The 101,643-nt window shown below is 43.6% G+C and overlaps 1 protein-coding gene and 1 pseudogene across 1 annotated transcript; both read left to right on the forward strand.

The window, feature by feature from the left end:
* Nucleotides 1-10,698: 10,698 nt before the first annotated feature.
* Nucleotides 10,699-91,653, forward strand: SNX31 (sorting nexin 31). Its single transcript, XM_068984016.1, has 15 exons — nucleotides 10,699-10,764; nucleotides 10,862-10,936; nucleotides 23,345-23,459; nucleotides 29,266-29,330; nucleotides 45,548-45,658; nucleotides 50,318-50,408; nucleotides 52,517-52,604; nucleotides 56,421-56,490; nucleotides 67,918-68,010; nucleotides 71,841-72,044; nucleotides 79,587-79,700; nucleotides 83,171-83,248; nucleotides 88,805-88,861; nucleotides 90,476-90,478; nucleotides 91,564-91,653. Exons 1-15 carry the CDS (start codon nucleotides 10,699-10,701, stop codon nucleotides 91,651-91,653), a joined length of 1,320 nt encoding a protein of 439 aa, XP_068840117.1.
* On the forward strand, nucleotides 37,459-38,424 carry LOC138088686 (aminoacyl tRNA synthase complex-interacting multifunctional protein 1 pseudogene; annotated as a pseudogene).
* Nucleotides 91,654-101,643: the final 9,990 nt, after the last annotated feature.

The raw sequence follows: 101,643 nt of genomic DNA on the forward strand, positions 1-101,643 counted from the left end.
ATCCCAAAAAGAGCTTGGGTGAAGTCCTAAATGCAGCCAGCCTCCTAGGGAGCCATCTCTCTGAGATTAGATGCTGTCTCACACAGAACAAGGTGGGGCCAAACTCCAAACTTCAGAATCCGAAGAGCTAGGAAGGGCTTGGACCATAATGGCTTTTATTACCTTCCCATATCCCTCACACCTGACAAGTTTTCACCCCTGAGCCCTGTTGCCCAGGATGTATCCCCAAACCAATGAAATCAAGATCCTTGAAGGTGGGACTCGGGCTTCGGTATCACAAGCTCCCCAGATGATTCCAATAAGCAGTCATGGCTGAGAAGCGTTGCCTGGGCCTAAATCGAAGGTCATGAGTGGGTGAATGTTTTCACAGTAGGGATGGGTGACAGGTGGTGGCTAATGCACATTGCTATTTAAAGATATAAGATACTGATAAATTGGCAAGATTGGAGGCAGAAAAGGGTCAGGAATGGGGCCCTTCATGAGACAGGCTGGGACTTGGGACCCTTTGCTGCAGTGCTCACATTTGGACAAATGTCTCCTCCAGTAACAAAATAAAAGAAACTGTAAGGGACCAAAAGTGCCTGTGTGCATGTGCGGTTGGGGGCAAATTATGAACAAGAAGATACAAAAAGGCCAAAACTGCAACTTCCACTTCTGAAGTGCCGGGAGCAAAAGCAGGGAATCTGCGCGTGACTCTGCACATGGCATCACCAAGACGGCCAGCATACCACGTGCACCACCCCTCCTGGCCGACCCATCAATCCGCTCCCGTCCTCACCCCATCTTGCATTACCTTGGGGAGCTAGCGGGGAAACCTGTTACTGGTTTTCACTTCCTTGTGCAGCAGCGGGTGTCCCAGTGAAGTTTTGCCTGAATTCCATGCCTGGCCACTTATCAATTTTTACTGGTCAAAGAGTCCAAGAACGTGGGTCAGTAACATTAAGATGTTCAAGCTCCATGTACTTGATCTTGACAAAAGATGCTTGACTTTGCAGGGATGCTCAGGTAGTACTGCTTGTGTTCTTGTAATGTACAGAGCTTTAGGGGAACATCTCCCTCTCGTTGGCTAACACCTGTCCCACGCTCAGAACTTCCCAAAGAACCCAAAGGCAGGGCTGGGCAAAGGCACATTTGAGCCTCACACTTCTGGAATGGAGGCACTCGGGGTCTCACGGAGGAGAGTTGAGGGAAAGAGGAAATGACCAGCCCTTCCGCATATGCTGAGGGTATGATGGGAGCTGAGCCTGGAAGCATAGAGAAGGGGGCTATGAAGAGTCTCTGAAGAGATGAGGGGCAGTCAGAGGAGGCCACAAGGGAGGGACACGGTCTATGTGTCCTTAAGAAAGTTTCTCACCCTCACAGTGCCTGTTCTTCAAAGGTCAAATGAGGATAACAGTACCTATCTCAGGGTCACTGTAAAGACTGAGTTAGTACCACTTAGATAGTGCTTGGTGCTGAGAAAACCCTTACAGGGTAGGTGTGTTTTCATCTTCATCACCATCAGTATTAAGCAGCAATGGTTATTTAGACTCTTCTACAACCTAGATTAAGCTTTCCTCAATAATATGCCCATCACTTTTGAGAGGTGATAGACTCCTTTCCATTGCAGCTTTTGGGTAATGCTTTGGGTGGTCTTTGAATTCTGATATTCAAGGTCTGTGCTGCTGTTAAAATTGTGGTTGACATCTACACTATCTATAATAATTTAATAACACTCTTACACTTCAGGAGGCTTCCCTGGTGGCTCAGATGGTAAAGCATCCGCCTGTAATGTGGGAGACCTGGGTTCGATCCCTGGGTCAGGAAGAGAAGGAAATGGCTACCTACTCCAGTATTACTTGCCTGGGAAATTCCATGGGCAGAGGAGCCTGGTAGGCTATAGTCCATGGGGTCACAAAGGATCAATGCAACTGAGTGACTTCACTTTCACTTTTCACTCTATATCCCATTTCTCTACAAAAGGTCATTTGTTGTTCATCCCTCTCATGAAAACCATCTATCTTTCCCCAAAAGCTATGCTGCCCTTAGAGACAGTTGCCAAAGTGGGTGCTTGTGGCCCACTGGGCTTCACACAGTGTTACTACAATTGTCTCCTGTGGCCTCCATGGGCCAACCTGGGTACCTAGAATTGGTCAGGCTCACAAAGGACGTATGATCTAGGCTTACAGGAGGCTGATATACTGGCCAGCCTCTGATTTATTGAACTACCAGGGGGGAGGGCAATTCTCCATGACAGAGTATTGCTGGCTGGGGTCTCCAGGACACCACTCCTTTGCCAGTCTTGCCAGAAATTCAAATTACTAGTCAGAAGTTTGTGTGGAGGACACTGGGTGGCCTTGGATGGCACCGCGTCCTGGCTGTGCAGAAGCCTGAAGCTCACCGTCCCTCTCACAGCTCCATGGCCATAGGTACAGGATGGATAAGTCACTTCCTCCTCTAGACAGAACTTGGGGAGGGGCAGAAGGAGGAGCCTGGGCTGGTTGGGTGCCCTTCTACCAACCAGAGACCTTAGGGTTCTATATCCTTTCTTGGACACTCACTTCAGTAAAATTGATTTCATTCATTCAGAGGAAGTCTTCTAGTTATCCTAACTGCCCTTCAGAGGCTTTTACCAAGTTCCCACAACATGAGCCCACGCCACACCCTCCGTGCCTCTGCCAGATGACCAGATCCTCTCCTGCGATGTTGGCCTCCACTTGTATTCCCATTCATGGTCTCATCCTTCCTCTCCAGCCTGAACTGACACCTCCAGCTGACTCTCTCCAGCACATCCAACTCAGCCCATCCAAACTCGTCTTGGGCTTCTCCCATCCCCTACCTGCTGTCTCCCCAGATGGAAGCCCCGGTATCCATCGAGCCTCTCCAACCCAAATCCTGAGGCAGCCGTGGGTCTTCTTTATCTTCTTTCTTTACCTCCATGCCCATCATTTTGAGCCCTGCAACTTTCTCTCTTTTTTCCCCCCACAATTTAAGTGCATTGAATCTACTGCAAGATATGATGATATGAAGGACAGGGAAGGCTGGCATGCTGCAATCTGTGAGGTTGCAAAGAGTAAGACATGACTGAGAGACTGAACAACAACAATGATGTACAGTGCCAGGTCATCCTTTTGTCTGGGGAAAGTGAAAGTTGCTCAGTCGTGTCCAACTCTTTGTGACCCCATGGACTTACATAGTCCATGGAGTGCTCCAGGCCAGAATACTGGTGTGGGTAGCCTTTCCCTTCTCCAGCGGATCTTCCCGGCCCAGGAATCGAACTGGGGTCTGTCCAGGAGTCATCATTAATAATAAGGTTAGATGTAGATGTTTGATGTTTGCTCTTGCACCCTTGTATCTTCAAAAGTCAATCCCTAGTTCATTGCTTCCCATACACCTGGCTACCAGACCAGAACACAGCGGTCACATCAGCAGACAGTTGTTAGGAGCAACCATTACACATGGAGAGAGGAGCCAAGAGAAAGGAAATAGAGCCCACAAATTACTCTAGAGTTTGGATCAGGTATAACTAGTCAAATTTTGCAACATTTTGTGCAAGGATTACAGAGCAGCTTAGAGTCAAATAAAAGTCATCAGTGCCTTCAACTGATATCCCTTGGCTGCTTGAGAACAAGAACCATTGCTAATTATCTAGTTTGTGCTGTGTGTATGTGCTCAGTCGCTTCAGTCATGTCTGACTCTTTGCGACCTTATGGACTGTAGTCCGCCAGGCTCTTTGTCCGTGGGATTCACCAGGCAAGAATACTGGAGTGGGTTGCTGTTCCTTTCTCCAGGGGATCTTCCCGACCCAGGGATCAAACCTGGGTGTCCCGCATTGCAGGCAGATTCGTCACTGTCTGAGCCACCAGGGAAGCCCAGTTTGTTCTGGACTCCTTCAGATTTTAAATCTATCCCTGTGAACACTGCCCTGTCTTCTCTGGAACAAGGACAGCATTTCCTGGGATGCCACTCCTCAGACTGTGAACAGGAAGACCTCAAACAGCTCCAGGTTCCTCTGCTGCAGACTTCTTAAACCGTGTTGACAGCCCAGGAGGGGACTGTCACAAGCAGCTTCACCCCAAACTCTTAGAGCAGGTTTTGAGGAGCACTTTACAGGAATCTAGAATCTCTTTTGGCCAAAGACTTCCTTGCTGGTCTGACTGCCTCTGGTGGTGCAGTCACCAGTGACCCATCTAAAACATGGCCACCACACCCTCTCTCTGTTTACAAAACTTCAGTGGCTCTTCATCTACCAGACAGACTCCAAGCTCCTTGGCCCAGCAGCTGTGCCTTTCAAATCCTGCCTGCCTCCCTCGCCAGTCTCAACATGTTCCTCTTTGAGCCTCCTTATAATAATAAACTTCTTGTTTTGTTTTGGTTTAGTTGCTTGATTTGTTTGTTTTCCCCAATCATCCTGGGTCTCTGCTGCCTCCTTCCTGGAATGTTCTCACCAGTTAACAGTTGTCCTGAAAGGGGGGCTCCCCTGGTGGTTCAGGTGGTAAGTAATCTGGCTGCAATACGGAAGACCCGGGTTCGATCCCTGGGTCAGGAAGATCCCCTCCAGAAGGGAATGGCTACCCACTCCAGCATCCCATGGGGTCAACAAAGAGTTGGACATGACTGATGCTTTGACTTTGACTTTGTCCTGAAAGGCTCCCCAAAAGAGGCAAAGCTCCCCTCCTCTAGGAAGTCTGCTCTGCCTCCCACCTCTCTCTGTGCTGGTTGGGTCAGGGTCCCCTCTTTGTGCTGCTGCTGTGCACCAGGCATCTCTCTGTCCTTGAACTCACTGCATGCTGGTATTTCAGAGTCTGCGTGCCTGCCTCCCCCAACCAGGCATCAAGGCGCCCCCTGCAGTCAGTCCTTTGCCCCTCCCTCCTTTCCAGCCCCTGATGTGGTGTTGGGAGGCACTGGCGCAGAGCTGAACTTGTTGGCAGCCTGTTCACAGGCCCCCCTGATGGGCTTGCTTCCGCAACGCCCTATTCCCAGCAGTTTCATATCCACAGTGTAATTAATTCCTAATGTCAGTGCCCCAAATCTGAAGGCCCTTGACTTTCTAGAGTTCCTTCCATGAGCAAGTACCACCTGAAAAGTTATTTTTGTTTGGAAAAGTGATGGGGAGCAAGGGCTCTAGGGACAGGGGTTTCATCCTCACTCTTCTCTTATAAGCTGTGTAACTCCGGACAAGGGTTCCACTCCGTGCACTCAGTTTGGTCTCCTGCAAACAGGAATGGCGAGTGCTCCCAGCTCATGCAGTTGTAACAGGGGTTGAGTGGGTTTGTATGTGTAAACACGTAGAGTCACGCCTGGCCCAGAGTGAGCACTGCATAATGTTAGCCTGTCTTGTTATTTTCATGGGGAAATACTTCCTTGCTTCTTCCAGTTTCCAGTGACCCCAGGCATTCTTTGATTTGTGGCAGCAAAACTCTACTCTCTGCCTGTTTCCCCACAAGACTTTCTGTGTGCATGTCTATGTGGCCTTTTCCATGCTTTGTAAGGACACTTCAACTGGATAAACCATCTTAATCCAGCAGGATCTCATCTCGACTCTTTACCTTAAATGCATCTGCACGGATCCTATTTCCAAACAAGGTCCCATCTGAGGTTCCAGGTATACATGAATTTTGCGAGGACACTATTCAACTGATTACAATCAGTCTCTGGGTTTAGGGGTTCCAGATCAGAAAATCACCTAGGAGCCCTGGATGTTTCATAACGACTCAGTATAACTTTGCAGCTTTTACGTTTTCTATAGTTCTGTGGTCCTCTCAAGTTCTCAACACAGCTCAATACGGGCAGAGTCAAGACAGAAAGAGACACACAGCCCAAGCTCTCCAGTTCTCCTTTATAACTCACCTGTTTGAACCTCAAGGGGCTAAAGAGAATGCTGACAAATGAAGAAAAATAAGGTGGGAATATTTAATTTTACACCCCTCATCTTATGCCTTTTATACCTTAGTATATTTGCTCAAAAACGCGCCCATCAACCCAGAAACTCTTTGCATGCTTGCTCAAGTGCCTTTGTTCATATGGCCCATGGCTTTGACCATTGGTGCCCAAAGACTGAGCTATAAGACAAGAGGAAAGGGCACGTATGTACGGATGGGTTCCCGCAGCATATGTCAGAGCACCAGTCATTATGAACCACCCAGCTGGCTCTCTGATGGAGCCCACTGCACTGCCCATCTCAGAGGCCCAAGGGTGTGGACTCAGGAGAGGCAGGAAACTCAATCTCATTAGTCATACCCTCAGAAAGAGTGTGGGTACCATATATAAAAGGACCAAAAAGATTACAAACAGGATAAGGAACTATAAGCAAATAACATTTTAAAAGCTTAAAAAGCAGTAAATGTGTACTTGTTTGGTAATACTATAGAAGTTGCCTTAAAAAAAAAATCTATTAACTAGCCTGTAGGGTCTGTGAGGTTAGGATACTGAAATCTGTCATTGTAATGCCCAGCCCATAGGAGGCATTCAATAAGTCATCCTTGACTGAATGAATGTTCAGCTTTTGTTAAATGCCTACCACGCGCCAGGCACAGAGTAAATTAAAATACCCCTTAGAAACAATATAGAATTGATTCAGAAAGAGCAGAATAAAATTTCTTTACTTAAAAAAATGCATTGAGTTAAGAATTATAAAGGTCATGGGGGTAAAGAAATGGCATAGATTTCACAAGGCACCCTTGAAAAGTAGCCATCTGGTCTCTTCAATAAACAGTGCTGGGATAGCTTGACCACTGTCTAACACAATATCCCTCCCAATTAAATATGGATTAAAGACTTGAATGTAAGACCCAAAACCTTAAATGTTCTAGAAGAAAACATCAGTGGTAAGCTCCTTGACACCAGTATTGGCAATGAATTTTGGGATGTGACTCCAAAAGCAAAGACAACAAAAGCAGAAATAAATGAGGGGATGCATCAAATTAAAAGCTTCTGCAGAGCAAAGCAAACCATCAATAAAATGAAAAGGCAGCCTACCAAATGGGAGAAAATATTTGCAAGTCATATATCTGATAAGGGCTTAATACCCCAAATAAAGGACTTACACAACTCATTAGCAAAAAAAAAAAAAAAAAAAAGCACTATGATTTAAAAATGGGCAAAAGGGATTTTCCTGTTGGTCCAGTGATTAGAAGTCTGTCTGCCAGTGTAGGTGACATGAGTTCGATCCCTGGTCCAGGAAGATTCCACATGCTGCAGAGCAAATAGACTGATGGTCGCCGTGGGTTGGGGGTGGGAGGAATGGGTGATGGTGGTCAAAGGTACAAATTTCCAGTTTATAAGATGAAAAATTTCTGGTAATCTAATATACAGTATGGTGGCTATAGTTAATAATACTATTCTATATACTTTAACATTGCTAACAGAGTAAATCTTATATGTTCTCACTAAAAAAAAAAAAACTAAGTGAAGTGATAGATATATTAACTTTATCATGGTAATATTTTACAATATATATGTGTATCAAGTCATCACATTGTACACCTTAAACTTACACAATGTTAGATGTCAAATATATCTCAATAAATTTGGGAATAAAATACTCCAGCAAAAAAAAGTTCACTGACAATGAGTGATTAAGACCTGATTGTCAACTTAGAGGGGTGGGATGAGGTGGGAAGTGGGAAGGAGGTTCAAAAGGGAGGGTATGTACGTGTACCTATGGCTGATTTATTTGACGTATGGTAGAAACCAACACAATATCATAAAGCAATTATCCTTCAATTAAAAGAAAGACCTGTCAGGGGCAGAGATCAGGGATGGAGGAGGGCAGGGACTTACAGAGAAGCCAGTCCTGTTCTCAGATTCAGGTGTGACATAAGTTAAAGGGAGGAAGTGGCTTGTTTGGACTTTGCTGGGGGTTGAGCCAGGACCCAAGCCCCTTACAGGTAGAAGCAAGTCCCCAGGAGGAGGAACCTGACCAGGACGCTCCACATTGCTGCCTGAAGACTGGACCAGATCCCAGAGTGTACACTTAGCCTCTAGTCAAGGGGACGCTCAGGGACACCTCTGGCCTTGCTGCAGAGTGGCCCTCCACATTAGACAGGGCCCACAGGCAAAGGAAAAACCCTGAGCCCCATCTGTCCTGGAAGGAAAGTCCTCTTGAAGTGGGTAGCGTAGTTAACATGATTTCAGAGAAGGAAAGTACACACTTTAATAATCCAGGGACTTCTCTGGCAGTCCAGTGATTAAGAACCTGCTTTCCAACACTGGATTTGAGCCCTGGTCGGGTTTGATCCCTGGGGACGTGGATTTGATTCCTGGTTGGGAAATAAGATCCCACATGCGGGGCAACTGACGAGCCCGCATGTCACAACTAGAGAGAAGCCCGTATGCCACAAGGCAAGATCCCACGCACCGCAACTAAGACCCGACACAGCCAAAAATAAATGAATAAACACTTTTACAAAGAATCCACTCACATGCGAAGACCTCTGAGTGAGAGGCTGCTGAGCTGGGATATAAATTCCTACTGCCACGCTCTTAGCCACACTGCCTTCTACAGCCTCCCTAACTCCAGGGTTCTAAATCTCAATTCCCTTTTCTGAAAAAGCAGAACAGGTTCCTAGCTCCAAGTTGCTGGGGCTATTGAACAGCGTGATGTACATCACAGCCCAGCATCCAGCAAGCCGGTGGGAACCAACGGGGGCTTAGCGACGTTGTGCTCCTTTCCTCTCTCGGCTTCTCATGTCAGGCCGTCAGTTCTCAGCCAGTGATAACCATCTTAAAGGGCTTTCCGTGGTTCTGCTGAAGTTCTAGAATAAACTATTTGGACCTATGAAAAAGTGATCTGTGACTTGGAAAAGCTACCTCATTCTCTGGCCTGTTGTGGGTAGGATGTTACTCTTCATGTTTACCTGGAAGACATAATGGGGGGATAAAGGACAGGATAAAGCCCAATGTCCACCTTGGGCTTCCCAGGTGGTGCTAGTGGTAAAGAATCTGACTGCCAGTGCAGGAGAACTGAGAGATGCTGGTACAATCCCTGGGTCGGGAAGGTCCCCTGGAGGAGGAAATGGCAACCCACTCCAGTATTCTTGCCTGGAAAATCCCATGAACAGAGAAGCCTGGGCGGGCTACAGTCCCTGGGGTCCCCCAAAGTCGGACACGACTAAAATTGACTTAACGCACAACACACAAAGGACAGGAAGTGAGGAGAGAGCCCAGGGCCCACCTATGACAGACACACGTGGAACTTCTTCCTCCCTCCACCCTCCACCCTGATGAGCAGGCAGCAGGAATGTTACTTTGGTTTAACTAAAATAAGAGAATGAGGAGGATTACTTTCCAACTAAAATGAGAGACTGCTGAAAGAACTTAAGATGGTCAGTCCAGAGGCCAAAGAGTTTAGGCGAACCCGGCTAACTGTGCTGGCGCCTGTTTGAAATCAGGGCTTCTTGGGGATCAAGAGTGGCCCAAACCACTTCCATTTGATTAGGTTTCTAGTGTATTAAAGGAAAAAAAGTTTGTTTTTTTTTTTTTCTTTTTAAGGAAAAATATTTAGTATCTAAAAAAAATGCTAAAGTGGTGTTGCAAATACTATGGCATATGGCATATCTTAAGTATTACCTTTAACAAATGTTAATACAAAATACTGAACATAATACAAATGTTCTAGTCATACGGTAATTACTTGTTTAGTCACCAAATTCACGTCCTACCCTTTTGTGACTCCGTGGATTGTAGCCCACCAGGCTCCTCTGCCCATGGAAGTTTTGTACTCTCACAAGAGTACTGGAATGGGTGGCCATTTCCTCCTCCAGGGGACCTTCCCCATCCAGGGATCAAACCCACCTCTTTTGAGTCTCCTGCATTGGCAGGCAGATTCTTTACCACTGAGTCAGTCATCTGGGAAGCCCAGGGTAATTACTAGATGTAGGCATATGTTGAAAATCTTAATTCACAGTGTACTGCAGGCAGTGTTGGCTCGCAATGGGACACAATGTTTTTCAATCTTATCAGGACACTGACTTGCAAAAAAAAATGTCAACATTTGGAGTCTGAAGATGGGTCTGAGTATGATCTGTCTGTCATGATGGACACAGTGGAAGGGAGCCTGGACATTCTGCTGGCCACAGAGATCAGAATGCGGCCCTGGAGCCCACACTTGGAGAAGACAGGGTTCTCCTGGGCTGTGTATCCCCCACCGCCTAACGCCCAGCAAGGAGCCTGAGATGCCGGGGCGGGGTGGGGAGTAGTTAGTGAGTTGCGCGGTTGGCAGGTGCACCCGACATCCATGCCGCTAGAACAACTATTTGTAACTTTCGTGGGTCCAAGGAACCCTCCGAAAGTCTGATGGAACCCAGGACCTTCTCAGAAGAATTCCATCGCCCCACCCATCCATGTACATTTTTCCCTAAAGAGCCCCCCGGCAGTCCACAGACCCCAGGGTGAAGCCTCTGGCCCAAGGCGGGCACTGGCATTTTCTAGCGTCTATTTGAATTCCGTCCCGGGTCCCGCGGAGCACCTGGAGCCCCGCCTGGGGCGCAGACTGGCTGTGGGGCGTGGACGGTGGCCGCTCTTCACCTCGTTCCCTTCCGGGGATCCGAGAGGTCCAGTCGGAGCGGGGCGGGGACCAGGAGGCGGGCCGCACCTGAGGACACCCGAGGCGAGCGGACCGCGGGGCCCGCCGCCGCACCCACCGCCGCGGGGCTCAGAGTCGAGGACCGCGCCGCCACGGGCCGGGTCCCCAGCGCCGCCCCGGCCGCCGCCCGAGCCATGAAGATGCATTTCTGCATCCCGGTGTCCCAGCAGCGGCCCGACGCGCTGGGGGGCCGCTACGTGGTGCGTCAGGGGGCTCGGGGTGAGAGCGGGCAGGGACAAGGCGGGGGCAGGGGTTCACTCCCTCGGCTGATTCGGACTCTGATGTCTCTGTTTCCAGCTGTATTCCGTGTACCTGGACGGGTTTCTGTTCTGCAAGGTGCGTTACAGCCAGCTGCATCGTTGGAACGAGCAGGTGAGAGGATCCAGGCGGGCCCCAGCCCACCCTCCCTCCAGTGTGGCCTGTGGGCTCTGGGTGCTTGACTGTGACAAGACATCGCACTTCCTGAGGGCTTTGGGCTCCTAATCCGGGTCGTGGTAACGGTTAATCGTGAATTGTTTGGCATACAGCTCAATGAATACATGTTACCTGGTCTAATCACCTAGGGCTGTGAGGTGAGGTGGGGTGCCCTCTAGGTAATTAATTATCCAACCCACCCCAGGCGGGTGATCCCCACCAGCCCAACCTGGGCTCCATTTCAATGCCAGTTGTTTTCCCAAGACAATATCCTCGTGCAAAATGAGCAAACCAAGTCTAGATCAAGGAGGTGTAGTCTTCAGTCTCTGGGATGTGAGTACTGGGCTTCCCTGGTGGCTCAGATGGCAGAGACTCTGCCTGCGATGCAGGAGAACCAGTTTCAGTCCCTGGGTTGAGAAGATCCCATGGAGGAGGGAATGGCAACCCATACCAGTATTCTTGCCTGGAGACTTCCATGGACAGAGGAGCCTGGCCGGCTACAATCCATGGGGTTGCAAAGAGTTGGACATGACTGAGTGACTAACACTTTCTTTCTCCCGGAGTTTAATTTTCCCCCCTTTGAAAAGGTGTGTCTCTATTTTTGTTTTCAAAGGAAGGTATTCATAGGCTTTAAATATGGGCAGACTGGAAAGCCAGGAAACAGAGGAATTATTAAACTAGAAGGCCATTTTCCACTCTAGTTTCTCACTCTGATGTCCTGATGACACTTTCTTCCAGCATGCAGACTGATTTATTAACCAGGCCTAATGCGTTTTGTTTTCCTAACAAGGAAGTGTTGCAAATCATCAAAGTGGGTTAGAGGAGTACATGGAAGTTTGGAAATGAACTTCACCTTTCCCCCACCTTTATGCAGTTTTTCTTTTTTTAAGATTTTGTATCCCAATTATAAAGAACACAAACCTAAAGTTAGAAAGAAAAAAAAGGAAAAAGAAAAAAGCTTGCCTCGGCAATAGATATTAACACTTTGGGGAGAGTCCTTTCAGATAATCTCTGGTTTCTAGTGAGTAAATAGATCATATTTTCTTTTAAGACCATTTTCCGTTGATGAACAGCTCAGTTCCTTTATTATATTATTATAAAAACATCACTGAAGTGAGCCTTCTTCCTCATACATTCCAATGTGTTGGAAAAGCCCATTTTCAAGGTATGACTAAGATTCTCTGGATTCAGGGAAAACAGGTGTAATGTGGTTGTGACTTTTTGTGGTCATTTTTGAATTGCTAGCACCTACCACAGTGCCTGTGACCCAGCAGGTCCTCAGGAATGACTGTCAGTGGCTGAATAAAAAGGGCATGGATTCAGACTTTTGAAGGATAACAAGCTGCTTGTGACTGAAAACTGCCTGGGGAGTCGGGAGGACTACAGATGGGGAACTCAAAGGAAGAGACAGTCTAGTTGGTTTAGGCAGGTGTAGGATGAACATGAGGGTCACCTCCCACCCTCATCTGCCTCCCTGTGTGTGAGGTCGGGTTGGCGAGGTGGCCATCACAGGTGAAAAGCGGGAGTCGGCAGAGAGGAGAAGGGAGAGATGGGCTGACCACTTCCTGGCTGGACACCTCACCTCTTCTCTGACCTTCAATTTCTTCCTCAGAAATGATCAGGTAGGTGGTTGTGGATGTCAGCTTCACAAGGCTCTTGTGAAGATTAGAATCCAGGTTCTCAGAAAACCTGGCGCATAGTTATGTGCTCGGTAAGTATTTACTGACGCAGAGGGTTGTCGAGCCCTCCTTAACCAACTCAGAAAGATGCTTGTTTTCAGAAAAATTCAGACCTATCAAATCCTAGCAGGCCCTGAAGCAGAAACATAAAGCCAATTCTTCTGATCTCCACAAAAATCTGCCTTTTGTAGAATATACAATGGATACTGATGAATACTTCGTATTTGTTTTTCAAAATTCTAAAGTGAGGATTTCTTTAGCCATTTTCCAATCATCTTACATGTATCATTGTTTCCCTTTTCTGTAGGAACAGTTCCTTTTAAATAAACTATTTAGATCTTAGGAGGTGGCTGAGCGCCGAAGAATTGATGCTTTTGAACTGCAGTGTTGGAGAAGACTCTTGAGAGTCCCTTGGACTGCAAGGAGATCCAACCAGTCCATTCTGAAGGAGATCAACCCTGGGATTTCTTTGGAAGGAATGATGCTAAAGCTGAAGTTCCAGTACTTTGGCCACCTCATGCGAAGAGTTGACTCATTGGAAAAGACTCTGATGCTGGGAGGGATTGGGGGCAGGAGGAGAAGGGGACGACTGAGGATGAGATGGCTGGATGGCATCACTGACTCAATGGACATGAGTCTGAGTGAACTCCGGGAGTTGGTGATGGACAGGGAGGCCTGGCGTGCTGCAATTCATGGGGTCACAAAGAGTCGGACATGATTGAGTGACTGAACTGAACTGAACTGAACTGATTGGTATTATTAATTTAGAACAATAACTAACAGTTACTCTGTGCTAAGGTTGGTGCCAAGAGCTTTATATGTAATATTGTGTTTAATTTTTATAACAGTCTTATGAGCTTAGATTATAATTAGCCCCATTTAACAGATGAGAAAACTGAGGTACAACTTGCCCAAGGTCATACCACTCCAAGTGTTGGAGCCAAGATTTGATCTCTGGAACCTGCTCTAACCATTTTGTGGTTCCTTATCAAAGTTGGCAAAATATCAGACAAACAGACTATCAGAAAAACAACTGCATCCTAAGCTAATATTATTTTTTACTTTATTTAAGCATAGTATAATAAAATTCCCCAACTGTATGTGTCTAGTGTGATGAGTTATAAATATATTTAATCTACCACCACCATAATCAAGACAGAGAACAGTTTCCACACTCATAATGTTTTCTTGTCCCCTTTGCCCTTGATCCCCTCCCTCTACCTCAAGTCCCAGACAACAAGATCTGCTTTCCGTCCTTAGAGTTCCTGGCATAAGATTTTATTCCACCTGCCCAAGAAGCCCCTATACGGTTGGCATTGCAGTCGTTATCATTACTCCCATTTTATAGATAAAAAGTCCAAGTAAGTTTGCTAGATTTAGCAAATAAAAATACAGGATCCTCAGTTAAATGTGAATTTCAGATAAATAACAAACATTTGTCTAGTATCAGTCAGTTCAGTCACTCAGTCTTGTCTGACTCTTTGTGACCCCATGAATCGCAGCATGCCAGGCCTCCCTGTCCATCACCAACTCCTGGAGTCCACCCAAACCCATGTCCATTGAGTCGGTGATGCCATCCAACTATCTCATTGTCCATCGTCCCCTTCTCCTCCTGCCAGCATCAGGGTCTTTTCAAATGAGTCAGCTCTTTGCATCAGGTGGCCAAAGTATTGGAGTTTCAGCCTCAACATCAGTCCTTCCAATGAACACCCAGGACTGATCTCCTTTAGGATGGACTGGTTGGATCTCCTTGCAGTCCAAGGGACTCTCAAGAGTCTTCTCCAACACCACAGTTCAAAAGCATCAATTCTTTAGCGCTCAACTTTCTTTATAGTCCAACTCTCACATCCATACATGACCACTGGAAAAACCATAGCATTGACTAGATGGACCTTTGTTGGCAAAGTGCTAGAATACCTCCTGCAATATTTGACATACTCTTAACTGGGCATCCTCTAATTTATCTGGCAACCCTAACTCAGAGACCAAAAGGTTGGCTGACTTCCCTCAGCCTCTTCTCAGCAGTTTTTATTCTTCCTACTCCATGGAAGATGTGAAATGGCTAAGAATTCTTAATCTGATTTAATATTAATACTGAGCACAATAAAAAAGGAGACAATATAAAGTCCCCATCTGTGTTTATGAATGTGTGTGTCATGTGTATGTTTGGTGAGTAGAAGTTTATTTCCAATTGATTTGGAAGTTCTGCATCACAATAGAACAGGAATTTCATCTTAATAGGATTAACTGATTACTCATTTACTTAAGAATATTTACTAAGTACCTATTAAATGGCAAGCACTATGTTAAATTAAGTGAAGACTCTGACTTTTAGCACATGTGATTTTTGGATTTATGAATTGGATTTCTATTTTGTATATTGGTGGAGTGGAAGTCGCTCAGTTATGTCAGACTCTTTGTGACAACATGGACGGTAGCCCACCAGGCTCCTCTGTCTGTGGAATTCTGCAGGAAGAATACTGGAGTGGGTAACCATTCCCTTCTCCAGGGGATCTTCCCAACCCAGGGATGAAACCCAGGTCTCCTGCATTGCAGACAGATTCCTTATCATCTGAACCACCAGGGAAGCCCTCTGCAATTGAGAAGGAGAACCTGACCGAGGTGACGTAGCCCCTGCCCCTTCTGTGGGAGGCTAATGCGTATAAGACTGACCTGAGGAAAGATGGCTGTTTCCCAGAGGTCAGCTGTGACCCGTGCTCTCTGAATTCATGGCTGGCAGCCTGGTTCCCACGGAGGCTCTCAAGTTCTGGCAGCTTCCCTTCCACTGCTGAGTGTTATCCGTCTCTCTGCCACAGGAACTCCCTGACCTGACTGCTTTCTGTGCCTCTAAATGAATAAAATCAGTTTGATCTATGCCCTTGCCTGTACTGTCTCCCTCAAGGGGAGTTAAATCTGTGAAAGAAACCTTTAATTGGCTCATTTTGGCCATCCTGTGTAAATGAGGCTGGACTCTGTGGTGAGGATGCTTGCCTCTTTGGAAACGCCCTGCTGGCATCAGTCATAGCAATGCTGACGAGCCTTGCAAAGGATCCTCCGTGCGAGAGGAGGGCTCCGCACTGGCTCAGCCTTCTTCCCTGCCAGGTGCTGACTCAGTCTGGCTCCTACCTGATATTTCTTCTTTCCCCGACTCAGACCGTCTGCTCTCATGAGCTGGCCAGTTGCCACTCCCTGGCTCACTTCCTCCTCCTGAGAAGGCCTCTGCCTACTGGGCCGTGGGTTAGAGACCAGCCTTTCTCAAGGGTCACCTCAAGCTCCGCCTCGTCTGGGAAAGCCCCCTTAATTGCACAAGACGCCTTTCTCTGATTCCCGTGCCACTTTGTGTTTAAATCTTGTTGCTTTCGCCTCCTTTGTGTGAAGATTTGGTTTCCCCTCTTTATTTAGTTGAGAAGCCCAAATTCTTAAATGAAGGAATGAAAAAAGGCTGTAGGCATAGCATATTCAGCACAGAATCCTGTTTTAGTAGAGGCCCAGTAGAGATTTGATGGAGGAGGAGGAGGGGATGGAAAGAGGGCAAGGAGAAGGAAAAAGTGGTGAAAAGACTGTGTCCAAGTTCTGCTGCTCACTGATTTTGGTTTAAGTCACTTCAGCGGCCTGAGTTACTCATTGTCAACTAATCTTGTCCAGGTGGGAGGATGTGGTCAGATTGCCCTCGTTACCAAGGTGGGAGGGCGACAGGGCTCATGGCCATGATGACCGCCTACTTCACAGGACTGTACTGAGGAAGAAATGGGAGAACACCCAAGACTGATGTTCTTTGGTACAAAATCCCACAGTCCAGGTTGATTTGAGCTTGTGATTCTTTATCTGGACCATCTGAGATTTTTAATACAAGGGGCCTTGGAAGGTGGGATGACTGAGTCAACATCAGAAACAGAGGCTATCAAGAGGACAGTGTTGTGACTGTAATTCCACTTGTCCCAGGTCACTGCTGAGGGATAGAAATAGGGGGCTGCAAGCGCATGTGGCATCTCCAGATAAAAGGTCGCAGCTCAAATCAACCTGGACCGTGGGATTTTGTACCAAAGAACATCAGTCTTGTGTATTTTCCCATGTCTTCCTTAATACAGTCCTGTGAAGTAGGTGGTCATCATGGCCATAAGCCCTGTCATCCTCCCACCTTGAAAACGAAGGCAATCTGACCACATCCTCCCACCTTGACGTCAAGGTTCAATTGGCCAGTAGAGTTTTCTTCATGTTAAGAGGCAGAACTGTACGATGGAGAAATTGGAGCAGGAGCCTGTGCTGGAATTTAAAGAAATAATGTTACCTGAACATGATTTTTCAAAGCAAGCAAACAAAAACACCTCTTACTAAAGGAACACAAGAAGTGCATTTTCCTTCTGATCTCTTGAAACAGTTTTTGAAAGAGTGTTGGGGCTAACTCTGCTGCTGCTGCTGCTGCTAAGTCATTTCATTCGTGTCCGACTCTTAGTGACCCCATGGACTGCAGCCCACCAGGCCCCTCCGCCCATGGGATTTTCCAGGCAAGAGTACTGGAGTGGGGTGCCTTTGCCGTCTCCGGGGGCTAACTCTAATATCAGATAGTTCTCAGTATGCAAGTGCTTTGAATAGGTAAACTCTGTACTATTTGAGACCAATAGAAAAGACTGTATTTTGGTAGAGTTGAAGAATTTGTGCGGTTGGGATTGACTTTTGGTGGATTTACTGCTCAGTGTGTTGTGTTTATCTTCCCCCTTAGACCAGTGCTTGAGAAAGGAGGGGAAAGATTCCTTGAGAAGTCAGCTCTGGTTGTGAAACCTGCCGGGAGAGTTTTGGCTCTGGGGTGGGTATTAGGACCTTAATCCTTGTTGACTTTTCGTCCAGCTCTTGGCTGTAGGGCTCCTCCCAGAACACCCCTGGGTAACCCAGACAGCCCTGCTGGTTCAAGGATACTGTGATCCCCACCCATTTGGGAGCATCTGTGATGTTTATGTGGAGAAAGCAATGGCAGCCCGCTCCAGTACTCTTGCCTGGAAAATCCCATAGGCGGAGGAGCCTGGTGGGCTGCAGTCCATGCGGTCGCTAAGAGTCGGACATGACTGAGGGACTTCCCTTTCACTTTTCACTTTCATGCATTGGAGAAGGAAATGGCACCCCACTCCAGTGTTCTTGCCTTATGGGGTCGCACAGAGTCAGACACGACTGAAGCGACTTAGCAGCAGCAGCAGCAGCAGTGATGTTTGTGAACACTTGACAAGAAGATTGCCTTTTAAAGATCACTCAATCAGTTAATCAGGAAATAAGTGCATGCAAAGAAGACCAAGTCCTGCTTCTACTTAATGGAGTTAGCAGAGAGGGGTGCATGAATCCCTTGCCTGGGATGATGTAATGACTGAGGGGCCTGTGGATCCTCTCTGGCACGGCACGAAGATTTCCTCGAATTAAAAAAAAAAACAGAATTGTTGCTCTAATATTTTATACTGCTAGATTTAAAGAAAAAATGACAAATAACTACTGGAATCTGGCGGGTAATTTATTGTTTCCATTTCATAAAATTTCTTTTCAGCCGGAGGATAATTGCTTTACAATGTCGTGTTGGTTTCTGCCGTAAAACAACGTAAATCAGTCACAAGTATATACGTGTCTCCTCCCTCCTGAACCTCCCACGCCATCCCACCTTCCAAGCACCAGGTTGAGCTCCCTGTTTATGCAGCAACTTCCCAGCAGTGATCTGTTTTCTGTATGGTACTGTATGTTTCAGCGCTGCTCTCTCAGTTCAGGCCACCCTCTCCTTCCACCCACCCCCCGCTGTGTCCACGCATCTCTTCTCTGTGTCTGCATCTCTATCGGGCAGGTAATTTAAATAAGAGGCGGTAGGGGTGGTAGGAACAGCCTGAGGGAATATAAACTCCAGTGAGTCTAGACCCTCTTGTGTTTTAAAGAGAGGCCAGAGCATCGGGTTTCCTTTTCTTAAAAAAATAAACATTTTTTTTGTGGACCAATCTCAGATTTCTTATTATTTTTTTAAGTGCAAAGATGGTACAGAGTTCTCATCTCCCTTGCACCCTAGGTGCATAGGTATGGTACTTCGATTACAGCGGCTTCCCAGGCGGCACCAGTGGTAAAGAACCCACCTGCCAATGCAGGAGAACTAAGAGATGCCAGTTCAATCCCTGGGTCAGGAAGGTCCCCTGGAGGAGGAAATGGCACCCCACTCCAGTAATCTTGCCTGGAAAATCCCATGGACAGAGAAGCCTGGGTGGGCTGCAGTCCATGGGGTCCCCAAAGGTCAGACACAACTAAAAGTGACTTAGCACAATGAATCTGCATTGATGCAGAATTACAAACTACAGTCTATTGTTTATTCGAACTTCTTTGGTCTTTACTTAATGTCCTTCTGTTCCAAGGCCACATCCAGGCCCCACATTAAACTGTCAAGTCTCTTTAGGCTCCTCCTGACTGTGACAGTTCCTCAGGCTTTCCTTGTTGTTCATGACTTTGACAATTTTGAGGAGTATTGGGCAGGTAGTTTGTGGAATGTCCCTCTATCGGACTTGGTCTGATGTTATTCAGATGACCAGACTGGGTTTATGGTTTTGAGAGAAAGACCCCGGGGGACAAGTGCTTCTAATCGCATCTTGTCTGGGGCAGTTGCTATCGATCTAACATTCTTGATAGTGCCCTTGGTTACCTGGCTGAGGGGGTGTTGGTCAGGTTTTTCCATATAAAGTTACTTCTTTCCCTGCCTTTCCACACTGTGCTCCTAGGAGGGAGGTCACCATGCACAGACCACTTTTAAAGACTGAGGATTTATGTTCCATCTCCTGGTGGGATGAAGTATCTACATACATTATTTGGGATTCTTCTGCACCAGGATTTGTCTATTCTCTCTGATTTATTTATTTAGTTAATAATTTTTATCTGGACCATAAATTATTATAGACGCCTGGATATAATACTCCTGGAGTGGACTCTTGGATGTTTACTTTATGCTTTGGGCTGTACTTCAATTAGATTTTATTTTATTGTTCAAATTGTTCCAGCTTGGCCTGTGGGAGCTCTTCCCCTATTGCTGACTTTTGTTTTCTTTGCACACTTTCTTATTTTCTGGCACTACAAGATTCCCAGACTCATCTTTTCTCTTTTTTTGGCCCCACTGTGTGACGGGTGGGATTTTTGTTCCCCAACCAGGGATTGAACCCGTACCCTCTGCATTTGAGGCGTAAAGTCTTAACCACTGGACCTTAGGGAAGTCCCAGTCCGAGACTCATCTTGTGTTTCCTGCCTCAGTCCTAGAATCAACCATTCCTTCATGGAGTCCTAGTTGCTTTTATTGGAGAATAACATTAGAAACCAATATCTGGCACTAGGTGTGTTCTCCACTGCCGCAGTGTCGTTGCTTTTAGACCCTCTCAGCTGAAAGAGCAAGAAAATATATGTGCATATTTGCATGTCTTTAAATAATTACCTCTGCGTGTAGCCATTTGTGTCTAAATTAAGTTAAATGTGAGTTCATACCGATGTCTTCAATGGTAACCCATCACCACATGGCTCACTCTAGCCTGTTCCCTTATCTGAAAACTCTCATTACAACAGTGAGAAACCACTCACACCACCTGCCATCCATTGACTTGATTGCTCCATTCTGTGGGCACATATAGAGGTACCAGAATGGTTAACCTGTATCCATGTAGGAAACAATCTCATCAGCTGGAGCTCAGTGCTTCTGTACAGCTACTTTTGCCTTTAATTTTACAGACACCACTCATTTGCAGAGTGACTTAGGTCAGCACCTTTTCCCTCATCCCCTTCACTGCAGTTGTTTCCTGTATTTATAGTATAGTTAAATTATTTACTCACATTCTGCATTCCATTCTGGGTTTCCCCCCACTTCCTAAATGATTCTTTAAATATTTGCACACATTAAAGTTGTGTCGTAAAGTTCAGTAGGTTTGCAAATACCTAGTATCATGTATCATAGTATCATACAGACTAGTTTCACCACCCTGAAAGATTCCCCGTGCTTCACCAGTTCAACACCCCCTTTTTCCAAGCTCCTGGTGACCATGGATGTTTTTACTCTCTCTTATCATTTTGCTTTTCCCCCAAGAATATCATATAATTGAAGTCATACAGTGTGTTTTTTCAGATTGACTTTTTATTCATCAATGTGTATCTCAGTTTCCTCCATGTCTTTTTGTGGTTTGACAACTCATTTCTTTTTATTGCTGGGGAATATTCCATTGTAGGGATAGACCAGAGTTTGTTTATCCATTCACCTATTGAAGGATATCTCGGTTGCTTTCAGGTTTTGGTGATTATGAGTAAAGCACCTCTAAACATTTGTATGCTGTTTCTCTGTGGCCGCAGTTTTCAAATCTGTTGGGTGAATAACTCGGAGTGTAGTTGCTGAATTATGTGATAAAACTATGTTTACCTTGTAAGAAATGGCCAAAATTTCTTCCAAAGTGGCTGTGCCATTTTATATTCTCTCCAGAGTATAATTTGAATATTTTTTAATTGCAAAAATAAGTGTTGGCATCAAATTTAGATTCCCTAGAAATCAAACAAACAGCCTAGCAGACCAAACGAAACATAAGGGAGCTGTGTCTTCCCTACAGGTGGGCAGGCAATGGCCTTTCTAAGCGTTAGGTCAACACCGTCCAGTAGAAATGTATGTGCTGATGGAAATGCTCTGTATCTTCTTTGTCCAGTTCAGTAGGAACTTGCCATGTTTCCAGTGGCTATTGAGTATTTGAAATGTGGTTAGTGAGACGGAGGAGTTGAATTTTAAATTTTAAGTTTAAATTTAAGTAGTCATGGGTGGCTAATGGACGTCTTATCGGGTGTAGGATTTTGGCTCGTACTTGAGTGAGATGGGCTGCTATGAAGGATTTTGTGCAGGGCAGAGGAATGATCTGACTTATACTTTTAAGTAACTTGAGATTCTGTATTGGAGAAGGCAATGGCACCCCACTCCAGTACTCTTGCCTAGAAAATCCCATGGACAGAGGAGCCTGGTGCGCTGCAGTCCATGGGGTCGCAAAGAGTCGGGCATGACTGAGAGACTTCCCTTTCACTTTTCACTTTCATGCATTGGAGAAGGAAATGGCAACCCACTCCAGTGTTCTTGCCTGGAGAATCCCAGGGACGCGGGAGCCTGGTGGGCTGCCGTCTATGGGGTCGCACAGAGTCGGACACGACTGAAGCGACTTAGCAGCAGCAGCAGCAGCAGGTTCTGTATTAGGAACAGATGGAAGGGGAGCAAGGGCGGAGGCAGAGAGATCTGTTAGAAAGTTACTGCAATAACCCGGAACTAGAGATGACAGGGGTGTGGACAAGAGGGATGGCAGTGGGGGAGGAAGAAGTGGCCAGATTTGGGATCTATTTTGAAGTTAGGGCTGGTGCAAGGTGAATATTTGCCAGACACACACTGTATTTTTGACAAAGGTCATGGAATTTTAGTTCGTTCTTGTTTGCAGTCTCATTTCTCTTAGATCTGCTCTCATTTTCTTTAAGCCAGTGAAATTTCCTGTTCCAGAGGTACCATGTTAAACTCTTGCTGGTTTCCTTTCTTCTACTTTAAAGAGAATGATACGATGTCTTATTTTCAAGCTTTTACTGTAAATGTGAGTCTGGAATGAAGGTCAGTTTTGATTACCTAATTTAAAAATTATTTTTGATGCATCCACTATGAGCTTGCATAAAGATAGTTTCCAACATGGTCATAGTCTTGGGTCATATATGGGTGGGGAAGAGGGAGGGGTCTGGCAGGGTTTCTACTGGGATCATATGTCAGCCTTGCAGGACTTTTAGAAACCAACATTGTCCACTAGCAATAGAATGTGAGCTACATATGGAACACTGCAAAGTTTTGTGTTAAAATCTTCACATGTTAAAAAAGATTTTAAAAACAGGTGGAATTAATTTTAATGATATATTTTATTTAATCTGATACATCTAAAATATTATGATTTCAGTAGGTAATCAATATAAAAAGTTATTGAGGAGGGTATGGTAACTCACTTCTATATTCTTGCTTGGAGAATCCCACAGACAGAGGAGCCTGGCAGTCTACAGTCCAAAGAGTCAGACACGACTGAAGCTACTTAGCATGCACATTCCTAAAAAGTTATTAGCAAAATGTTTTACATTCTCTTCCCTTTGTATGAAGTCTTCCCTTAAAATTAGAGTGTATTTTACACTTACCACCCATCTCAGTTTGGACTAACTGTGTTGTCAGAGGCTACCAAATTAGACTGCACAACTCTGAGCATCTGCTGTTCTGTTCAAATTGGGTGGGTGTGGGGAGGGGGAATTAAATTCCTAACTCTCATCATTGATGTCATGAATGGGAATGAATTAAAGGAATACTGTATGATGTGACTGATGGGCAGTTGTGTAAAAACAAATGAAAGATTAAAATATACCCCAAATCTACCAAACTCAGACTGGAGTTGTCAGTCTGAGATATGTCTAACAGTGTTCTAGAAACCTATACTAAAATAAAATCCTCTTTAAGAAAATCAAGGTATCACCTTTTCCTCCTTTTGCCCATCAGTTCAGTTCAGTCGCTCAGTCATGTCCGACTCTTTGCGACCATCAGGAAGTGTTAATTTTAGATAAAGTGCTGGAGAGAGACTTGCCCCAAGTGGGGGCTTAGGTGTCTCACCAACCTTGAACGGTAGGTGCTTTGCCTTAACCTTGTGTTTTCTGGATCTTTCAGCTGAAGCGGGTGTTTGGAAATTGCCTGCCACCCTTTCCACCAAAGTACTATCTTGCAATGACCACATCTATGGCTGATGAGAGAAGGGACCAGTTAGAACAATATTTGCAAAATGGTATGTATGGAACCATACAATATGTGGCCTTTGTATTTGGTATAAAAATGCTTTGTTTAGAGTCACCCCTCCCGCAGCCGCTCTGTGTTGGTTTTGATTGTAGAAGTCAAAGAAATGTTATTTGGATTAAGACTGAACAAAAGGATAGAATGATCTGCTTTTATGTGAAAACTTTCAGGAGATATCAGAAATGTTTAGTGGCAGCGCTGGAGATGGCAGTTTCATCTCCGGCCTCCCTAGGAGCAGAGCTGAGGCACCAGGGATGCTTGGAGATCTGCTCTGGACCCATGGGGCTAGAGATACAGAGTCTTGGCGCATTGCTGGGCTTCTGAAAAGTCCTATATGCACAGCAGGATGAGCTCTCATAAGAGAGGACGGTGGGGGGAAATAGAATCATTGGCATTCAAACAGTTAAAGCTTTAAAAGGGGGAAATGGTATAGACATAAAATATTTTAAAAATAAAACCTGGCCAAAGAGTTTAAAATGAAAGACATGTTCCCTTCCACCTCAGATTCCCATGCCTTTAAAAGAAAATACTATTATTAATACAAGAGGCTTGTGTATTTCTCAGAAACCATCCTGTGTATTCTAGTGTGTGTGTATATCTTTGTGGGTTAAAGACAAATCGAAGCTTACTCTATACATTTTTCTGTATATGAGTTTTGTTTTAAATTAATTAATTCGCTTATTTTGGCTGCTGTGGGGCTTCATTGCTGCACATGGGCTTTCTTTAGTGGGGGCTGCTGTTCGTTGTGGAGCGTGGGCTTCTCACCATGAGCGGGTCTCTTGTTGCAGAGCACGGGCTCTAGGACATGTGGGTTCAGCAGCTGCTGCTCTTGGCTCAGTAGTTGTGGCCCAAGGGCCCAGTGGCTCCACGGCATGTGGAATCCCCGCCGGCCAGGGCCCGAACCCGTGTCCCCGGTATTGGCAGCCAGATTTCTACTGGCTGCACCACCAGAGATGTCCTGAATCTGAGTTTTTAAAACCTTTTAGTCTGAAAGAATTTCTGACTTACAGTGAAGTTGCAAAATTAATGCAAAAATTTCTGTATATTCTACCTAGATTTCCCAGATGTTAACACTTTACATTTGCTTTATCACTCTCTCTCACTTTCCCATGTCTGTGTTGGTGTTATGAATGTATGCATAATATATATTGTATATAATTTTTGAGACACTTGTTTTGCATATATAAACCACTTTATCATTAAGTACATCTATGTGTATTTCCTGAGATCAAGGACTTTCTCTTCAGTAATTACAGTGTAGTTATAAAAATCGGGCAATTAACACTGATATAGTAATGGTATCTAGTATAGAGACGTTATTCAAACAACGCCAACTACCCCACTAATGTCCTTCACTACAAAAGAAAAAAACTTTTTCTTCTGTATGTTGATTTTGCTCCTCTTAAAATATTTATCTTACGGATCTTTCTTATTGTTGTTCAGTTGCTCAGTAGTGTCCGACTCTTTGCAACCCCACTGACTGCAGCACACCAGGCTTCCCTGTCCATCACCATCACCCAGAGCTTGCTCAAACGCATGTCAATTGAGTTGGTGATGCCATCTAACCATCTTGTCTTCTGTCCTCCCCTTCTCCTCCTGCCTTCAATCTTTCCCAGCATCAGGGTCTTTTTTAATGAGTCAGCTCTTCACATCAGGTGGCCAAAGTATTGGAGCTTCAGCTTCAGCATCAGTCCTTCCAATGAATAAACAGGACTGATTTCCTTTAAGATTGATTGGTTTGATCTCCTTATAGTCCAAGGGACTCTCAAGAGTCTTCTCCAACACTGCAGTTCGAAAGCATCAATTCTTCAACACTCAGCCTTCTTTATGGTCCAGCTCTCAAATCCATACATGACTACTGGAAAAACCATAGCTTTGACTAGATGGATCTTTATTGGCAAAGTAATGTCTCTGCTTTCTAATATGCTGCCTAGTTTTCTCATAGCTTTTCTTCCAAGGAGCAAGCATCTTTTGATTTCGGGGCTGCTGTCACAATCTGCAGTGATTTGGGAGCCCAAGAAAATAAAGTCTGTCACTGTTTTCATTGTTTCCCCATCTGTTTGCCTTGAAATGATGGGACTGTATGCCTTAATCTTAGTTTTTTTGAATGTTGAGTTTTAAGCCAGCTTTTTCACTCTCTTCTTTCACTTTCACCAAGAGGCTCTTTAGTTCCTCTTCACTTTCTGCCATAAGGGTGGTGTCATCTCCATATCTGAGGTTATTGATATTTCTCCCGGCAATCTTCATTCCAGCTTGTGTTTCTTCCAGTCCAGCGTTTCTCATGATGTACTCTGCATAGAATTTAAATAAGCAGGGTGACAATATATAGCCTTGACGTACTCCTTTTCCTATTTGGAACCAGTCTGTTGTTCCATGTTCAGTTCTAACTGTTGCTTCCTGACCTGCATACAGATTTCTCAAGAGGCAGGTCGGGTGGTCTGATATTCCCATCTCTCTCAGAATTTTCCACAGTTTATTGTGATCCACACAGTCAAAGGCTTTGGCAATCAATGAAGCAGAAATAGATGTTTTTCTGGAACTCTCTTGCTTTTTCCATGATCCAGAGGATGTTGGCAATTTGATCTCTGGTTCCTCTGCCTTTTCTAAAACCAGCTTGAAGATCAGGAAGTTCACGGTTCACATATTGCTGAAGCCTGGCTTGGAGAATTTTGAGCACTACTTTACTAGCATGTGAGATGAGTGCAATTGTGCGGTAGTTTGAGCATTCTTCTGCATTGCCTTTCTTTGGGATCGAAATGAAAACTGACATTTTCCAGTCCTGTGGCCACTGTTGAGTTTTGCAAATTTGCTGGCATATTGAGTGCAGCACTTTCACAGCATCATCTTTCAGGATTTGAAACAGCTCAACTGGAATTCCATCACCTCCACTAGCTTTGTTCGTAATCATGCTTTCTAAGGCCCACTTGACTTCACATTCCAGGATGTCTGGCTCTAGATGAATGATCACACCATCACGTTTATCTGGGTCCTGAAGATCTTTTTTGTACAGTTCTTCTGTGTATTCTTGCCACCTCTTCTTAATACCTTCTGCTTCTGTTAGGTCCATACCATTTCTGTCCTTTAGTGAGCCCATCTTTGCATGAAATGTTCCCTTGGTATCTCTAATTTTCTTGATGAGATCTCTAGTCTTTCCTATTCTGTTCTTTTCCTCTATTTCTTTGCATTGATCTCTGAAGAAGGCTTTCTTATCTCTTCTTGCTATTCTTTGGAACTCTGCATTCCGATGCTTATATCTTTCCTTTTCTCCTTGGCTTTTCGCTTCTCTTCCTTTCACAGCTATTTGTAAGGCTTCCCCAGGCAGCCATTTTGCTTTTTTGCATTTCTTTTCCATGGGGATGGTCTTGATCCCTGTCTCCTGTACAATGTCATGAACCTCATTCCATAGTTCATCAGGCACTCTGTCTATCAGGTCTAGGCCCTTAAACCTATTTCTCACTTCCACTGTATAATCATAAGGGATTTGATTTAGGTCATACCTGAATGGTCTAGTGGTTTTCCCTACTTTCTTCAATTTAAGTCTGAATTTGGTAATAAGGAGTTCATGATCTGAGCCACAGTCAGCTCCTGGTCTTGTTTTTGTTGACTGTATAGAGCTTCTCCATCTTTGGCTGCAAAGACTATAATCAATCTGATTTTGGTGTTGACCATCTGGTGATGTCCATGTGTAGAGTCTTCTCTTGTGTTGTTGAAAGAGAGTGTTTGCTATGACCAGTGTGTTTTCTTGGCAAAACTCTATTAGCCTTTGCCCTGCTTCATTCCGCATTCCAAGGCCAAATTTGGCTGTTACTCCAGGTGTTTCTTGACTTCTTACTTTTGCATTCCAGTCCCCTACAATGAAAAGGACATCTTTTTTGGGTGTTAGTTTTAAAAGGTCTTGTAGGTCTTCGTAGAACCATTCAACTTCAGCTTCTTCAGCATTACTGGTTGGGGCATAGACTTGGATTACTGTGATATTGAATAGTTTGCCTTGGAAACGAACAGAGATCATTCTGTCATTTTTGAGACTGCATCCAAATACTGCATTTAGGACTCTTTTGTTGACCATGATGACTACTCCATTTCTTCTGAGGGATTCCTGCCTGCAGTAGTAGATATAATGGTCATCTGAATTAAATTCACCCATTCCAGTCCATTTTAGTTCGCTGATTCCTAGAATGTTGGCGTTCACCCTTGCCATCTCTTGTTTGACCACTTCCAATTTGCCTTGATTCATTCATTCCAGGTTCCTATGCAATATTGCTCTTTATAGCATCAGACCTTGCTTCTATCACCAGTCACATCCACAGCTGGGTATTGTTTTTGCTTTGGCCCCATCCCTTCATTATTTCTGGAGTTATTTCTCCACTGATCTCCAGTAGCATGTTGGGCACCTACTGACCTGGGGAGTTCCTCTTTCAGTATCCTATCATTTTGCCTTTTCCTACTGTTCATGGGGTTCTCAAGGCAAGAATACTGAAGTGGTTTGCCATTCCCTTCTCTGTATAGTTGTCCAGTAAATACTAATTTATTGAACACTTCTTCAACAGTGTTCCCCATCCCAAGGATCCATGGTACTGATTGTCAGGATTAATTCGCATACATGCCACATATGGGCTTCCCAGGTAACACTAGTGGTAAAGGACCTGCCTGCCAACGCAGGAGGTGTGTGCCACGTGGGTTTGATCCCTGGGTCAGGAAGATCCTCTGGAGAGAGCATTGACGACCTACTCTGGTATTCTTGCCTAGAGACTCCCATGAACAGAGGAGCCTGGTAGGCTACAGTTGACAGGGTCACACAGAGTCGAACATGACTGAAGTGACTTAGCACACATGCCACATATGTTCCAGAAAACAAGACACGAGCTTGCCCCCCACCCCCAACCCCGCACTGAAATTACCTCTTTAAAAGAGAGGGGAAAAAGTTTTTGCTCTTACAGAGACTCTCTCTCTTAGTTATTTTATTTTGAAAACCTTGGCATCATTTGGGAAGCACAACCCGAAATGACCTCAGTCAGTGCTAGTCTGGAATGCTGGTGGAAGTGGTTGGACAAGATCAGTAAAAGAGCAACAAAAAGAAAGAGGTTTAATATAGATTTAGAAGGTGGGTAGGTTCAGCTCGAGTGTGGGAGAGGACTCATGGGGAGGAAGATAAGAACTGAGAAAGCTGCAGGGAAGCCCCTCACATGTGACTGTGGGGTCCTCAGGGGGCAAGTCCCGGCCCCATGTGCTCTGGCCACAGCTCTGGGTGTTGGTATCTGGAGCTTTAAATCTAAGGGGGTAAACGTCTTATAAGTACAGAAGAAACTTTAAATCTCTGGCAGCCTTATCGTTGCTTTTTTTTTTTTTAATAGAACCTCTTGAGAGCTCCCATTGTGAAAAGAAGTCCTCTCCATCCTTGTTTCTTGGCTGATTTAAAATTTTCAAATGACCAAGCATCTCGCTAAAGTGGGAGTCTAGATCCACAGTTTTAGGTCTTATTGCTTCTTCGTATCAACTTCACCATCTTTCTAGCAGGGGCAGCAAGATGGCTATTGAGTGGTGGATGCGCATGAATGGAAAAGGGCTCCTGGAAAGAGTCACCTGAGACTGATGTGACGGGTTCACGTTGTCAGTCCAGGCTGCCTGGAGGAGGAGGGCTTTGTAGGTTTTCGTGGATTTGAGAAGTCACAGGCTCCACTGCCTTTAAGGAGGCAGCGGTGCACTGTCAAGGCCTGGAGGGCTCCCTGGAGGACAGAGCAGTTTAACAGACCAGTCAACCCAGCCCCGTGCTAACCTGGCTTGCTGTCCCTGTTTTTCAGTAACCATGGACCCAAACATGTTGAGAAGTGATGTCTTCGTTGATTTTTTAAAACTGGTGCAGCTGGTAAGCTTACTTTTCTTGACTAACATCATGATTTCACTACAGAATATGTCTCCATGGGTGTGTTTCTGACCATCAGCCCTACAGAGCCTGGATTCAGATAAAATACATTCACTTGGAGGACACAGGAAGATGGTTCTTATTAATATTTTCTTCTTTTGGAGGCTTAGATTCTAGGTGGAACATTAAGTGCATCACTTGGCCTTTTGCCCATTTTAATTAAGTTGATACCTTTTATCTGTGGCATAAGCACTGACATCTCAAAACTAGCCATGGAAAAAAGAACACATTATTATTAAGGGCCCCCATGACAACTCTGGGAGCCCGCTTCTGTAGCTGGGACTTCCAAGTTTGCCACAGTGAAGACCTCAGGACAGCTGAAAGAGCCATGCCAGATTATATTTGTGTATTCTCTGCTTAGAACTTTATTGTGAATGAATTATGGAGAAAATGCAGTCTCACAGAAGGACAGACAGGAACTCCCTTTCCTTTGTTGGTCTAAAGAACCACTGGCCACTTGTCCCCAGCGGCTGGAGCTTGGCCAAATACATTTATTTAGTGCAGGATCCATTCGGGTGGTACACTGGGAACATCTTTATGCCTCCTTGTGCATTCTTGACTGAATGGAAGAGCTTTGAAAGCACTGAAGTTGTCCAATGATATGATATTACTGAACTGGTTCCCTGGTTCAGGGAGGAGCGATACCTTGATCAGACTTGTAAGAAACGGGAGCAAAGTGCATTTATTCAGTGGCTCAAGTGTGTTGATAAACTTACTGGTCCACCCAACTGAGAAATGCTGCTGGAGCCTCCCACGGTATGACTGCCTGTACTCTCACATATACTTAATGTTTGGTGTGTGTGTGTGTGTGTGTGTGCAAGCGTGTGTGTATATACACATACATGTGTATTTTCCTTTTATTTGAAAAGTTTGTTGTTGTGGCGGTGATGGTGGTAACATTCAAACAGCACAAAACAGTACATGATAAAAGTAACCTCAAAGTGGTGGCGAATGTGCCTGCCAATGCAGGAGACACAAGAGACATGGGTTCAATCCCTGGGTTGGGAAGATCCCCTGGAGGAGGAAACAGCAACGCACTCCTGGAAAATTCCGTGTGGACAGATGAGCCTGGTGGGCTACAGTCCAGGGGTCGCAAAGAGTTGGATGCAACTGAGCACACACCCACGCAACCTCACTCCCACCACAGAGACACTTGTTTACAGTTTAACACGTGTCCCTGCTACGCATTTTTGTGCAGATACAAGCATTCACGCATATGCATACCCTCTTCTGTCTCCTGAATAAGCACCTACTCTACCCACTTTCTGAACCTTGTTTTTCACAGTTTGCGTCTTGCAACTCGTTCTGTGTGAATGCACAGAGGTACAATCAGCCTTGGTCCTGCCGTCTTTGTGCGCATTGTGGTTTTGTTTTCAATGCTTTCTAAAAGTCGTTCAGAGGGTGGCAGCGTTTTGGAGCTTTTTTTGAGTGTTTTAGTCCTCTTTGTATTTTTTTTATCTGTATAACTGCGCGGAAGCCTTTTGCCCCAGCTCTGCATTCTTTCTTCTTATGATGGAGTTTTCACTTCTGCAGTGGCTTCATTTTTCTCTTCTGTTGCTTCTGTGAATTTGGCAGGCTTCCTTTTATGCTCTTTTGTTTGCTTATCTCCTTGTTGAGGTCTTTATTTGTTCTTTGAGGTCTGAGTTCAGAGAAGTCTTGTTTTGGTTAACACAGTCATCATGTTCATTTCCTTAGTTGCATCATTTTGCCTTTTTTTCTTTTTTAATTGAGATCTTTCCAGACCAGGGAGCAAACCTGTGTCTCCCGCATCGGATTCTTTACCTCTGAGCCACCAGGGAAGCCCAGTGGCATCATTCTGGGGGCATATATTTTTCACCCACATTTGGTCACTTTTCTTTCCTCCTTTCCTGAGGGATTTTTGCCTCTGGCTCTTCCCAGGAGACCCTCAATTTTGAAAGAGTTTATGTTCCCAGAGCCAGTTGTTTGCTGACCCACGATGCTGGGAGTTGCCAGAGCTGAGTTGGTGGAACCCGTCTGCTGGATCTTGCCTCTCATTTCTGGGCACTTTCTCACTAACATTGTGCCCCAGGGTGGAGTGGCGTGTCTGCCGTGAAGCCCAAACCACACAGTTCCTCTTCTCAAGATCATGGCTTCCACCCTCCTGCTGACGAATCGGCCCCAGGACTGACTTAGCAGTCGGGAGTGCAGGCTTGGAGTGAGATGCCCAAGATCCATAATTTGGCAGCTGCCCTACTTTCAACTTGCGTGGCTTGAGGCCATTTACTTAGTCTCTTTGTATCTCAGTCTCCTCTCTAGAATGAGCGGAGTAGCTCTTCTCTGAGGGTTGTTGGGAGGATGAAGTGAGCCGGCACTCCTAAGGCACATAAATGTCACCTGGCCGATGTTGACACCTAGGAGGTCCTCCTGCCATCACCAACACCAATCCTTTTGCCTCTTCCCCCGCTGCTGAAAGATTGCTTTGGGCAAAGATGGCGGGCCTGTGCATCTCTCCCAGGACACCTGATGGCATCAGAGGGGCCCAGACTTGTGCTCCCAGACCCTCCTGGTGCCTCCTGAGGAGCTGCATTAAGACAGGATCAATGTGGCCTAAGTCCTGCCTGCTGCCCCTTTGTCCCTCTGCTTCCCTCCTCCCTGCACAGGTCCAGTGTTCACCAGGCTCGGCAGCTCCTCTGCAAACCCAGTGTTTCAGGCCTGGGACGACTTTAAACTTCTTCAAAGAGTATTTTCCTTCCACTTTTTTTCTGTTTGTTTCCAAAACAAAATGAGGACAACTCCTGAAGATGTTTATGAAAGAGGCTGCAGGTTTTGAAAAGGATACTGAGTTTGAGTCAGGAAGGTGGTTCTGTGTTCATCAGGCCCCTGCCCTGCCTGCTGGCGTCCTTGACTGTTCATGTTGCCGTTAGTCCCTTGGTTGCGTCCGACTCTTTGCTACCCTATGGTCTGTAGCCTGCCAGGCACCTCTGTCCATGGGATTCTCCAGGCAAGAATTCTGGAGTGGGTTACCATGCCCTCCTCCAGGGGGGTCTTCCCAACTCAGGGATCAAACTCACATCTCTTAAGTCTCTGCATTGGCAGGCAGATTCTTGACCACTAGCGCCACCTGGGAAGCCCCGTGACTGTTTATCCTGGAACAAATATGTACTGAATGGTTGCTGGGACTTGATAATGCTCCAGAGGAGAGGGAGGCACCAGGGAATCACACCTAGTCCAGATCATGGAGTTTCCAGCCTTGTTGTGGAGACAGAAAATTCACCGTGTAAGACCATAGGTGTAATGAGCCCAGTGACACAGGAATGAGACCGTGATACAGGACTACTCCCTATGGTACAGGGCTGAGTGCTCTTATACAGGACCGAGTGCTGTGATACAGGGTCATGATGCAGGATTAGGGATATGTCGAGATCTCCATCCTCTCCGCCCTGATGAAGCATCTGTGGGCCCACCCACCTCCAGCGGCTCCGTGCCCACTTTCCCTGTATGCAGTACAAACAGTATTATTTTCTCCATGTGACTTGGTGAGAAAAGGGCTCAGAAGCACTGCCACAGGGTGAATGAGTGTCCAAGGGACATGATAGAGGGCACCTTGGTTAATGACCTGAAGAAGTACCTTGAAGTTAGCATTGGGTGATTTCTGGGGTAAGCAGGGAGGTAAGATTATACTCTAGCTTTTTCTTCCCATTCAGGGAAATGCTAGCAAATCACATTAATATCTGATGGTCTGGGAGACTCAGGACAGATATTGGTAAAAGGGAAGCAGTAGCCGCTTATTGTTGGGGGTGAGGAGCCTGTCCCCTGACCACCTTCCAGGGCCAGAGTTATTCCTCACCAGTGACTAGATGCGGTTGGTGCAGGGGAGACTCAACCAGCCGAGCCTGCAGTGAGATGGCTTGTGGAGGACTGGTGAGTGCCGGGAGGACTGGGATGAGCACAGGAGATGCGTGGGTCTTCCAGACCATCAGAGGAGCCCAGGTAGCAAGGGTTGGGACGTTTCCCCACCTCAATATTATACAGACATGCCCCCCTCTGCCGAATATTTTCACAGCCTCTAATAAGTGCTTGGCCTGCTGCTTCCCGGTGGTATTACCCAGTAGTCACACACTCGCAGGCCTGGCTCTCCAGGACTCGGCAGGTACGTGCACACCTTCCTGTCTCTGGACAAGGACACTACGTGTTAGAAATGTGAATATGTGTGACCATGTAGGAGGCTCCCAAGGAGCCTCTACCCAGGGGGAGCCTCAGTCACTGGAGGGGGCTGCTTCTACAGGAAATTCGATCTGGGCTGGACTGGACACTTTCGGTGCAGCATCTCATTCACCCTCGCGACTTGTTGAGGGTGGTGCTCCTCTTTTTCAGTTAAGTACGTTGTTCAGAGATACACATCTTAATAAGTGGAAGCCCGAGGAGCCTGGATCCACTGATGTCATGAAGTGTTTCTAGAGCGGTGGCAGCCCCCTCTAGCCCCATCCCTCACCAGGTCCCGCTTGTTTTGTATCCAGACCCCTCCTGCCCACCCACTTACCATGCTCCCTGCCTTTGGCCTGCAATTGCCTCTGAGATGAAGGGCGTTTTGAAAGGCAAAACCAGTCTTTAGACTAAGACCTGTATGTTTCTGGTTCTTAATCTATATAGTGTAAATAGCATGTTTGAGAAGAAAGAGACTAAGAAGGTATTTGTTGTGGCTTTTTTTGTACTTGGGGAGTTAGGGGCAATGTATATATTTGGGGAGTGTTGCCCACCATGGGTCTATGGGCTCTGGGAAGTGACTCTTTCCCCATTTCCTCTTAAGAATGTTTCCTGTTTCTCTTGTAGTGAAATGATTAGGACTGATTAGTAAGTGTGATGGAAGTTTAGAGGTTGGCACATCCAAATATGGATTTTCTGGATAATAAAGATCAGGGTAAGTGCTACGGCTACCAGAAATTCTTTGGCCTCAGAGGAGAACATCAATAAAGCCCACTGATGGAGCTTCTTTGAAATATTACACAATTTCTCAGGGTATTAAATGTGATTTGAAAATGTGTTAAAATTAAAACATTTTAAATGTTTTAAAGTGTGTTAAGGCAGCCCATGTGTCCTCAGTCACTAAGGCGTGTCCAACTCTTTGTGACCCAATGGACTGTAGCCTGCCAGGCTTCTCAGTCCATGGGATTTCCCAGGCAAGAATATTGGAGTGGGTTGCCATTCTCTTCTCCAAAGGCAGCCCATGGTAACGGAGGATTTAGAGGTTTCTTAAAGATAAATGCATTTGGTTTACTAGTGTGAATTGTGTGTTTTAATTCCTGGTCCCCCCGAAATCAAGATGGGTTAGTTAAGTTTTGTTTTTGCACAGTCTGAACCCACCATGTTGGCTTTTTTCCTCTAATTGCATTATTATGTCTTTTATATTTTATAAATTATATATATATATATATACAAGTAAAATTCAAATATCACAAATAGAGCCAAATTCCTCCTCGATCACAACTCCCAACACAGAATGTTTCATCTGTTGTGCATTTGCTTTTATCTCATTAAAGTTTTTCAATTCTATCATTTCTCCTCTTCACCATATTGTCCTAAAATTTTTCATTTTTTAAAACCAAACAAAATGTGCTGATATTTTTAAAAGTAAAATAGTGTTTAAAAGTATTATAATATAACCATCTCCTGCTTTCCAGAGGCAATGGCTTTCAAATCTTTTAGCTTTTTCTTCAGATATTTAAATATCTGGAGATTAATCATATTCATCTCTTTCTCCTGTTCTTCAGTTTGTAGATATTATCTATTGACTCCCTGTATGAGGGATGAGGGGATTCCCTGGTGGCTCAGACAATAAAGGATCTGCCCGCAATGAGGCAGAGCTGGGTTCAATCCCTGGGTTAGGAAGATCCCCTGGAGAAGGGCATGACAACCCACACCAGTATTCTTGCCTGGAGAATCTCATGGACAGAGGAGCCTGGCAAGCCACAGTCCATAGGGTTGTAGAGAGCTGGACACGCCTGAGTGACTTTTACACACACACATTCACACACATGAGGGGTGTGGATTCAGCTTTCTTGTATCACCTTCTTTCATTCCATTCTTCTCCCCAGTTTTATCTCATCATTAAAAACATTAAGTCCCTAGTCAATATTTTGATCTTTATAACAGGTAAATATTTCTTACTACTGAACAAATAATGTTTATGACTATGATTACCTTTACTTTCACGAGTAACTTTTGTTTTTCTTAGAGTTAAAAATGATATCATTTAAAAGGAAAAAAAAAAAGATGCTTAGTTGTTTTTAAACATATGATTGGAGGGTTGCAACTTGGAGCCCCACCCGCTGGCCTCCAGGTTTGAGAGAGGGGCTGGGGACTGAGTTAATCATTGGTCACGCCTACATGCTGAAACCTCCATCGAAATTCCTGAACTGTGGGGTTCAGAGAGCTTCTGTGTGGGCGAACACATAGAGGTGCTGCATTCCTTCCGTTTAGCTCTTCCTGAGTTGTATCCTTAGTAATAAATGGGTTATAGTAAGAAAAGAGCTTTCCTGAGTCCTATGAGCTATTCTAGGAAATCATCAAACTCCAGTAAGGGGTCATGGGGATCCCAGATTTATAGCAAGTTGATCAGAAGTATGGGAGGCCTGGACTTGCAGTTGGCTTCTGAAGTGGGGGAGGGGCCATCCTGTGGGACTGGGTCCTTAATCTGTGTGGTGTGTGCTGACTCCAGGTAATCAGTGTCAGAAGTGTCGATGTGAGTGGAGTGGAGAAAAACAGTGCTTTTCTTTTAGTGTCCCTTGAGCAGTGTAAGGGCATTAGAGAGTTTTAAGCTAGAGGAGTACATTTTCAGCTTTGCATGAAAAAAAGTATTCTCTGGCTACTGTGCGGAGAGTGCCTTGCAAGGGGGGCAAGAACGGAAGCAAGGTAACCAGTGAGGAGGCCATCGCAGAGGTCAAGGAGGGGAGAACGTATCAGGTAGGACTCAAGGGCAGGTGGTGACGATGAAAAGAAGTAGATGGATTGAAGAGATTGTCTAAGATGTGAATATACAAGACTCAGCACTTGATTGGATGTGAGTGTGGAAAACATCTTCCTGAATCTTTTCTGGACCCCTTTATTTCTTGCCTGTTGCCACTAAGTCAAATCAAAGGTATGTAATGACCTCCTCATTCCTGTGCTAACAAGAGTGTTTGCAGGGGGTGTCCTCCTGGAGCTGCCGTCCTTACTTTAGAGCTGAAGGAATGCAGAGCACAGAGGGGAGGCACCTGTCCAGGTTTCCACAGGGTCCCACGCAGTGCGGGCGGAACTAGGCTTGGGACCAGGCAGTCTGCTCCGTGGATCATGCATTTCCTAATCCTACAGTCTAGCCCCATCCCTTGGTACCTTGTGCATGAGTGACCGCCACCCACTTCTCAGGTCTCCCACATCCTTCAGTCTTCCCTCTAGTTCATTTCCACTTACAGTGCCAGACACATCTTTCCCTAACTCCATTTCCACCCTTCCATGTGCCTGATCCAGAACCACCGTGACCCACTTTTGCCTTTTTAATAAAACCCTCAAGTGTCTGATTTTAGGGCCATCTATGATCTGACCCACTCTACCAATGCAATCTACTTCCTCACTTTTCTTTTGCAGAAGAATTTAAGAGGGGCATGCATTTGTATCATTTTAACTGTTTATATAATTTAGATATCTCATTGGTCTGCAGCATAGTTTGAGTCAAGAGTTGCACTGAAGTAATAGATTAATGGTAGGCTTTCCCTTAATCATATCAAAATGCAATGGCATCTTTCCATTCATTTTAAGAGTGTTTTTCCTCTGAGGTAAGAGATGTTTGTGAGTCTAGGCCAAATACCTTTAAGAACCCAAGACCTAAGCAGAGGCGTGTACCTGGAAAGGGACTATTTGCAACAGTTGCTCTGGAGAAGCCCCTGACCCTTGACTACTCAGCTAAATATGGGGTCTCAGGGGCCCTACTGTTATCAGTTATCATAACTGCAGGGGAACTTGAGAAATCAGACAGAATTCCCCTGGGAAGTTAGAAGTGAAGAAAGTGTGGGTGAGGCAGAGGCACTCCTTACCTGCTCCCGGCCGAAGCTTCTGAGGTGCCTCAGTCCACCGATACATGATTTTCTGCCATTTCTTGGCAAAAATGGCAACTGGTGATGCTGTTCTGAAGAGATTGTAGCAGAAGGGTGCAGAAGCAGATCAAATTATTGAATATCTTAAGCAGCAAGTTGCTCTTCTTAAGGAGAAAGCAATTTTGCAGGCAACTTTGAGAGAAGAGAAGAAACTTCGAGTTGAAAATGCTAAATTGAAGAAAGAAATTGAAGGATTGAAACAAGAGCTAATTAAGGCAGAAATTCAAAATGGAGTAAAACAAATACCATTTCCATCTGGTACTCCACTAAAAACAGATTCTACAGTTTCTGAAAATGAGATACAATCTATACCAATAACAACCATATCTTTTGGTGCTAAAGAGCAAGTAAAAGGAGGAGGAGAAGAAGAAAAGAAGATGAAAGAGAAAGCTGAAAAGAAAGGAGAGAAAAAGGAGAAAAAACAGCAACCAGTAGCAGGAAGTGCTGACTCTAAGCCTGTTGATGTTTCCCATCTGGATCTTCAAATTGGTTGTATCATCACTGCCAGAAAACACCCTGATGCAGATTCTTTGTATGTAGAAGAAGTAGATGTTGGAGAAACAGCCCCAAGAACGGTGGTCAGTGGCCTGGTGAATCATGTTCCTCTTGAACAGATGCAAAATCGGATGGTGGTTTTACTTTGTAACCTGAAACCTGCAAAGATGAGGGGAGTAGTATCTCAGACAATGGTGATGTGTGCAAGTTCACCAGAGGAAGTAGAAATCTTGGCACCTTCTGATGGATCTGTTCCTGGGGACAGAATTACTTTTGATGCTTTCCCTGGAGAGCCCGACAAGGAGCTGAATCCTAAGAAGAAGATTTGGGAGCAGATCCAGCCTGATCTTTACACTAATGATGTATGCGTGGCTACATACAAAGGCGCTCCCTTTGAGGTGAAAGGGAAGGGAGTGTGTAGGGCTCAAACTATGGCCAACAGTGGAATAAAATAAAACACTTCAGTTTCTGAAATACATTAGAGAAAACAATAAAAAGAAATAACATTTGTCACTCATAGCTAAAAAAAAAAAAGCGTGGCTGAGGTTGTATGTGGGGAGCTCAGGGTACGTGCTGGGGAGAAGGGAAACCAGTGGCCCTGACCTGCTGAGGAGGGACTTGGCGTGATTCTCAAAGGTTCCTGGGAGGTGGGTTGTCCTAGCGCTGGACACTTAAAGGGAAAAGCTGGCAGATGGCTGGGTCAGCATTTGCTGATGTGAAGGCCAGTACTGAGAGAGGGAAGCCACAGGACTGTTTGAAAAGTGATCAAGATGGTGACTGATAAGTGTGCAGATTCACTCAGGCAGATGGACACTTGTTGTATGTGGAGGGGCGATATAACATGGTACCTTACCCTGATATTATGGTGGCAACATGATGGCCACATCATTTATCCAGGTGAAGTGAAGTGGGAGTTGCTGTCATGTCCGACTCTTTGTGATCCCATGGACTATACAGTCCATGGAATTCTCCAGGCCAGAATACTGGAGTGGGTAGCCTATCCCTTCTCCAGTGGATCTTCCCGACCCAGGAATTGAACCAAGGTCTCCTGCATTGCAGGCAGATTCTTTACCAGCTGAGCTACCAGGGAAGCCCAATTTATCCAAACTTAGACACTAAAAAAAAAATGAAACCCTATGATGATCTTTTATTTTTCCATATGTATGTGTGTATTTTTGGCTGCGCTGGGTCTTCGTTGCTGCACCTGGGCTTTCTCTAGTTGCGGCAGGTGGGGGCTACTCTCTAGCTGCAATGTGCGGGCTTCTCATTACAGTGGTTTCTCTTGCTGCAGAGCAGGGGGTCTAGGCATGCGGGCTTCAGTAGTGGAGGTTCTCTGGCCCTAGAGAACAGGCTCAGTACTTGTGCTGCCTGGGCTTGCCGCGTGGCATGTGGAATCTTCCCAGACTAGGGATCATATCCATGTCCCCTGCACTGGCAGGCGGATTCTTAACCACTGGACCACCAGGGAAGTCCCCTTAGACACTTAGAAAGGAGAGCTATAATTGTTATGCTTACATTTGTCTGCTCAGGCTGCTGTAACCGGTAGCTTAAAGAACTGAAATTCCAAAAACTGTGAGAAATACATTTCTTCTTTGTGCACATGTACAGAGAGCAAACTTTCTGGTGTCTCTTCTTACAAGAACACTAATCCCATCATGAGGACAGGACCTCACTTAACCCTGCTGCTGCTGCTGCTAAGTCACTTCAGTTGTGTCCAACTCTGGGCGACCCCATAGATGGCAGCCCACCAGGTTCCCCCTTCCCTGGGATTATCCAGGCAAGAATACTGGAGTGGGTTGCCATTTCCTTCTCCAATGCATGAAAGTGAAAAATGAAAGTGAAGTCGCTCCGTCGTGTCTGACTCGTATTGACGCCATGGACTGCAGCCTGCCAGGCTCCTCCATCCACGGGATTCTCCAGGCAAAAGAGTACTGGAGTGGGGTGCCATTGCCTTCTCTGCACTTAACCCTAGTCACTTCCTAAGGCCCCATCTGTAACAGCATCACACTAGAGGTTAGGGCTCCATATGAATGAGGGCGTGGGGCACCAGAGACACAAACATTCACTCCAGAGCAATGCAGGAGCAACCTTCCTGGGCCAGCCAGGAGAAAAGTCCACCATATTTGAGCCTAGGCCCTGGATCATGCAGATCTGGCCTTGAGTCCTGCCTCTGCTACCAAATGGCAGTATGTCCTAGAGGTGAGTTACTTAACCTTTGTGAACTTTTACTACATCTGAAAAAGGGGGCTTTACAATTTTTATTTTATTGAATTATAGCTGATTTACAGCATTGTGTTAATTTCTGTTATGTATCAAAGTGCCCATCTTCACATGAAATGTTCCCTTGGTATCTCTAATTTTCTTGAAAAGTTCTCTAGTCTTTCCCTTTCCATTGTTTTCCTCTATTTCTTTGCATTGATCACTGAGGAAGGCTTTCTTATCTCTCCTTGCTATTCTTTAGAACTCTGCATTCAAGTGGGTATATCTTTCCTTTTCTCCTTTGCCTTTCACTTCTCTTCTTTTCTCAGCTATTTGTAAGGCCTCCTCAGACAACCATTTTGCCTCTTTGCATTTCTTTTTCTTGGAGATGGTCTTGATCCCTGCCTCCTGTACAATGTCATGAACCTCTGTCCATAGTTCTTCAGGCACTGTCTATCAGATCTAATCCCTTGAATCTATTTCTCACTTCCACTGTATAATCATAAGGGATTTGATTTAGGTCATACCTGAATGGTCTAGTGCTTTTCTCTACTTTCTTCAATTTAAGTCTGAATTTGGTAATAAGGAGTTCATGATCTGAGCCACAGTCAGCTCCTGGTCTTGTTTTTGCTGACTATATAGAGCTTCTCTATCTTTGGCTGCAAAGAATATAATCAATGTGATTTCAGTATTGACCATCTGGTGATGTCCACATGTAGAGTCTTCTCTTGTGTTGTTGGAAGAGGGTGTTTGCTATGACCAGTGCATTCTCTTGGCAAAACTGTTAGCGTTTGCCCTGCTTCATTTTGTACTCCAAAGCCAAACTTGCCTGTTATACAAAGATCATTCTGTAGTTTTTGAGATTGCACCCAAGTACTGCATTTTTGGACTCTTTTGTTGACTATGAGGGCTACTCCATTTCTTCTAAGGGATTCTTGCCCACAATAGTAGATATAATGGTCATCTGAATTAAATTCGCCCATTCCAGTCCATTTTAGTTCACTGATTTCTAAAATATCAATGTTCACTCTTGCCATCTCCTGTTTGACCAATTCCAGTTTGCCTTGATTCATGGACCTAACATCCCAGGTTCCTATGCAATATTGCTTTTACAGCATCAGACTTTACTTTCATCACCAGTCACATCCACAACTAGGCCTTGTTTTTGTTTGGGCTCCGTCTCTTCATTCTTTCTGAGTTATTTCTCCACTCTTCTCCATTAGCATATTGGGCAGCTACTGACCTGGGGAGTTCATCTTTCAGTGTCCTATCTTTTGCCTTTTCATACTGTTCATGGGGTTCTCAAGGCAAAAAAGGGGAACATTTCATGCAAAGATCAGCACAATAAAGGACAGAAAGATATTAACAGAAGCAGAAGATATTAAGAAGAGGTGGCAAGAATACACAGAAGAACTATACAAAAAAGATCTTCATGACCCAGATAATCATGATGGTATGATCACTCACCTAGAGCCAGACATCCTGGAATGCGAAGCCAAGTGGGCCTTAGGAAGCATCACTATGAACTGTGATGTAGAGGTAATGAAATTCCAGTTGAGCTATTTCAAATCCTAAAACATGATGCTGTGAAAGTGCTGCACTCAATATGCCAGCAAATTTGGAAACCCAGCAGTGGCCACAGGACTGAAAAAGGTCAGTTGTTTTCATTCCAATCCCAAAGAAAGGCAATGCCAAAAAATGTCCAAACTACTATACAATTGCACTCATCTCACACACTAGCAAAGTAATGCTCAAAATTCTCCAAGCCAGGCTTCAACAGTACATGAACTGTGAACTTTCAAATGTTCAGGCTGGATTTAGAAAAGCCAGAGGAACCAGAGATCAAATTGCCAACATCCGTTGGATCATAGGAAAAGCAAGAGAATTCCAGAAAAACATCTACTTCTGCTTTATTGACTACACCAAAGATTTTGACTGTGTGGATCACAACAAACTGTGGAAAATACTTAAAGAGATGGGAATACCAAACCACCTGACCTGCCTCCTGAGAAATGTGTATGCAGGTCAAGAAGCAACAGTTAGAACCAGACATGGAACAACAGACTGTTTCCAAATTGGGAAAGGAGTACGTCAAGGCTGTATATTGTCACCCTGCTTATTTAACTTCTATGAAGAGTACATCATGCGAAATGCTGGGCTGGATGAAGTATAAGCTGGAATCAAGATTGCCAGGAGAAATATCAACAACCTCAGATATGCAGATGACACCACCCTTATGGCAGAAAGTGAAGAGGAACTAAAGAGCCTCTTGATGAAAGTGAGAGGAGAGTGAAAAAGCTGGCTTAAAACTCAACATTAAGAAAGCTAAGATCAAGGCATCTGGTCCCATCACGTCATGCAAATAGGTAGGGAAACAATGAAAGTAGTGACAGACTTTATTTTCTCGGGCTCCAGATGGTGACTGCAGCCATGAAATTAAAAGATGCTTGCTCCTTGGAAGAAAAGCTATGATCAACCTAGACAGCACATTAAAAAGCAGAGACATTACTTTGCCGACAGTGGTCCCTCTAGTGAAAGCTATGGTTTTTCCAGTGGTCATGTATGGATATGACAGTTGAACTATAGAGAAAGCTGAGCATTGAAGAACTGATGCTTTTGAACTGTGGTGTTGGAGAAGACTCTTGAGAGTCCCTTGGACAGCAAGATCAAACCAGTCAATCCTAAAGGAAATCAGTCCTGAATATTCATTGGAAGGACTGATGCTGAAGCTGAAACTCCAATACTGATGTGAAGAACTGACCCATTGGAAAAGACCCTGATGCTGGGAAAGATTGAAGGCAGGAGGAGAAGGGGACACCAGAGGATGAGATGGTTGGATGGCATCACCGACTCGATGGACGTGAGTTTGAGCAAGTTCCGGGAGCTGGTGATGGACAGGGAAGCCTGGCGTGCTGCAGTCCAGGGGGTTGCAAGGAGTGGGATATGACGGAATGACTGAAGTAGACTAGATAGCAAAGTGACTCAGTTGTGCATATATATATCTTTCTCATATCCTTCTCTGTTATGGTTTACCACGGAATATTGAGTATAGTGCCTTGTGCTGAACAATAGGGCATTGCTGTTTACCCTTTCTCCATTTACTGCTAGTCCCAAACTCCTAATGCTTCCTTCTGCCTTCTTTCTGCTACCCTCTCCCTCGGCAACCACATGTCTGTGAGTCTGTTTCTGTTTCATAGACATGTTCATTTGTGTTGTATTTTAGATTCCACATATGAGTGATATCCTATAGTATTTGTCTTTCTCTGTGTGACTTATGTCTCTTTTCATAATCTCCAGGTTCTTCTATGTTGCTGCAAATGGCATTATTTCATTCCTTTTATGGCTGAGTAGCGTTCCGTTGTATATATGTACCATATCTTTATCCATTCATCTGTTGATGAACATTTAGGTTGCTTCCATGTCTTGGCTATTGTAGGTAGTGCTGCAGTGAATATAATGGTATAAGTATCTCTAAAAAGGGGGCTTAACCAGTGTATATTCCTCATGGAATTGTATGAGAATTGCATTAACTACTATATCTATATCTGAAGCAGCACAGAGCACAGCTATCAATATTGTGGTCTAACAATAGATTTATATGTAATAAATACACAGATATTATATTCACTCATAAATAAGATGCTATCTCTGCATGTTGACTGTATATATAAATATAACACATTCACAAACATACACTGTTTTGTGGACCAACCCTTTGCATTTGGGAAACAGCAGCCTTTCTCTTCTAAAGTACTCGAGTTCGGAATCATAGCCATTTAGTAATTGTAAGCAGGTGGGCTCAGGGTGGGGGTGGTTAAAATTTAACCATTATTCAAGGCTTGCCCTTGGATAATAAAATTGGGAGAAAATAAGCCTGTCACTAAGGTGATGGGCCTTTTGAGGTACCTGGCAGTGTGGCTGGGCTTCCCTGGCGGCTCAGCTGATGAAGAACCCACCTGCCTGTGCAGGAGACATAAGAGATCGGTTCAGTCCCTGGGTGGGGAAGATCCCCTGGAGAAGGAAATGACAACCCACTCCAGTATTCTTGCCTGGGAAATCCCATGGACAGAGGAGCCTGGCAGGCTACAGTCCTTGGGGTCACAAGATTCCCCTGTTCCCTACAAAGCCTGGTGCCTAATCCACTGTGTCTGTGAACTACAGGGGTGGTCAGGAAGACTAAGGAAGGGAAGGGGCTGCCTGTTGAGGGGAAGGGGTCTCAGCGGTCAGCTGACCTGAGCCCCAACCCCACGATCCCCAAGAATCTGCTGATCGGTCATTTGGATCTTCCTTTCCCCAAACTGATTCCAGGAAGGAGGTGACCTGGCTGGAAATTTTCTGGTCACTCGAAAGAGGTACCTCCTCTCGCCTTCCCCCTCCCACCTCCGTCCCCACCCACTGTATTGCTAACCCTAACATTCCGGCTTATATAGTAGGCTCAGAACACAGAAGATTGCGTGGCTCTTTTCTCAGTTCTCCCCCGGAAGTCACATCACTGGTGCCATTCTAAATGCCCAGAAGGGAAGTGAACGTATCGCACACAATGGCTGCGTGAGTCCATGGTGGAACCTGGGATGAGAAGGGCTGTGACCAGGATCAGCCTCCCAGAGAGGAAGCAGTTCTGTGAACTGACAGGAACCCGTTTGGGAGGTGCTGAGAACAGCCACCCCCAGACACAGCTGCACTGGGAGGCCCGCATGGTCAGCCACTGACCCTTGCCCCTGCCTTGCCCGAGGTCCCTCTTGCTGAGCACCAACCTCAGCGTCATGCTTCCCTCAGCTCTGATGGGCTTCCCATGTCACTGGCATGTCTCTGACCTTCTAGAACACTCTATCCGAGAGGTTCACAGGTCCCTGGATTCCCAGTCACCTCTGGCACACACAGGTCCCCTGAAGAAGGCTGGAATGCATGTGTGCAGGCACGGCTGCGCTGAGCTGGGGTGTGGGCCCTCAGCTGGTGCCATTCAACCAGATGGAGACGATTCCCCACACGAGCCTCATGATTTGCAACTTCAGAGTTTTGTTTAGCAGGAGCTTAAATTACCACCTATCACAAACTTGTAGAAATGCCTGGAAATATTCAAAATGAGAGTTAAAATCTGAGATGACCAAGAGTCATGTAGATGATTTTTATCAAAAGCTTTTTTCCTAAAATGGATGCCTTTTTTTACCTGGAAATTATTCAAGTTGCATGTCATTGCTTTGCCTGGACTCCTCTCCACCCCCTCTTCACTCCCACCTCACCCCCTTAAACCAATCCCCTCAGTCTCTGCACTGGGCTTTCGTGTGCTTTGGACACTGTGTGCCCTGAGAGCCCAGAGAGGGAGCCGACTGCCCCCCACAGAAGGGTGCCAAAGCTTATTGTGCTTCTTTCTGCTTACAGGACACATTCAGCATTGCCACCAAGAAAGCGTCTCTGGATATATTTCTGCCTGATGGAAGGAGCATTAAAGTCGAAATTCTAACATCAGATACTGCCGAAAGAGTCCTGGAGGTAAATTCGATTTAAGTTCCAGCCCCAGACCTGAATTTAGGAATCATTCTGTTTGAAGGCAGGGACAGTTACCTTCTGGAAGCTTCCTGCCTGTCATTTTATTCTGGATGACTCATTTGTAGAGACAAGAGACTGATGGAGAAATTATCTGAGTGACTGATGGAAGAATCTCAGCTACAGCCAATCTCTGGGATCTCTTCGGTTTTCCCCACTGCCCGTGGGCTGGTGTTGGTTCCCTGGAACTCAGCCAGGCGTGTGCCTCCTGCAAAAACTCAAAGTCCTTTATTATGGGATGTCCATGGTTGGGAGCAGGATGGAGGATGGAGCCCAGATGAGTCTATCCAGGGAGACTGATGTCAGGTTCTGGCAGAGAACGACAGTGGGGTTATCAAAGCCAGAAAGACTGCTCCCTTCTCTGATGCAGGGAAAACTCCGGAAACCAACGCCCAGCATTTCTAATCATGGGTGCACAGGGCCAGCCCCGTGTTTCACTCAGTTCTCTAAGGACCCAGAGGATGGGACCCAGAAAGCATTCTTCTTTCTCCAGATGCAGCCATAACTAACCTGGCCCCTGTGGCCTCTCCTCCCTCAACTGAGCTGTGGAGAGGACTCCTGGGTTGGCTCCCAGGTCCCTCTCCTATGGAGGGTTTTAGTTTATCAACTTAAATAGGAAGGTAAAATCAGGCATCTCAAGATTGTCAAGAAGATGCATGTAATCGGGAAATAGCAGAGGAATTGGCAACTGGGGACATACAAACTGGAGAGGTTGCTGGCGTGTCCGCTGAGGGCTTGGAAGAGACTGTATTTCCAGGCTGGGAACGTAAAGAGGGAGAGTTCAGTTAAAGACTGCTGAAACCAAAACAAACAGAGACCGGATTTGAAAATTCCCTGAGCAGACAAAACCAGTCCAGTCACACAAACAAAGCTCCATTCCACTTATTTCATGAGACCAGCCTGACCTGGGTCATATCGTGTTTGGATCTCTGGAAACCATGAGCAAAATTTCCCAAGGTTAATGTGAGGCAACCCTGGACCAGCTCCCCAGCATTTAAAAATAATTCCAATATTATCAGTTTTCTGTGAATCAGGCATTTGTGAGAAATCAGCCTCTCAGTCCTTAGGGCTTGTCTTTTTGAGGGCACGCTTGTGGGGTTTTCCATTTTATATCCTCCAGTTGCATTTTAGATTGCAATGCTTTCACCAATTCTAACCTTCCAGAGAAACATTCAATGGAGAATAAGAAGTTATGAATAGGAGGGGGTCAGAAAGTTTCTAGGACCTTTCCAAGGACGGGAATTCCCTGTGCTGAAGTCCTGGTGTCGGCTGGCTTCTGAGCTGGTGCTCCCTGCTGGGCGCCCAGCCCTTGAGCCTGCTTTGCCCTGAGACTCTGGGCGCTTCCTGTTGCATCCTGGCTCCCCTTCCCAGCTTGGAGGTTTGAGCTCACTTGCGCCCTTTTGTTTGCACCCTCAGATTAGGAAATACCCCTTCTCTAGGTCTTGCTGTGCTCAAGAATGATAATTTTATAACTTTCTTCCTAACTGAAGTCACCACATACAGCTTTTTCTTGGCTGCTGGATTGCGACCCGTTTGCATGGTATCGGCAGCCACCTAGCTGCTAAATCCATTCACTGAGAAGTTACTATGGTTGCTCCTCCACCTCCTCCTTAGCCCCCCAAATCCTGCTTCCACTACATCCCATCTCTCTGCTATTCATTCACCCTCCCTGTTTCCTCCTTTCCATCCCTATGCCCCTAACAGCCCCCCAAACTAGTTTCCCTGCTTCCAGTCTGGCTCATCTGTACTGATTACTAGAATGATCTTTCTAAAATGCATCAAGGGCTCTTGATGTTGAACACTTGAGGGATCTTATACCGAAAGACCCCAGAACACAAATCACAGGTCCCTAAATTACCCTCCCAGGACGAACAAAGTGGGAGACAGACACACAACAGAAGAAGACAGTGATAGCTGGCGTAGGGAACACAGACTCAGAGAAAGACAGGGATGTAGCTGCAGGGTGTAAGCTAATTTGCAGATGGTTGGACCTGTAGAGACCCGGAGAGCAGCCACCCTGCCTGTAGACACCATTATTGACATGTTTTTCACACACTGGGCTCACTGGCCAAATTAGACATAACTGCAGCTGGAGTCGGCTGCTGCTGGGAATATGGGGTCTCCTATCTTCTGGGGTTAGGTCAAGTCCCAGGTTTAAATTACAGAGCTGCCCCGTCCCAGCTGTTTGAGTCTGGGTAAGTTATTTAATTTTTTGAGTTGATGTCTCAGCAATTATAGCATCAGCAGTGGCGGTTACTGTTCTTCATCAATATTGGTATTGGTACTGATATTAGAAGGAGTGCTGAATAAACACTGAGCAGGGCAGTGAGTCTGGAGGGCTTCCCTTGTAGCTCAGATGGTAAACTGTCTGTCTGCAATGCCGGAGACCTGGGTTCAATTCCTGGATCGGGAAGATTCCCTGGAGAAGGAAATGGCTACCCACTCCAGTATTCTTGCCTGGAAAATCCCATGGACAGAGGAGCCTGGCGGGCTACAGTCCACGGGGTTGCAAGAGTCGGACACGACCGAGCGACTAAGCACACACACAGGGCAGTAAGCCTGGGGTTCCACGATGCCTCCTGTCTTGGCCAGTTTCCCTTTGTAACTAATAGCATAAGATGAATGAGGTACTTTAACCTCAGAAAAATGAACTTCCCCTCTCCCATCACATTGGCTGGTGAGAAATTCAAACCCACGGCATGGACATCCTTGGCACTGGAAGTAAAACAAAGTAAAGGAGTTTCCCTAAAAGGCAAATCGAACACTTGTACTGTGTTGTGCTTAGTCACTCGGTCATGTCTGACTCTTTGTGACCCCACGGACAGAGGAGCCTGCCAGGCGATTCTCCAGGTAAGAATACTGGAGTGGGTTGCCACGCCCTCTTCCAGGGGATCTTTCCAACCCAGGGATCAAACTCAGGTCTCCCACATTGCAGGCAGATTCTTTACCATCTGAGCCACCAGAGAAGTCCGAAAGCAAACACTTGGCCAGGCACTGGTGTGAATTCTCTTCCAGGGAAATTCCATAGCTGGTATAAAATGTAATTTGCATTTTGTAATTAAAAATTATCATCCGTATCTTTTCAAGCCTACTTGTTACCGCTCTCACTTCACCACTCTCATTCCACTTCTCCAGCTATCCTGCTGGGTTCTTTTAAGGACCAGCAACAAAGTAAAATCTCTTTTTATTTTGTATGCATTTGTGCTAATGTAGTTGTACTAGTGGTATTTGAGTTTTGAAGCATCATTAACTTTTGCTAAGAAGGAAATACTATCGTGTCTCTTTTTGTATTGATTTCTCCTCTTGAAAGAAGGTGTTTATCTATGTCTTTATACATTGTAGAAAGCATCTCTGTCCTCTTTCTTCTCACTCCACTATCTTCCTTGGCATGTAAGCTTGCTGTTTTCACTGAATGAGTCAGAGAAGAGAGGAATCTAATTTGAGTGGATGTGGGTCATATTTACTTTAGGAAAGGATGACTTTGCAATCTATTACTACTGGTGCACACTCAGCCCCACACACAGAGGTGCCCTGTGGTTTGGTTTGGACTTTTTGTTTGTTTGCTTATTTTTGCAAGGGCCTAGGGAAAAGAGTAAGGTAGAAAGAAGGAAAATGGGGATAAACATTGAGTAAAAGCTGTGAAAAGTTCCCAAGCTCATGTTTATTTTCAGCACTATATTAAGAAGACTCACTCATACCATCCACCTCTTTAGACTGTCTCTCAAGGCAATTTACACACCTCAGGCAGGAAAAGTACCACTTTGAGTCTAGCATTTATACAACTGCCTAAAAGGTCAGCTCATGAACAGAGCTGTATAGGAGGACCCTCACATGTTGCAGAGGTGGTCCAGCGAATTCAGACTAGGTGTGCAAAGAAATCACCCAGGAACCCTGCCTTAAAGAGGGGTGGGCTGGCTAAGTGGAGAGGGAAAAGGCCAATGGAACAGGAACCTTGGTGAGGGAGGGTGAATGGACGTGAAATGTTACAAGGTTACGGCCTCATGACCAGTGGATACAAATGAAATCATCTGTGTTGAAATGAAAACTGTTTGAAGTAAAGGTCAAAGAGGAATATGAAATAAAGGCAGCCTGTGCCCAGGATCAGAGGTTTTACTGAGCAAAAGCCACATGAGTTAGACTTGACCATCACAGCAGACAGCAGAGAGAAGGAAGCCTGAGGTATCACAGGTGGACATTATCCTGTATACTTTCATATGCCAGCCAAGTGGTGGGGAACATCCCTTTTCCCAGGATCTGGTAATCCAGCCCCTGGGGCAGGCAAGTTGGACAAATGATCGTGGTGAATGGCTACTGCCCCCAGGGGACAATAAAGACCAAAACCATCTGGGAAGACACGCCTGCATGTGAGATGGGACAAACCAGTCTCAGCTGGGACCAGTTCATGTCCACTGCAGGGGGACCAATTTTTATTTTCTTTACTGTAATTTTTTTTTTTAATTTCTAAATTTTCTAAAATGAGTTTGAACCATTTTTAGATTCGGGAAAGAGTTCTCTTAGTGTCTACTGCCCCCCTAAAGCTCTTTTTTATTGGCATTTACAGGTGGCCGCTCCTAACTTTTCCCTTTTTCTTGTCTTTGGTTAAAGGTGGTGTCACACAACGTTGGACTGTGTCAGGAGCTGCTGGGCTACTTCGGCCTGTTTCTCATTCAGTTTTGCAAAAAGGGCAGGCTGTCTGGTAAGAAGGACAGGAGGAGGTACAGGCAGCCTGAGATGGTGTGGGCTGGTGTGGGCAAGCGCTCAGCCAGGAGACGAAGGATCACCACTGAGGGGCCGGTTACACTCCCCTCAAGAGGAACTCCCCGTTGTGCGGTCCCTACTATGATCTTGGCTGCTGGACTGGACATCTGTGTGGGGGGTTGAGGTTGTGCCTTTGGACTTCCCTGGTGGCTCAGACGGTAAAGAATCTGCCTGCAGTGCAGGAGACCTGGGTTCGATTCATGGGTCGGGAAGATCCACTGGAGAAAGCAATGGCAACCCACTCTAGTATTCTTGCCTGGAGAATCCCATGGACAGAGGAGTCTGATGGGCTCCAGTCCATGGTGTCGCAGAGAGCTGGACATGACTGAGGGACTAACACTTTCACTTTCACTGTGCCTTGGAGCTGGGGGTGAGCTGGGAGTGAGCAGCTCCAGAGAGGCAGTGCAGTCAGGAGCAAGATGTCAGTTCTTTCCAGTAACTACACTTCCTCTGGGGGCTCTTGACCCCAGTCCTGCTGTCTAGGCGCACCTTCATCTCTGCCCTGGCTGCTGGCCACCAGCCATGCCACAGCCCCCTTGTGCTGGAGTGCTGGACTTTGGGCATCAGCAGACCCCATCAGACCATCATGTCTCCTTGTTAAGGAATGTTTGCTTTAAAGCGTGGATGGTATAACTCAGTTCTTAGATCCTTTAAAAAACTATACTTGCAGTGAGATAGTGACCAATGACATTATGTTTCATATCAGTCAGTTCAGGTGCTCAGTCATGTCGGACTCTGCGACCCCATGGACTGCAGCACGCCAGGCTTTCCTGTCCATCACCAACTCCCAGAGTTTACTCAAACTCATGCCCATCGCATCGGTGATGCCATCCAACCCTCTCATCCTCTGTCGTCCCCTCCTCCCGTCTTCGATCTTTCCTAGCATCAGGGTCTTATCCCATACATTTTGCTTTTCTTCGCAGTGCATTTTTAGAAATTACAAGTTGTTGTTGTTGTTGTGAAATGGTATGTTACCTCTGAGTAGTTTACATATGTTCTCAGGTGTTTTGGGGAGGTGATTTGGAGGTGGAAGTTAGGAAAACCTCTTAACTCGGCCACCAGTAGCTGTGGTGTGCTGGTGAAGGCATTGGATCTCTGTGGACCTCAGTTTCTTCATCCATATCACAATGAAAATGTTCCCTACTCAACGCACTGGTCCTTTTTTTTTTAATACCTGTGAGGTTTTTTTTTTTTTTTTTTTAATTTATTTATTAGCTGCACTGAATCTTCGTTGCTGCACGGACTTTCTCTAGTTCTGGCGAGCGGAGGCTGTCCTGTAGTTGTGATGTATGGACTTACTGTGGTGGCTTCTCTTGTTGCTGAGCACAGGCTCCAGGGCATGCGGGCTTCAGTAGCTGTGGGGTGGCGGAGGGGGGTGGGGCGTAGTTGCAGTTCCCAGGCTCCCGAGCACAGGCTCAATAGTTGTAGCACACAGGCTTAGTTGCTTTGTTTGCAGCATCTGGGATCTTCCTGGACCAGGATTCGAACCCGTGTGTCCTGCACTGGCAGGCAGATTCTTAACCACTGAGCCACCAGGGAAGCCCAAGGCACTGGTCTTTTATGAGGATCAAAGGCTACTCATTTTTTGAATGAATTTTGCTGCTGTTGCTGCTAAGTCACTTCAGTCGTGTCTGACTCTGTGCGACCCCATAGACGGCAGCCCACCAGGCTCCCCCATCCCTGGGACTCTCCAGGCAAGAACACTGGAGTGGGTTGCCATTTCCTTCTCCAATGCATGAAAGTGAAAAGTGAAAGTGAAAGTGAAGTCGTGTCCAACTCTTAGCGACCCCACGGACTGTAGCCTACCAGGCTCCTCCGTCCATGGGATTTTCCAGGCAAGAGTACTGGAGTGGGGTGCCATTGCCTTCTCCAGAATGAATTTTAGAAAGTTAAAAATTGTATACAAATGCAAAAGAATATTATTAATGTGATTTTATTCCTTCCAATATAAATGCTCTATTTTATCACTTTAAAGCACTGTATATAAACACTGTGTGTAAATATGTATGTATTTCAACCAGGAAGACTCTTTCTTCTTTTCTCTAGCCGTGAAAAAATTGGCAGACTTTGAACTCCCATATGTTAGCCTTCGAAGTTCCGAAGTGGAAAACTGCAAGGTTGGACTCAGGAAGTGGTGAGTAAGCATTTATTATGACAGAGTGTTTCGGGATATCTTAGCTTTGCTAATAAGAACTTGTCTGAATCTCACCACATCCGGCTTACAGTCTAACAGCTGGACAGAGCTCAGGGGCTTGGGGAAGGTCAAGAGGAAAGCAGTGAAGGAGGGCGGGGAGAGGAAATGAACCAGAACATTTGTCCTAAAGAATAGGCTGTTGAGGATGACTTTCACTGGCTCAGATTAAAAACCTGAGGGATATTATCGTAAGGATGGCAACCATGAAGATTAGGCTGGGGGTGGGGGGCTGGCGATTGAAGCAGGTAATGGAAAGGAATTGCAGGGTTTGCTTTGGAATATATGAATGACTATTTAATTGAAGGAGTTTATTGATGATTACAAGCAAGTCTGATTTATCTGTTGAACTGTGGTATTTTCTGAAGGCAAAGAGTGGGCTCAGCCAATTTGCAGTGAACTTGAACTCTATGTATTCTGCTTACCTTCCTAATGGATTCCAATTATACATGCTTATTTACCAGAGCCAGACATATTTTCCTAGATTGAGATGAAAACTAGGGGGGAAAAATCTGCTGTATTTTTGCAGAAAACACTTTTATTTCCCCCAGACACAAGGGATCCTATGGAGAACAAGTGAACAAAATAACAGTGAGAAGCAGGACACTCTCCCTTGGCATGGGGGGCAGATTAGTCTGTATTTCCTAGTGTATATCACTGTGGCTATATTGGATTGCTTCTTTGGTTTACTCTCTCCTGGCCCAGTTATTCTGTAATCTGAACACAGAAGCTCTAAAGAAAGGCATTTGAAATCAAGGAATAGTAATAATCTTATCCTTGCGGTGCCTTGTTAGAGCTCCAGGCTGTGGCTTCAAATTTTGGAAAGGGATTCCCAGCAAGGCTAAAAGTTCACGTACTACTATTCGAAAGTATTCTGAGAAATAGTTGCAATATGTGGCAGAGAGCCCTGAGAAGGCAAAAAGGATGCAGTTTTGTCTGAAATTTTAGAGAGTAACAGGTGGCTAAGCACAGTTGTTCCTGGGATCTGAATATGTGTGTCTCGGGGTTTAGCTCAATAACGCTAGCCGTGTTATTGAAGCTCTCTAAGTCTCAATTTCTTTATCTGTAAAATGAGAATATTAATGATAGAGTCTATCTCAGGATTATAGTGCGAGTTAAATGGAGTAATCCTATGTGCTCAATAAGTTTTGGTCATGTTTTTTATTGTTATAGTGATAATAATCATGATGAAAATGGTAATTAAAAAACAAACCCTCTGGATTAGACTGTTTTATCCACGAACTCTCTAAGAGATGAGGATTCTGTCCCTCATCTTAAACTTGAATTAGAAATTGGGCTTTGCCTGTGTCTACATCAAACAGATAAATTCTAGATCATAAGTACAAGATAAAATGTCTATCCCATCGCCAGCCTGTATTTCAGATCCAGGCAGATTGCCTTTGCTCATGGGAACCGAGAGGAAAGGAGGGCGTACTTCAGCTCTTAGAGCTGAGGACTAGGTTACTGGAAGGGGCAAGTCTGGGGGTAGGATCCTGCAGGTCCTGGCCCTCTGTCCTGAGGGAGCCCTCACCAGGTGGGAGCAGAGAGGCTAGGTCGACTATCACTCGCTGTGGAATCCCCAGCAGGTGAGAGCTGGCGGTGAGACCAAGTCGAGTTTTAGGGATTTTTCTGTCAATTCCCTGATGCTTCTTGCCAAAGATGGTATAGTTCCTTCTAGACCAGAGGGTGGCCTGCCCTGGCCTCTCAGAGCTCTGGTCTGGGGTGAGTCTGGGGGCTTTCCATCTCTGGTGTAACGGTTGTTATCTCTGCCACATAGGGCACCTGGGGTGCAGGGGTGAAATAGCTAAATGGAATATACATAGGAATGTTTCCGTTGCTTCTCCCCAGCCGCTAGAATGAAGTTGATCTTCAAGCATCTGTATTCTCATCCTTTTCCTGGTCTATGACAATCCCATCATCTTCTCCCCCTCCCCTGCTGAGCTCCGTGATTCTGCTCACTCTGCCTTCAGACTGGTGATAGACCAACCCTGGCGTACCCTCTCCTGACGGTTTCGGTCCAGTCTTGGCTGGCTACTGCACTCACATAGTACGTGTAACTTCACTTCATCCTGGCAGTCCTGGATCTGCTAGACAAACATGAAGCTCTGCTATTTGCAAGTCCCTTTGCCAAGGTCCAGGGGGGCAAGCGGTCTGAATAGGAGCCAGCCCCTGGGCCCAGGGATCTTCATGCCTGGTGTACTATCAGCCTTATCAGAGCAGAGATCAGGGTAAATTCAGGGAGCTGAGGAAGCCCAGGGGATGGGTTGCTAACACAGCCTTGGGGAGTAGGGACCAGAAGAGGAGACACGAGGGTGAGGCTTGAGGGAGAGGCCGAGAAGTCCAGGAAGAAGGCAGGTGAGGGGAGTGGTCTTTTGAATGGAGGGAGAAGAGAGAAGACAAGGTTGGAATGTACAGAGTGTGGGCCAGGGGAGAGAGGTCAGAGATAGAACTGGGAATGAAAGCAGGATCTCCTATGAAGGGCCTTGGGAGTCAACAGGATGAATGCTCTAACCCCTGGGACTATGAGCATCTGAAAGGTTCCTTGGGAAAGACTACTCCAGTTCTAATGTGGAGCGTGGGACTGAGGGACACAACTGAGGCAGAATGTCTGGTGAGGTCACCTGAGCAGCTCAGGCAAGAGGTGAGGGGCCTGGGCATAGGACAGTGATACGGATGTGGGTACAGGGCAGATGGCTATGCCAGGAATTGCAGGTGGGAAGGGGGCGTTGAGAGTTGGGGCTTGATTTAAGTGGGATGTGGACCATTTCTCTAAAGCCTTATTTTTTGTGCTTGTCTACTCACAGAGGACATTAAATAGGCTTACAATATGAGTCAGATCCTAAGAATCAGGCAGTGTGTTTTCACAGGCTTCTGTTGTAACAGCTGCAAAATCCTTGTATGTCCAGGGTTGGGTTATTTTTATTCAGATGAAATCAACCTTAATTTTGTTGTTGTTCATTCTGTTTATAGTCAAGAATAAGTGAGTGTAAATATATTATGGCTGACTTTTATAATTCACCAAGAACAGAGATAATGAAACATTGAGCAGAACTGAGTATGTATCAACATTATTTGAGCACCTTATTATTCTGGGTCTTGTTTTCTTGCTTTAATTTACCAGTTATTTAAATGGTCTCATTTGTTTACCCATTTAGTGCATACCACTCTCTTTTTCCCCTCAAATAAAATATAAGTTGAGCATGGACTTTGCTCTGCCTACTGATGTGTTTCAGGGTTTGGAATATAATAGTTGCTCAATAAATATTGGTTAAATAAGCAGATGGTGGAGAAGGCAATGGCAACCCACTCCAGTACTCTTGCCTGGAAAATCCCATGGATGGAGGAGCCTGGTAGGCTGCAGTCCATGGGGTTGCTAAGAGTCAGACATGACTGAGCGACTTCACTTTCACTTTTCACTTTTCACTTTCATGCATTGGAGAAGGAAATGGCAACCCACTCCAGTGTTCTTGCCTGGAGAATCCCAGGGATGGGGGAGCCTGGTAGGCTGCTGTCTCTGGGGTTGCACAGAGTCGGACACGACTGAAGCAACATAGCAGCAGCAGCAGCAGCAGCATAAAGACAATGGGAAACAGAAGAGGTCAGAGGTCACCAGAAGACTAGGCAGGCAGAAGACTGTGGCTGTGCTGGGAAAGGGGCCTTGGTTCAAGGCATTGAGGGCCACCAGTTGAGAGAGCATGCCCACCCAGGTATGCCCATCAACTGTGTCATAAATTAACTGAACACTCCTGAATCATGCAGGTACCTGGACCCATCCCTCGACGCCAGGCTGATGGACTGCAGAACAGCTGTAGATCTGATCCACATGCAGGTGAGGGGAACCAAGGGCTATCAGAACACCGGATATTATAGGCCTTTTGAGTTTGAAACAGAGAACGTGTGTGTGGCAGTTCAGAATTCTATGGCGACACCTAGATGAGGCAAATTCCTATAAACTGAAACTAGAACAGAGGTTACCAGGGGCTGGGGTTGGGGGAGGAGTTATTGTTTAATGGGGATAGATGTTTTGCTCGGGATAATGAAAAAGCTTTAGGTATAAAGAGAGGTGATGGTTATATAACACTTGTCAGTGTTTCAGTGCCAGTGAATTGTACACCTCTAGATGGTTAAATTGTTATGCATATTTTAATCACAATAAATAAACAAATATTTTAAGAGAAGCAGGGTTTGAGGGAAAAGAATTCTACCCCCATTCTAACCGTCTCTTCACACTGGCAGCTGACACTCCATCATCTAGGCTAATTTAATAACCAGGAAAGGACATCCCTGCTAATCTAAAGTCACAGAAAAACTGAAAGTGAAAGTCATTCAGTCGTGTCTGACTGTTTGAGACCCCATGAACTATACAGTTCATGAAATTCTCAGGCCGGAATACTGGAGTGGGTAGCCTTTTCCTTCTCCAGGGGATCTCCCCAACCCAGAGATCGAATCCAGGTCTCCTGCACTGCAGGTGGATTCTTTACCATTTGAACCACCAGGGAAGCCAGTTTAAAGTCACACATGGTCCCTAAATCTCACTTTAGCATAATCTTTTTTTCCTAAACCAGCAAGTAGCTTGCCTGTCTCCAGGGCCAGCTTTGTAGGCAAGTGGCCTGTGAGGCTGCACTGCCCCTTCCCTCTGCGCCCAGAGGGGCCCTAGGCTTGTCTCACTCTCTGCTGTCACATCTTAAATTCTTAAGGTTTTATAAAAGGACCCCACATTTTCATTTTGTACTAAGTCCTGCAAATGATGTAATTGGTCTTGCCTTACCCCTTCCGCTCATCCCCCAGAAAAGCACATTTAGAATTTGGCCTCCTTTCTTTTCCCGACTCAATGCAGTGAAGGTTCTGCTCATCTGTCTGGAGGTCAGCAGATGCTGCCCCTGTGATGTATTGCTGGCCACCCCCACCTCAGCCGCCCACCTCAGTCCCCACACCTCAGCCCCCCTACCTCAGCACTCCCACCTCAGCCCCCCCACTCAGCACCCCCACCTCAGCCACTCACCTCAGCCCCCCACCTCAGTCCCCACACCTCAGCCCCCCTACCTCAGCACCCCCACCTCAGCCGCTCACCTCAGTCCCCACACCTCAGCCCCCCATCTCAGCACCCCCACCTCAGCCGCTCACCTCAGCCCCCCATCTCAGTCCCCCATCTCAGCACCCCCACCTCAGCCACTCACCTCAGCCCCCCACCTCAGTCCCCACACCTCAGCCCCCCTACCTCAGCACCCCCACCTCAGCCGCTCACCTCAGTCCCCACACCTCAGCCCCCCATCTCAGCACCCCCACCTCAGCCACTCACCTCAGCCCCCCACCTCAGTCCCCACACCTAAGCCTCCCTACCTCAGCACTCCCACCTCAGCCCCCCCACTCAGCACCCCCACCTCAGCCACTCACCTCAGCCCCCCACCTCAGTCCCCACACCTCAGCCCCCCTATCTCAGCACCCCCACCTCAGCCCCCCAACTCAGCACCCCCACCTCAGCCCCCATACCTCAGTCCCCTCATCTTAGCCCCCACCTCAGCACCCCCACCTCGGCCCCCCACCTCAGCCCCCCACTTCAGCCCCCTCACCTCAGCCGCCCACCTCAGCCGCCCACCTCAGCCACTCACCTCAGCTCCTTCTTCTTCCCCAACTCCCTGCCACTGTTCAGCTTCACGGGGCAGCATCTTTGGAGGCCCATCCTTTCCCAAGGCCTGACTTAGACAGTTCTGGAGGGAAATTTGGAAGCTTCTTTTAAGGACTTCCTTGAAATTACCCAACAGTTTATTCTTAAGCCCAGAACGGTGGGTCAAATTCCTGGCCTATTCAAACCCTCCCAAGGTTTGAATAATAAGTAAATTATTTACTATTTAATAAATAAATAAATCCTACCTCAGAATAAATCCCACATCCTGACACAAATACTTGTTTTATTTTCTCCTTAGCATTTCTACCATTTCACTATATAAAAATTTTGAGTTACTCTGTCTCTCCCTGCTAGAATGATTTCTCCATGAAATTGGGGATTTGTTTGTCTACTGCTATTATCTCCAGAAACTAGAACTATTCCTGACATGACCTTAGCCTTAAGCCTTTTGGGGGATCCTACATTGTACTAATTGTATGAAATACATTGTTCTATTTAAGCCTCATAGTAACTCTGTCAGGCAGTTGGTGCTATCTACATTTTTTAAATTAAGTTTATTTATTTGTTTTAATTAGAGGTTAATTACCTTACAGCATTGTGACGGTTTTTGTCATACATCAGTGTGAATCGCCCATAGGTATACATGTGTCCCCTCCATCCTGGCCATCTTTGTTTTTAAGAAGAAGAAATAAAGTTTGCTGACAAAGGATTGAGTAGGCTTAGACATGGAAGATTAGGAAAAGGGATTTAAAAACACATTTGCAGGTGGCTTTTATGTAGCGTGGTTCTAAACTGCTGTACTCTGTAGCTTTTCATAAGCTAAGGCAGAATTGAAGAGAGGGGAGAAGTTTCAGATGTTACTTTTTTAAAAAAACAGGTATAATCCTTTTAAAATTTTAACGTTTATTTATTTATTTATTCTTGGTTGCACTGAGTCTTCATTGCTGCGTGCAGGCTTTCTCTTAACTGCGCGAGCAGAGTCAGTCTCTAGTTGTGGTGCGTGGACTTCTCATTGTTCTGGCTTTTCTTGTTGCAGAGCTTGGGCCCTAGGCAACAGTAGTTGGGGCTTCAGTAGTTAGAGCTCGTGGGCTCAGCAGTTTCAGATCGCAGGCTCTAGAGCGTGGGCTCAGTAGTTGTGATGCATGGGCTTAGTTGCCTGTTGGCATTTGGACTCTTCCCAGATCAGGGACCAAACCCGAGTCCCCTGCATTGGCAGGTGGATTCTTAATCACTGGACCACCAAGGAAGTCCCAGACATTGCTTTCAATGAGCTTTGCTAAGACACAAGGAGGGCTTCCCAGATGGGCTAGTGGTAAAGAACCCACCTGCCAGTGCCGGAGACAAAAGAGACGAGGGTTCGATCCCTGGGTCAGGAAGATCCCCTGGGGGAGGGAATGACAAACCACTTCAGTATTCTTGCCTGGAGAATTCCATGGACAGAAGAGCCTGGAGGGCCACAGTCCATGGGGTCGCAAAAAGTCGGACACAACTGAGTGACTGACGCTTTCACTTTCTTTCAGGAGACAAGAAAACATTAATAGAACCTCCTGCAGTAATTTGGTTATAGCAAAAAAAGGTAAAAGGATGGATTTTGATGCTCTGGTTTGCTAAAGAGCATAACAGAGGAAAAACACATACTTCCTTAGGTGACTTTTGGTCTTGTTTTCAGCAATTCCATTGCTTTAATTAGATTATTTTTAGGAAGTCCTCATTTTTGGGGTGGTTTGTTATGTAGCAACTGATAAAGAGTCGTTCCCTTTAGTAGGATTAGGTGTGTTGTTGATATATGTGTTGAGTCTAATTGTCATTTAAAACCACTTCAAAAAGTATGATTCTGGACGGAAGGGGAGTTATTGCTTACGCAGAGAGGCAAAGACAGAGTGGCAGGGTTCCCTTTCGTACCAGGAAAGCAAATGTTCATCTTTGAAGACATGACCACGGCTCTATGTTTCACATTTTCTTGCAAAGTGACAACCAAGTGCTTTATGTTCACACAGAGAGGAAACTGCTCTGTTTTATACTAAGATTAAGCAAAAGGGCTGCCTAGCACAGGCTGAGCAGTGCCTCTGCAGGCGAGAGAAATCGCCAGATGCCTCAGAAGAAATGAAAGCAATTACCCGCCGGGAGAGATATGCTGCACAGGACTGCCTTGTGGTTCTGTGTCACAATTTATTTGGCAGTCTTTTTCCTTAGTGTCACACAAGATCATGGTATCATAAAATCAGCGGAGTTTTCAGTGTGACAAAATAGAGCATCGTTTGTGTAGAGATCTCCCCCAGTAGACCACCAGCCCCACCAGGGACCTTGGCTTTTTCGGCACAGGGCAGAGAAGCTGGGTGTGTGGCTGAGAGGTCACAGCGGACCCAGCAGCCAGAATGTCACTGGAGGAGTCACAACCTTCACACCCATTTCTCCTTAGGGGACTTTTTAAGAGACCAAGACCATCTAGTAAATGATTTCCATGAAACTCTAAGAAGGCAAATCAGAATATCACTTATTAAGAGTTTAATGTTCACTATTGTGCTTTTATGGCTAGAATACAGTTTTCAGCTCATTTTACGTCCTGCTTTGATCCATGCATAATCATGTTCAATGTACCTTTACTCCCGTTACAGGAGTTGGAATGTGATTTACCATTTTAAATAAAGTTCCCTGAGCCTTAGCACCACTGTATCCTTGCTGTTACAATACCTTGTTAGTTACATCTGGTTTGTTTGCCAGCACATCCTCGGTTGACAATGCATCACCTAATTCTAGTATTGTTGCTGTGGGATGGTTTCCAGGGATACAGGGTAACAAGAATTGGGAACTACTAGCATCATACGACAGAGAAGGCGATGGCACCCCACTCCAGTACTCTTGCCTGGAAAATCCCATGGACGGAGGAGCCTGGTAGGCTGCAGTCCATGGGGTCGCTAAGAGTCGGACATGATTGAGTGACTTCACTTTCACTTTTCACTTTCATGCATTGGAGAAGGAAATGGCAACCCACTCCAGTGTTCTTGCCTGGAGAATCCCAGGGACGGGGGAGCCTGGTGGGCTGCCGTCTCTGGGGTCGCACAGAGTAGGACACGACTGAAGCGACTTAGCAGCAGCAGCAGCAGCAGCATATGATGTTTATCAATCTTCATTAAGGAGTTGTAAACCAGAGAGAAACTGATGGTGTTTTCTCCTCTTATGGCTTGGGAAAAGATGGTTTCTTGAAAAGCACACTGAACGGTAGTTTAAAAAATGCCTTCTGTCCCCTGCTCTGTCAGTGTCTCTCTCCTCTGGGTGACCTTGGACTGGTCCCTTCTTCCTTCTGGAACTGGAACTACAATGTCTCCCTGTGAAGCAATGAGACTGAACTAACAGTCTCTAGGTGTTCTTCCAGCTTTAACAGACTGATATTCAAACCTTAGCTCTTTGCCTGGTAAAGTTTTCAAGAAACTGTATAGCTGATGTCATAACAGCCCCTGCCTCTATCATTTCTCAAATTCGAGTGAAGCTCCTGAGAAATGGAAAGGGGGCCCAAGGCCAGCAGGAGGAAGGGACCCACAACTGCTGCCTCCTTCGGGAAGTCCTCTCTGTCCCCTCCCTCTCTGCCCCCTTGGCATTTTGTTCTGCCCTCCATCATGGGACTCCCACCCAGTCTTGTGAATGCGGGTTCGTATCTTCGTCTCTCTAATTAGACTCTGAATGGCCAAAGGCACAGACTGTGTCCTGGGCACTTAGGAGATATGAATGAGTGAGAAGCAATCATCCTTTTAAAAAGTGAATGGAAGAAGTCTGGGGAGTTCCTCTGATAAATAATGGTGCCATCATAATTAACCATTAAGAAATACTCTCAATTTTTTTTAAAGCTAGTGTGTCTAGTGATGTCCCAGGAGCCAAATGGATTCCCACAAGGTCTTTGCTTCCTTCTTTTCAAAATTTTGAGTGACATTAAATAAAGTGGGGGCTTCCCTCGTAGCTCAGTTGGTAAAGAATATGCCTGTAATGCAGGAGACCTGGGTTCAATTCCTGGGCCAGGAAGATGCCCTGGAAAAGGAAATGGCAACCCACTCTGGTATTCTTGCCTGGAGAATCCCATGGACAGAGGAGCATGGCAGGCTACAGTCCATGAGGTCACAAGAGTCCGATATGACTTAACAACTAAACCACAGACAAAGTGGAAGATTGCCTATGAAAATAGAAGTTTATGGATTTTCTAAAAAATACCGAAGGCTCTGTCCAGTCTGGGCCTACATTTCAGCAGGGCCACCACTGGCCTGGTTACAATTTGTGCAAATTAGAAAAAGGTGCCCCTTCCACTAGGCAGGCCAAGCCCTGCATCAGGGCATGCGGTGTGGTGAGGGGAGTGTGGGCTGATCACTACCCTCCTAATACCCCCATGACCCAACATGCGCCCTAGCCTTGATCTGTTCTGCCTCAACCACCCGGAGCCAAGTGGCTGCTGCCTTGTCTCACTACTGTAGACTCTGCAGAGAGCACTAGAGTGTGTGTGATTGAAGCTCATGAAAACCGTGACTTATGTGATTTCATGCAATTTTAAAAATTAGGTTCCACATGAGTCTCCGTCAGCCAGTCTTTGGGGAACCATATAACTGAGTAGAGACATTTATCTAAACTTGACTCTCTCACTGTCTGGAGCGAGGCACTGTATATAATATATCTGAGTGATGACTTGTGAAATCATAATCAGGGTCAAAGGTTTTCAAGGGCAGTAAAACAAAAACATTTATCTTACCTCTCCTGTAGGCTATTTAAAGCTCTACATTTGAAAGTCCCAGGTCCTCTAATGATGAATGATGTATCTTTAGTTAGTACTTACCTACTTAGCACCACGAATGCTGTTTACCTTGTATATTTAGTCAGGTTTCTCTCTGACATCATTGCCAGGTTCTAACAGTCCTTACAGGGCTCTAAGATCAAGTGAATTCAGGAAAGAAAAGGTGTTCCATTCTTCACACCCATGCTAATTCCATTCTTAGCTTAGGTATGGTATCTAAGTTCAGTTATGAGAACAGTTGACAATAAGGAGAAAGTCTTGGGGTGTGTAGCTGCCTATGTGGTCAAAATTCAGTGTCTCGGGCAATAGGAGGAGGGCTTGGTAGAGTAGTCAGATCCGAGTTTTAATCCAACTGTTGCCACTTACTTACTGGATTGTCTTGAAAGTTATAACATCTCTGGATCTTGATTTTACCCATCTCTAAAATGGGGGTAAATGTTCCTAACCCACAGAACCATTTGGAAAAAGTCAATGAGAAAACTTATCTTAAAAAGTTCTCAACAAATAGTAATTATTTTTCTTCTCCTCTTTAAATCTGTCTCCTTTTCCCCAACTTCAATAGTAATATCAAAATGTATTCAGCTTTTCTTTCTCCTCTTGGAGCTAAGGCATACCCTGTCCCTCAGTGATATGAGGGACATAACATATAGACTTACATTCAGACTAAGGTATATACTATCATACACTGTATTATATTCATATACTATGTTCAGTATATTCATATACTATATTCAGACTATCATATACTAAGGTATAAAGTACCTGATAGCAAAGAATTGTTTGTGGGTTTGCACAAATTCTTCTAAGACGTTGCACGAGATACACTGGGGTAAAGGGCTCTGGTTCTTCTCTAGAAGGGTTAACAGTTTGAGGACCAGTGGAAAACTCCATTAAATAAAGCATGATGTCAGCTAGTGATAAAGATCCCACCTGCCAGTGCAGGAGACATAAGAGATGTAGATGTGATCCCTGGCTCGGGAAGATGCCCTGGAGAAGGGCATGGTAACCCACTCCAGTATTCTTGCCAGGAGAAGCCCATGGACAGAGGAGCCTGGAAGGCTACAGACCACAGGGTCGCAAAGAGTTGGGCAGGACTTAAGCGACTTAGCACAGCACTCACTGTCAGCATAGCACAGGCTAAGTGTATGCCGCTGATGAGATGGAAAGCTGATCTCAGGGCCTGTCCTGGGGCCAGGAAGGATAAAGGGGAAGGGAGGCTGCGTGCCAGGAGAAGAGGGGAGGAGCACAGGAAAGGTTGCCGAGGGCTTCAGGAGATCCAGGGGGCCTCTGTCTTCAGTGAGCTCTGGCGTTGAGACCAGTGTTGTTCGGCTTGAGCCTGCAGTGCAGATTAGGACAGAGGACTGAGCAGCCCGTCAGGGAGTTGGAGTGTGGAAACATTTGCTGGTCCAGTTGCTCAAAGCCCAGCCAACAGGGCCTAATAGTGTATTCACCACTCATTGTTTTTCAGTTATAAAATTTGTTTTCATTTTATAAAAACATGCAGATATGGAAGGACTCAAAAACAAAAGTAAACATCATCCCAAATCTTATATCAACCATACATATAGACTCTTAACTTTCAGTGTTTTTACTGTGTATACTATTAATTCATTTCACTCATGTGCACATCCATTCTTCTTGACTGCTAAGTGTACATACAAGGTCTTTGGGGCTTGGTTTTTATTTATTTTTTTGTTTTATAAAAATCAGGACCTGATTACTATGCCCTTATTTTGTAACTAGACATGTTTTCATGTACCAATGTCTCATGGACCTTTCCCGTGTTGTTAAATAGTTTATATAATTTTAAATAGTAGCATAACCTATTATTTGATTATACGTAAACTCTATCACCTATTTTGGGGCATTTATTAATAGCACCTACTTCATAAGGTGCTGTAAGGATTGAGCTTTTTCTTTATGGGGGAGGAGCTCTAAAATAATAAAAATTTATTTTCTCACAGTTCCATAGGTCAGAAGTCTGAAATCAAGGTATTGGCAGGGCCATGTTCCCTCTGGAGGTGCTAGGGGAGTTTCTGTTCCTTGTCTCTTTCATCTACCTGGTGGCTTCAAGCATTCCTTGGGTGGAATACTACTCAGCCACAAAAAAGATGAAATTGTGCCATTTGTGACAATACTGATGGACCTTGAGGGTATTTTGCTAAAATAAATTAGATGGAGAAAGACAAATGCTGTATGATTTCATCAAAATATAAATAAAATAATAAATAAATAGTATAATAAAATTAATGAACAAACCAAACCAAACAAAAGCAAACAAGTAGATACCGAGAACAAATTAGTAGCTACCAGAGAGGGGAGGGGCTGGGGTTGATTTTGGTTTTAGAGCAATTAGAACATTGCCTGACACACAGTAAGCATTAAGCATATGTTTGCCACAATTTATAGTTGAAAAATTTTCAATATAGTAGTAATAGCCTTATTAATACATTTTTCTTACATCTGTGTTTATCATTCCTGTAGATGGTTTTAGATTTAAATACCAAACTATCTCCATAAAGTTGTACCAGGTTAAATTGTGTCAGATCTATATGAGCTTCCTATTTCTTCAAACCCTTGCCAACTCTGAATATTATATATATATTTGTCTTCACATTGCCATTCTTTGGCATTGCCTTTCTTTGGGGATTGGAATGAGAATTGACATTTTCCAGGCCTGTGGCCATTTCTGGGTTTTCCAAATTTGATGGCATATTGAGTACAGCACTTTCACAGCATCATCTTTTAGGATTTGAAATAAATCAACTGGAATTCCATCACCTGCACTAGCTTTGTTTGTAGTGATGCTTCCTAAGACCCACTTGACTCCACATTCCAGGATGTCTGGTTCTAGGTAAGAGATCACACCATCATGGTTATCTGATCACACCATTCTTTAAGCCAAAGAATGCTCTAACTATTGCATAATTGCACTCATCTCACATGCTAGCAAAGTAATGCTCAAAATTCTCCAAGCCAGGCATCAACAGTATGTGAACCATGAACTTCCAGATGTTCAAGCTGGATTTAGAAAAGGCAGAGGAACCAGAGATCAAATTGCCAACATTCACTGGATCATAGAAAAAGCAAGAGAGTTCCAGAAAAACATCTATTTCTGCTTTACTGACTATGCCAATGCCTTTGACTGGGTGGATCACAACAAACTGTGGAAAACTCTTCAAGAGATGGGAATACCAGACCACCTGACCTGCTTTCTGAGAAAGCTGTAAGTAGGTCAAGAAGCAACAATTAGAACTGGACATGGAACAACAGACTGGTTCCAAACAGGGGAAGGAGTATGTCAAGGCTGTATATTGTCACCCTGCTTATTCAGCTTATATGCAGAGTACATCATGAGAAACGCTGGGCTGGATGAAGCACAAGCTGGAATCAAGATTGCCAGGAGAAATATTGGTAACTTCAGATATGCAGATGACACCACTGTTATGGCAGAAAGCAAAGAACAACTAAAGAGCCTCTTGATGAAAGTGAAAAAAGAGAGTGAAAAAGTTGGCTTAAAACTCTACATTCAGAAAACTAAAATCATGGCATATGGTCCCATCACTTCATGGCAAATAGATGAGGAAACAATGGAAACAGTGAGAGACTTTATTTTCTTGGGCTCCAAAATCACTGCAGATGGTAATTGCAGCCATGAAATTAAAAGACGCTTACTCCTTGGAAGAAAAATTATGACCAACCTAGACAGCATATTAAAAAGCAGAGGCATTACTTTGGCAACAAAGGTCTGTCTAGTCAAAGCTATGGTTTTTCCAGTAGTCATGTATGGATGTGAGAATTGGACTATAAAGAAAGCTGAGTGCTGAAGAATTGATCCTTTTGAACTGTGGTGTTGTAAAGACTCTTGAGAGACCCTTGGACTGCAAGGAGATCCAACCAGTCCATTCTAAAGGAGATCAGTCCTGGGTGTTCTTTAGAAGGAATGATGCTAAAGCTGAAACTCCAGTACTTTGGCCACCTCATGTGAAGAGTTGACTCATTGGAAAAGACTCTGATGCTAGGAGGGATTGAGGGCAGGAAGAAAAGGGGATGACAGAGGATGAGAAGGCTGGATGGCATCACTGACTCGATGGACGTGAGTCTGAATGAACTCTGGGAGTTGGTGATGGACAGGGAGGCCTGGTGTGCTGCGATTCATGGGGTTGCAAAGGCTTGGATGAAACTGAGCAACTGAACTGAACTGAACTGAACTGAGCGACTGAACTGAACTGATGGATCTTTGCCAATTTGAGAGGCAAACAGATTCTTTGATTACTAGTGAGGTTCAATCTGCACTTGTCATTTGTAATTCCTTTTTATTAATTGCTGATATATAGCATTTCTTCATTTTCCTATTAGAGGTATTTATATTTTTACTATTGCTTTATGTAATTAAGATTAACTCTTTGCCACATATGATGCAGTTTTGCCTTGGTTTGCCATTTTCTTCTTAGTTTTATTCTTGGTGGCTTTAATATTTTTATGTAATTACATATGCATTTGTATGTTATTTGTCTTTGTAGCTTAGAAAGGTTATTTCCTATTGATCAGATAAGAATACTCACTTTCTTCTGGTTCTTTTATGGTTTTTACATTTGAATCTTTAACCTATCTGTGTTTATTTGATTGGGTAGTGTGGGGAAAGAGAAAATTTTATTTTCTTTTCCAAATGCTATCAGTTGTACCTAAACCATTGTACCTACACCCAATTAATTTTAAATGTAACCTTTATAACCTGCTAAATCCTTATATATGCCCACTTGGGTCTGTTTTTATAGCGTTTCATACACGAGTATATTTTTGTTAGGTTAATTCATTTCTGTTAAGTTTGCTAATTTTACAACTTATATTGTTTTAAGGCAATACAAGACATTGAAAAAGAATGGGCCAAACCCACAGAGGTGCAGAGGCAGAAATTAGAGGCTCTCCAGAAAGAAGACAACCAAACAAAGGTGAATGAAATATTGCACCAAGAGAAATCTCTTGGAAGAGAGTTAGAGAAACATACTGGAATTGAGCTGTTTCTGTAATTTATAAACCCATCAAGCACTAAAAATGGGGTTCTTTTTAAAAATGAGAATACCTTCATTGATTTTTCTTATTATAAAATTAATAAAGTCTTATTGTTTAAAGATTCTAAAAAATACAATATGGTGTGCGTCCTTTGCCAAGTTAATTAATATAGACCCTCAACATTATTTTTAACGATGCAGAGTATTCCATTTTATGATTATGTTATCATTTAGCTAACCAATTTCTTATTATTGGAAGTCAGATTGTTTCCAGGATTTGCTTCTATAAATCATTGTGGCAGCGAGCACCACGAGGCCCAGGACTGAGTCTATCTAATTTATATAATACATACTCTATGTTCCCAACACCTGGTATGGTTCCTGGCTGAAGGTCCCTGAACACAGCAGCCAATATCATCTGTCTTAAATATATGTTCTATTATTCTTTACATTATTTCTAAAGGTTCATTTTTTAAACTTCCATAAAGATGGTACAGTCCCAATGGACATACCCCCCAAGAAGTATATGAGTCTGAAAAGTCGTATTTTAACAGAAGAAATGGTCTTTGCTTCATTGTATTACCTTTTTAAAAAATCCTTTATACTTTACCAATGCTCATCACCAAAGCACTGATTTTGAAGAAAATGCAAATAAAATTTAGATGATTCATTTATACTTAGGTTGATATAGAAAGCCATCCTTCAAAGTCACCATATTTTGAGAATTTTGTTGATGACTTGCAAAAAAAAAAAAGAGGGAAAAAGCATATACTGCCATGATTTAGTATTTTCCCCCTTGGTATACTGAGAATTTGGAGAAGGAAATGGCAACCCACTTCAGTATTCTTGCCTGGAGAATCCCATGGACAGAAGAGCCTGGTGGGCTGCCGTCTATGGGGTCTCACAGAGTCGGACACGACTGAAGCGACTTAGCAGCAGCAGCAGCATACTGAGAAATCTTTCCGGGTAGCTCAGATGGTAAAGAATCTTCCCCGGGTTGGGAAGATCCCCTTGAGAGAGGAATGGAAACCCACCCCAGTATTCTTGCCTGGAGATTCCCATGGACAGAGGAGCCTGGAGGGCTACAGTCCATAGGGTTGCAAAGAGTCTGACACGACTGAGCGACTAACACTTTCCCACTTTCCCACTGGTATTCCATTAAAGCTTTGTCTCCGAAATTTTGGAGTTCAGTTTCTCTGCCTGTTTGCAAATTTTTATACTTACAGCTTTTATTTAGATGAATATCATGTTGCTATTGCTTTGGACACAGTTACCAATTCTAAGGACATTCCTGATCTATAAACTTCTTAGTTTAGTAAGAATATTGTTTTTAACCACGCTGCTATGCTCTAACAAAATTTGTGTTTTTGCCATAAAATAAAGTTTATTTTCTATGGTTGAATGTTTTACATCATTTTATCATACTATTTTAATAGTGATCTTTAAAAACTCTCACTTTGAGTGCATGAATTTAGTCCTCTAAATTTTCTTTGCATTTTGTTTGAAGTCAGTGCTTTAGTAGTTGGCTAAATATAAAGAATAAAAAAGATAACACAATGAAGGAGATGCCATTTATTTTGTTAAAATATGTCTCATTTGTCAGACTCACATGTACTGCTTCAGGACAGGGTATGTGTGAGTTTTTTTTTTTTTTTTCACTTGAAAAAAACTGAACGATTATTCAAGTTAACAAATGATTTTTCTCTTGAAGCATCTAAGAATACTGTTATTAAAACCAACGTTGTTTAAGTGTTTGTAAAAGTTCTCCTGCTAATGGAGTCAACACATTAACAACTATTGCTTTACTTTATGTATATGTACAAGAAAACTTGGAATCGAAAATGAGTGAAATTAACTTAAAGGAGCAGTCATTTGATCTAAGTCAGAAAGAGACTGCACTATGGTCCCTGGGCCACTGTGTAAATAAAGCTTTCTTGGCACATAGCCACACTCACTCATGTATGTATTGTCAAATGCTGATTTTGTGCTAGAGCAGTAGAGGTGGGTACTGGCAACAGTGCTCATATGCCCACAGAATTGAAGATATTTACTACATGGCTCTGCAGGTAAGTTTGCCAAATGCTAATATATCTTCTTTTTCAGGTACTTCTTAAAAGAACAAATTTCAGAAATCCCATGGTGGTCCCCTCTTTAGGACTTGGCACTTTCCCTGCTATGGCCTGGGTTCAACCAGGGGAACTTAGATCCTGCAAGCTGTGTGATGTGTCCAATAAGAAAACAAAACTCATTTTCAAGTAGATAATCCTTTTAGATTTCTGTCCTCTGCTTTTCACACAGGCAGTAATATCCTTTCTCTCCCCCCCCCCCCCCCCCCCCCCCGCCCCGCCTCAACGCCCCAACTTTGCATGCTAGGTGCCAGCTAGCATTTTGAGCAAGTTACTTATTCATCACCAACTTCTTAGAGAAATGGAGCTTAGCTTTTAATTAAAAACACTTTCACCTCTTTTAGAGCTCTGCAGCCAAGAGTGTATTACAGTTTATTACAAATGTTTTGTGTTACCAAAGAGTAAAATAAACAATTAAGGATTTATACCATATAATACAAAAGAAGTTTCGTAGCAAGAGCCATGAAACTACTCTAAACGCTCAGCGGCGGGATTACTCAGCCCCTGTCCCCACCACGCTGGTAACATCTGCCCACCGCCTGTCGCTTCTGATGTCTCCCCTGACCCAAAGGGAGGTCCGGCAGCTAAACGCACCTCCTAAGTTGAATGCACGGGCCTCACTGCAATGAGCTGGTGCGACACGTGGCTGGGAGGGACTGGAATCCTTCCGCCACCTGGTGCCGAGAGTTACCCGTCCCTCACGGCGTTTCCCTTTATCAGAGAGTGCTCACGTAGCCCTCAAAAGGGAGGTGTAAGTTACCTTGCTTCAGGAAAGGATTGGGAAAGAGCCAGGTTGTTGCTGAGTGGCCTTCTTTCTGATTTAACCATGTGGTAAAGTGAGAACTACCTTCTCTGAACACACACCTTCCACCCCATCAGATAGGACCACGGTGGAGGCTGCAAGAACAAAGTGGAGGTCACTAAACTGATAGCAGGCTACTTGCAGGCAGTCGCCAATGATCACTTTGTCGAAAGGTCCTCCACAGACATTAGCAGGACAGGATGCCAGGACCACAGGTGTGACCTGCAGCTGTCCTCTGTTCTTCCGTAACAACAGAAGCAGAGGGAAAAGCTAAACCTTAAACGTCACCAACATTCAACATTCCGTTGGCACTTTGGGGCCGTGAAACTCGACTTAGCAGACTCACTCTCGCCCTCACTTCATTACCGTTTCCAACGCCTCTGTCTCTGACAGTGAATACCACCAGCATATAAAGCAGCCTGTAAAAATTTGATCTCAGCTTAGTTGTTTTTCTTTTTAAACACAGCATCTTAAGCATTCGCTTTTTGTTTATTCTGCTGCTCTAATCTACTGAGATAGAATCACAACCACTCATTCGATTACATCCTACTCTTTTCTTCCTTCATCGTTCACACACTAAATATTTTATTTCCACTATGTCTGAACACTGTAAAAAGAGCAGGGACATGATGGTCAGCAAGGACGCACACACCAGGAACTCGGGCAGCCCTGTCAGCACACGGGGCCGTTGTCTTCATCTGCGTCACCCGGAAGAAAAAGGTGCTTTCACTGTGACTCCATCCCAGGTGTTGTGTTAGAACGGCAGTAGCTTCTGACATGAGATTTTTCATCCGCTTCAAGCAGTCTTTTGCTTCCTCCATCCCCACCCCACTTTGGAGCAGTTTTTGGAGCTCGCCCGGGAGGTCCGGCACTATGGATACGTGCAGCTGGAACCCTGCACCTGTGACCACCCAGAACCGGGCTGCCAGGCCCTTCTTTCCGTCGGCAATAATGAGATCAGCTGCTGCATAACCCTGCCTGATAACCAGACCCTGGACGTCACTTTCCAGATGGACAGAGTGAAGTGCTGGCAGGTCACTTTCCTTGTGAGTATCTTGGCACCTTGCCTTTCCCATCATTTAAAGCCTTCATCCATGATTTTATAAATCCTAGTGTTTTTGGATGACCGTGTTGGTATCAGGGAGACAAGTTTGCCATTTGAATCAGTACCTTGAGTGGATTGGCATCTAAGCCACAGTAAGCATCATAAAATCCCATGGACGGAGAAGCCTGGTGGGCTACAGTCCATGGGGGTCGCAAAGAGTCGGACACGACTGAGCAAGCGCAAAGCATCACCTAGTAAAACCTACCTATTATCTGCTACAAGTTCCTCACTCTCGCTATAGAGACACTCCTCTTCTCACCTTCCAACAGCAGACTTCTCTACTGCTTGAAGGGTATCTAAAGTAATAACAACATGTAGAAATAACAGCTACCAATTACTGAACACTTAACACGTGCTCAGTACCAATAAGAGCTCTATGCTTGGAAACTGGATGCTGCCCAGCAGAGCTATTCTTTTTTTTTTTTAATTAAAAAGTATTAATTTATTTATTTTAATTGGGGATAAATACTTTACAATATTGTGATGGTTTTTGCCATATGTCAACACTAATCAGCCACGGGTATACATGTGTCCCCCCATCCTGAACCCCCCTCCCACCTCCCTCCCCACCCTATCCCTCTAAGTTGTCCCAGAGCACTAGCTTTGGGTGCCCTGCTTCATGCATCAAGCTTGCACTGGTTGTGTATTTTACATATGGTAATATACATGTTTCAATGCTACTCTTTCAGATCATCCCACCCTCGCCTTCTCCCACAGAGTTCAAAATTCTGTTCTTTACACCTGTGTCTCTTTTGCTCCCCTTCCTGTAGGATCATCGTTAGTGTCTTTCTAAAATTCCACATTTATGCATTAATATACAGTATTTGTCTTTCTCTTTCTGACTTCACTGTGTATAATAAGCTCTGGTTTCATCCACCTCATTAGAACTGACTCAAATGTGTTCTTTTTTTTTTTTATATAACTGAGTAATATTTCATTGTGAATATGTAACACAACTTTCTTATCCATTCATCTGCCAGTGGACATCTAGGTTGCTTCTGTGTCCTAGCTATTGTAAATAGTCCAGTGGAGCTATTCGTAAGGATCTCTGGCATCACACTTGCATTGCCATGTCCTCCCAAGAGAGAGCTTTCTGACCAGACTTACTGAGTGCTTACTTTGTACCAGCTATGCTAGGCAATAACACATATGCTATTTAATTCTTTTTTTTTTCATTAAGCGAAAACAAAGGTCAATATTTATAAAAAGTAATTAGCATTTCTTAATTAAGTTCTTAAATATAACCCAGTGAGCTAAGAGGCATTATCCCATTCACACAGGAAATGGAGATTAACTAGTAGAGAAAACGCTACTAAAGCAACCACGACACCCAGCTACTAAATCCATGAAACCCATGGGGATTTTTAGCTGGCTCAGTACTGTGAGGGCAGAGAGACAGGCCTGTCTGCAGCATTTGATATGTCAATCATGTCTTCCTTTTCACAACTCCTCCTGCTTCCTCCTCTAATTTTGTGGGTTGCCTCTCCCTCTGACCACTCCTGAAATGCTGGTGTTTCCCAGGGTTCCGTTTCTAGGATCTCTCCTCTACTTATCTCCCAAAGTCAGTTTCCCAGATGACCTGTCAACAGGTCCAATATTTCCTACCGCATTCTTGACATTTTCACCAAGTTTCACAGACACCTGAACTCAACCTTTCCCCAAACCGGACTCATCCTTTTCCATATGCCCAACCTAGGGTTCTTCCTCCTGTGTCCCCTATCTTGATAAATAGGATTTCCACCACCACCCCTAGTTGCCAAATCAGCAGTCTTGAAATTACCCCTGACTTTTCTCTTATGTTACATTTTTAATTGCTGATGCAGACAGACCTGTCTGTTCTATGACACTGGTGGTGGTGTTCAGTTGCTAAGTCATGTCCAGCTCTTTGCAACCCCACGGACTGCAGCATGCCAGGCTTCCCTGTCCTTCACTGTCTCCTGGAGTTTGCTCACATTCGTGTCCATTGAGTCGATGATGCCATCCAACCATCTCATCCTCTGCTTCTCTTTTTGCCTTCAGTCTTTCCCAGCATCAGGGGCCTCTCCAGTGAGTCAGCTCTTCGCACCATCCTATGGCACTGCTGTCCTGCAACACTCTCCTTTTCTCTCTGCCCTCATGTCTTGATCTCAACATTTGCTGCCTGGATGAAATCCCACAGCCTCCTAACCCTTCTCACTGCCCCACTCTTACCCTCTTGGGGTCAGAAGAATAAAACACATCACATGGTTTCAGTCCCTTTAAACCATGGGAACTTCTTTTGTGGCCAACGTTTGGTATATCTTGAAATGTCCGGTGTGCACTCGAGAAGAATGTATATGCTGCCACTGTTGAGAATGCATATGTTGCCCTAATTCTAACCCTACAAATATCAGTTCCATCAAGTGGTTAATGATGTTTGAGTCTCCTCTATCCTTACACATTTCTCTCTACGTGTTCTATCAGCTATTGTCAGGCATGTTAAAATCTTCAAATATAATTGTAGACTTGTCCATTTCTTTAAATTTTGTTAGTTTTTTCCTTCTTGTCTTTTATAGATTATTTTATTATTTAGACATTCATTTGCTCCTTGTTTTTTTATCCACACCTTTAAAATTTATGGTTACTTGAGTCTTTAATATACATCTGTTTAACTTATTACAGTCTATTTTCAAATATTACATCATTTCACAAAAAGTTTAAAAACCTTACAACAGTGTACCTCTGTTTGCCCCTTCTGTCCTTTGTGGTATTTGTTGCCGTACATTATTTCTACATATATTATAGACCTCATACTGTGTTATAATTATTTTTGCTTTCAACAGTTAATTATTTTTTAATTAAAAGGTAAACTTTTAATTTTGATATAATTATAGATTCATATGTAGTTGAAAGAAATGCTACAGAGGTTTTGCATACACTTTACCCACTTTTCTTCAGTTATTACATCTTTCAAAACTAAAGTACAGTATCACCACCCATGCTACTGACATTGATACAATGAAAAGTTGAGACATTTCCATCATCACAAGGATCTTTCATGTTAGCTTTTTATAGCTGCATCCACTTACTCCCACTCACATCCCTCTTGAACCCCTGGCAACCCTAACCTGTTTGCCATTTTCATATTGTGTCATTTCAAGAATATTTTATAAAGCTTTTGGAAATAATGGATTATCTATGAATTGACTGTGGTGATCATTTCATGGATACATGCATATGTCCAAACTCTTCAAATTGTGTACATTGAATAAGTGCAGTTTTTTTGCACATCAATTATGGCCTCAGTTAGAAAAAACAAACACTCACACACATAAGACAAGGTTATGCACCGGTCAATTGATGCAGATATTGTGACCAGAGGTTCACAAGAACCTAAACCTATATTTCCCCTTGGACTGTGTATCAGAACTCACTAATGCAGTGCTTGTGGTGACTATAGAACATAGCTGGTGTGAACAACAAGAACTGACTGTGTTTTAGGAGGTAAACATAAAATAAAAGCAAGGAATTTGTTACCTTAAAAAATAAAAGAATGTTACATGAACATATCACACAGTATGTAGTCTTTGGGAATTTTTTTACTCAGCATAATTCTTTGGAAATTCATTCAGTTCAGTGTGTATATATCAGTAGTTTGTTTTTTTTGGCAGCTGAGCAGTGTTCCATGATATAGAATAGGCACAATTTTTTAAAACACTCACCCAAAGAAAGATACCTGGTTGTTTCCAGTTATTAGCTATTATGAATAAAGCTTCTATAAATATGGATTCATAGGTTTTTGTCTGAGCACAAGTTTTCATTTCTCTGGGATAAATGCCTAGGAGTGCAATTGTTGGAAGTTGTGTGTTAAATTTTTTAAGAAACTGCCAAATTATTTTCAAGGGGGCTGTGCCAATTTATTATACATTCCCACCAGCGATGTATGAGCAAGCCAGTCTCTCCACTTTCTCATCAGCATTTGGCATTGTCATTATTTTTTATTTAGTCATCCTGGTAAGTGTGTATTGGTATTTAATTGGGATTTTAATTTGCCTTTCCCTCATGGCTAACAATGTTGAACAGCTTTTCATGTGCTTATTTACCATCTGGGTATCTTCATAGGTGATATGTCTTCATAATCTCTCCCATTTTCCAATTGGATTTTTTGTTTACTATTGAGTTTTGAGAGCACTTACATTCTAGATATTAGTCCTTTTTCGATATGTGGCTTGCTAGTACTTTCTCTCACTTCGTAGTTTTTCATTCTCTTCACAGGGTCTTTTACAAAGCAAAAGACTTTAATTTTGATGGAGTTGTTTTTCTTTATTGTGTTTTCAGTGTCAAGTCTAAATTCTTTGCCAAAGTTCCCTTTTTTGCCTTTGGAAGTCCAACTGCTCTAGGACCATTTGTTGTAAAGGCTATCTTTCTTCAATTGAATTGCTGTCATACCTTGGTAAAAAATCCACTGGGCACATTTGTGTGGGTCTAGTTCTGTTCCATGGATCTTTGTGTAGACACACAGAGGGAGGCATCGATCCCTCTACCAATACCACATCATCATTCTCTTCTTCTGTAACAGCTTTATCAAGATATTATTCACATTCCGCACAATATAAAGTGTACAACACTCAGTAGCATTCAGTATATTCAGAGTTGTGTAACTATCATCACAGTCAATTTTAGAAGACCTCAAAAAGAAGCTCCATACCTTTTATTTGTTACTTCCTTGTCACCAGGCCTAGGAAACCACTAATTTACTTTCTGCCTCTATAGATTTGCCTATTCTGAACTTAGCATATTAATGGAATCATACATGGTACTTGTGAATGTTTTTTGAGAGGGAAACCCAAACAGAGACCAGAGGTCTTGCTAAGTTGAGGAGAAAGAGACAAAAATCTGTGAAGCGGTGGTTAAAACTTATGGGGTAAAAGACTAGAGACAAGGGTTCAAGCAGGTTGAACAATTCAAAAACAACATACTGGTGTTTTTACTTAATGTTTCCAGGGCTCGTTCTTGTTGTAGCATATATCAGTATTTATTCCTTTTTATGGTCAAATAATATTCCATTGTACAGATATATCCACTTGTCCATTGATGGTTGTTTCTACCTTTTGACTGTTACAAATTATGCTACTATGAACATTTGTGCATAAGTTTTTTTTATGTGGACATAGGTTTTCATTTCTCTTGGGTATATACCGAGGAGTGGAATTGCTGGTAATTCACCATCGTGGTTAACTTTTATGGTTAATTTTTTGAGGAAAGTCCGGACTGTCATTTACAGTGTCTTCTCCAGTTTACATCCCTACCAGCAACATAAGAGGATTCCAATTTCCCCATATCCTTGCCTGTTCTTGTTATTATCTAATTTTTTTTAAAAATATGGCCATTCTAATGGATGTAAAGTAGTATCTCATTGTGGTTTTATTTCAGTCTTTTTTTCTCTCTGTGCTTAATTTTGGTTGGTTTCTCTTGTCATAATTTCAAAGTCATCAATCTTCTGTAGCATATAATGTGTGTCTTTCCCATTTGTTATACTTTTATTTCTACAATTATACTTTATTTTTCATCTCTAGAAGGCCATTAAGGTCTTTTTTATATCTTCCATTTCTCTCCTTATCATGCTATTTTTTCTAAATTTTTGAGTGTGTGGAGCATATTTAAAATAACTGTTTTTATATTATGGTCTACTAATTTCATCAGCTCTGACATGTCTATTGACTGATTTTTCTCCTATTTGCAGAGTACACTTATCTCATACTTTGCACACCAGGTAATTTATTATGGTATGCCAAACACTGTGAATTTTACGTTGTTGAATGCTGGATTTTATTGTATTCCTTTAAAGAAGATTGGATTTTGTTCTGTCACACAATTAAATTACTTGGAATTAGTTTTATTTTTTTGAAACTTGCTTTTAAGCTTTCTTAAGGCAGATCAAGAGAGGTTTGAAGGACTAATTTAGTACTTTACTTAATAGCTGCCGTTCTTAGAACTCTCCCTGTCTTGTTTATTATGCTATCTCTACTCAGGTTGATAGAAACTATTTCCAGGCTGGTTTAAGAGCTTTTGGAATTGTTCAACCTGCTGCTTTTCAGTGGTTCTTTCCCCAGACTTCCCAGATGCAAATCTGTGCATCTCCCATGCATGCACAAATCATTATTTAGCAAAGAGATTTGAAAGGTGCTCTCTGGAGCTCTTGCTCTATGTAAAACCTTTGTCTTTCGTCTTCTATCCCATAAATTCTAACCACCACTTCACAGATTTTTGTCTCTTTCTCACCAACTTAGCAAGACCTCTGGACTCTGGGTTTCCCTCCCTGTGCTGAGTCTTGGAAACTCCTCCAGGCAGTAAACTGGGTAACTACAGGGCTCACCTTACTTGTTTTCTGCTTCTCAGGGTTGACAGTTCTGCATTCTCTGCTGTTCTATGTCTGAAAACAGCTGTTTCTCAGTTCAGTTTTTTATATTGATGCTGCCAGACCCATAGTTCTAAAATACAAATTTGTGTTATTATTCAGCTTTTAAAATCTTTTAACAAAATGGCCTGTTGCCCTTAAGATAAAGTTCAGACTCCTTCACTTAGCTTGTAAAACCTGTAACAGCCAGGGCTCTTTTGGTAGCAAATAGTAGAAACCAAAACTTCTGGCTCTTGTGAGGAAACAAAAAAAAAACAAAACGATTTATTAGAGGGGTATGAGATAATCCACTGATTTCAAGGAAAGGGTGGAAAAAAAAAAAAAAAGACTGAAATAGAGGCTCAGGATAACCAAGAACCAGAGGAGCTCAAGATTTCTAGAAAACAGGGATTCTTTTTCAGGACCTGCTCTTTGGATCCTTCTGCCCTGGAATCAAATGAGAGACCCAGAGTATTTATCCAGTTGACTTGAGCTTGGGTCACGTGCCACCCTCCAAGAGGGCAGCAATTCCTGACTGTCCTAGCTTGAGAGCCACAGTGAAAAGTTTTTCCCAAGGGAATTTGAAACTCTAGTACCAGAAGAAAAAGCGATCGATGCTGTAAAGCAAAAATCACAGGTGCTTCCTACCAGGCTTTCAGGCTCTGGCCCTGCCCTTCCTCTCTCAGCCCCCCCATCCATCACAGCGAATGATTCAGCCACGTTCTAGTGTGCCAGGCTCCCTCGTGCCTCAATGCATCTGTGCTTATTTTGTCTTCTACTGGGAACCACTTGTTACCACCACACCCCTCCCTCAAAAACACACACAGCAAACTTGGATAATTTATTCTTCTGCTCAGATAACACTCTCTCTCCACTCTCACCCCACCAGAACTTCTTTACCTCCTAGTCTGGATTAGATGTCCATCCTGTTCACTTCCATAGACCTGTGTTTGCTTCCCCTATAATACTTATATCAAACTATGATGATTTATTGTACGTTCATGGCTCCCCAAAAGACTGATGGCATCTTGGGTATAGGGATATTCTCACTTGTTTTGATATTTTGTGCAGTACATAATAGCCATTTAAATTCCTGCTGAATGTCAAGTAACATCTTTTCCTTTGTAGGGGACTCTGCTGGATACGGATGGGCCACAGCAAACTCTCAACCAGAACTTAGAGCTCAGATTTCAGTATTGCGAGGATAGTCACTGGCGGTGGTTTGTCATTTACACCAAACAGGTAAGGTCTCAGGGCAGAGTAGGAAAACCTTCAGTGCTAAATGCTCTCTTGCATTGCTGGGGTGGACAAACCACCTTGCCCTAACCCAAGTGGAGCAGAATATTAGAGTATGCCACACATGCACTTTTAGGCCTGTAATACCATTTGTTTGTTTTGGTTTTGTTTTATTTTGTGGTTGTTCAATTGCTAAGTCAGGTCCTACTTGTTGTGACCCTGTAGACTGCAGCATGCCTGTCTTCCGTGTACTTCACTATCTCCCAGAGTTTGCTCAAACTCGTGTCCGTTGAGTCAGTGATGCTATCTAACCAACTCATCCTCCACTGCCCTCTTCTCCTTTTGCCTTCAGTCTTTCCCAGCATCGGGGTATTTTCCAGTGAGCCGGCTCTCAGACTTGTTTTGTTTTACTCGTCACCAAAGCTTTCATATAAATTAGAAATAAATTTATTTACCAAGTAACAGAAGACTCAACTATCAGTGACTTAGACCATGGATTAGTTAACTTCTCGAGGAATCAATGATGGTAAACATTTTAGGTTTTTAGGCCCATATGGTCTCTGTTGCAACTACTTAACTATTGCTATAGCACAAAAGAAGCCACAGACAATATATAAACAAATGGGTATAGCTGTGTTCCAATAAAACTTTATTTATAAACACAAGTGGATAGGGCGAGATTTGTTTGCCAACCCCTGGCTTATACAATACAAATTTTTATCATCTCACTTAGTAAGAATACTAGAGGGAGATGGTGGCATCCCTATAATTCTTTTGGCCTTTTCCAAGTAGAAAAAAGCAAAAGTCATACCCCAGAATCACTCCCCCCACCACCCCACAGTAGACTTTCCATTTTGTCTTACTGGCCAGAGCTAGGTCACATGAGCACTCCTAGCTTCAAGGGAGTCTGGCTTCAAGGGAATCTGGGAATCAAGCATTTATCATAGAGGAACAGGATTCATAATCAACTTAAGATAAGCATGAGTCATTGCCTAGAGCTGGGTACTTTGAAATTCCCAAATCAGGGTTCTGTTACTAGGGAAGGAGGGACAATGGCCTTTGGGTAGCAATAGTTAAATCTGAAGTAAATGTGAACTACTTTAAATTAAAAATCCATTAAAAATCTAATTTTCTATATGCCAAATCCAATTGGAAATTCTTTTTACTTAGCTAACTTAAACTATTTCAATTTGGAGTCAAAACTACAAGTGTTCTAAAACAAAACCAAAATAGCAAAGTAATCTTTGCATCAACATTATATTCAACTTGAGTACCTGGTGTGTGTGCTCAGGCTCACTTGCTTAGGCTCCTCTGTCCATGGGATTTTCCAGGCAATAATACTGGAGCAGGTTGCCATGCTCTCCTCCAGGGGATCTTCCTGACCCAGGGATTGAACCCACGTCTCCTGCAATGGCAGGCAAATTCTTTACTACTGCACCTGGTGATCACATTCCGTTCTGTGTTCCATGCAGCATTCCAGTTTTAGGCAACCAAAGCTCAGTTTTAACACTCCACTAGTACAGTTCTGATCAAGAGATAATAGATATCCATGTCCTCTGAAAAACAAAGAACTAAATCAAAATCCCAGGTTAAAGAAATGGTCCCCCAGGTTCACCTTAAATATAACACATCCTTAGGGAAGTGGTAGGATGGTTTGCTGAGGCAAGATCTGCAGTTACGTGGAAACACACAGAGAGATTTTGGCAGCGAAACCACCCCCTTCCCTCCGAATGCTAAGTGCGGTAGTTAAATTTTATTATGGTCTTTTAATCTAGTCTGTACAAATGAGTTTAAGCCACTAAGGAGAGGTGCAATAAACATCCTTTGAAAAGAGTCCTAGTAAGGTCTTATTTCCTTTGGAGTACGGATTTATCGATGTGCACCCAAGGGCTACTTCTGCAAAAGGCAGAAATGTGGTTTGTGTGCCTTGCAAATACAGAAAGAAGACTTGGCCCAACTCTTTCCTCGGCCCTTTAAACGGAAGCCTAGTCTTCATATATAGAGAGTGAGATTTATTGATTTGCTTATGTTTTATTTTTGGCTGTGGGGGGTCTCTGTTGCTGCACTTGGGCTTTCTCTTGTTGCAGGGAGCAGGGGCTACTCTTCGTTGCGGTGCTCTGGATTCTCACTGCGGCGGGTTCTCTTGTTGCTGAGCACAGACTCTAGGCACCTGGGCTTCAGTTGTATAGGCGGATGGAAGGTCTACACCCTGTGAGACACCATTAAACACCCCTCCTAGCTGCATCGACTCAGGGTTTGCTGTCGTCTACCTGTTTCGTACCCCGATGTTTCATGGGTGACATATATGCACAGATAAACAGGGTTCATTCTTAGCTAAAGCAGGAAGGCAAGCTTTGTGTCTGTGTATAAACCCCACATCCATGACTCTTTTCCTTATTGGTGGCAACTCTTTCTTTCCCCTCTTTTCTCTCCGCTTAAATAAAATGCAGCCCATCTCTGTAAAACTCTGAAATGCCCCCTCTGTGTAGCGCCTTCACCCTCTAGTTCCACTTTGTGTGTCCTGTCCTCCAAAAGGCCTCTACATCTGCTGCCATAACCCGAGCTTTCCCTCCCTCTCCCCTCTCCTCTTCTCTGTCATCCCCTCGCCCCCAAGTTCAGGGACCATCCTTGAGCACAATTTATACTAAATTTCTCTAGCCTCAAGCTTTGAGCTTCTGTTGTCTGAAACCTCAGTGGGGCCAAATGAGAAATGAGCAGTCCAAGAATTGAGAGCAGAAAAATGAGGGGGAATAAAAGAATCTGTGGGAAAGGAGCAAAAGGGAAAATCACAGGGGAACCTTAAGTTTGGCACATGGGGTAAAGTTCCTAGAGAAAGGAAAGCCCCAGCTTTTGTGCAGCAGGATGTATATGACGTGTGTCTTGCCACTAGCAGTGATGAGCCGTCGATAAGCCACAGGTGGTGTTTGGGGCAATGGTCAGTCTTGACAGTGAATGACTAAAAATACCAGGAAATTTTAAAAAGGAACAAAAATGACTAATTTTGTCTTCAGCAAGAGCCATAAGGTGCTAATATAGCCTTTCAAACAGGTTAATATGTATGCCTACTTATAGGTCTCTCAATCATTATATACAGTTAAATAGAAGATTGACTATCATCATTTGATTTGATTGTGATTAGAGGCGGTTTTTATTGTTTGTTGCTCATAAAACATGAGCTGTTTACAAAGTAATGGAAAAAATGGGATGTAAGGGAGCAGTTTTGAAAAAGATTAGTAATGAGATCCTGGTCATTTTTAATCTTTTAAAAAATGTACTGCAAGAATATCCCTGTAATTGAGAAACTTTATGGTTACTTGCTGGTTACATCTTATGAAATTAATGAAAGTCAAAGAACTCTAAATTCTTAAAAGCATACTTTTGGAGGACAGGGCACAAAACCTGCTTCTCAGTATGAAGAGGGGAGGAAGAGAATGAAGTCTTTAACTGACAGAGTTCTTTATTTCTGGGTGTCTTAGGCTTTTTTGCTGAGTAGCTGCTTGAAAAAGATGATCTCAGAAAAGATGGTAAAGCAAGCTGCAGAGAATCCAGAAATGGTAAGTGCTCTTGTCTGTGTCTGTGTTTCAGTTTGTTTCCACCATCAGCTGGCACTAAACTACACTGATGAATTTCCCCAGACACAGCGAGTCTGGTCTTCCAGTTCAGTTCAGTTTAGTCGCTCACTCGTGTCGGACTCTTTGCAACTCCATGGACTGCAGCACACCAGGCTTCCCTATCCATCACCAACTCCCAGAGCCTGCTCAATCTCATGTCCATCAAATCAGTGATGCCATTGAACCATCTCATCCTCTGTCGTTCCCTTCTCCTCCCACCTTCAATCTTTCCCAGCATCAGGGTCTTTCAAATCCAGGGACGAATCCAACTGCCCAGAAGTGAGCTTCTCAGCTCTCTGGGAGCTCAGTCTTCCGAATTCAAGCCAATTTCCCAGGGAGAAGTCAGTTGTCCTTGGATTGCTGAGAACTTGCTAATCCTCTACTCTGTATCCTTGTATTTCTGCCTTCTCCCAAATGGAAGATTCCAGATTTACCATAAAAGCAACAACATGGACAGAATCAGCACGGCAGGTAAGAGCTTAAATAAGCTCTGAAGTTTTGTCTCTAGATAGAACTCACAGCCTCTTGATACTTCCACTGTACCAAATTAAAATGCCTTTAGCAGTTGGGAGAAGCCATCAAGTAAAAGAAGTTCTCAAGGCTATAATTTTTTCTCAGTGTAAAATTTATTTTTCTTGTCTCCACCTCTTCACTAAAGGCCTAGTTACTCACTGCAAGTGTTGGTGCTGGGGCTGTAAAGGGAGTTCCTGAGATTCTAAACTTTCTACTTGCCTTGTCACCATCAGGATACAAGCTTGTCCCAAATAAGACAGTACAGTTTGATTTTTTTAAATGACATTTATAAACATAATTCTCTTGTAAGATAACACACTGGGCTTTAAAAATACAACAGAAAATATTTGAAAACTTTTCCTAATATTATAATTTTAGTGTATTATAAGAGGGCAGATTATACCTTTAGTTTAACACTGATCTTTACTTGACTTTGCAGCTTTTTTCCTCAGAAAAAATGTTGCATTTTATACTTACTTTTCTTTCTTCTAGAACTCAAAATATTTTCCCAGGGAAGATAAAATTCACTGCCCCTTGGGGTCTGAACACTTCAAAATGTGCTAGAGAATAGCAAATCACACCTATAAAACAATCAAGGATGCTTTTTTTTTTTTTAAAGCATGATAAAATCTAACCTCCTAAGAAGGATGGACCCATTTAGGTCTCAATTTAAATATATGTATATGATAAATATGTGTAAACATAAATATATCATGTATCATTTTATATATGTATGTGTATATACAGAGAGAAAAGCAATTAATGTAGCCCCATTAAAAGGGAGAAGTGCTCTCAAATGTGGTTTAATAAAGTGTAAGCTACTTGATGCAGGAAATACTTGTACAATGAATATCTAAGAGTTTTCTCTTCAATAAGAGGAAGTAGTAACCTATTTAAAGTTTTCAAGAAAAACAACCACACCATCATATTCCATAGATTTGCATGCAAATTAAAATCTATAATTTATCTTGGTGACTGATAGCAAAAGCAGCATGGTAGTCAATAAAACTTGTATTGCCTTACCCAAATACTCATCAAGTTTTATTTTCACAAACTCTTTATTTCTTTCCTTATGTTGGTTCTTAGAAAGAAGTTAAGATTTTTCCTCTGAAAATTGGATGGTGTTGGAATAGTTCACATTTCAAGAGAATGTTGTAGGAATAGCCCACATTTTAGTCTGGAGTTTCATCTATTAATACAAACCCTTGGGTAGAATGGGACCCTGGAAGGGAAATAGAAAAGACAGATCATCTCTTTGAATTTTGACTGGATCTCCTCGCATAGTACAGTTGATAAGAACAAGTCGTTTTATGGAGCTTAAAGTAAGCATATAAATGTTAGACTGTGACATTTACTCATTTTCTAGGCAAAACATATAAAGCTTGAATTGACACCTACCACTTATAGAAGTCTCATAGACCAAAATTTACAAGGCAGAATAAATTCTAAAATTTTATAATTGTGAAGAATCTGGGGAGGGAAAGAAAAACTGAGAAAACTGTAACCAACTGAACCCCATAAATAAAGCAGATGGTCCCTTGAGAGATTAAATAGTACTGTTTTATCCTGGTAAGAAGGAAGAAGTGAAAGAAGAAATTGAGTTAATTAGCTTAGTTAGCTTTAGGCAATGGTTTCAAAGGTTAAGACTTGAACCGCTTATGAAGAGATGATTAAGATTTGAAGTCAAATGAATGCGCTAAAGAAAAATGTAAACATGCAGCAAAAAAAGAGTTGAATTCTTAAGACAGTATTAATTGAAAAACCAGAAAGGAGAAAAATGTGTAACATTATTCTTAGAGCTGTGCTCTTATACAAGAACCTAAATTGACTTTTGTCAATATTTGCTACTTTTAACTAGAACAAAATTAAAGGATTATTTTATTTGAAAATAAATTATATTAGTTAGGAGTAGTTTTGACTGCCAATAACAAAAAACAAAACAAAACAAAATAAGTGTTTTGGACAAGATAAAAGTCTGTTTCTATCTCATCTAAAAGCCCAGAAGCAGGCAGAATGGGGCTGTGATAGTGATTTCATGGTGTCACCAGAGACCTTTCTGCTCTGCCATCTTCAGTGTGTGGCTTTTACCTCATGCCCAGGATGGCTGCTGGAGATCCAGCCATTACATGCACATTCCAGACAACAAGTATAAGGAAAGCATGCAGAAGCACTCACCTTTTTTCTTTAATGAGGGGTCTCAGAAGTCTCACATAGAATTTCTGCTTATAGCTCGTTGTCCAAGAGTTAGTCATATCTCAGGCCCCCCCACCCCCAGCTGTAAGGAAGTCTGGTAAATGTGGTCTTTTTGCAGAGTATGTTGTCGTTCCAAATAAATGTGGGTGTTACTACTAAGAAACAACAGAATGAATAATGGAGTAGGCTAACAGCAATCTCTGCTATGTAAAGAAATCTACAAGACACCAAGAAAAGAAAGCACGTGGATTTTATGTAGTACGTGTATTCCCTGCATACAGAATATAAGGGCTTCCCTGATAGCTCAGTTGGTAAAGAATTGCCTGCAATGTAGGAGACTCTGGTTCGATTCCTGGATTGGGAAGATCCCATGGAGAAGGGAAAGACTACCCACTCCAGTATTCTGGCCTGGAGAATCCCATGGACTTCCATTCCTAAGGAGCTTCTGAAAGTGTATTATCATCATTATAATTATCATTATTTATATATTGAACCATAATCTGAATACATGAGAGTTATCAGAAATATGCTAGTAAATATTTTCTGAATTGAAAAACTATTTTTAAAATAGTCTATACCTAGTTTGTTTTTATTAGTTTATATAACTTTTCCTTAGGTTTACTTAACAGTGGGTCTGAATCTCTAAATTGGTCTTCTGAAAAATGGCAAAGAACAAGGTGGCCGTCTGACTCCAGCTTGCCTCATACCTCCCCTCCCCTCCCCAGTTACTATAACCATATATATTTCTCTCTCCGCTTCTCTTTCATTGGGGGTGAGATCAGACAGTGTAAAAGGCCATTGGGTGCTTTGAAGTGTGTTCCTGTTATATGAGGAGAAGGGGAAACACCAAGGCCAGTGCTATCTGATGTTGTAGGATTGGCAACCTCTGCATAGCTTGTCCAGTTCAGAAAACAGAAAAGGTACTGACATTACAGCCATCACAAGAATGGTCCAAGCATAGCAGGAAGACAGTTTCAGAGAGCCAGAGGCGAAGGAATGAAGGGTTATGCTATCAACAGAAACTCTCTGTTGAGAGAGAGAGTGCAGGAATCCTGCATTATGAAAAACGGATTAACTCCCTCCCTCCAACTTGATCACCCTGGTATATAAAATATAAAAAGCCTACTGAAATGAGTCAAGGGAACAAGCTATATCAGAAATTGCTGAACAATTCTAGTGTGTTTCATTTTTACATAGGGAGAAGGAGGGGAAGGAGACTAGGAGAGAGAAAAATTCCAAGAAGTTTCCCCCAACTTCTGTATTTCATTGCACAAGACTACTTACACACTATCAAGTAATGCTGTAAAATGATAAAATAACAAAACGCAAGGCATCGGAACATTACTTTCTCATTTATCAAGACCTAATAATGATTTTTTAAAACTATTGAGATAGGCTGCAAATATATGGACATCTCTATTGAGAATACTAACCTAAAGGAAGTCCTATGTATCCTTCAAAGCGATATATTTTACAGAAAAAATTAAGCTAATCATAGTTAAAAATTAATCCTCTTTTGCAGTACCGTGTTATTTATCTCACTTATTTTGTAACATCCCGCTGTATATAGGGGGACATGATCTCATGAATAATAAGCAACTTAGTTAATTCACCCCCTCATTCTATCATTTACCAATGCCTATATTCACCATATATAGTGGCTAGAAACTGAGAATCCAGAGTCAAGGAGTTTATTTGTTGGAAAAGAAAAGCAATTAGTAAAGAGACATTTAGGGTGATAGAGTGATAAGCTGAGATACACGCCGAAAGCATAGTTCTTCAACAGTAGTTCTGTTCTTTTTCTGTTGGGCTGGCTAAAAAATTCTTTCAGGTTTTTCAGCACGCTTGGATAAACCTGAATGACCTTTTTGGCCAACCCAATATAAGAAAAGTCTAAGAGTCCTTTCCCCTAAACCCTGGCTAGGAGATTGACCTTGGTGTGCTATGACTTTACCCCCTGACCTCCAGCTTCCAACCCTGGTCACCCATGGGGAAAGCCAGTGAGGTGGGAGGAAATGGAGACCAGGGTATTTATTTCTCTGACTCCGTCCCTGCTGGGTCTCTACGATTGGCCCAGTCCTCTACTGGGTGCCACAGCTCCTGAAGCGACCTCTCCTACCTGCTGCTTGGGCCGCTCTGGTTCCAGTACCAGCTGCTCCCCTCACCCCTTCAGACCCAGAAGTGGTGAGAACCCACACCCACCCCAGCCCCTCGCTACTCGCTACATCCTTTCATTGGTGCACTTTAATCCTTCCCACACCTCCATTAAGCAGTTCCTTGTAGAAAACTCCCTCAGTTACCCTGGGAGTAAGCCATCTGCTTTCTGCTGGGCCCCTGACTGTTATATTAAGGTTACCTTATGTGCATGAAGTATGTTCAAGTGTCTTAAACTTCAGTTTGAGTCTTCTCTTGATTAATGATGCCTTTTGATTAATCAGAGCCCCATTTGGCTTTGGTTCAGCATGTGGATTGGAGCTTGGTGGATTATTTCTGGATTTAGGAGTTCATTTTGTGTGAAGTCCTTTTAAAAGCTGTGTTAAATCACAAAATCCATAGCAGCCACCAACATTAAACATTAAGCTTCACTTCACTTTCAGGAACTCAGTTTCTGAAACGCTGAGGTACTTGCAAACGAAGGGGGACTGTGCAGATGACAAGCAGGTGTCCTGCTGACTGGCAGCCTTCGGGACCATTAAGAGGATTATTGTGGAAGGAGAAATGTGCTGGTTAAATAGATTATTTGTGTGCTCGCTTCTCTGGCTGTGCTGACTGACATTTCACTAATCTATTTAGCAGATTGAAGTTCCAGAACAAGGCAAAAGTAAAAAATACCACATTCAACAAAACCAGGTCTGTGAGTAAAATTATGTAATGGGTATATTATAATTTTGATAAATCTGCCTGTTTTTCCCCTTTTAAGTAACCAAAGTCATTCTACTTTTAAGATTAAGCCAGAATTCTCTTTCTCAGAAGCTCCTCCATGCAGACTGGTCCAATTGGACAACCATCACAGAAACATAGTGTTTTTACTGTAGAACCCAGTTGGGCTAGGAGAAATGCTTTCTTGAATTTATATATACAAACGTTCCAAGAAGAACACAAAACTCTAGTGATTTTCTTCTTTACTCCATGCAGTTTTTTTTTAATGTTCTTTCTCGTATGTATGTTTTAGTTTCATAGACTTTCTGCAGTGTATTCTGTATAAAATAGCCTTTAAGTGGATAAACTGCTTTTTCAAGCGTTTAGGTCTGCTGTGCAGATAACAGTAGCAGTAAATATCGTAATAGAAAGCATGAATACACTCATGGCCAGACACCATGTCAAAGTACTTTTCTGTGGATTAACACATTTATCCTCACCATGATCCTGAATCATTGATACTGTATCACTATTCCTCAAATCAGCTGAGGAAACTGGGACACAGAGAGGTTAGGTGATTTGCTCCAGGTTGCACAGTTATCAGTGGTAGAAGGAAGCAGGCAGTCTGATTCCATAGCTGTGTCCTTAACTAACTCTTCCTTTTGAGGTTCGGATCTTAGTGGGGGTGAATGAAATAAAGGTGGCCTCTAAGTAGCATTGAATGGGATTCATTATTGGTTCAGCTCCTGTCACAGAGCCTGCTGTGTATATAAATGTAGTTAGTATATAAGTACAGTATTTATAAATATATAAGGTCCTTCCTGGAGTGGATAAGCTCAGAGGAAAATTTTAAACACAGACTAAAAGCAGACCTCTCTCTCTTACATAATAACAGCACTTCTGGCTGCTTACATCAGAGACAGGCAGTGAGAACTCCACCGATTACTGGCTGTGTGTCTTCAGGCAGATCAAAAAACTGGATGTGTATAAGGGATGCTTGGGGTGCTTATTAAAATGCAAATTCCCACCCCAAAGGATGGATCCAGTAGACCAGCATTTATAGCAAGAATGCCATTGGGAAACACTGCACCAAACTTCTTCTTTAAGATAATTTCATCACTTAAATTCATCCATGTCAGCAGCATGGTATGGCATAGAGCTGTGGTTCTCAAAGTTGGCTCTATAATGGTATCACCTGAAGAGCTCAAAAAACATGATGGCTGAGCCCCACTCTCAGAGACTCTGATTTATTAATAAGTTTTTCTGAGGGGCCTGGCAGTGGGATTTTTTAGCTGCCCAGGTGATCTAAAGTACAGCCAGGATTGAAACCACTAAAAGAGTGGTTCTCAGAGTGGGGTCCTTAGACCATCAGGGTCAGCATCCCTTGGGAACTTACTAGAAATTCAAATTCTCAGGCCCCAACTGTATTGGACCAGAAGCTCTGCGGCTGGGGCCCAGCAATCGTATTGGGCAAGCCCTCCAAATGAGTCTGATGCACGCTTGAGTTCGAGAGCCACTGTCCTAGAACGACAGAGATGCCAGTCAGCGCAGATGAACAGCAGTGCTAAAGGAGGTGAGCCTCTGTGATGCTCTGAGCAGGGCCAGCAGGTTGGAAGGGAGCCTGGTGCCCAACTATATTGAATTCCAACTTACTTTAGCCAACCTTTATAGAGCGCTAAACCTGAGCTAGGTACTGTTATAATTGCTTTCCACATATAACTCACAGCAACCCAGATATTATCATCATCTTTGGTTTGTAGCCAAGGGAACTGAAACAGAAGAAAGGTTAAGTAACTTGCCCAAGGTCACCCAGCTGGTAAATGACAGAGTTAGTATCTATGCCCAAACACCCTTTGTTATTTAACAAATAAAATTTTTGTTGCTGTTGTTCCTTTAACTACTCTGCCATGAGGCCTATCAAGACAAATTCCTCATGGGCGGGGGGAATTGTAGCTGCTCTGGTGAGCTGCCACACATTTACGTCACCAGGGCCAAAACCCAGTCTCGTGACTCTGTCTTAGAGAGTTTATAAACACTGAAAGTCGACTATTCACTCACTGAAGGTCTGCAGCAACCGTAACTTCTTAAAGTATGTTAAAATGTCTCTAATCCTTTTTTGTAAAACTTTATGAGTAATGTGCACTAACGACTTTGGTGAAAGTAAAAACAGAAAGTCATATGTCTTTAACAGATGAGGAAAAGATAAGAGAGGCAGGATTCAAGTACCTGGAGACACGCCAATGCCTGCAAAGGTGCTCTGGACATGCCTCTTCATACCAGTAGGGGGCACCCTCAGCAGTAACAGATGTATACCTACTCCTGAAACACAGCTGCTACAGGATAAAAACCATTTAAAAAAATTATTTATTTACTTGGTTGCGCTGTGTCTTCCCTGGTTGTGGTGAGGGGGGCTACTCTTCGTTGCAGTGCAGGGGCTTAGGTGCTCAGCGACACGGTGGAATCTTCCTGGACCAGGGGTCAAACAGGTATCCGCTGCATTGGCAAATGAATTCCTATCCACTCTACCACCAGGGAAATCCAGGGTAAAACCATTTAAAACAATCATTGCTTAACAGATATAACCTTTCTGTTGCCTTTTTAATATTAATCTTCGGCTTTTTAACTATTATTGGTGTTATGGAAATTACTTCCTCTCATATGTATTTCTGACCTCTCTGTTTACTTTGTAACAGAAAGACTATTCTAGTTTTCCGCCAAGAAAAAGCAAGATTAAGATAGCTGAAGTTGACTGTGGTTTTGGGAACGTAAAGGAAGATCTTTGAAGACAAAGTCTAACTTCTTAAAATGGCCTTAAAGGTGATCTTGACCGTGAAAGGGCTTGGCTTCCTACCACCTATAGAAGAAATGTGAGCCGTCCCATCTTTTTCCTGGATGGACCGTATTCATCAAGACTACTTCAGAACTCTGTTTATTTCAAGATTAAAAGAAAATGGAAACCAAAGTTATTCAGTTTGTTTTTAATGACTTATAAACGACAAACGGCAAATCTGAATCAATTAGTACAAACCTCCTTCTTTTTTCTTGCCCTAAAATATATATTGACCTGGCTTCATGAAGCCTTTTATATGTTCTGATATTGCATGAATGAAAGACCTAATCTAAAACACTACAAATGCATTTGGGGTTAAGATCTGAAGACATGACTCATCAGCTGTGGCTCTAAGAAATGGAATCATTGAAAAAGAAATCTGGACTTCACTGATCCGTCCAAAGCATCAGAACAAGGAAGTGATGAAATACCAATTTGTTTTCTTATATAACTCTGGGCCTACCAAGATGGATGTACTCAAAGTAGTAGGCTGCCCTGTCCTCTGTTTCTCCCCAGTTGTAGTTGCATTCTGTCCTTAGTATACTGAGTTCAGTTCAATAGTCATAAGGCTATTTTGTATATTTTTATTTTGAAAACCAAGGGGACCCTTCACTCAATATCAAATATCTTAGCTTTAAAACTATGCATACTTTTTCACTAGACTTTTCCTTATCCAGTTTCAGTTCATCATGATAACTAATAGAATTATACACAGAATTAATATTGCAATAAGGGTGAGGGACAGAGGAATCAATGTAATCAGATAAAGTGTGATATTCTAATGTTCTTTTCTAACTGTGTTGTATAACTAATTATATAATAAATATGAATATATTCTAGTGAATGTAGAATTTATTGGTGAAAAAATTCTGTGAATGATTTTTTGAAGTGTAGCAGCTATTAAAGCCCTATTATATTTATAAAGCAGTGTCTCTAACCATAACTCCTAGGGCCATGAAGTTTCATTTTTACATTTTAGGAGATGGTGGGACATTTTTGCAAAGTGGAATCATCCCAGATCACCCATGGTGAGTGTTTTAATGAGCTAAGATATATTTTCCAATTAAAATAGAAGCTTATTCTCTATTTTGCCAATTTAAGAATAGTCAAAAGTCTATTTCTTTTTAATAGCAAATGCCTACACTGTGTAAGGATTTATTGAAGACCTTAGAAATGCAAAGAGAATTTGTATTTGGGGTGAGAAAATGTATATATTAGATGGAACCATATTTAACTGCTGTGTTGTAGGTCAAAAATAGTTGAATGTCAACCCTTTAATGTGTTGCAACTTGATGCATAGTTGCAAATAATCCAAGACAGCATGGGAGTAGGTGTCCAATGTGCAGTGTGGTCCTACGTGTCATAGGAAGTTGTGGGGGGTGGTCAAGAAGGCCTGAGGTGAAGAGGGACTTTGAAGAAAGAGTAGAGTCAAGCAGAGGCAGAGGTGGGGCACGCGTGTAGGAAGAAAGGATGGGAGAGCAAGTGCATGTCCAGGGAAGGGTAAGCAAACGTGCTCTGCGCTAGCAAAGCCTGAGGTTAAGGGAGTGATGAGGAGCCAAGAGGGACCAGCACCTATGCCTACAGGGCTGCAGCATCCCCGTAATATAAGTAGAGCAATTCACCCCTGTTTGATGATGGCAAAAACAGAAGCATTGAATTTAATAGTTTTTTTCCCCGAAGACATTGAGATCACCATCAATATAAAAATATGAGAATAAAAATACAAGTGATGAAGTGCATTCCACAGTATATACTGTGAAGAATAAATGAACTGAGACAGTGGGAAACAAACATCCTCAGCAGTTATGCAAGAGAAGAAGGAACTATTAATTAATTAGCTCCTATGGGGGTTACTGGGCCTTCCTTTATCTGGAAGGAATTGGGGGTTTAAATCACTTCTGGATCAAAGCTACTTCATTATTGGGTTAAAAACCCTGACTTCCAACTGCCAGAGTGAACTTCCCAGGTGCAGGCTCTGAGAGAAGATGGCCAGTGAGACCCCATCACTCCTTGGGGTGAGGTCTTCACCCTCAGATGTGATGCGGAGGTAGGACCTTCCCGACAGCAGAGCCATCTGCCCCAGCAAGACATCCGAAGACATCCTCCTGGGCGTGAGTTATGCAGGTAGGCAACTGCTAAATTCGTTCAAGTAACTCCTAAGCGGTGTGGTGTGGCTTTGGAAATCAGCATATGCTTTAATCTATGGATTTACTCCTCATACATTTACAGTCATCAACATCACTTCTGTCCGTGTCGAGACATACGTATATGTTTCTACCGCTATTCAGACTCCTAAAATAACTGCCACTTTGCCCACAGGCAAACACACTTGAGTCTGAAAATTTCACAAAAATAGTTATGGGGAAAAAGGTCAGAGCTGATTCAATGGTGGTTCGGCCCTGAAATCTGAGCCCCGTTGGGACCCATGGAGGGAAGCACGTGTGGGCTTTGTCTGAAGAGCCGATAGATTCGTCAAAGCCGCTGGTGAGTGTCCAGCTTGCACACATCCCCATGTGGACAATTGGGAAGCAAATTTTGTGTGAAATATGTACATTAGAAATTACCTTAAGTTCCCCCTCAGGGTGAATTTAAGAAGAGCTGAGGGATCTTAATTTGTGGAAAACCAAAAAGGTTACAAGCCTCAGTGGGGAAATAATGGCCAAAATGATCCTAAAAGGCAGAACGAAAGCAAACCACGCCGCGGGGGCAACGACTTCCCCAGGTTCTCTCTCCTTCTGCTGTGGGTGGATGGTGGTCCACCAGGCAGGCTGAGAGAGGGGCCCGTGTGGACTCAGGTAGGAGATGGAGTAGAAAGCCCTTCTCTCCTTCATGAGGAAGCTCTTGACCCTGCCATCTGTGATCCCAGAAAAAAAGTCAAGAGAAAGTTAGGCACTTTTTTCTGGCTCACACCACCCCAAAATAAGACACGCTGAATTAACTTACAAAAAGTGTGGCAAACTAATAATCCCTCATAAGATGGCTTGAAAAGAAAGTGAAAGTTGCTCAGTCGTGTCCAACTCTTTGTGACCCTGTGGACTATAGTCCATCAAATTGTCCAGGCCAGAATACTAGAGTGGGTAGCCTTTCCCGTCTCCAGGGGATCTTCCAACCCAGGGATGGAACCCAGGTTTCCAGCATTGCAGGTGGATTCTTTACTAGCTGAGCCACAGGGGAAGGCCAAGAATACTGGAGTGTGTAGCCTATCCCTTCTCCAGAGGATTTTCCCTTCCCAGGAATTGAACCGGGGTCTCCTGTATTGCAGGCGGATTCTTTACCAGCTGAGCTATAAGGGAAGCCATAAGACAGCTTAAGCCTTATAATTGTGCCTCCCCCTGCCACCGTATTCACCTATAATTGTTCTGATAAGTTGCTTTGTAATATCTACTTGTTACTATTTTTTAAAAACAAGCCATTTGTATAACAATTTCCCAGATAAGAAAAATTAGTTAGAGCTATAGAAAAAAGCCCTAGCCCATGTACTTTCCGTAGGGCAGAGCCTTTGGCTAACCATATGGGCTTTGCTTGTGTAATATCTTGGAAGAGATGAGATGTTCAGTTGATTTAAAGGCACTGACCCTAGTGATTTTGCACTGCTCCTGCACCGAATGTGGTTTCTCTCCCGGAAATGTGGGAACACAGAGTTGGCTGTACTTCCTAATGGGTTTTCCATCTGTCCACAAGAGCACATATTTGATGGGGTCTGCGGTACAGCAGTTGTCTGGGGTGGAGGCGCTCAGAGCAGCAGGCTGAAAAGTGTGAGTTGGCTTTTGCTCTGCACATGTGTGTTTTGTTTGCACTAGAAACTGGTCCCTGCAGAATTTCTGAAGAGCTCCAGTCCTTTGCAATGCAGTCTGGTGAGCAGAGGAAGAGATGATGGAAATCTGCTGCTCCTGGATCCTAATCAAGAGAAGGTCAGAACAAAGACGATGAGTGAGACAAGTGACACGGCAGTTATTAAACATGCAGGTTGCAAAAGCCAACAACTTGAAGTTGTGTTCTGTTCAAAAATCAATTAATTGCAGAGTTGATTCCTGGAGTTTGCTTCACACAAGCTGGTAGAGCTTCATGCTTTCCAGGAGCCCTAGGCCAACAAGTACACCTCTTTATGCTCAGAGAGAAAGCACATATACTCCCATCACCTGTATAGCACCACGTTAAGGAAGAAAACAGGAAGATTGTACGTAAGAGTTTATTTTTACGTGTTGACTGGACATGCACCACGGTGGTTAAACCTAAGATGTTTACTTGTTACTGAATTTATATCCATCATATATCTAAGTATTAGTTGAAAGTGAAAGTCGCTCAGTCATGCCCGACTCTTTGTGACCCCATGGACTAGTCCATGGAATTCTCCAGGCCAGAATACTGGAATGGGTAGCTTTTCCCTTCTCCAGGGGAATCTTCCCAACCCAAGGATCGAACCCAGGTCTCCTGCATTTCAGGCAGACTTTTTACCAGCTGAGCCACAAGCGAAGCCCAGGAATACTGGAGTGGGTATCCCTTCTCCAGGGGATCTTCCCGACCCAGGAATCCAACCGGGGTCTCCTGCATTGCAAGCAGATTCTTTACCAACTGAGCTATCAGGGAAGCCCAAATATTAGTTAGTCTTTTGCAATTAACCACAGGTTGTTTATGTCATGAAAGCAAAAGTGTTAGTCAGTCAGTCTTGTCAGACTCGGTAACCCCATGGACTGTAGCCCATCAGGCTCCTCTGTTCATGCAATTCTCCAGACAAAAATATTGGAGTGTGTTGCCATTCCCTTCTCCAGGGGATCTTCCCAGCCCCGGGATCAAACCTGGGTTGCCCGCATTGCAGGCAGATTCTTCACCATCTGAGCCCCCAGGGAAGCCCTGTTTATGCTATGCATGCACGCTAAGTCACTTCAGTCTTGTCTGACTCTCTGCGACCCTGTGGACTGTAGCCCTCCAGACTCCTCTGTTTATGTCATAGATGTTCTTTTTCCCCTTTTATTCTGACCTCATCTTCTCCCTTTTTATGTGTCAAAATTAAAATAGGTAACATGCAGTCTGGTGATTACAATGAAGATAGGCTGAGATCTTAGGCAGTGAATTCACTGAAGAAAAATCCCAAAACCTTTCTGCCCTATTGTCCTTACCTGCGACTTTAAAATAAAATCCTGCTAGATGATGAACAAACAGAAACAAACACAAAAAGTAACTTACTCCATTTGTCTTTTTAATGGACCTTGTGAGTTTGGAAGATAGACATATGAAATACATTTCTCAGGTTTTAAAAAAATTAAATCGTTTGAAAGTCTTTTCTCATTCTGCTTCCCTTAAAACAAATGCATAGGCTAGAAGCAATTTGTATGACTTATCCACCCTTTTTTTCCCCTATAAAAATGTCACAAGTTTCCTTTCTTGTTAGTCAAAGGTGTTAAGATCAAAAGAAGCTTTAGTCCAGTCATATTTGCAGAAAATAGTTGTCAGAGTAGAATAGCCTCCGACTTTACCCTAACTTTGCCATCACAGTTTTGTGAAGGGGAAAATGAAACCATGGGATCAGTGTATTGAAGGAGAGTGAAATTGAGGCCAGTTCTGATAAAGGTCACTTCCTGGAGTATATTTCAAGACTAAGAAGGAGATGTTCCTTGCTTCTGTTTGAATGATTACCATTTCTTTCTCACACTAAGATGAGAGTTAATTTCATTCTTCCTTGCCAGTTTCTGAGAAAATTTACAAACCTATTATGAGTTTCTGGTGCTTGTTTTGAAGTATAAAGGAAATAATCAAATATGTGGACATCATAATTTCTTAGGCACTTTCAGTTCAGTTCAGTTCAGTCGTTCAGTCATGTCTGACTCTTTTCGACCCCATGAACTGTGGCACACCAGGCCTCCCTGTCCATCACCAACTCCCAGAGTCTACCCAAACCCATGTGCATCGAATCGGTGATGCCATCCAGCCTTCTCATCCTCTGTTGTCCCCTTCTCCTCCTGCCCTCAATCTTTCCCAGCATCAGGGTCTTTTCAAATGAATCAACTCTTCGCATCAGGTGGCCAAAGTACTGGAGTTTCAGCTTCAACATCAGTCCTTCCAATGAACACCCAGGACTGATCTCCTTTAGGATGGACTGGTTGGATCTCCTTGTAGTCCAGGGGACTCTCAAGAGTCTTCTGCAACAACACAGTTCAAAAGTATCAATTCTTTGGTGCTCAGCTTTCTTTATAGTCCAACTCTCACATCCATACATGACCACTGGAAAAACCATAGCCTTGACTAGACAGACCTTTGTTGGCAAAGTAATGTCTCTGCTTTTCAATATGCTATCTAGTTTGGTTATAACTTTCCTTCTGAGGAGCAAGCGTCTTTTAATTTCATGACTGCAATCACCATCTGCAGTGATTTTGGAGCCCAGGAAAATAAAGTCAGCCACTGTTTCCCCATCTATTTGCCATGAAGTGATGGGACCAGATGCCATGATCTTAGTTTTCTGAATGTTGATCTTTAAGCCAACTTTTTCACTCTCCTCTTTCACTTTCATCAAGAGGCTCTTTAGTTCTTCACTTTCTGTCATAAGGGTGGTGTCATCTGCATATCTGAGCTTATTGATATTTCTCCCAGCAATCTTGATTCCAGCTTGTGCTTCCTCCAGCCCAGCGCTTCTCATGATGTACTCTGCATATAAGTTAAATAAGCAGGGTGACAGTATACAGCCTTGACGTACTCCTTTTCCTATTTAGAACCAGTCTGTTGTTCCATGTCCAGTTCTAACTGTTGCTTCCTGACCTGCATACAGGTTTCTCAAGAGGCATGTCAGGTGGTCTGGTATTCCCATCACTTTGGAGAGTATTTATTGATGTTTTCTGTGATAAACAAAAGTGCTCCTTGGGCAAGTTCTCACGTAATCCTACACCCCAAATAAGACGATCCATCACATGCGTAATAGCTCATATCTCATTACTTAATGATTTTGAGATCTGGTGGTCATAGGCATAACTTCTTATCAAAGAGCCCCAGTAACCCAGGTGCCCAGAAATGGTCTGGGCAAGATAGAGTGATTTAGGCCTAGTGATGGTACACAGGCTACTCAGAGACTCTTAACCTAGGAAAGGAACTCAGAAGTGATGCATGAAATTTTTCTCCTATTTTCTTGAAATCCTTTAGAGTGTTTAAGTACCACAAAGGATGAGAGACATGATAATGGAGTAGAAGATGACCCCTCTGACTTGAATTCTGAGCTTGCCTCTGCTTCCAGGTAGTGATGTGAGTGTAGGCGATTTACCTATATATGGCCCTTAGTTTTTTCATCTGTAAAATTAGTTATAAGAACTTACATGTGTACTGGTTAAGGGGGAGCTTAACCAAGTGTCCCGGTACCTATGTGGTTCCAGTTTAAAATTAGCACAGAGAGGGCTTTCCAGGAGACCTGGGAGACAGGGCAAGGCAATGGCTGTTACCTTCTGACAATCAGATACAGTGACATGGAAAGGCTAGTTTCTAGAAGTTTCTGTCCCCCTCCACTCTGTACCAGCTCTTCTTCTTGACCAACAGAGCCCAGGTGCACCACCAATTGTTTGGTGGGGGGCTCACAAAGCCATAGCTGGCTTCACAGAAACAGCAAGTCCCGAAGACCCCCTTCATGGGCCCACTTGCAGTGGGCTCCAAACCCTACTTGGCTTCTAGAATTCTCAGAGAAACTAGTTTGTGACCTTCGATCTAAGCCTCCAACACCTCCTTCCAGACCTTCACTTCCTGGACTCCTGCCCCAATTGTGTGAGACAGAATGCCTGTAATAAATCCATTATCCCCTCACACAGCCGTTCTGCCTTTCTGACCAAACCCACATCTCCCCAGTCGCATTTAAAGGCTTGCAAAGCAATGCATTTGCTTAAATCTCTGCAAAAGGTATTCCCTGGCTAACAATCGGTTACTTTACTTTTGGAAGAGAAGGATAATTGGGGTTAGGCTCTATATACATTCCCATCACATATATTATTCAATCTAATGTACGTGTGAAAACCTGTGTGGTTCTGCCACGTGCAGGTTAAGTGCAAAGAAAAATAACAAATTGAGTTTTCAACAAGCAGCCAAGCTCTTTTCTTCTTCCCAGGGGTGTAGCTGTTGTTGTCTTAGTAATTCTCTCCGGAAATTCAAGGAGACCTAAGTTGTTTACTTTTCAATTAACAAAAGAAGAGAGATCCCTCTTCGAAAGATTTGCTTGCTGCTTCATTTCTAATTGCGTTGGCTGCTGAAGGAAAATATCTTCCTAGGTTTCAATTTTTTCCCTTAATTCTGTAAATATAATGCTTGGCACATATATGCTATTTATTTATTTTTCCAGTGGTTTAAATGTGTAAGCTGCTGGAGAACTGAAATGAACGGAACTCTGATGTAGATAAATATATGCTACTTAAGTCTAATTCTGTGACTAGCTCACTCATTAATTATGCCTTGAGAACTCAGTATTGTTATAATACCCTATTCTCGTTAGCCTGGGTGAGAGACTGGAGACAGGGGAAGTCACGCTTTCTGGGAGCATGTCTCCCCCTTATGGTCATTCATTAGTACTACAAAAAACTGGACCGCCTTCTGGGAAACAGGGCTCAAAACCAAGAAACACCCTTTCCTTTGTAGATACGGTGTGTTTTTAAAACACCTGTCCGTTCCAACACATCTCTTTTCTACAGAGACAACTGGTTACACTGGGATGGTTGCTGGATCACTTGAGTGTCTTCTGATAAGCATTCTATCACAAAGTGGTCTTTTCTTAAAAAAATTTGAGATATAGTTGATGTACAATATTATGTAAGCTACAGATGTACAACATAACGATCCACAAATTTTAAAGGTTATACTACATTTATATTGTAAATGTCATTTATAAAATATTGGCTATATACCCTGTATTGTACAATATAAACTTGTAGTTTATTTAACAATGTTTTTGAACGCTTTTTCTGCATTTTCTAAAACTGAAGAGGAATGTATAATCAAGATGGCCAAAACCCTTCTTTTCTTTAAACAGAAGAAAACCTCTTAAGAGAAAATCCTACCCCAAGCAAATATTTTTTGTCATTCTTTTATTCTGACTCCTGTGGTTGTATCTAACAGAGTGGGTTCTCAGCCCTGTCTGCACATTACTATTCTCTGAGCAACTTTAAAAACTATGGATATTGGGCCATACTTCCAAATAATTCTGACTCGGTCTTGGCCAGGGTGTTGGTATTTTTAAGGCCCTGCAGTGATGGCAACGTGCTGCCAGGGCTAAGAACTGCTATGTGTCACTCACTGTGGTGGTGCTAAGGATTTGATGGGGGGGACACAACTCAGTCACGCTCTGACATCACCATTCCCAGGCCACACATACTGTTCCCTCTCTCTAAATCACCCACCTTGTTCATTGTATCATTAATTCCTCCTCCTTTGCATCTCAGTTAAATATCACTTATTCAAAACCATTCCTGCTCTTCCATCTAAATTAGGTTCTGTTCTGTTTGCCCTCATATAACATCTCCCTTCTTTTCGTTCGTTAACACTTACCCTAGTTATAATTACAGGTATTCCTCTTGTTGGAACTCTCACAATCAGAACTCAGGACCAAATAGATATTGCTAATAAGGAAGAAAAGGTAGATTTCCCTGAAGGAAATGGAATTTAAGCATCAGGGCCATTCTCTGGGCTAAATAACATTTCTTCCAACGGTGTCCCTGTCCTAATCCCCAGAATCCGTGACTATGTTAACTTGTACAGTGAAAAGAACTTTACAGATGGGACTAAAATTAAAGATCTTGAAATGGAGGGACTGTTCTGGATTCTTCAGATGTACCCAACATGATCCAGAGTCCTTATAAACAGGCAGGAGGGTCAAAGTTAGAGAGGATACACAGTTGGCAGCAGGAGTCAGAGACAAGAAAAGATGCTACACTGCTGATTTTGAACATGGAAGAGGCCATGAGCCAAGGACTATAGTGACCTCTAG

The sequence above is a fragment of the Capricornis sumatraensis genome, chromosome 11, assembly GCF_032405125.1.
Source record: "Capricornis sumatraensis isolate serow.1 chromosome 11, serow.2, whole genome shotgun sequence".
NCBI classification, from domain to species: Eukaryota; Metazoa; Chordata; class Mammalia; order Artiodactyla; family Bovidae; genus Capricornis; species Capricornis sumatraensis.

Coding starts and splice junctions, on each gene's coding strand:
- SNX31 (XM_068984016.1), top strand. CDS start 10,699: ATGAAGATGCATTTCTGCATCCCGGTGTCCCAGCAGCGGCCCGACGCG. Junction 79,701..83,170: donor TTGTCATTTACACCAAACAG/GTAAGGTCTCAG, acceptor TGGGTGTCTTAG/GCTTTTTTGCTGAGTAGCTG. Junction 83,249..88,804: donor CTGCAGAGAATCCAGAAATG/GTAAGTGCTCTT, acceptor TAATCTATTTAG/CAGATTGAAGTTCCAGAACA.